The 144,179-nt window shown below is 38.1% G+C and overlaps 2 protein-coding genes across 2 annotated transcripts; one reads left to right on the top strand and one right to left on the bottom strand.

Annotated features, from left to right (window-relative positions):
- Nucleotides 1–28,940: 28,940 nt before the first annotated feature.
- ABHD17B (abhydrolase domain containing 17B, depalmitoylase) lies at nt 28,941–65,804 on the bottom strand. Its single transcript, XM_060153432.1, has 4 exons — nt 65,206–65,804; nt 37,622–38,091; nt 33,495–33,674; nt 28,941–30,475 (listed from the first exon to the last, which is right to left on the bottom strand). The coding sequence occupies exons 2-4, from the start codon at nt 38,086–38,088 to the stop codon at nt 30,256–30,258; spliced, it is 867 nt and encodes a 288-aa protein (XP_060009415.1). The 5' UTR covers nt 38,089–38,091; nt 65,206–65,804; the 3' UTR covers nt 28,941–30,255.
- Nucleotides 65,805–66,057: 253 nt separating this feature from the next.
- C7H9orf85 (chromosome 7 C9orf85 homolog) lies at nt 66,058–131,798 on the top strand. The gene is made up of 4 exons (XM_060154980.1): nt 66,058–66,399; nt 94,598–94,704; nt 126,341–126,451; nt 126,941–131,798. Exons 1-4 carry the CDS (start codon nt 66,298–66,300, stop codon nt 127,086–127,088), a joined length of 468 nt encoding a protein of 155 aa, XP_060010963.1. The 5' UTR covers nt 66,058–66,297; the 3' UTR covers nt 127,089–131,798.
- The last annotated feature ends 12,381 nt before the right edge of the window (nt 131,799–144,179 follow it).

Genomic DNA, 144,179 nt, shown 5'->3' with positions numbered 1-144,179 from the left:
TGTCTTCTTGCAGAGCACAGGCTCTAGGTGCATGGGCTTCAGTAGTTGTGGCACACGGGCTCAGTAGTTGTGGCACACGGGCTCAGTTGCTCCACGGCATGTGAGATCTTCCCGGACCAGGGCTCGAACCCGTGTCCCCTGCATTGGCAGGCAGATTCTTAACAACTGTGCTACCAGGGAAGCCCCTATTGTTATTTATTTAACTTACTATTTAGTACAGACATACCTTGTTTTATTGTGCTTCAGCATGTTACATTTTTCACAAATTGAAGGTTTGTGGCAACCTTCAGGATATTTGCAAAAGACTTTCAGCAAGGGTTCAGTTGGTTTCTCATCTTGTTCTCAAAACAGGTTAATCTGGGAGATTTTAGTCCCTTCCAAGACAGTGTGATCTGAATCTGCTAAGGTCAGTGGCAAACAGTTTGATTTGAATTTGATTTTGGTTTTTGGCATCTTCTTCAGAATCTCTTCATTCTCTGAAGTTTTGTTTAAAAATGATAAGGCTTGGCCATGACTAATTGTGTTTGAATTAAAAATATGACGTAATCCAATGTCATATTGGACATGATAGTGACAAGGGAATGTCCTTGCATGCCCTCTTACTTTATTCACCAACTGAGCTGAAGCATGGCAATAGGAGAAAATGTAGTCTCTCGGTACTGTTCCTACCACATGCTTTTTAAAACATACTCTTTGAGGGGCCCAAATTTTAATCAGTTAATTAATTAATTTATTTTTAACATTGATTTATTTGGTTGTACCGGGTCTTAGTTGCAGGAGGCGGGCTCCTTAGTTGCGGCAGGCATCCTCCTCAGTTGCGGCAGGCAGCCTCCTTAGTTGTGGCATGCATGTGGGATCTAGTTCCCTGACCAGGGATCAAACCCCGGCCTCCTGCATTGGGAGCACAGGGTCTTATCCACTGCACCACCAGGGAAGTCCCTTAATCAGTTAATTTAAATAAACAAAGCTGGCTAGCCCTGCCCTACTAACACAGCTGTGTCAGAACAGGTTGGACTCTGTTTAACCTCACGATGAATCAACAAATCAGTCAGTTATTTCCTGATACAAGAGATTTCACTTTTCACCATGAGATAATAAACATGGATTATTTGGTGGTTAGTGTTTATTTTTATTTTCCAAGTTAGAATGATATAACAACTTGGTAAAATTATCTGTTGTTGACTTAGAAGATTTTAAATGAGATTCAAATGAAAGAGAAAGAGAGGAAAGTGAAGGAATAAAGGGAGAGATAAGAGGTAAAATTAAAAATAAGACATATTTTTTCATGTGTTTCAAGGGGAATGTTGGAAAGAAAACAGCTATAGAGAATAATATAGTACCTAAGTCAAAACTTTTTTGATACAAATTTAGTGTTTCTAGCAGCAAAAATATGTTTCTCTTTTTTTCTGATTAAAAAGCATCAATGAATCTTTTTTAACATGCATTTGAAATAGCTGAATAATCCAAATACAAAACAAATCAACACACTTGCTTGTAACATAGAGGTGAAAACATTAAAAAGGCTATCTGCAAAATAATTTGTAAAAGCCCCATTCCTTCCTGCTTCCTCTCCAATCACGATGTAAACTAGGTTCTGTAAACACCTATCTCTGTCTCTAAAACAGAGGGAGTGATTTGGGGCAAAAGCTTATTTTTCAGATTTGCATCTGCGTTTTCCTGCATGATTTATGGTAGAAATTTTGACTATTTTCTTGTAAACTTTGAGAATGAACTCTTTAGGAGAAATTCAATCTTCTCCGAATTACCCACTTTGGGGTAATTACTCAAGATTACCCTTGTCTGGATTATTCCCACTTTTTCTATGGATGTCCTGTAGCGGATGATAAATCAGATCATTGTTTTCCTGCCTTCATGTGCTATTAGATGCTATGTCCTCATGGTGCACTATCAGCCTCAAGTGAAGTGGCATTAGGAAGGTAAATCATTTGCCCAATTTATATCTTTATAGTTTTAATTTTCTTCTCGTTTTATTTGTTTTCCTTTAAATTCTTGAACATATTTACAGTAACTTTTATATCCCTTGTTAGCTATTTCCATCATTTCTGTTATTTTTGGCTTATGATTTTTCTCCTGGTAACGGGCCAGATTTTTTTTTACATGTCTAGTAATGTTTGATTGGATGCTGGACATTATAAATGTTATATTGTTGCTGTTGAGATTGTGTTGTTCTTTTTAACAAACGTATAAATTTGTTCTGGCTGGTAGTTAATTTACTAGCAGCTCACCTTGATTCTACTGAGACTTGGTTTAAAGCTTTGTTACAGTGGGTCTAGCACTGCCTTTATTCTGGGGCCACTGTAGCCTTACTACTAAGGTGTGACCCTTCTCAGCTTTACTTTGATGGCCCCAGATGTTCAAAAAGGTCTCTCTGGACAACCCTCAGAATGGGAGAAAATATTTTCAAATGAAGCAACTGACAAGGATTAATCTCCAAAATATTCAAAGAGCTCATGCAACTCACTATCAAAAAAACAAACAACTCAATCAAAAAATGGGCAGAAGACCTAAATAGACATTTCTCCAAAGAAGACGTACAGATGTCCAACAAACACATGAAAAAATGCTCAACATCACTAATTATTAGAGAAATGCAAATAAAAACTACAATGAGGTATCACTTCACACCGGTGAGAATGGCCATCATCACAAAACCTACAAACAATAAATGCTGGAGAGGGTGTGGAGAAAAGGGAACCCTCTTGCACTGTTGGTGGGAATGTAAATAATACAGCCACTATGGAGAACAGTATGTAGGTTCCTTAAAAAACTAAAAATTGAATTACCATATGACCCAGCAATCCCACTACTGGGCATATACCCAGAGAAAACCATAATTCAAAAAGACACATGCACCCTAATGTTCATTGCAGCACTATTTACAGTAGCTAGTTCATGGAAGCAGCCTAAATGCCCATTCACAGACGAATGGATAAAGAAGATGTGGTACATATATACAATGGAATATTACTCAGCCATAAAAAGGAACGAAATTGGGTCATTTGTAGAGATGTGGATGGATCTAGAGACTGTCATACAGAGTGAAGTAAGTCAGAAAGAGAAAACAAATATCGTATATTAACACATATATGTGGAACCTAGAAAAATGGTACAGATGAACTGGTTTGCAGGGTAGAAATAGAGACACAGATGTAGAGAACAAATGCGTGGACACCAACGGGGGAAAGTGGCGGAGGGGTGGTGGTGGTGTGATGAATTGGGATATTGGGATTGCCATGTATACACTGCTGTGTATAAAATGGATAACTATTAAGAACCTACCGTATAAAAAAATAAAGAAAATAAAATTCAAAAATTAAAAAAAAAAAAGAAGATACATGTGCCGCAATGTTCACCGCAGCACTATTTACAATAGCCAGGACATGGAAGCAACCTAAATGTCGATCAACAGAGGAATGGATAAAGAAGATGTGGTACATACATACAGTGGAATATTACTCAGCCATAATAAGGAACAAAACTGGGTCATTTGTAGAGACGTGGATGGACCTAGAGACTGTCATACAGAGTGAAGTAAGTCAGAAAGAGAAAAATGAATATCATATATTTTTATGTATTTATTTTTAATTTTTAAAATTTTATTTATTTTTGGCTGCGTTGGCTCTTCATTGCTGTGTGCAGGCTTTCTCTAGTTGTGGTGAGTGGGGGCTACTCTTCATTGCGGTGCGCAGGCTTTTCATTGCGGTGGCTTCTCTTGTTGTGGAGCATGGGCTCTAGGTGTGCAGGCTTCAGTAGTTGTGGCACGCGGGCTCAGTAGTTGTGGCCCATGGGCTTAGTTGCTCTGCAGCATGTGGGATCTTCCCGGACCAGGGCTTGAACCCTGGTAGGCGGATTTTTAACTACTGCGCCACCAGGGAAGCCCCGAATATCATATATTAATACATGCATGTAGAATCTGGAAAAACTTGTATAGATGATCTTATTTACAAAGCAGAAATAGAGACACAGACGTAGAGAACAAAGGTATGGATATCAAGGGGGAAGAGGGGGTGGGCTGAACTGGGAGATTGGGATTAACATATACACTATTGATACTATGTATAAAATAGATAACTACTGTGAAGGAGAACCTACTGTGCTACTGTATAGCACAGGGAACTCTACTCAATGCTCTGTGGTAACCTAAATGGGAAGGAAATCCAAAAAAAGGGTATATATGTATACCTATACCTGATTCACTTTGCTGTACAGTAGAAACTAACACAACATTGTAAAGCAACTATACTCCAACAAAAGTTAAAAAAATAAAAAAGTCTCTCTGACCTGGATGGTTGGAATTCCAATGTTCCCAAGTCCTGTGTTAACTCCTCAGTCTGTTCTTCGCCTGGCCTTGTAGAATTTCGCTCTATGCGTACGAAGAGTAGTATTCAGCCAAGGAACCCAGGGAACCCTTGTGAAAATGTCTGGGGCACTTTCCTTGTGCAGTTTGCTCCCCTACACTATTCTGTCCTGCAAATTCCAGCCACCTCAGCCTCACCAAACTAGATTTCTGTCTCCTCATTCTAGTGAAATTAGCATGCTCCACTTGAGTTTTCTCCCTCTTTATTGTGGTTTAAAAATTGCCTCCAGGGGACTTCCCTGGTGGTCCAGTGGTTAAGACTCCTTGCTTCCACCACACGGGGCGTGGGTCAGATCCATGGTCCAGAAAATAAGATCCTATGTGTGGCGCCAAAATGTAAAAAAAAAAAAAAAATTGCCTCCAGGTAGGGTTGCTGGATTTAACAAATAAAATCCAATATTACATTTTTATACATATTTATACTAAGAAATTATTCTTTATGTATCTGAAATTCAAATTTAACTAGACATTCCATATTTTATCTGGCAACCTTACATCCAGGCAGAAAGCCAGGAGAATTGAGGGCTCACTTCAATTGTTTCTCTTCTCTTGGAACCACAATCTTGAGTACACTGTGGTCCCAATGTCTGAAAACAGTTGTTTCATATATGTTGTCCAGTTTTCTAGCTGTTTACAGTGGGAGGACCATTCTGTACCAGTTACTCCTTCTTGGCGAGAAATGGACACCCATAGTGCATCTTTAAGCAAGCAGGCAAACAAACAAATAGGACGGCTGCCCTATCTGGAATTGTTCAAGGGAATCATTAAGAAACAGTAATGGAATCTAAACAACAACAACAACAACAAAATAACAAAAAAAATGGTCATGAAGAACCTAGGGGCAAGACGGGAATAAAGATGCAGACCTACTAGAGAATGGACTTGAGGATATGGGGAGGGGGAAGGATAAGCTGGGACAAAGTGAGAGAGTGGCATGGACATATATACACTACCAAATGTAAAATAGCTAGCTAGTGGGAAGCAGCCGCATAGCACAGGGAGATCAGCTCGGTGCTTTGCGACCACCTAGAGGGGTGGGATAGGGAGGGTGGGAGGGAGGGAGACGCAAGAGGAAAGAGGTATGGGGACATGTATGTGTATAACTGATTTACTTTGTTATAAAGCAGAAACTAACACACCATTGTAAAGCAGTTATACTCCAATAAAGATGTTAAAAAAAAAAAAGAAAGAAACAGTAAATAACCGTGTCACTTTTACCCATCCTGGAGTATGTTACGGAGAGTTGCTTATGTGAGAAAGAACTCAATTATAATTCAGAGCATCTGCCTTTCATTCAAGATTCTTATTTGAAATTCCCGTTTCTCTTCTGCTTTATGGTCTCCACAGGCTTTTTTTTTTTTAATATTTATTTTTTTGGTTGCACCAGGTAGCACATGGGCTCCTTACTTGTGACATGTGAACGCTTAGTTGCGGCATGTGAACTCTTAGTTGCGGCATGCATGTGGGATCTAGTTCCCTGACCAGGGATCGAACTCAGGCCCCCTGCATTGGGACCAGGGAGTCTCATCCACTGCGCCACCAGGGAAGTCCCTCCACAGGCTTTAAATTTACCTCAGTCTTAGCTGCTCCAGACCATGTCAACCTATCCCTTTGGGACATCACAAGGGTCCTGTAAGGTGAATTCTGGGCACTTCACACACTCTGTATTCTTAGAAAGACCATTTCAAATATAGCCTCAAAAGCAGTGAGATGCTATGCAGCCATCGTCATATGAGAGAGTTCATTTTATTTACACAGATTACAACGACTGTCATTTCTTGGGAAGTTCAAAGAGATAATGTTCATGAAACTGTAGTTACACAGATAGTAGAAGGAACTTGTGCCTTGTGAGGATGAGAGGGCAACTAATAATTATTGAGTGTCTATTATATGCCAAGTGTTCTGTATTCAGTGGTTTGCTGGAGCCAGCCTGTGACAGCTCATATGCGCTTGTGAGAGGCAATTGTTAAATATTCAGGAATCTTGCCAGCCACTTTTTAAACTGTTGAAATCTTGAGATTGACAACAGGAGGAATATTTATACCATGGAAATCATCAAATGCTACAAATTCTGGCTCCTCCATCAACTCCAAGAGTTAACTGTTACGCATTTACCAGCACATCACTGTAATCTCATTTTTCATTTCATCTTATCTTCGGAACAACTCTGTAAGGTATTTATTAGAATGTGAAGTTTAAAGATGGAAAGAAGACTGAGGTTACATAAATAATAATGTCCCAATTTTCCCAGAAAACAAGTACAAAACCAATTCTGCATAACTTTACGTCCTCTGCTTACAGCTCCACAGCTCTGAGCCAGGAGACTTAAACAGAGTTGTTGCCTTAACACTAATTGACTTTATGATCTTGGACCAGTACCTGACCTCTCTGGATTACCACTTGTTCATCTGTGAGGTTGGGAGCATTGACCTAATTAATACCCAAGGTCTCTTTTGGATGTAATTGTGTCTGTTGTCTACTAATTCTACCCCTGCCCAATTGTGTCAGAAACACTAAAAACTCCTACCAAATGGCTGCCAGAAAAAGAAAAAAAAACGCTTGTATCACTAGGGGCTTCCTGAGACTTAAAGCTATGATACTACCACATTTTCTTTGCTCAAATGTCTACCATCAAGGAGATGTAATAAAGAAAATGTGTTTAGCAAGTTCATTTATTAAAAATTTGGTAGGGCAAAGTAACCTACTGTAAAAGTACCTGTCTTGTTTTTCTTAGCCTTTGATTATTACCCACCAGTGTCACTGGCAAAGCCCATTAACAATTCCTGGGAAATACTGAATCTGGGTGATAAAGTCCTACCTTTTTTTTTCCTTTGTGCTTAGTCTAGTTTCACTTGCTCATGGGATATTGTGTGCAGAAGCCTTGCACCTGGCACTTCAGACCAGAGTTCCTAGTGCAAAATGGCTGCACTCATCCCCCTTCCCTGCTGACAAGAACCCTAAAAAGCAGCCCCACCAATGGCCTGTAGGACAGAGTGTGTACTCTAGAGCGCAAGCTTGCACCTCTCCATTCATTGCTCAAAGAATAAAGATTTCCTTTGCTTGTGAACTGAACTTGGTCTTGTTCTATTGGCTCAAAAGACACCAGGCAGAAGGACCCTTGTTGAGGACCGACTCAGGAGGGTCGGTAGCAAAATTTGGTGACTACAAAAGGGTGGACCTTCTGCCTGCACCCACCCACAGGGCTCCAGGTTCACTCTGGCTCCAGGGGGAGGACACCAGAAGGTTAGGGAGGTTTGAAGGTTAGGTGAGAATGATTGACTCTCACCTTTGAGTACACTCTGATGGGGTAGGACGGCAGCAGCTTTGATCCAAATCCAAAGCAATTCTGCCCAGCAACCTGAAGACCCTGTGTGGTGCACACACAGCATAGCCCCCAGAGTAATCTGGACTGCACCCCATTGAAGGAATTACTGTGACATCATTGGGGATCGAGGGCTGTAACTAACACATCTCTACCCACTGCCTCCTGCTGGCCTTCTTGCAGTACTGGATACCCGAGGATGGTGGCGTACTGTGGACAAGACAGAGCCAGTACCATCCTCTTGACCCCTGTACAAGGCAGTAACAGCTGCACCAGGGCTTTTTGCCTTCCTCCCCGACCAACAGTAGCATTCTCCATAGTCACTTTCGGTTTAGTAAAGGAAAGTGGCCAGCCCCGTGGGCCAAGAGGCGAGACCAGGAAAAAACCCAGGTAATAAGGACCTCCTTGACAAAACGGAATGAGGATACTCAATCCAAGTTCAGGAAAAGGCACTGGGGAAGCCCAAGTGCAGAAGGATCCCAAGGTAGGTATGCAACTGGTGACCTGACCTCTTCCAGTCAGCGCTAGTTGCTCTGAAGTGTTACGGGGGGCCGTGTGAGCCACTCACAAGACCAGGAACCTGAGTGGCAGGAAGATGTGTGAGCTGTTGGCAAGAACACGCAACACCCACTGCCTGATCCTTCCTCCTTCCTCTGCTTGTGCGGTGAAGCCTGGGTGAGTCTTCATCGACTGAGATTCCACGGGCTCTCCACAGCAAACTGGTGAGTATCCCATGGGAATCCCTCATGCTTTTAGCTCTCACCCACCAAGAAATCCAAAAACTTCTCCTTTTTGACCAAAAGGAGGAAAGAGAAGATTCCCACCTCACACAGCTGTGCCTCTCCCTAATGGACCAAGTTGGTCAGGAACTAACGTGGCTAAGCTGCTCTGGCCCAGAGGTGGTCCTGTCCAACCTCCTGTGGGATGGTCTGACTGAGGAGAGACTGTCTCAAGCATGGCTGTTACAAATTCAAGGGGACCCCCTCCCCAGTTATATCAGAGCCCACGCCATTTGGACACCTCCTATTTTGGTCTTTTGAGGAATCCATTAACACTTTAGTGCTGGTTCCAAATTTCCTGAACGGGAAACCTTATTTGGGTAAAATCTTGTGCATTTGTGTGCCAATGAATCACTCCAATCACCCCCCTCAGTAGTTTGAAACAAGTCCAAAACAGAACATCTAAGGTATGGGAAATCAAACATTCACCATACCGAAGGAGCCCATTAGGGTACATTCTGCAGAACCGGAAGTTTTTCAGGTATCACCTCCAACCCTAAAACATTTAATCTTTCTATGTAATACAGCCTAGCTCCAATACCAGCTGGGACATTGGGAAAGTTGGCCAGTTAATGGGTCTCTAAATTAAAACACCATTTTACAATTGGGCCTACTATGCTGGAGACAAAAGAAATGGGATGAAATTCCCTCTGTTCAGTTTTTTGTGGCAACACATTAGAACAAAGGCCTTCAAAATGGTTGTGGTAATCCAAGGACCCTCCAGGAAAAGTACTCCCTTTGAGGCAGGTCCCTGGATAAAGGAGGGCTCATCCAGGTACATGTCCCATTTGCACTTCTGATCTATATAACTGGAAAAATCATGGTAAGGGGTTGAGGGAAGATCCAAAGGGGTTCCTGAATTAGGGGAACATTTCAGACCCATGACCCCATCTGGGCTGACATCCAGAGCCTCCTCGATGTACACTTAACAGGGGAGGAAAAGTCAAAAGCCTGGGAGGAAGCAGACAAAGAGAACAGAAACAATGCAGGTCATGCTATTTTCGGAACAAGGAATCAAGTGGTCCCAGATTACAAACCCAACTGGGATCACCAGGACCATGGGTAAGGGGTGGGAAGACAGAGGCTGACCAATTATAAAAATATCATCCTAAAGGGAATCCAGGCAGCAGGAAAGAAACCTGCCAATTGGCATAAGATAAAGGAAATCTATCAGAAGCCAACAGAAAACTGTTCAGCATTCCTACAGCCTCAGGGAATGCCTCCAAATCTGTATTAGCCCTGACCCTGAGTCACTGGAAGGAAATGCAGTCCTGAGTTCATTTTCAATTCCTAAAGTGCTCCCGACATTAGGCATAAACTCAGAAACTGGAAATAAAACCTGATACCCCTACCTATCTCTTGCCTGGTCAAGGTTGTCTACTGGTGTTTAATAACCGAGATATAGAGGAAAAGTCAGAGGATAAAACGGCCCAGAGGCAAACCTACCTACTAGCTGTTGCCCTCCAATGTCAACCAGTTGGCAAAGGGATCTGTACTAACTGCCCACAGAGACTCGCTTCATTCTCACAGAAAGTCAGAGAAACCTACCCCAGGAAAGGGAAGAAGCCATTTGCAGCCTCACCCCTCCTAAAACCGCAAGACAGTTTAGGGGGTTTCCCGGGGATGGCTGGGTTTTGCCACTTCTGGATGCCTACCTATGGTCTAATAGGTAGGCCCCTATATGAAAAGTTGAAAGGAAAGGATGATGATCCTTTTGAATGGAATTCAGAATGCAAAAGGGCCTTTCAAGAATTGAAAAAGCAATCACTTCAGGTCCCTGCCCTGGCCCCCCCAGATCTAGCTAAACCCTTTGATCTTTACATTCAGGAGAGAAGGGGAATTGCCCTTGGGATATTAGCTCAAAAGCTGAGACCACTTACTCAGGTGATTGCTTATTTCTCTAAACAATTAGATCAAACTGCTAAGGAGTTGGCTTCTTGCCTGCAGGCAGTAGCAGCTACTGCAGCCCTGCTAATAGAGGCCAAACAGACAACATTTGGTCAGCCAATCACTATATGGACTCCACACCGGGTTCAGCCTTTAGTAAGTTCTAATAGATATCAGAATAACTATCCCCTGGAAGGTCGATTCAAGTTTAGGCTATGCTTTTAGACAACCCAGTGGCTGCCATAAAAACCTGCCATATGCTAAATCCTACCACCCTGCTCCCCACAGAAATGGCGTCCCTGGAGCATGACTGTATAGAAACCATAAACATGATCTATTCCAGTCGCCCTGACCTAGGAAGTGAGCCTCTCCCAAATGCTGAAGAGGAATGGTTCACAGATGGGAGAGGGGAAAAGGCTAGTGGGATACATAGTGAGGTCTCAGACTCAAGTCACTGAAGCAAGAAGCCTACCCCCAGGGACTTCTTCCCCAAAGATGAAACTGACAGCCCTCACCCCAGCCTTGAAGGTCAGGGAAGATCTTAAATGTTTGCACATATTCCTTATGCATATGCCCTCCTACACGCAGAGAGAGGTATGCTGACTGCAGAGAATAAACAGGTGAAACATGGCTTAAACATGTTGAGGCTCTTAGGAACAGTACAGCTTCCAAAAAGACTGGCAGTGATTCATTGTAAGGGTCACCAAAAGGGGGATGCAGAGGAAATAAAGGGAAACAACAAGGTGGACACAACTGCCAAAAGGACACGGCCTTAGAACAAGTAACTTGGATACTACTCCTCATAGCCTGAAGGCAGATCCATCTAATAATTCTCCAATATACACAAAGGAAGAATTAGACAAAGCCCCAAAATGGGGCTTCAGTAGAGATCTAGGAGGCCATGGGTGGCTAGTTGATGAACATTTTCCCCAAACTGCAGCTTGTTAAGCCCATCAGGGAGGCTCATTAAGGAACTCACTACAGGAGAGAAGCCCTATATAATTGATTAGTTGAGGTCATGGTAACTCCTGGCATGAAAAGTGTAATCAGTCAGGTAGTTGAGACATGCCCCAACTGCACAATGAACAACCCCCAAACCAGACCCTTCAGAGGTCCCCAGAGAAGGCCCATGTAGACCAGAGAGATATATCCTGGAGAAGACTGTTAGACTGATTTCACTGTCCTACCGAAAGTACTGGGCAATTTCAGATATCTCTTGGTACTAGTAGACACATTTTCTGGGTGGATAGAAGCATTCCCAGCTAGAACTGAAATAGCAGCTGAAGTAGCTAAGGCATTACTAAAAGAAATAAGCCCCAGGTTTGAACTCCCAGGATCCTACAAAGCGTTAATGGTCCAGCATTTGTGTCTCAAGTGATAAAGGGGATAACAAGTACCCTGGGCATAAAACGGACCTTGCTCTCAGCCTGGAGACCTCAACCATCCATCGGGGAAAGTGGAGAGATCCAATCAGACCTTGAAATGGGCCTTAGCCAAGCTATGTCAGGAAACTCAAGAACATTGGATTAAGTTGCTTCTGATTGCCCTTTTCTGCAAGCGGTTAGCCCTAAGGGATAAGTTAAAGTTAAGTGCATTTGAACTCGTGTATGGTAGACCCATTCCCCAAGCCTGAGAAAAGGGACACCTCAACCCACTTGAAATGGAACAACTCAAGTATGCCCTCCAGGCAGGAGAAACGTTGAAAGCTCTCACGGAACATGGTGGCCAGGTGCTGCCTGCACCCACGACCTGGCCCTATACCCCTTCTGGCCAGGAGACTGAGTGAACCTAAAAACATGGAAAACTGGCAGCCCGAAAGACCAGCGCATCCCTAAGTGGAATGGAACAGAAGTAGTAACAGAAGACGGACCTGAGCCCCTCAGTGCCCTTCAAGAATGAGGAGCAACACAGAGGAGGGATTTGTCTCTGGCAAAGCCCATTAACAATTCCAGGGGAATAAAAATAGAATATGGGTAATAAAGTCTAACCTTTTTTTCTTTTCCTTTGTGCTTAGTCTAGTTTCAGTTGCTCACAGGGTGCTGCATACAGAGGCTTCACACTTGGCACTTCAGACCAGAGCTCCTGGTACAAAACAGCCGCGCCCAACACCTCAGCTCAGCCGACTGTGCGCAGAAGTGCTGGGCACGACACTGCAATTCAAGATGGCGGCGGCAGGCCAGGAGTCACGCCGATGCAGCCTCTGGCATCGCGATAGCCTGAGCCGCACAAATGTGCCTGCCCAGGGAGAACTCGGCCCCCTCCCCTCCCCACTGAGGAGATCCCTGTAAAGGAGCCCCGCCCACAGCCTGTCCGGGGAGTGTGTGCTCTAGAGTGAGAACTCCTACCTCTCCATTCTTTGATCAGAGAATAACGCTTTCCTTTGCTTCTGAACTGAATTCGGTCTCGAAGGACACCAGGCAGGAGGCCGCTTGTTGGGGACTGACTCAGGAGGGTCCGTAACACCAGCACCCTCTGATTCCAGGACAGCCAAGCCTTTGTGCCATTGATGGGCTTATCCCTGAGGACAGCTACATGGATCTTTGTTTTTAAAGAATTCATTAAGGAGACTAAAAGTGGGAGAAAATGAAGGAAGTGTACTTCAAAGGTAGAAGAGGAAAATAATCTTATTTTAGAAGATGGATATAGTCCTAAAAACTGGGAGAAGAATTGCAGGTTTGTAAGGTTCAGAAGACTAAGTTTATGGGTTGTTTATGGGAAGGACTGCTGGGTTGTCCATAGGAGCTAGGCACTAAGAACCTTGGCCTAAGGGTTCCAGCAAAGTTTCTAATAATTGGGCACCAGCAGAGTGAGCCTCTACAACCACCACTAGCTCTTTTTTTTTTTTAATTATTTATCTGTTTACTTTTGGCCGTGCCGCGTGGCATGTGGGATCTTAGTTCCCTGATCAGGGATCGAACCTTTGCCCCCTGCAGTGGAAGTGTGGAGTCTTAACCACTGGACCACCAGGGAAGTCCCAAGAACCACCACTAGCTTTGCATGGCCCGAAAAACGACTTCTAAAGCAAGTATAGACAGAAGCTGCTAATTTAGCTTCGGAGAGAGGAGTAAGGTCTGAAGATTGGCTGTTACTTGACTTTGGTGATTGGGCATTAAACTGGGTTTAATCTGGTTGTCATGGACAAATGAAATCTGTTATATACAAATACATATAATTCATAATATCCAAATATCATCAGCTGTTGGAGGATGTCATCAAGAAAGTGTGACTGCCAGTTTGACCTGATTGGTCGACTTTACCCCCTTCCATGTCCTTGGAACGTGTACTCTGATTGCCTTCCCCGTCCTAGAAGCTGCCCAAGGACACAGCCTTACAAAAATGATGTGGTATTGAAACCATCAGGACTGGGTCCATGACTGAATACAGTTAAAGTTTCTACAGAAACTTTCAAGATTTGGAGGGCGGGTGCAGAGATCTCATCTTTCAGTGGCCCAAGACAGGCCTGGTAAATAAGTTCCCTTGCTTATTGAACCTGCCGCCTTCCAATCAAGAGTGGTCGGCCTCTTTCTTCAGTCTCTTCCTGCCCTCTGCATATGGGGGGTGGTTTCAGATTTTACCCAGGAAGCTCTGGAGGGGGTTCATGAACCAACATCAGCAAAGAGATTCCAGGATTATACCTATGTAGCAGAATGGAGAAAAATGATGATCTTAAATGCTGGTACCATACATAGTTCTTTTTAAGGAGTATCTTAGTTCAGGTCTTCCAAGAAGCAGATGAAATTACATGTGCAATAGATTTACTGGGGAGAAAGACATGAAGTATAAGGGGGAGATGGTCAGAGTAGGCAAGGAGAGCCTTCAGATTGTGATGATCTGATAACTGTGAGAGGAGACCAGAAGGAATAATTTGTAGGATGAGCCTCCTACTGCAGCACAGTTCCGAGAAAGTCTTGGCCAGGTCAACGGGGGCATTCCTTAGCAAATTTCTTGGGAATTGAGAAGTCCCATGTCAGGCAAGAATCGCTCGCTCTAATAGCCTCACTGTGCACTCACTGGCTGGGGGCATCTTAGGGGAAGCATAGCCTCAGTGTGTGTAGGGTGTCTGTGTGTGTGTGTGTGTGTGTGTGTAAATCAAGGAAAAAAGCTGACTTCCATCTCTGGATCAACAAGATGTGAAACAGAGGTGCTGTGCATGGCAAAGAAAGACAATCTATAACTGAGTCAATTTTGAAGAAAGAGGAGTTCAGAGCCAGGGTGGTCACTAGAGAGCATAATCTCCCAGAATTCACAGAAACCTTGAGGCAAGCATTGGAAATTCCACAGATTGTGCAGTGAGAGCACTGGATGAATATTGTCTAGCTCTACCAGGGTCAAGGAACATTGGCTGCAAAGGTAAGGTCCTCATGCTTAGCCACTGCCAGAACAAGTATGAGATGTGAAAGACTGGTAAGATTAAAGAAGAGAAGCCAGGACTTCCCTGGTGGCCCAGTGGTTAAGAATCCACGTGCCAATGCAGGGGACATGGGTTTGAGCCCTGGTCCGGGAAGATCCCACATGCAGTGGAGCAACTAAGCCTGTGCGCCACAACTACTGAGCCTGTGCTCTAGAGCCCGTGAGCCACAACTACTGAGCCCACGTGCCACAACTACTGAAGCCTGTACACCTAGAGCCCGTGCTCCGCACGCACCTAGAGCCTGTGCTCTGCACGCAACAAGAGAAGCCACCGCAATGAGAAGCCTGTGCACTGCAACAAAGAGTAGCCCCCACTCGCCGCAACTAGAGCAAGCCCGTGCGCAGCAATGAAGATCCAGTGCAGCCAAAAATGAATAAATAAAATAAATTTATTAAAAAAAATAAAGTACTGTACATTATTTTTCCCAGTCTGCCAACAAGTTCTTTGTTGTAAATCTAGCTGGTCTGTTAGCACTATCCCACAAGGAACCACCTGCCACAGACCTGGATTGCCTTCTTTTCTCACTTATTCCAATTTCAACTGGTGTTTTGAAGTTTTCCTGAATTAAAAATTACAACAATAATAATCTTTGTATGAATATCTATCTATCTATCCATCTCTCCATCTATCTATCCTTTCATGTGTATTATCTTATTAGATTCTTGAGAAGACCCAGTAAAGAAAGCTGGTCAGCAGTTATGTTGCAACCACTTACAGATAAGGACATTGAGGTTTAGAGAGGATTGCACAAAGTCACACAGCTAGTAAAATCATTTTAATGTGGATATTTCTTGGTCCAAAGTCCTCCTCCTTTCCATCGTACAACTTTTCTATAGTTCCTTCCATGTAGGTGATTTCCAAGATTCAGTGACTCTAGGAGCTACAAGTATATTTTGAGCAATGGCAGTATCTTTTTAGGAATACCTAAAAGTAGAAGTAGACTCTGAGACAAAAATTGAGTGCAAGTAGTTTATTTTGGGGGATGAAGGAGACCCTGGAGGGGAATAAGGAAGTGAGACAGGGGGGAAAATATAGCCAATAAAGTCTATGAAATCATGCCAGCTAGGACTGTGGTGACTGGAGTTTAATCCCTTAATCCCTCTGTGGAAATTCTGGGAGCCTGTGTAGGACACACAGCTCAGAGTTATCCTACCTGGAGGGCAAGGCAACTGGAGTGTGCCCAAGCTCTGGTTAGTCTTTGGTTGAGGGCTGCTTCTAGCCAATTGGATAGCAACCTTGGCTCAGGTAGCAAGAGAAAGCCCTCAAGGAAATAAATACAAGTGCTGGTAGTTGGCAATTGAGCCTGTGTGCACTGAAGTGGTAGGGTGAGATCATATGGGTGAGGCATCAACAGCATCTTATTGGAAGCATCAATGGAGTATTTTATACACAGTCATCATACTCACTTTTCTCTAATCATCATCATCAGAATGGATATAGCACAATAAACTTAAAAGCTCTTTCACATATTATCAAATACTTCTTTGATATAAGCAGCATTGTGCAGATGGAAAATCTAGGTATAAAAAGTAACTTTGTCAATTGTATTGAACACCTTAGGATGAATACATTTTATCTCCTTCTTGAGAATTTCTCATAATTTAAAAAATGTTTCTTTTCTTATACCGAGTTGATTATTCCAAGTTCCAGTTTTCCTTATTTTGTGAATTTGCACAGCTTTTTTTGGTGGGACAAGCATGGAAGCAGGAAAATTCAGGAGGTGTGGGGGATGGAGAATATTTTTGGACCCCCCAGTCTAAAAACGTCTGAGAAATAAGCTAAAACAGCATATTAGAACCTCATTTAAAACAAACAAATAAACAAAAAAAAGATATCAATTGTAATTGGAAAAGATAAGCCATGTATAGATAGAGTTTAAATCAAATAAAATTTGTTCATTTATGCTATGTCACATTATGTAATAGAAGAAATATTTGCTTCATTAAATAGTTTAAATCAAAGTGTTCCTCCTTCCCCCTTCTACAAGTTCTGGTGAGATGAGCTTATTTCAAAGAAGTCACCACTGAGAAGCATTGGGAGAACTCTAGGACAGCCAAAAGAAGATTTTGTATTTATTAGCTTGTGTTTCAGGGTAGCTAAGTGAACAGTAACTCTGCCTGGACAACCCTTTTAATGAGATTGTCACTTCTGGGTTGAACTGCTCTTTCAAAAAATTCTTGCATCCAAATCCACTTGTTCTTGGATAATGCAAAGGTGTGACCCTGCTGCCAACACATTATAATGAGAAAGCAAAGGACACAGATTATAAGAACTTGCAGGGACTTCCCTGGTGGCGCAGTGGTTAAGAACCCGCCTGCCAATGCAGGGAACACGGGTTTGAGCCCTGGGTCCGGGGAGATCCCACATGCCACGGAGTAACTAAGCCCGTGCACCACAACTACTGAGCCTGCGCTCTAGAGCCCACGAGCCACAACTACTGAGCCTCTGTTCTGCAACTACTGAAGCCCGTGCACCTAGAGCCCGTGCTCCACAGCAAGAGAAGCCACCGCAATGAGAAGCCCGCGCACTGCAATGAAGAGTAGCCCCCGCTTGCAGCAACTAGAGAAAGCCCGCGTGCACCAACAAAGACCCAACGCAGACAAAAATAAATAAGTAAATAAATTAAAAAAAAAAAAGAATTTGCAGAGTTTCTTGTCATATTTTTGTTTCCTTATAAAGGGAAATATAATATTATGTTTAGAAATTAGAGGGTTTATATTTCAATCCTCCATAAAAGAGATTAAATCTTATTGTTTATTAACATGCTAGTAATTTATTAAATCTTTAAAGTTAAACATCAAACCACTAACAAATTAAATTTGAATAATTTTTATATCAGTGGAGAAGCACTGTGATTAAAAAGATGTATCAGGATTTTTTTTTTTTTAAAGTGAGCACTAAGAATTTACCATTATGGAGTAAATCTTTTCTAAAATCATGAGATTTCTATTTCAGCTGACCCAGTGTTATTTGTCTTGCCTCTAGCCTTTCTAGTTTAACTTTCAAAACTAAGAACACAAAGGCAGCATGTTTGGGGACAATAGGACACTTTGGAGCCAAAGTGTCACAAGAGCAGGGAAGGATTGGAGGAGACAAAAGGTGCATTTGCTCCCGTTTGCTATGGTTCATCCAGCTGTTGCTGCCTTCCTGGTAGGACCATTATTTTAAGGCGCAACAGACAGTAATTTTGGTTGCTTTAGATTCTGTCATATAAATATGACCAAAGTAAGACATGAGCCAGCTTTTATCACAGAGTTGCACAGACTCAGATTGCTCGCTGCAAATTCATTTGTAAATTGGCATGTTATCAAGAATAAAAACTCCCTAAAAATTATCTAAAAGTAGTTCATGGCCTGACCCTCTTCATTTCTAGATAGAGATCCACTTTTAGAACATAACCTTTTATACTTTTATATTCCTCTAGGGCACTAAAAATATTCCCACTTAGGATTATCATTTAATCTTCACAGTAAACCTCCAAGGTCAACAGAGTGAATACTATTAATATCCCCTTTAACTGATGATGAAACTGTGGCTCCAAGAGATTCATTAGTATGTCTGAGTTTTCAAAACCTACCTACCCTCTCTTCTCCCCTTGTACTGTTAATTTTGCTATTTTCTCCTCTAATATAATAATTTAAAGAAACGGAAAATATGAAGTCACAGCTCTGAATTATGAGGCTATTCTATAAAACTTTCAAATGAAGAAAAGGAAAAGTCTTACCTCCTTGGAACATTTTCTTCCCTTATATTAATTTAGGTGTCAGGGAGCTTTTAGTTACCAAGAAAGGTAAAGATATATAAAGAGGGGAAGATACATTCTCTGCCTTTCAGAGATTTTCAATCTAACAGATAAGAAGGTAGCAGATAGCTTCTTGGAAGGCAGATCTGTCTCTCTGGGAATCTTTTTTTTTTTTTTTTTTTTTATCCAGTACGCGGGCCTCTCACTGTTGTGGCCTCTCCCGTTGCGGAGCACAGGCTCCGGACGCGCAGGCCCAGCGGCCATGGCTCACGGGCCCAGCCGCTCCGCGGCATGTGGGATCCTCCCGGACTGGGGCACGAACCCGTGTCCCCTACATCGGCAGGCGGACTCTCAACCACTGCGTCACCAGGGAAGCCCAATCTTCTTTTTTTTTAAACAATGCTCTGCATAACACCCCGTTTAGAGAACCACCTAGAACTGGTAGGATCAAAAGGGATAGTACAGTGTCCAATAGCTCTTCTGTCTTACTCTAAGCGTTCTTGGAGAGGGGCTTCGAGTAGATGACTTCTGGGAAACATTGGAAAGGATCTGAAACAATGGTGCAGCCACAACAGCTACTGTTAGCTTTCCTTACGAGTCCTTTTACATTCTTTTTTTTTTTTTCTTCTTTTACATTCTTTTAATCATTATTTTTGCTTATCTCTCTTAGGCTCTGAAGCACAAAAATACAGAGACAAAATGTGACCAAAATAAGGGCTTAATGAGTGCTAAAGAGGCAAAACGAATTCCGAATCACACTCCCCCCCATTTTAGCCTGTTTCCAGCATCTTGAAACCAGTTCTACACTATTTACTCATATTCAAATTAACTTTTTTTTTTTTAAATTCAAGACCCATTTATTCTCTAGTTCTGCCCACATGGAGACACCCTCCTTGAAAAGGCGTTGAATCCTTCCGTTCACTTTAACACCTTGTGCTGAAAACATGTGTTCCGAGGTTTCAACTATGAGATCCACATTCTTAAAGCACTAATTCTTTTTTTTTTTTTTTTTTTTTTCCCTATACGCAGGCCTCTCACTATTGTGGCCTCTCCCGTTGCGGAGCACAGGCTCCGGACGCCGAGGCTCAGCGGCCATGGCCCACGGGCCCAGCTGCTCCGTGGCATGTGGGATCCTCCCGGACCGGTGCACGAACCCGTGTCCCCTGCATCGGCAGGCAGACTCTCAACCACTGTGCCACCAGGGAAGCCCAAAGCACTAATTCTTAAACCTCATCTAGATTTCTCCCCTTGGATGGGGGGAGATGACCCAAACACAGAGAAGAACAGCTCAGGACTGTGGGCTCTGCTCACCCAGAAGACTTTGCAGCTCCCCTGACCACCCGGCTGGAGCCAGGATTAGGGCCCTGAGACAAGGGGCACCTGGTGGGCTGCCACCTGCTGGGCTGCTGCCACTGCCACCAGCCCCCTAACTCCTGTCCTCTTCACTAGGCTGGCTGTCACCTCTAGTTTCCCTGGAGTTTGGGGATTCCAGACGGTCTCTGCTCACACTTCTGTATCACGCCTGCTGCCTCAGAACTGCCGATCCACACCAAGGGGTAAAAGCACACAGAACTGCTTTTCAGCACACCAACGTTCCACACAAAAGTTCTTCTATAAGCCTGCAGGTTCTTTTTCATCAGAGGACATTCCCAAGGCCATGACTTCCCCCGGCTCCCCACTGCCCTTACCAGCAGACTGGACTTGCGTGGCCGCCGTGCTGAGTCGGGCACACACACCCCGCACCCCCCCACCCCCCACCGCCACCCCGGCTCCACTCCAGCACACTCTCCTGGAGAACTGAGGACGGTGCCCTGGCCTCATCAGCAGGATCTGTCCCGAAGCCAGTCCTAGAGTGACAAGAGCCACACCTGCAGGTCTATTCCACTGACCAGCCGCACAGGACCGAGCTGGGCCTACGGACCTTGGTCTGGGTTGTGTTGGCTGGTCGTTCTTGCCTAGGTTCACAGGCCAACAGCCGCCGTCCTTCCTTCCCTGCTGATCACCGCACCAGCGGCTCACTCCTACCTGCTGCCGTCACACGCCTGGCAACCTCGTGTTCGGGGCCAGCCAAGAACTGAGACCCCAGCAGGCCCCTAGTTCCCAGCAGGCAAACTCCCCATTAAACTACTGCTGCCTAGCCGTGTTCTGGAGGCTTCAGAGCCGGGAAAGTGCGGAGAGCATAGCAGGCCGCGGCGCCCCTGCCCCGGACCCGTGATGCTCCGCGGAGGCGCCGGATCCTCGCCGCACCACCACCCGCAACACAAGCGACCTCTGCGCCCGCCTGTCCCGTGGCCCCGGGCGCACCTCTGGCCACCGCGACCCTGGACGGGGACGCGGGCGCAGGGCTCGGACGGCGGCGGGCGCTGGGTTGGGCGGGGACCCGGGCAACGGCCCCGAGGCCGCGCGGACCCGCCAGGCCCTCCTCCGTCCCCGCCGCCCGGAAAAGCTCAAATTAACTATTAACCGAGTCTTTTTCTTTCTTTTTTTCAACGTTGTTCTTTAAGTATCTCATGATTGCAAAATATTCCTTAATTGGCAAGGTGTTTGGACTCATACTTACCCTGCCTTGCTCTGATTATGTAGCTTTGTTTGGAAGGATACCGGACTCTTAATCGCCCTACCCACCATGTTGCGCTGGTTACGAAATTCCTGAGCCCACTTGGGCGACGCCCACCTGTGCCATGGGACCTGTCCCAAACTAGGAAAGGCATCTGGCCAGTCCCACTCCCACCCTATAGAAGGAAGGTATATGTGCCTCGACTAATCAGTAAACGAAATTTTCACCTCGGACCATTCCTTTGTTTTCTGGCTATAAAAACTGATCAATAGCACATGTTTGGGCTCACTCTCCCAGACTACTAGGAAATCTGCCCACAGTTCTGGCAGCGACCTTTCCCTCTAATAAATTCTATCTTCTTTACATTCTGCCTTGTGTCTGGAAATTCTTTTCCAACTCGCGTTAGGACCACGACAGTTCTATTCCATGTTCGTTGATGTTTGCAATAGCTCAACCTTTCGTCTTCATGATTCTAAAGAGAGCATTTTCAAATCCATCATTCCAGTCAATGATGGCTATTAATTAGTGCTAAGCTCAAGGCTGGTTGATGCATGCTACCACTTCATATGTTCTCTTCGGTTTCTCAGATTGGTAGTAAGTCATTTAGAAGCTACTGTTTCAACATTGGCAAAAGTTGGAAATGGTATGTTGCTCTGTTTCTTGAAAATTCATGACTTTAAAAAAAAAAGAAACATAGAAGATAACAGCAGTAACATTCACCAGAGAGCAAGCTCCTAGCAGCCAGCCCTAGAAATCCAGATCTTCTGGATAGAATCCGATCTGCTGCGCAGCCAGAAACTAATTCTTATCTCAGGGTGGGGGTAGCTTTGGTCTTGGCTGTCTGGCTGTAGGTCATAGCAGAGTCAGGGCCTTAAGCGGAGCCACGTTGCTCTTAATTTAGACATAATTTAATAAGTTCAGTTTTCTGATATCCTAGATCATCTGAATAGAAACACAGAAACAGCAAGTTAGAGCAGAAAAAACAAGCTCACAGTAGCATGTAGTGACAGTTAAGACAGTGAAAGGACAACAGAGGAAATTGGAAAGCAAACATAAAAATCTAAAAAGTAAAGCAGGCTGGGGCTCGTTAACATAAGAGCAGATGACTAATTCTGTAATCTTTGCAGCCCTGGAACTGAGAGTACCAGGAGAGGACAGAAAGAAAAAAAACTTTTGAAAAATGGCAAAAACTTCTCAAATTTATTGAAGAACAATAACCTACACATCCAGGAAACTCAACAAGCTCCAAGTATAAATGCAAAGAGATCACAAATAGGCACATCATAATACAAAACACTAAAAGGCAAAGACAAGGAGAAAATCTTGAAAAAACCTAGAGAAAAACATTGCATCACTTAAAAGGAAACAGCTCACTTCTGGCTTATTAAGAAAATCATAAGGAAGAGAAAATACATGTACAGTACTGTACTGTCTTTATTGATACCACAGGTTTATATTGTCAGTTTACAAGATGAATCATCTCTCTGCCAATACTTATATCAGTATTGTCTTATATGACACAAAACACTGTAGATGTTATATGTATTACTAACACTAAATATCAAAACTGAAAAGATAATGTGAGAAAGAAATTCGTATTTATTTACAGGTATAACGATTCATGTATTGATAACAAAGAAGCAGCAATATGTTTGCTTTATGGTAGCCTAGTGTAATCGCTACAGTTGCTTCAAGGTAGACTAGCCTATACACAAATGAGTGAACTGTTATCAAAATTGTTATGGTATACAGTATTATGGTCCTATTCATAATACAGTATTGGAAACAGTTATATTAAAAAAAACCCACTTACCTGTGATGATAAGCTGATATGTATTTTCTCCAAATATGAGAGAGAGAAGTATACTGTACAGTAGTGTAATTCTTTGAAAGCAAAGTCATAAAACAGTAAGAAAACTAACACATTATTAATTTTATATTAAATATTACTCACCTTATGCCTATGTAAGGATAGGCTATACACTTCAATACAAGTCTTGCACACGATGTTCTATATGATGGATACTCAGGCAATGATAATGATGACACAAAAACGTCTCATACAGTTCTTGTCGTACAGTTATTAGACTTTCACATGAAGACACTCATACACAACAGATAAGTTTTTTAACTATATGGCGTAATGATTATTTACGATTCACTAAGAGGAAGTGAATCATCATAAAGGTCTTCATCTGCATCTTCTTCATTTTGGGTAGGCTGAGGAGGAAGAGGAGAGGTTGGTCTTGATTTTTCAGGAGTGACAGAGGCAAAAGAGGTGGAGGAGGTGTGAGGGGAGGCAGGAAAGGGAGGCGCACTTGGTGTAACTTTCTGCAAATACACTGTAATTTCTTTCTGATTTTTGCTTTTTCATTTCTTTAAAAATGTTTCCATATGGTACCAATCCTTCCTCCACCATTTGCTTTAGTTTCAGTGCCCATATCATAGAAGGTCCATGTCATAAAAGAAGTCAAAAGCAGTCATGAATAATCAGAACCCTTCTGCCAGTTGTCTAGTGTCAGTTTGTTTTCTGGCACTGCTTCCTCTACATCTTCTTCCTCATTGTCTGGTACTGGTTCGGAAGCACTCTGCCTGCCCCATCAAATTGTCTTCTGTTAATTCCCCGGGTGTAGTGTCTATTAGCTCTTGAATTTTTCTAATATCCATATCTTGAAATTCTTCACCCCCACTTTTTTGCCATATTCACAGTGTCTTTCATGATTTCCTTGACTGGTTCTGTCGTAAATTCTGTGAAGTCATGCACAACATCTGAACAGTTTTCTCCAGCAGGAACTTATTGTTTTGGGCTTGATGACTTTCACAGCTTTTTCCATAATGATGGCATCTTTAATGGTGTAATCTTTCCAGACTTTCATGATGCGCTATCAGGGTTCTCTTCCATAGTGTTGACAATCCTTTTCCGTAGAGTACCATGTGTAATGAGCATTAAAAGTCCTTACGACTCTCTGATCTAAGGGCTGAATAAGACGTTGTGTTTGGGGGCAAGTAGACCACTTTGACACCTTCAAGCGTTGAAATCATTGGGTTCTGGATGGCCAGGGGCATTGTCCAATATCAAAAGAATTTTAAAAGGCAGTTCCTTACTGGCAAGGTACTTCCTGAATTCAGGGACGAAGCATCAATAAAACCAGTCCAGAAAAACAGTTCTCATTGTTCAGGCTTTCTTGTAGTGCAATCAAAGGACTGGCAGCTGGTATCTATATTTTCCCTTCAAGGCTTGGGGGTTAGCAGCTTTATAGACAAGGGCAGTCTGGAACATAAACCCAACTGCATTTGCACAAAACAGTAACCTATCCCTTCTTGTCTTAAATCCTGGTGCTCATTTTTCTTCCTTACTAATAAATGTCCTTTGTGGCATTTTTTCTTTCTCCTCAATGATATTGGTATTCTTTCTCCTCAATGATTTTCTTAATGGCATCTGGGAACTTGTTTGCTGCCTCTTGGTTGGGAGGAGCTACTTCTCCTGTTATCTTGGCATTTTTAAAGCCAAACTTCTTTCTAAAAATTATCAAACTATCCCTGGTGGCGCAGTGGTTCAGAGTCCACCTGCCGATGCAGGGGACACGGGTTCGTGCCCCGGTCCAGGAAGATCCCACATGCCGCGGAACGGCTGGGCCCGTGAGCCCCGCGTACCGCAAACAAACAAACAAACAAACAAAAACATAGCAACATAAAAAGTTACCTTTCTAAGGAAAGGAAAAAACTCACCCACAATCCTATTACCTCAACACAATAATTTTTCTGTGTATTTATTCTCTTCTGGTTTTATTCCAGAGGAATTTACATTTTATTTTATGGAGGTATAACCATTTATATTTTTATTTTTTCAGTTGATATTACACTGGATACTTCAGCAAGTTTAATTATCATTTTTGATAGCATCACATATATTCAGAGATATATAAGCTATTTTCTCATGTCTCGCTCCCATCTGCCCATTCTATTTTCTATTGGTGGACTTAGAAGGCTCAAGATTTTCAGATTCAAACCAGCTAGGAAAATATAGCAAAATGTAAAACTTCGGTGAAGTAATATAGCCTCTTACTTTACCAAAGCTTTAAAACTGAACTTACACAATTTGAAATTAAGTGTTTAAATATAAATACAAGTTTCATCTGAATAAGATGTTTTTTTCCATCTAATATTTATAATGTAAAATGCTATTAGAAGTTGAAAGTTTTGATTTATAGACTATGAATCCACCATACTCTGCAGGTAATCTGAAAAAGAGCATTACATTTAAAATGTTTGATTCAGATAGCCCTATATTCATAAAGCTACCTGCTACCTTTATTACCTCAACTAATATACTGCATTAAGCAGTAATTTTGGAAAAAGAAAGTTCAACTCTGAATTAATCAAGTAGTACAATAGTTGAAATTTGCATTTTTATCAGCACGTACAAAATATCACAAATTATTTTAAAACAGCTTTTCTCCCAATTTTTCTAATATAAGTATGTCATTTCTTAAAGCATACTATTAAATTGTTTTTCTAGGAGTGTTATAGTTGTATCATGCAAGTTCAGTACGTGGCCTACAGGAGGAAATAGAGGGAGAAAAATAATTTAAGGTCCATCTGGCTTCTAATGTGATAACCAGTTTAACAGACTTTAGCTCACTGATATTTATAAAGACTCTATGCTTTACTTCCTGTTCTCCCCCCATCCTACCCCGGCCAAACTCTGTCAAGTGGGTCACTTCCAGGATAGAGGTATTTGCTTCCTTCCTTAGCATTACTCAACCAATTCAGCCAGAGGCTTAACCATTTATAGATGCAGTAGAGACCTCTCCGTTCTGCAAATTATAACTCAGTTCCAGCTATCATATGCATAATTCCTTTTTTGGTTACTGGACATTTGGGATATACATTATTGTTAGAACGCAACATGCTGTCATGTATTTAAACATACTGCCTGTTTTAAACCAAAACAACACACTTAAAGCCCATCCATCACCAACTAGTAACAACCGCTTTGATGCTTTTTTTCAACATAACTGCTTATTCTTGGCATGCTATAATTTGTAGTAAATGTGCTGCTGAAGTAAACATTTGATTGTTTATTCATGTGACTATAGTTACCATCTTCACTAGGTTTTAACACACCAAATAGCTGTTACTGAGCCTTGTAAAATGGATTATTGTTAAATACTTTAAATATAGAAATAATTTGAGAAATGTTAAAGATACAACCTATCAATTTGCTATTCAATGAATAACTAGCTGATATGGAGAACTCTAGGAGCCATTTAAAAAATACTTATGATTAATGTTGGAGAGCAAATAAGTTTATGCTGTATTATAGCTCAAAATGATCATTGATATATTAGTCCAGATAAATTTGGTTAAGAGAAGATAATGAGAGATAGTACAACTCTTGACAATTAGATTGTAGACCTTGGCAAAGTAACTTCTCGTTTGGGCTTCCTCACTTGTAAAATGAAGGGATTAGGCTTTATTGTCTAAAGTTTTTAAGATTTAAGAGTTTATCTGACTTCCCATAATAGCTGTTTTTGAAGTTAAGTTTTTGCCATATAGAATGTCTGCTTGCACCAAGAACATCCTATTTACATGACAATTGATCTGTTTACAATTAAAAATTCATTTTCATTTATTAAGCTTTCTTAAAGTGAGCAAAACGTATATATTTATAGAAATCACCAAGAAAAAAACTACTGTGGAATATATTCTTAGCTGGAATATAGAACTGGTGATATTTAAGTTAGAAGTCTGGGGAAAGTGTGAAGATGATAAATCAATTTATTTAAGTTCTTATTCTGCTCATTGTAAGATATTGTAGGAGTTATGTACACTGCTGACCCTTATCCCAGGATTAACATTGCTATTCAAATTGCACAATGATGGTATGCACAAAAGCCACATATTGAAATATATTATTGGGGCTACTCTAGTCAAGGAAGGTTAAAAACTAATATGAGTCATTACATATGAGTGGGGCTGAGATTTTCACATTACATTAAAAATGTAAGGGATTAATCAGTTCCATCTTTTCATTTCTAGTAGGAAGTTGTGGTCCAAAGAAGTGAATTGCCAAGGTCACAGATCTAATTACTGTCAGTTGAGAAGAGTGCCCAGATCCGATTGCCAATTCTACATCATACTGTCCTTCTCCTAGATGCCAGAGCAGGCAATCCTTTGATTAGGTGTAACTCCAAATGGAATATAAAATCTTAAAGGCACTTTAAAGACAGTCCATGTAGCTCAACTTCTCATTTAAATCTGAAATTTCTTCTGTAGCACCGTGTCAGATGTCATTCAGCTTCTACTCCAGCGGTTAACATACTCATTTATCCTTCAGAGGTGATCCCTTTCCTTGATGGACAAAAAGCCATAAATTCTTTGAGCTCTAATCTGCCATTTTGCAACTTTCACCTAGTTCCACCGAGCCAAAAAGGGTAAATTGTACATACCTGTCAAATATGTGAAAACAGCTATCATTCCTTAGTGATAATAATCCTTCAGTTATTCTTTGGGTTTCAGTTTATGGGATTCTTCCCAACTTGGTAAAACACCCCAGGATTTGCTCTAATTTGTGAATATCCTGTCACTGCATCCTGAAATTATTGCAGATGTGGTTTGACCAGCACTTTGTATATAAGATTTATTTCCCCATGATCAATTTTTCATCACCATCATCTTACTTCAGGTTGTAAACAATTGGCTCAAATATTATTTCCAGCAAGTTAAAATCTCTAGATATTTTTCTTCTTTTTTTCTTAAATTATGTTTTTCCTCCATAGTTTTTTTTAAAAAAATTGATTAATTTATTTTTGGCTGTGTTGGGTCTTCATTGCTGCGTGCAGGTTTTCTCTAGTTGTAGCAAGCGGGGTCTACTCTTCCTTGTGCTGGGCGGGATTCTCATTGGGGTGGCTTCTGTTGTTGCAGAGAACGGGCTCTAGGCACACACACTTCAGTAGTTGTGGCTCATGGGCTTAGTTGCTCCATGGCATGTGGGACCTTCCTGGACCAGGTATCGAACCTGTGTCCCCTGCACTGCAGGTGGATTCTTAACCCCTGCACCACCAGGGAAGCCCCCAGATATTTTTCATCTATAAGCTCTTGACAAGTGTAGTTTCATATTTTTTTCAACGGTTTTCTACTATTTCTAGAATGATGATACCATATGTGATCGTGCCGCTAACTAGCTTGTCAGCCACCACCCTCATCCCTCTGCCATCATTTCCCCTTGACCTCTGACCAGTGTTCTTAATTTCAAACGCACCATTCTTCCTCTAGGCTTCCACATACTGTTCCCCTCAGACAACCCAGGCCCAGTGTTTTCCTAGTCATCCTTCAAAGCTCAGTTCAAATACCACTTCTTTGTGGGACTCCTCCTTGCCCTTCTTCCCATGTTCCCTCAAGAGCACCTTTTACCTATTATAATACCCTACAAAGCTCCTTCAGCCTTATACAAACAGTAATAATACTTGTGCAATAAGGTGTCTGTCTCAGTTACACTGTGAAGGCTGTGAGGACAAGGTTGATGTCTATCTTTATCTGGCATAGGGTTTTGAATGATTTAAACATTCAATAAGTATCTGTTGAATGAATGAGTGAATACTGAATTAGTGTGATCAATATTTTGATTTTCCCAGGTGATCAAAGAAAACAGTTAAACTCTAGGGTGTATGTTGTACAAAGAAGGAAACGTATAGGCTTTAAGACAATCTTGAGAAGGAAAAACGTCTCTAAAAGAAAGAAGGAATAATAAAATTTAGGAAACTATAGATCTATGTACTATAAAGATGAATGGTATATATTTTTTTTAGTCCTTGTACTAAGTAGGGAGTGAGGAGCATGGAAGAAGAAAAACAAGCACAGCTGAGTGGCATATTTTTGTTTTACTGTTAATTTGACACATCTGAACCAAAGCATTCACAATACTTGATATACTTTGAAGAGAGTCATACACTATAGTCTTAGACATAACCACAGAACAAGCAGAACAATTAAAACTACATAAGGCCTTAAAATATATCCACAGTGTGTATTATTTCAATATTCATTCATTTACAAATTAGACTACATACCATTAATTTTATTTTTATTTTTCTTTCATTGTTTTATTCAAGCAGGATTCATTCAAGGAAAGGCAACTTAGTTTTTGTGTGAGCTTTATTTTTTTCACTACATTCGTTAATATAAAAGTTATGATGTTTTCTTATCTCCTGCATCCAGGAGTAAATCCATGAAATTCTCAGATAGTAATCCAAAACAACAGGTCCTATTCTTAAAAATAGTCAAAGTGAAAAGGGATCAAATAGCCAGTCTGTTTGTGGTCTTAAAGAACATCTAATGGACTTTCAGGTTTTCTAACAGTGACAGTATTGCATTTCTACGAGATTAGTCAAAATTTAAAACAACATTGCGTACAAAATTATTCTTGAAGCTCTAAATGCCTTTTAAATTACTAAAATGAAAATTTTAAGTAGTTGCCTCACAGTACCAAACTTATAAATCAAAACTCGTTAAAATTCAGTGCTATTGTGACTTTATCATTTACAAGGTAACTAGTGGGTAAATTAACAAATGGCATAAAAATTAAGACTTACATCTTTTTTTTTAAAGGAGAAAATGTATGATAACCAGGGAATACAGAAAATTCAATGTATTTTACAATAAAATAACCTTTAAATCTCTATCCCTGTACAACAGGGTTTAGGTCATCTTTAGTGAACTTGCATGTTTTCATACGGTTTATTCTGAGTACTTTAATTGTTTAAGATATACAGCTTTTTATTGAAAGAATATTACATTTGTATACCAGGATAAGATTTAGTACATTGAGATGTTTTAAAAATATTTATAAATTTGTTTCTGATATGCAAAAGCATTTGGCAATACTTTCATAGCGTTTGATCTTACAGAATTAAAATTTCATACAGTACTCATCTTGATGTTTAAAAAAAAATTCACAGAAAAAATATAAATTACATAGCCTGACTGCATGATATTGTTATTTCCAGTTTCTAGTTTGGTAATTAAAACCTTCATTAAGTCTGTTAACAAATCATTACCTGTACATTTATGAAGGCAACTGACATGATTTGCAAACAAAACCTTCAGGTTTTATGTTATTTACCAAAGAGTGCAGTTCAGCAAGAAAGAAAACCCAGTATGCAAATTTTCAGAATATTTTACAAATTTACCAGTTCCTGTGACACAAACTGTTTCAATCTTTCAAGATACTGTCCATAAAGTTCCACATCATTGTGACCTGCCCCTTCAACCCACAGAGGCTCCACAGGTCTTTGGCAACGCTCAAACAATGCGAGGCCGTGTGAGAAGTCAATGACTTCATCTTCAGTCCCATGAATTATTAATACTGGAGAGGTAATCTTAGAGATTTTGTCAATGCTGTAGGGAAAGAGGAGGAAAGAAGTCAACAAATTAAGTATGAAAAGGAAACAAAAAAAATTTTCTTGTGCTATATTAGATAATTTAAATATCAGAACCATCTTTGAATCAATTCAGAAGGGATAGATAACTCTTGGATTTCAAATATGATTCAAAAGTCATCTTTACATTACTCCCTACCTTAAGATTATCTGAGAACGTTAACTTCATGCACTTCTGTTTTGAGGGAATCACTCAATCATTATAGTCATCCTACTTCGCCTTTCTACAATGTTGATATTTTAGCACAGAAACTTAGGTTGCAAGGAGAGGAAGAAACCAAGGACCATTTCAGCTATGTGCTAACTTCATACCTCTCTGCATTCATATTTTTTTCTCCCTCCCAATATCCTACTAAAATGATAAGCAAAATATTTTTTTTGTTTTGGGTATTTACTACAAAAATAGGAAGAATAAAATAAAACATAACATTTTGGAGCTGGAAAGCAGATGAATATGTGAGATAACAGATTAAAAGTATAGGAGAAAACATAATTTTTAAGAGGACAGAAGGGTAAAGTGAAGAACCAATCCAATTTATATCATGGAATACCCCCAGAAGGCTAGGAACTGACATGCAGATAAAGGCGGGTGATTCAAATCTACAGAATTTGTTCAAAGTCTGTTTAAGAAATAGTGTCCTGCACCCCCGCCCCACCCCCCCCCAGTTCTTTTCTTTCCTCCCTTTTGCAGCTGGGTAAATGCCCTCTACCTAAAACTGGAGGGTTTGTGGACTAGGGGATTGCCGGACACAGTTTAAGGCAGAGGTACCAAATAGCAAGTAAACATATACATGTTGTCTGCTATGAACCCATTTTCCCTACTGGGCTCCCAGAATGCTGGCAGCCAAGCCTCCACCTTTTAAGAGATAGTTGTAGTCAGAGTCTTCTTTGGAGACTATATATCTGCCTTAAGAGGAAAGATAAATACTGACATCAGGGTGGGATCCCCAACTAACTGGCTTGCCCAGATCACTGGATAGTGAAACTCACAGTCAACAAGTCTTAATTCCCCACACTTCAGCTCAGCTCTTTAGTTCCTTACTCTTCCATATGAGCACACAAATAAGAATTATCAGACATCAGAGGAGATGTCACTTTACATATAAGACAAGGATCAAAATAAACAGTAAAAAAGGGCAACTTGGAAGAGACAAACAATACAAAGAAAAAACCTTACGAAGAACCAGTTTTAAAAATTTTCTGGTAGAAAGAGGCGCAAGGCATAACAACAAAATGAGGACAGAATCTTGAAAAAGAAGAAAATCATCAATGAAATAATTCAAGGCAGCATTTGGTAAGGAAAAAATGCTTGGGTATATTATTTGCTGTCAACTCTTCAATAGTAGAGGAATTAAATAAAAAAGGAAACGTATGATCTTTTTCAAACAGTTTACTGTTAGTGCTGCATACTCTGTTGGTGCAGCTGAAATGAAAGAGGGAGCTAAACAGAGATGTAACTTGGCAATAGTTTACCCCAATTGTCTCCCTATCATTCCTACCATTCAGCTACAAAGTATAATGCACATACCTTCCAATCTACCATTTTCTAAAACAAAAACAAACCCCCAATAAATTTAAAAACCAAAAACCTCCCACAGCCTGCTCTGGTGATAATAGCATATGCTCCCATACGCTTCCCTAAGAAAGTAACCCCTTACTGGCTAAAGAAGAAAAAATTTGTTTTTGAAATGACCCTTGCTGTTCTTATAAAGAATCACGTGGTGACTTGGCCTTTGGCCTATCTATCATTCACAAAGAATCTTTGTATTGCTACCAATTTGGGAAAGGAAATAACGACTGAAATTTGCTACCCTGTCACTTCTTCCCTTCCTTTCTTTGAGAAAAATAGGCCGTCAATTTTTTTGTAACAATGAAGAAGAGCTAGTGGGAACTACCATCCTGTGTTGAGAAGCATGAGGAAAAGTAGCCCTTCTTTTAAATTTGTCTAACACTTATGTTTGCAGACTTTGTGGGGGCAGTAATTATTCTGGCTCATTTAAGACTCAACATTTTCACAATTCACTTCTTTTGTAAATCAGATATCACTAATTAGACATCATTCATTCATTTCTGGCTCATTTAAGACTCAACATTTTCACAATTCACTTCTTTTGTAAATCAGATATCACTAATTAGACATCATTCATTCATTTTTACAGAAGATTTAAAAAAATTTTATTTATTTTATTTTTGGCTGTGTTGGGTCTTCGTTGTTGAGTGTGGGCTTTTCTCTGGTTGCCGCGAGTGGGGACTACTCTTTGTTGCTGTGTACAGGCTTCTCACTGCGGTGGCTTTTCTTGTTGTGGAGCACTGGCTCTAGGCGCACGGGCTTCAGTAGCTGTGGCACGCAGGCTCAGCACTTGTGGCTTGCAGGCTCTAGAGCACAGGGTCAGTAGTTGTGGCACACAGGCTTAGTTGCTGCACGGCATGTGGAATCTTCCCAGACTAGGGCTCAAACCCGTGTCCCCTGCATTGGCAGGCGGATTCTTAACCACTGCGCCACCAGGGAAGCCCCGTTCATTCATATTTTATGCACATGTGTCTCATTTTCCCTCTACTTGTTCCTCTCCTCCAGTATTATGCACCTCACTGGATGGTACTATCGTCCATTAGCAGCTCAAGTCAGAAACCTGGGAATTATATTCAAATTCTTTTGTTTAGCATCCTATATACAGTCTGACATTCAGTTCTATCAATTTTTTCTCAAATTCACTCTCTTATCTCCAATACTAGTGCCACCATCTGGGGTATAAGGCTCTCAGCACTTTTCACTTGGCTTACTATTGCTCAAACACTTCAGCCTTCTGACAGATGTCCTGCCACCACCTTCCTCACAAAGTAATTTTCCCACAATTTCTAAAATATATGTAAAATAGGAGCTCATGGCTGAGTGAACTGTATCATGAATACCTTAAGTGATGGAAAAAAATTCCCTCAAAAGTTTCTTCGAATTAAACTATTTGAATATTAATACTTACTTTGGGAATGCATCAAAACAGTAGGTCTTCTTGGTATCAGGAAAAGCGACTCGCATTCCTGAGGTCAAAGGAGAATGAAGAATAACAGCAGCACTCTCATACCGAGCAGCAAGATCCACAGATGGTACTGTCCCTATACTTTGGCCATATATAATCACATTTTCAGGGCGAATGCCATATCTACAGAGTCCAGAAGTTTAAAAAAAAAAAAGAGTTGGAGAGTCAGACTGGTATGAAGTGTTCAATCACTACTAAGGACTTACTCTTAAAAAAGAATGAAAGAATGAGACAATGTCAATAAATTTATATTTAAAACTTAAGTTTCTTAGTCATCACTAACATATTTAATGCCACAATAAAATCTATACTATTTCATCTGTTTCAAGTCTATCTTTTGGAAAAATAATGGCTGAGGTCTCTTAAAATTTTAATCTTAAGGAATGAATTTATTAAATCATTTATGCAATTCAATGTAGCATATTATTGACTATATTTGGAACATACTATGTCACTAATATTTTAATGGACTGATGTTTAATGGAGATTTAGTGTTTATTTTCCATTCAATGTAAAAAAGGTTCTTTATTTCTCTAGGCATTAAAAGTGGTTCATTTTATTTTCTGAAGTTGGTCATAGTGATGAAAATGCAACATATAGTTACAGTATGGAATGATGAATAAAATATATGTATTGTTTTAGCCAAGAGCAAATTACTTATTTTTCTTGAGATTTGCATTTATTTACCCATAGAAATGGACTAATGATTGGAAAGATCAATAGATGAATGAGAATTCCAAAAGCCACATGGGCCAGTGATTTATGAATACTTCCTTTAAAAATGATTCAGATTTAAATATATGAACTCACTAACTCAATTATATTGGGTATATACTATGTTCCAGGCATTGTTACTTGTGTACAGTATAACTGTCTTAACTATAAACTACTGCAAGTGTAAGTGAGGTACTATAGGAGCTAATTACCTCTCCATAGTTTCTTCAAATCAGTCTTACAGAAGAATTTGGACCATGTCCCAAAGATTGGGTTCCATCTACTACAGACTGACTCTAAATGTAACTAAACTCAGAAAAGCTTTTTTTGCACTTCCCTTGTGATGCACTGTTTAAGAATACGCCTGCCAACACAGGGGACATAGGTTTGATCCCTGGTCTGGGAAGATCCCACATGCCGCAGAGCAACTAAGCCCATGTGCCCCAACTACTGAGCCTGCACTCTAGAGCCTGTGAGCCACAACTACTGAAGCCCGTGCGCCTAGAACCCATGCTCTGCAACGAGAAGCCACCACAATGAGAAGCCCACGCACCACAACTAAGAGTAGCCCCTGCTCGCCGCAACTAGAGAAGGCCCGCGCGCAGCAATGAAGACCCAACGCAGCCAAAATAAATAAATAAATAAATAAATTCCCTACACAGAATCTTAATTAAAAAAAGAAAAGGTTTTTTCTTTGCAACAGACCTAGCTTCATAGGAATGAAGAAATTAGGAAAATGAACATTTGCAGCATCGCATCAGCATAACGCTTGGGGCTGCATGGATGCTGTTTAGCTGAACAGCAGAACTGTGGGTGGCAACGATGGGTTTTAGGCTAAAGCTAGCAATGGCAAGGCTCCAGAGTAGCTGAAGCATCTGCCAATTTACTATCAGAGGACTCAAAGCAGTAACAGAATTTCAGAATAGTACACATTAGAAAGGACTTCAGAGACCATCTAATCTAGGTTGGCTGCTTACTGAGTAGATGTTCAAAGTCAGAGTAAGTTAATGACAGACCTGTAATTAGAACCCAGGTATCCTGACTCCAGGTCCAGTGCCTTTTCTATTATAGCACACAGATAATGAGCTCAAATACTGTGGGGGAAAGGCTGCATAGTGAATATTCATACTTTATTTTCTGTTGATCCATCAGAAGTTCAGAAACATGGTTACTATAGATATTCAATTATCCTTAAAGGGAAGTTATTCAAATAATAATTATTTAAGTTCATTATTTTTTCCCTTCCTGGTTACTTAAGCTCTTTTTTACTTTAATCAAGTAAACTAAATGAAAGGCATGAATTCTAATTACACACATTTTATTAGATGACAGAATTCAAGAACTGGAAAGAATCTTGGAGATCATTTAACTCAAGCGCTTCATTAAATAGACTAAGAAACAGAGGCTCAGAAAAATTAAATAAAATTTCCCAAGACTTCCTAACCTTACTAACTCTTCCAACCATATTTAGAGTTCAACATAAGAGAAATTTTAAGTCTGAAATTCTATGCTAAACTAGTATGTGGGACTAGGTAGTAATCTATCTGTTCTACTCCTAGTCTTCATTCATACTGGTCGAGTGTATAAAAAGCTTAATTAACCCAGACTAGAAATCACTGAAGAAAGTTTCCTGTAAATTGATATCTGATAAGATTTAAAAAAAATAATAAAGCTGACCACTTACAAGAGGGGATTCTTTTACATAAACATATAAAGAACACTTAACTGGATACTAACATGTTTTGCTTGAATAATTTATACTTTTGTGCTACTTGGAAGCACTAATAATGAAGGCTATCTGCTTTTGGCACCTTTAGATGCTATACTAATTCACTGAAGTTGATTTATAGTATGTGAATTATATTGCAATAAATCTGTTATTAAAAAATTATCATATTTTCCTGACAGGTATTATATATACTATATTCAACTGGTTGAATCTGAAAGGGGGAACTCAGTTTTGTTTGCGGGCCTGAGGGGACTGACAGGAGTATAACCGAAGCATATTTTGACTGTGGTCATTTAAGGTAGCTTTTAAGTTTATAAATTTTTACCGCTCTGTGCGTGCCTCCCTCCCACTCCTAAACTCCATAATTACTACTTACCATCTATTTTTTTTCTTACTTGTCAGAAATTTGTTTTCATATCATTTCAATTGACTTAAGAATCCCTTTTATACAGAATTCTGCTATGGAACTATAGTTTTACTACACATCTTGGAGGGGTAAATGTTTCTAAAGATTTTTCTAAAAAAGATTATATCTACTAATGAAATTGAGAAAGTTCTTCCCAACTAACTGAAACCATTAATATTTAAATTAAATTAGGAATGGTAGATTTTCTTTATGTACTCTAGCTTCAGTCTAAAATCCTCTGGAGGGATTTCCCTGGTGGTGCAGTGGTTAAGAATCCACCTGCCAATGCAGGGGACACGGGTTTGCGCCTTGGTCTGGGAAGATCCCACATGCTGCGGAGCAACTAAGCCCGTGCGCCACAACTACCGAGCCTGCTCTCTAGAGCTGGAGAGCCACAACTACTGAGCCCGCGTGCCACAACTACTGAAGCTTGCGTGCCTAGAGCCCGTGCTCCGCAACAAGAGAAGCCACCGCAGTGAGAAGCCCGCGCACTGCAATGAAGAGTAGCCCCTGCTCACCGCAACTAGAGAAAGCCCGCACACAGCAACGAAGACCCAACGCAGGCAAAAAACAAACAAACAAACAAACAAACAAACACCTCTGGAAGTCAGGCAGCTTATTAATGTACAATGAAGAATAATTTGTATTGAGGTATCTTTCTGTTTAGTGTACATTAACTGATGAGAAAATACACTGAAGTATACAAAATTGCAATCTTTTTCAAGAAAAATTTATAAGTATTTTTGTGACTAGCAAAGATTAATGTTATTTCTATTTATTAATTTTTAATTATTAATTATATAAAATGATGCAAACCCTGCCTTAGGATTTTAACAATCTAGCCTCTTACTCTGTTAATGACAGATCAAGAGAATGATTAGCTAAATCACTGTTTTCTCTCATTCCCTTGAAATGTTGCAACTTTGAATAAACATTTTTATACCACAATCCAGTAAGTTTCTAAAACCAAACATTTTTCACTGGCTTACATTTTTAGGAAAATCACACACACACACACAAGCTGTCAAACTCTTTTATGCTATTATACAAAATTTAAAATTACAATCTAAAAGTGTAACTCTTCATAGGTTTATACTGGTAAATATAATCTTTATTTAGTACTTCAAGATGTGTTACAAAAACAGATTTTATTCTATTCTTATACAAGACAATTTTATCAGCCATCACAAATGTGGAAAACAATTCCCAATCACCATTTACCTTGTCCTAAGAGCAAGCCAAGCAGCTTCTATGTCTGCATAGAGGTTCTTCTCTGTCGGTTTCCCAGAACTTGCACCATATCCAGAATAATCATATGAAAATATATTACAATTAATCCGTGATCCCAGTCCTATGTAAAAACTGCTCATCTGACCAAGATCAACAGCATTTCCGTGTGAAAAGAGTAAAGTGTATTTGGCATTGGGTGAGCAACGCACAAACATGCAGGCAATTCTGTTGCCTTTACTGGTTCTAGTCATGAAACACTCAATAGCATCTTTTTCTCTAGAAGAATATTGCCAGTCTGCTCGTTCTGATAGGTGTAACGTCCAGCGGCTTCCACTTTCATCACACATCAGCGTGTAAGTTGGATCAGGTGGCAAAAATGCTAATTTTGAAGCAATTTTCCCTGGACAAGGTGGACAGCAGAAGAGGCAACATAGCTCACTAAATGACAGATTATTCATCTTCTGAAAAAGAAAAGAATAGTCATGTTTTAATCACTGAATGTCCATTCTGCATTTGCATACAATAAAAGTTAAAACACAGACACCAGTAAATTCTACTACTGGACAGTGTCTACTACTATTATATGAAGTATGCTTTCCCAAATAGATTTTTGGCATCTTTCTAGAAACACTTGAAATCATGAGGTGAGACAAATATTCCTGACCAGGAAACGGACTCAAATACTATGTGACATGTTGCAAATAGTAGTTGAATTTTTTTTTTTTTTTGCAGTACGTGGGCCTCTCACTGTTGTGGCCTCTCCCGTTGCGGAGCACAGGCTCCGGACGCGCAGGCTCAGCGGCCATGGCTCACGGGCCCAGCCGCTCCACGGCATGTGGGATCCTCCCGGACCGGGGCACAAACCCGTTTCCCCTGCATCGGCAGGCGGACTCTCAACCACTGCGCCACCAGGGAAGCCCAGTAGTTGATATTTTATAATACTTAACCAAAATATGAAAAATGATACTCTTACCAGAGAGTAGAGGTATAAATTTGTTATTTCTCTACAAATAACAACATAGTAGGTATGAAATATCTTTAGTTAGCTTTTAATTTCTGTGTAACTCAGTGAAAATTCTCAGAATCTCGTGAGAAGCTAGAGATTTAACATAATATAGTAAATATATAATAATAGCACTTACTATTTGTCAGGCATTGTGCTAAGGGTTCTATGCATATCAGCATGTTTAATCCTCTAAGCAACTCTGTATGGTAGTCTGAGAAAAGAAACCTGCACAAGTTGAGGAAATGAGGGAGCCAGGATTTGACACCAGGCTCAGTCATCGTCCTACATCACTGGGCTACATACATTGCTTCAAGGGCTCAAAACACTATTTGTCTCAGAAGCTTATTATTTTAGCCATATTTGTCTCAGAAGCCTATTATGTTAGCCATAGTGCCAATGGCCTAAATAACCTGTAAAACATTAAAATGTATATATGAATATATGTATGTATGAAATTATTGCCCAAATTAAGAAGGCATTATTATTATGGAAAAAAGATTTGCTCAAGGAAAATTTCGTAAATGGTTAGATGGAAATGAGCATAAGGTTTGAAGTCAGAGAGAGTTGTGGTAGCACTTACTAGCCGTGTGCCCTTGGGCAAATTATTTACCTTTTTGACCCTCACTGTTTTCATACGTAAATGAGGCCAGTGCCTACAATGAACACAGTGGTTGTGAAGAACAAATATAATGATATGGTTAAGGCACTTAACATAGTAATGGCCTTAGAGCTGACACACTCAGAAATGGTCCACTTTCTCCTATGCCCTTTTCATCAATATTTTAAAAGTATCCACAGCTCATATTAACTCAGAAACAAAATAAAGTACTACTTGTTTGCCCTACCAGCATTTCCTTCTAATTATCCTTTCTCAAATTCCTATCTCTCTTTAGCAGTAGACCATTGCTTAGGTTCCAGGAAGAAGGCATTCAAAACAAACACCTTCCAGAGGTTTGGTGGCACCTAATTTTCTCCAAAAAAATCTAAATAAAAGGATAGGGAAAAAAAGAACTTCATCCTACCAAAAAATGAGAAACTATCACCTCAGAAGAGTGACTAAAGTGTTGAGTACATATGGAAAGAAATGAATGCCTTTTTCATTAATTACTGATTCAAAATCTAGTTTATTTTGCTTAATACAAATGTGTTAATTTCCCAGTGTAAACTAATTAGGTAGAAAGAAGAAGCAGAAACAGCAGAGAGAGAAGAGTAGGAGTGACATGAAAGGCTTTAAAAGATGAGTAAGGGAAGGGCAGAAAAATGTCTCTGGGCTAATGGGAAGCACCTTTACTTGTTATTCTATTTTTATTCCCTTTCGGCCTTCAAAATGAATATAGCCTGAATAAGTTAATGTCTTACTCTGGTTGGAACAAGAGTCAGATAGAACAAAAATGACAACTAGCTGTCATCCTTAGTGCTAACTCTAATTGGCTCCATGACATGTTGTACTGAGGAGGATTCTGAGAGCATGCCCCGGGCTTAGCAGGCAAAGAATGTGTGATAAATTAGCAAAGTCTACTACAGAATTTGGCTACAAATCTATTATCCTGGTCAGGAGGACAAAGGATCTGGTGAAGATGGCAGAGAAGGGAGTTCAAAGGGTCAGTTCCAAAGAAGGAGATGATCCCCAAAACAAAAACAAACAAACAAAAAAACCTAAAAACAAAGAAGGAGATAACCTGGAAAAAGAAGATGAGGTAGAAGGTACAATATATCAGTGCTATCCATTTAATAATCTACCTATGGTCATTTCTTACCCCCAATTACCTTACACGCCATCAACTGCTGACCCTGAAGAGCATATTAAAAGCTTGATTAAGTAAACTGTATATAGCTATACTATGTTCCTGTAAATTACCACTTGAACGTGAAGACTTTTATGTACTATATAATAAAGTAATTTTGAAATAAACTGGCTGACCGAACATATATAATGCTGCAGAGACGATTCTGAAGATGAACACCAAAGGAAAAAATTAGACGAGAAAAAGCTGCAATGCCAGGGTCAAGTCAAATGAAAGACAATCTGACCTTCTTAATGGTGGCAGAAGAAATTATTCCCACCTCCACTGCCTCAAACCCAGACAACTGGTATCCACTTAATAACATAAACTTGGAAATTATCACTTTCCTAATGATAGGTCTGATATAGGGCAGCAACATAGACTTGCTTAAAAAAGTTATTCTCTCCTTTTCTATAAATGTGAAATTTTTCACAATAGAAAATATAAATAAAACAAATAAACCTATGTTTTAGTATGATCAGAGCAGAGCTGGGCAAATTACTGAGAGAGAATATCTTATTCTTGATAAATCACTGAAATCTTGTTAAATTTAGATAATTTAAATCCAATTTGTTTCATATAACTCACCTGAATATAAACATTTTATTTACTAGTTATTTCTTGACAACAAAATCTTGAGGCGACAAGGCAGTGAGTAATCACAGATGGAAAACAGAGTTATGAGAGTACACAAAGGTCATACAACAAATTGAATAATTTGTAGCTGAATTTTTGGACAAGACAAAACAAGGATTTAAACTAAGTTATAATAAACCTATTTAAAAAGAGAGAGAGAGGGGCTTCCCAGGTGGCACAGTGGCTGAGAGTCCGCCTGCCGATGCGGGGACACGGGTTTGTGCCCCGTTCCGGGGAGATCCCACATGCCGCGGAGCGGCTGGGCCCGTGAGCCATGGCCGCTGAGCCTGCGCGTCCGAGCCTGTGCTCCGCAACGGGAGAGGCCATGATAGTGAGAGGCCCGCGCACCAAAGAAAAAAAAAAAAAAGAGAGAGAGAGAGAGAGAGAGAGAGAGAGAGAGAAAGAGAGAAGGAGGGAGTGAGAGAGAGAGAAAACTTAAAGATGAAGCAGAAAAAAGTGTCAGAAAGAAAAGTTCAACTGGAATCCCTGGTATAAAAAAATCAGTATCTGAAATAAAGAATTAAACTGATGGGTTGGGTACAAATATTGATAACAGTTGAAGAACACATTAGTGAGCTGGAAAATCAGGCTGAAGAATTCCCAGGTATGGAATTTTTCAGGGGGATGAAGAGATGGAAAATATAGAAGAAAATTTAAGGAGGATTTCAGTAGAAATACCAATATCACTATAGGAGTCCCCTCCAAAAAAAGAGAGGAGAAAATAAAGACAATCTAATAATTTTTCAGAATTAAAGAGAGAAAATTCAGATTGAAATAGCTCAGAATGCCAAATAGGTATTTAAGAAAACTTTCACAGCTAGACAAATTACAGTAAATATTAAAACTGCCAGAAACAAAAATCTGAACGTTTCCAAAAGGGAAGAATAGATTACTTACAAAGGAACAAGAATCAGATGAACATCTAACTTTTGAATAGCAACACTAGAAACCAGAAGACACTGAAGGGGTAAGTTTAAAGTAAGGAAAAAGCTTTGAAGCTAGAATTTCACACAGATAAAATACCAATTTAGGGCTTCCCTGGTGGCGCAGTGGTTGAGCCTCCGCCTGCCGATGCAGGGGACACGGGTTCGTGCCCCGGTCCAGGAAGATCCCACATACCGCGGAGCGGCTGGACCAGTGAGCCATGGCCGCTGAGCCTGCGCGTCCGGAGCCTGTGCTCCACAGCGGGAGAGGCCACAGCAGTGAGAGGCCAGCGTACCGCAAAAAACAAAAAATAAAAAAAATACCCATTTAATATAAGGATAAAATAAGGATATCTGCAGGCACACAAAAACTGAGAAGGTTTACTAAGTCAAGACCCTCTTTGAAAAACTCCAGCAAGGAGGAAAAGAAATGCAAGAAAAGTCTGAGATATCTGAGATATGACAAATAAATAATAGTTAATATAATGTCTTTTTTGGTAAGTAAGCAATGGAGGAAAAGAAAAAGCAGCAAAGTACATCCCTAATAATCCAGAATCAAAACTTTGGAGAATACCAATGTGGAGGGGACTGGAATAAGAGTTAGGAAATATTTAAGAAGTAAAAATGTGCCAGGGCACCGGTCACTTGAATTGTTGGGAATATTAATACTGATAAGATTAAGACACAGAATAAAGGCATGAATATGACTCTTATTTATTTTGGCTGCACCAAGCAGCACAGGAGATCTTAGTTCCCTGACCAGGGAATGCACCCATGCGCCCTGCAGTGGAAGCATGGAGTCCTAATCACTGGGTCACCAGGGAATTCCCATTATGACTCTTAATAAGTCAGACATAACCAGCATAAAAATGATACTATGATACACCTGAAGAGTAGTTATAGTTTTCATTACAAATGTCTAGCCTTGAGTATTTATCAGCATGTTAAAACTCAAGAAGGAGTGTAAACACAAAGAAATAAGAAATTAATGGTAGATATCAACAAAATAGAGAACAAAATGCAACAGAAAAAGAGGTCATTCTGGACCTCTAGTGCCATGCAGAGTATCTAACACATAATGAGGTTTCTAATTATTTTTTAGATGAATGAGTTAGTAAATTATTAAGATTAATTCAACCCTCTGCACCTCAGAAGCCCCCACAAAAGAAGGAAAAAAGTTTACAAATCACATGTTAAGAAAGAAATCCAACATATTTTGTGACAATTACTTAGGTTTCTTTTATGGGTCAGAATAGAAGCAATCAAATAAAAATGTATGAACCTGAATGAGGGAGGGTTCAGGCAGGAAAAGCATTGCTAGTTACTGAAATCATTCAGTGTGTTATAAAGCACAGAACAGAACAGTCGTCCAGGGAGAAGGAAATCTTGCCCCTTTGGAAATCAATTCACAAAATGAAAGGTCAGCTCAATGTTAAACAGATGGCCCATTGTGAAAATTAAGGTTTTCCTTTTGGCAGGGGACTCAGAGTTACTTCACTTATATAGCAGGAGGAAGTTCCTAAAATTGCATGAAATAATAATTTAAGAACTTGCTTCTCCTGGTAATTTTTTCCTGCTCAATGACAAAGGAAAAGAGATGAACACCTGAGTCCTTTCTCAGCAAAACAGGAAGACTACTGTTAAATAATGTCCTTAAATAAAATGACATACTATAATCTCCTTCCCTTTTTTTTTTTTTTGCGGTACGCTGGCCTCTCACTGTTGTGGCCTCTCCCGTTGCAGAGCACAGGCTCCAGACGCGCAGGCTCAGCGGCCATGGCTCACGGGCCCAGCCGCTCCGCGGCATGTGGGAACCTCCCGGACCGGGGCACGAGCCTGTGTCCCCTGCATTGGCAGGCGGACTCTCAACCACTGGGCCACCAGGGAAGCCCCTCCTCTCTCTCTTTTTTTTAAAAAATTTATTTATTTTTGGCTGAGTTGGGTCTTCGTTGCTGCGCGTGGGCTTTCTCTAGTTGCGGTGAGCGGTGGTGGTGGGGGGCTACTCTTTGTTTTGGTGCACATGCTTCTCATTGCGATGGCTTCTCTTGTTGCGGAGCACAGGCCCTAGGCGCATGGGCTTCAGTAGTTGCGGCATGCAGGCTCAGTAGCTGTGGCTCACGGGCTCTAGAGCGCAGGCTCAGTAGTTGCGGCACACGGGTTTAGTTGCTCTGCAGCATGCGGGATCTTCCCGGACCAGGGATCGTACCCGTGTCCCCTGTATTGGCAGGTGGATTCTCAACCACTGCACCACCAGGGAAGCCCCTCATTCCTCTCTTCTGACAGAAGAAATAACTGAAACGACTTCTGTTAATTCCTGATGTAATAACATTTACTGAAAAAAAATCTCCCTTTCAACTCTTTTGTAATAATTTCTTGGTAATGCAGATTGACTCATATTACTACCATCTACGAAGGACAATTGATTGATTCTTTTAGGGTTCAAGATTTTGTCATGATGAACAGTAGTAGTACTCAATAGTCTTTTAAAAAAGGTTTTAGAGAAAACATTTTAAAAGTATCAATACTTATAACTTTTCTTCATTTTGTGTGGTATTTTGACAATTTCACTCTAAATAGTATCTGAGCTGATTTAAAGTCTTACCCAATTTAGAGTGTAGTCAGTAAACTGCTTAAATTTTGATATACTAGATTTCATGTTAAGAACTACATTCTAAAATCCAAGATGAATTTCTTTGAATTTGGCTTCATGCATGGAAATCTGGGGAAGTAATATTACATATTCTGTTTTGTAGAATGTCAGAATTTGTTACCTAGAGAATCTGCGATTACTACTTTCAGTTAGTTATACGTCTATCTATTTAGCAATCAGGTTTCAAGAAGTCCCAGTGATTCAGAATAACAGCAACGCTTCCCAGAGATTAATTTTTTAAGATAAATAAATATCTGAGCATTCAAAGACAAAAAATAACTAAAAAAGGGAAGACTGCACAAAATGTAAAGACTGGTCTGTTTGCTACTGTAAAAACAACCCATTTTTGATGCTTATCTTTGGTTATAAAAATTAAAGCTTGATGTTTTTTAAACTGACAGAAGAAACCAGAAAAAATAAAAATAAAAATAGATTTATAGCAAAGCCTGCCTAACATCAGAAATGGATAAACGAGGTAGATGTTTGATTATTAAGAGCAAGAGGTAGCAAAGATCAGAATGAAGTTCGAAGCGATGGCACAGAAGATACTCAACTATGAAAAAGCAGGGAAAAAAAATCAGATTTTAGGTTAGTTCTGTACAAGGGGGCCATGAGCCCAACACATCCCAGCTGACTAATCCAAAGGAAATCACCATAATACTACTATACAAAGGGGGTCAATCACATACAGCTCAGTAGCCTAGGGGTGTATCTAAATCAAATTAAGCTCAGTTCAGTATCCTTGGAGGGCACCAAGGGAGTTAGGTACTGCCACCCTAATATCCAGCATGTAATCTGTAGTAGCATTTACCAAAGTACAGCAACAAGTGAAACCACATGTGTTACTGTTTTCAGAGAGCTATATGTATTACAGAGTTCAACGTATACAGAGAAGCTGAATAATCACCATTAAAGAAGTTTGGCACCAGCCTTATTTTTCACTCAAGACAGAGTATTCCAAATACTCATAATGATCAAAATTTCTGCTAAATGTTACTTAGAAACTAGGTGTTTAGTACATGTCACTTTAACACATTTTCTTATTTGTATATGTCTTATGTAGAAATACAGCTTATGTAGCCCTTATCTCTTTGGGGTAGGTTGTATTTATTTCTTTTAGATCATTATAAGAATCAGCAGCAGAAGTACTCCACTGTCTGTGAGATCAAAGGACTTGATTGGCTGATTTTGCTAGGAAAACTTGGAAGACAGAACGCATGGGTTGTGTTACATAGGAATGGAAACTTAATAACTCAGGAAAAGTTTTTTTAAAGGCACTATATTTTTTGTATTTCAAATTGGAAATTTGAAATACAAATTTGAAATACACCGTAAAAAAAAAAAAAAAAGGAATGCAAATCAATCAGACTATCCATACATTTTAATGCATGGTTTTAAGGTGTCAAAGGAGTTCAATATTCTTTTTTGCGGTACGCGGGCCTCTCACTGTTGTGGCCTCTCCCGTTGCGGAGCACAGGCTCGGACGCGCAGGCTCAGCGGCCATGGCTCATGGGCCCAGCCGCTCCGCGGCATGTGGGATCCTCCCGGACCGGAGCACGAACCCGCATCCTCTGCGTTGGCAGGCGGACTCTCAACCACTGCGCCACCAGGCAAGCCCTCCATTTCTTGTTCCATCAACTTTAGGAAGTTTCCACTGGCTTCCTATGTAATCAAATACCATTATAATTGGCTATACAATTACCTTCACATTAAGTTTTATATCATTTGCAGTTTGCTTTATAATTATAAAATTTTTGTTTTATCTATAGGTTGATTTTTTTAAACTGGGTAACAAAAAGTATTTACAATGTTATCCACTGCCATCCAAGTAGTGGGATATTTTATGTCACTAAATTCCAAGTGTGAAGGTGTTTATAACTCTGATAACTGCTCAAAAATAAGGCACATTTCAGTTTGTTTCATATTTGACTTTCTGAAGAGCCTTTAATTTTCCTAGAGCTGCTGCTTTTTTAATTTTCAGAAAGTTCATAAGCTTTTATCACATATAATATATTCCAACTTCTTATTCTTCGAATTTGTGCAACAGAATCTGTGTTTCTGAAGATGTTCTTAGTCCCCAGTGAGTTATTTTAAACTGAAACAATTAAGTTCTGGGACAGTTCAAAGCCCAGGCGTCTGTCTAGCTAGGATTTCTTTTCATCATCCTTCTGTTGTTTCATAATTTCATGTTTTAATTCTTCTGGGGGATTATTTTTTGTTTGGTTTTGCTAGAATACATCTCCAAGCATTTGCCCTCCCTCCCTCACAAGGGCCTAGGGGAAATAAAGCATATTTTAATGTACAATTTTAAAAAGTTCTTACTTTGGGACTTCCCTAGTGGCGCAGTGGTTAAGATCCCACATGCCTCAGTGCAACTACTGAGCCTACACTCTGGAGCCCGTGAGCCACAACTACTGAGGCCCGTGCGCCTAGAGCCCGTGCTCCACAACAAGAGAAGCCACCACAATGAGAAGCCCGCGCACCTCCACGAAGAGTAGCCCCCGCTCACCTCAACTAGAGAAAGCCCGCGCACAGCAACCAAGACCCAACGCAGCCAAAAATATTTATTTAAAAACAAAGTTCTTACTTAGATTTCACAAATGGCAAACTAGGCATGCTTTAGAATTACAAGTTTTTAAAGAAATTTCCACCCCAGTTTAAATCATTGGCCCACATCTTCTAGCATCCAATGTTGACTCCTAATACCAATCTGATTTTTGTTTTTTAAAGTAATTCCCATCTCTCTTCCACAAAAAAAAAAACCTGAGATTTTTCTTTATCCTGAGCTCTGAAATTTTATGAGACTATATCTAAATGTGTTTTCATTCTTTCTGTTGTGTATTTAACAAGTCATTTTGATCTAAAGCCTCAAGACTTTTCTTTAGCTCAAAGAATTTTTCTTCTGTTTTTTAATTCCCTCTCCACCTCTTTCTCTTTCTATCAGGAATTACTATTTAGGAATCCTAGGACTATTATACTTACAAATTTTCTTTCCTTTTCCCTTCTCTTTCTGCTCTATTTCCTAGGTAATTTCTTCTAGTTTATCTCACAGATCGCTACTTTGGTATTCTAGAGTATAAAATCAATTTTAACATTAAAACTTTTTGGTTGGGCTTCCCTGGTCGCGCAGTGGTTAGAATCTGCCTGTCAATGCAGGGGACACAGGTTCAAGCTCTGGTCCAGGAAAATCCCACATGCCGCGGAGCAACTAAGCCCGTGCGCCACAACTACTGAGCCTGTGCTCTAGAGCCCAAGAGCCACAACTACTGAGCCCATGAGACACATCTACTGAAGCCCACCCGCCTAGAGCCTGTGCTCTGCAACAAGAGAAGCCACTGCAATGAGAAGCCCGCGCACCACAGCGAAGAGTAGTTGCTGCTCGCTGCAACTAGAGAAAGCCTGCGCACAGCAACGAAGACCCAACACAGCCAAAAAAACCCCCCAAAAAACCCCAAAACAAACCCCAACTTTTTGGTTTATGGGTGCAATATCCTCTGAAATCTCTCTTAGAGTAGCAAGTGAGCCACATTTTTGTTGTTCTGTCCATCTGTGTTTTTCAGATGTTTGTTCCTTCTGTTTGTTCATCTTTGATTTTCATGCTGTTAGACTGCTTCTTCACTGACTGTTCATATTTATGAGCAAAGAATTAAATTGAGTATCCTTTATATTTGTGTAAGCATGCTGTTCAGCAGACTTCTAGTCTGAATAGGACTAACTGGCTGCAGTCTTAGAACTCCTGTAACTATGAAAATAAAGAGGATTTCTGGGGATAGGGTACTTTACTTGAGTCAGTCTCAAGTCTATCAGTCTCTCCCATATCCATCCATCCACCTCTGCCTATGGAAAAAAAAAGTGTGTTCTATTTACCGTTTTCAATGGGAACAGAAGATACCTTACAAATATTCAAGAACATGGTACAGCTTTAACTATTTGGTCCAGTAATGCAATTAGGGATTCTACCCAGTAAATTATTCAAACGAGTACAGTATAGTCCAGAAACTATAAGGTTGGTGACTTTAGGGAAGTCAATCCCTTTAAATCTAATTCTCCTTTTAAATAAAATGAGAAGTTTGAACTAGATATTAAGATTTCTTCTAGTTCTAAAACTTTACAATTAAGCTTCATTTACGGTCAAAAGCTTCAATTCACTCAATCTTCCTTAGCATGTAAAAGAGTGAAGAAATACATAATTTGAAAAACTTCAGAGATTTTCAAAGTTTCCCCCACCACTAAAAAAGTACCTAAACAAGCATGTTAATTTATATTTTGCAAATTATAGTTAATGAGTTGTAATTTGGGGGAGGGGGATAGGCTAGTGACAATGTGGGGAGGGGGAGTGCAGGTATTCCTGAGGGGGGTGAAAGATTCCTATTTTACACAGTTGCTTTTCAAAATGAGTGATCTCTGTGTCTCCTGGCCACTCTGGGGGAAACAATGTGCTTTTTAAAATTGTGGTAAAATATACATAACATAAAATTGATCATTTAAAGCATTTTTAAGTGTACAATTCTGTAGCATTAGGTACATTTATACTGTTAGGCAATCACCACTACCAGTCTTCTTCAGAACATTTTCATCTTCCCCAACTGGAAGTTTGTACTACTAAGCAATGATTCCCTTATTCCCTCCTTCCCCCAGCCCCTCCCAATCATCATCCTACTTTTTGTCTCTATGAATTTGACTACTCTAGTGGAATCATATAGTATTTGTCCTTTTGTGACTGGCTTATTTCACTTAGCACATCTTCAAGGTTCATCATGTTGCAGTATGTGTCAGACTTTCCTTCCTTTTAAAGGCTGAATAATAGTCCATTTTATGTACATATCACATTTAGTTTATCCATTAATCAATCTGCTGGACACTTTTGGCTACTGTGAATAATGCTTCTATGAACATGGGTGAACAAACATCTGTTCAAGTCCTTGCTTTCATTTCTTTTGGGGGAGAAACAATGTTTCAAAAAGTATAAAAATATTTTTAGCTTCATTCTAATGTAGATTTATTTTGTTTGAATTATTTCTCACTTCCCATCTATCAGAAACAAAATAAAGAAATGCTGTATCTAGCAAGCTGTATATTTAAATAAAATAAAACAAAACTAGGTTAACAATTCAGTTAATTTTTAAAATATGGGTTAAATATACTTTAAATTTTAATATGTTGAATATGAAAATTATACAGTCAAATATTTAAAATATTTTATATTCCAAAAATAAAACTTTCTTATTTCAATTTTTCAAGAAATTTAAATTTTAGTATATACTCTGCAAACTCCTAAACTTCAAAATTTTTAGACATTTTATATCTGCACTACTCAGTGAATTATCACTAAAAAATTAAATTCCAGTCTGTATAGATTATTAAAAGGTATCTTCTAAAAGCATGGAAATGTATATGAGGGGCCCATGAAGTCCCGTTCCAAAAGGAGCCAGACATTTTGGGCTTAAAAATGTTTTTTCTTTATTGTACAATTAATCAGCTGAACCACTTTGTAAATTACCAACTATTTACTAACCACAAGGACATTTCTGTCCTTATTGTTTTGAATCATATCTCACATATACCCTTCATTGCATATACTCAACATTCAAGTATACCTACTTCTAGCAATGGCTGCCACACAGAAGTCGCTCAAAAGCCAATGATAGCTGAGCTAGTTTGTAAAACAAAATAAATCAAACATTAGTATCACTTTTTTTTTTTTTTTTTTTTGCGGTACGCGGGCCTCTCACTATTGTGGCCTCTCCCGCTGCGGAGCACAGGCTCTGGACACGCAAGCTCAGCGGCCATGGCTCACGGGCCCAGCCGCTCCGCGGCATGTGGGATCTTCCCGGACCGGGGCATGAACCCGCATCTCCTGCATCGGCAGGCGGACTCTCAACCACTGCGCCACCAGGGAAGCCCTAATATCACTTTTGACATTCAGAAATCTAAACCTGCAGGTATGATATTTTGCTAGGTTACAAAAGCCAAGTTAGTGTTTATTTATCAAAATACTTATATAGCTAGATCTTGTAAAAAAAAAATTCATAAATAATCCCTATAACAACCCTATGAAAGAGATGCCATTATCCTCCCCACCAGCCCAATTTATAGATGAGAAAACCGAGAAGTTTAGTTTCCCCCGGATCACTGTAGTGAAGCCAGGACTGATACTTAGCAGTTTGACCCAGAGTCCATGCTTTTAATCATTGAGTTAAGATTAGTATTGGGAATGAAATGTTTCGCTATGGTGTGGATATGGAGAGTATATAACGAGTCCAGTGGAGAAAGAAGAACAAGGATGAAAGACCTTCCCATTTCATACACAAGAACAAACTAAAGCCAGACCAAATAAAATTTAAAAATCTAAGGCTACATGAAAAAAAAAAAAGTTTGTTTGGGTGTTCAGAATATGAGACTATGTACCTGGGGCAAGAGGAAGGAAGTGGTCTTGGCCACCAGGTGGCAAAAAAGTAAGTAAAACCTAGACTGGCATTTATAAATTCACAGCTTTGATGTTCTTTTCTGAGGATTATGAAGTCACTGTTTAAAACAGGCAAATTGTACTTGTTACATGGAAGAAAGTGATATATTTCAGTGGCCTTCAAGTATGCAAGGATTCTGGAAGTCTTTGGATATATGCTTTAATATTGTCAAATTTCTATTTCTTAAAATGTATCCAAAATGGACTGCCAAACTGCTCTCAAAGGTGGCATCAGTTTCCAGTAACAACTATACAACCACCTGATGGGGATTTGTCATTTGGATTAACTTTGATACTTGATATTCTCTGGGATGTTGATGAGTGGCACTGAATCTAGAAATCAATTTGGGAAGAACTGAAATCTGAGTGTTTGTATTCCTGTATTCTCTATCTAACCTTTTTAAAAATACCATGTTCTAATTCTTTGTTAATGTATAGAAATGTAATATGTTTTTGTGCACTGACAGTATACAACAACAAGCTAGGAATATTCCTTAATGCCCAGGTTGAAGGCATATTCCAAGGTCAGGAAGTCGCCACCAAAATTGTAATCTGGATTGTGTGCACTGCCAAAAGGGAAAAAGGAAATTGAAGTCAGGAGAATATAGAGCTGGGAATATTAACCATACAGAAGTGAAGTTTGGGACAAAATGAGCATTTACAGAATCAAAGTATAGGTAGGTTAGTTAATAAGACTTAAGAAGCATAAAATGACTATGTAACAGAAATTCTAACTCAAGAACCACCAGATATTTTAGAAGAGAGTTTTCAGGTCACTCTGTTATTAAATGTTTTGGATCCTTTTTTCTAAAAATTTTGCATATAGTTTCAGGGTTCATAGAACCACACATATCCTTAATAGTGCTGTTGGTATCTAATGTAATTTTCAGATTTGACACCCAAGCTGATAGCACAGTAACTGCTTTTGCATGGAATTGATTAAATAGTACCTAGCTCTGAACCATCCTGCTAAGTCTTTGTCCAATGTCAATTCTTGAGAGAAATACATTATTACGTTATCCTGATACACTGCCATTTTGGGGTAGAAGATGTTAATAAGAAACAATTCTAAGCATTAGAACACTGACAAGATGGCATTACAGAAGCCGAGATCTTGGCACATTCTTCCCATTGAAAATGGAAGTAGTCCAAACTTGCATATATATATTAAACATCAATTCTCAAAATAACAGGCTCTTCCACTAGACCAGCTCTGAGATTTAACCTCTTAAAAAAATGTTTATTTGGTGAAGGAGTGAAATTTAGGTTATTTAAATTAAGTCAGTTTTATCCTACCATTATTTAATAAAGCAGTACATAGAAGTGAAACATATAAATCTGTTTAAGCAGGCAACAAAAAAACACAAAACCACACGGCTTCAGGGTGTATCAGGGTACAATTTCAAGTGTTCTATAGATATGATTTTGAAAGAGGTATTTTCATTAAGCATTGGGACAAAAGAACCACAGAACTGCATAAGCAGCATACAAGTATATTCCTCATAACAATCCCTTCTCCATATTTTTAGTAGGGATATGGGGGGAATGCTGGCACTTATGAGGCCTTAATATAAGTACAACATTCCTTAACAAGTATCATTGCCTCTCTTATATAGATTGTGTAACAAGCCAATCAATTCTTACTAATATGGCCTTCAGTTTGTCTATCAACACAACATAAACTGCCATCTCCACCACTTCCTTTTTCTCCTGGTTGCCAGCTGCTTTTCCTTAGCTATACTCACCTGTTAAGTAAAGGTCTGAAGAAATACTACCACTCCTAGAAAGTGTGTTATAAATCCTCATGACTGTAACTTGTGCTTAATACCTTTCCTGGCCTCAACAAATCAACATTTTGCCATCATTTCTTCAAACATGGAAGTTTTGTGCAAATTTTCTCCAGGAGTGCCTGATAAGAACTAGAATAACTATTTCAAAGAAGAAAGGTTTAAATGCCCAATTAAAGAAAATAAGAACAACATATTTAACAGACTAAAAGTCAGTTTTAATTCTTTAAGACCTCGGGCAAGTAATTTAACTCTTATATTTCTTCATTTGAAAAAATAAGGTAATTGGCGTAACATTCATTCAAGTCTCTCTTAATTCTTAAATTCATGTGTTCTTTTGTAAATTGGCTGTCAGTATTTTAAATGTATTATAATGAATGAATATGTATTATTAATAAATTAATGCTCTACAGGCTCTTTTCATCTTATAAAAAATTAAATGCTATGTAATACAGGGTAGACTTTAAGTTTCAGAAATCAGACAAAGTAGATAACACTTAGGAAAGACCTTATGAAGGAGTTAGAACTAAAAAGTCAGTAAATACGACTTCCAAAAGCAGAGGGAAAACCCTCCAGGCTAGGAGAATAATACATGTAAAAGTATGACAGTTGAGAAAGAACTAAGGCAAAGGTACATGGTAGAAAGGAAGAAAAAAAAAACAGGGAAAGGGGAGGATTAGATAAATGAGAAATTTAAAAATAAATCTGTTTAACAATGTATAGAAAACCATTGTAGTTCTTTTACATATGGAATAAAGAATGATGCAGTCATTTAGGCAACTGCATATAAGCCTGCACTGACTTGGAATTACATTAGAATCTGATAGTACTGATGATTTTAGAGCACAGTAACTTGGTAACTTGTGTACTACTGAAGAACTTTATTTATTTAAATCTTAAGCTTTCAAAAACAAACCTCAAACAGGCATACTCTTCAACCTGCTACATGGAGGTACATCAAACACACATTATTTAGAAAGCAGAAGATTTAACAAATGGCTATATGGTGCACAATGTATAAACCACATCCTTTAATTAAATATCAACACATGACTACATTTAAAGGTAATTGTTTCTCCAAATTAGTAACACATAAAACTTTCTCCCACACAAAATAAACTAAAGGTAATCTTGATTTACTGGATATTTTAGTTAATAAAAATTGTCTTAAATTTTCCTTTTAATGAGGCAAGTAGCAAACAAAGTAAATACTGCAGCCATTTTTTTGTTTGTTTGTTTTCTTTTAGAGACAATTTCTAGAATAGGTCTGAAAAGTATTTTAGTAAAAGCTGATACAGAACAATGATGTTTCTGATGCTGTATGCCCAGTGATGCAACTGGAGAAAAGTGGGATGGTGGGAAGGGGAACAAAAGATTGCAAAAACAGTTGAGGCAAATCCTTGATACTTGATTTGAGAAGAATCTGAGAGCTAGTTTTACATACATGTCTTGTGTATCTCTGGTGTAAATACTTGTTTGGGAGGAGGAAGAAAACAAGCATTAAAGATGGGTAGTCCACTCATCCTTTCAAATGTCATCAACTGGGTTACTAAATATCATCTTAGGCATGAAATATTAAATTCATCTAATGATTTTTGGTATTGCATACAATTTTTACCTTTTGAAGAAGTCTTGTTTCACATTATATGTACCCCATTTTTATAAAGTAAAGGAATGGTAGAAACAGCACCAGCTGAGGAGTTAGGGAACTCAGGTTCTAGTTACAACTCTATTTAAATGAGCTCTTATGCCCCCAACTACCTCAATTTTAATGTGAGAAGATTCAATTATAACATCTAGAGCTTTTCCAGCAAGAATATTTTATTATGCTAAATCCTAATTCTCTTCTGTAATCTGCCTGGATTTGGGGGGCATTGTATCCTATGTTCACAATGTTGCTCTTTATACAACTGGATATAATTCCCTTCCTCTCCTTGACCCTATAGAAATTTGATTGTTTATTCTATTAAAAATACCAAGAATATAAAAATAGCCTCTGAAGTATAACATTTTAAAGAGAACAAAAATTGTGAAACCTGTGGGAACATTATTGAAATTAAGTTAAAACAGTATCAAACAGGTAGTTTTCAATGACCTCGACCTCAATATTGTAAAGTCTAAATAAATACTAAACGGAGAGTTCAATTTGGAAAAACAATTTCTTTCATCCTTTATTACAGGTGAGAACACATGCAATTCCTTTGATTTACTGAGGTTACCTTTTCCACTCTTTTATAGTAATTCCTGGCTTTTACAAATAAAGGAGTGACCAGGGTTATGTAGAATAACACAGCAGAAGGAACAACGTAGAATGTGTGAGTAAACGAACAAATGGAAAATATTTGAGAGTAAATGTGAATTTCTTCCATTCATATGTTCTCCTAACTTACAATTTCTTTTCTACATAGCCTACAAAGTAATCTGCTCAAGAACTCCTTGATAGCTTCCCGCTGTACCTGTAATAAAATCTAACTTCTCCACAGGTCCTTAAAGGCCTTGTGTGACCTGGCCTTTGCTTACGCCTCCAAACTTATCTTGACACTTTCACCTCTATGATTGCAGACTCCCTCACTCACCCTCTTTCAGTTTCTTGAAAGCTGTTTCCAAGTCAGGATTTGCACACTTGCCTCATTTGCTCCCTCTGACCTCTCAATATTCCAGTCTCAAACGCCACTTTTCACAGACGTCTTAAAAGCCTCAAATCTAAATTGTTATTCTTCCTCATAGCACCCAGTTCTTTTCGTTTACAGTTGAATATTGTGATCCCTGCCATGTGTGCTTAATTGATTAATGCCTACTGTCTTTACTATGACGTTAGTGACCATGTGTTTTCTTCAGCAGTATACAGGCAGCACCTGATCAATAATAATTTACTAATGAAATGAAAGAGAGTAAAGAAAATAAGAACTTTCAGTTATACCTAAAGACCTGACAGAACATAAACTGAGATAGATAATGCTAAATATAATTAAAATAGGTTTTGTTTTGTTATTCTGAACCAGGATTCACAACACTAATGTGTGTAATTTATGGCTTGACTCTTTCTGGAAACCATAATAATTAACAAATTATGCTTCTATTTACATTGCACTCTATGCATTAAAAAAAACACCTTCTGATATACTTAAAATCCTTAAGAAAGGTAGTTAAATAAGCAGACCAGTAAGTTAAGGATAATTACCACATGTACATTTTACTAATGTGCTAATTGGGGATGTTTTATCTGGCTAATACCCATTAACTGCAATAGCAAATCCATTTTCCTGATTATAAAGCTATAATACTATATTTTTCTTTATTAAGTTATATCACGAGTATCTTCTGACAAGGCTAGAAAATCCTTTTTTAAAAGTTATTTGAATGGTGGCAAAAAGAAAAAAAGTTGAAATTCTTCCAAGTTGATTAATTTGGGAGCCATTTTAGCGAGCCTTGTACTCATGAGTTACTTTGAAGAGTTAATTCAAATTTTGTATTGGCAAAAACTGAACATTCTCTGCTACTGACAGTTTCTTTTGGGATGAAATGTGTGCTAGTGGGAAGAATTTATATTCTTAAAGCATTCACTTTTAAATGATTTGGGCACTTAAAATAACTAACTGAGTGATTCACTCCTGCAGCCCTCAGGTGGAGCATATTGTCCCTAAGTGATAAGTTATCAGTCAGTGCCCCACTGTAAGCCCCTGAACAGTGATTTTTTCCCCCCTGTATTACTAGTACTACTTTCCAGTGCCATTACAGGCAGAAGCAGAACTTCAAACTTAAAGAAGATGGAACTAAGTCAGTTCTTCACTTTGATAGGAACTCTAAAAAAATAAGATACACATGTGTTGATTAAAGATGTACTGTTATAGTTGGTTTGGCAATATTTACACTTCTATAAGCAAATAAGTTTATGTATCCAGGATAATATTCCCAAAGTGGGACAAGGTAGGGTAGTAAGCAATGGTACAAAATATCTGTTAGAGCAATTTGATTTTCTATTTCTGAAAGTATTTAGATTTACAGCGGCTTTCAGCAATTTAAAAAATAACCCATAATACACAAAACCCAGAAGTATCTAAGAAATTTACAAAAGGAAACAGTTTGTGAATCAATGCTTTGAATTTCTAGGAGTTGCTTTTGTTTATCATTTTATTAATTTCTTACAAGTTTGGTAATGAGAACCCTTAGAAATCAATTTGCAGCAAAACAAAATATGAAAGAAGTTTCTAACATGGGGGAAATACAATATTTAGTTTTTTTGAACACAATAAAATATTCAGCTATAACAACTGAAGTTTGTTATACAATGGTAACAATGTACTATATTTTTGTATAAGTTTCATTTCATGAATCTTTGTTGGCATGGGTGGTTTGAGGGCTGGTACTGGCCTATAATCAAGTTTTTACCATTCTTCAGCAAAATGAGAAAAGTTATGGACAAAAGTAGTGAGTTAATAAATTTAAAGGTTTGCCCTCTATTTGGAGATTATATCCTTTCAACAGTTTTCTAACATTAAAATATATCTTTTTTTGTGAAAAATGAAACTCTTGTAAGAAACTAAGAAATGGTAATAGGTACTAAGTTTTTATTTTTGAAGTGATTGTACTGAGCAAAACTTCAATTGGTAGCCTCTCATTATCCTTCCCCCTTTTTGGAAATTTCACTGTTCCCCTCAAAAATAAAAAAATTTAGAACTACTGGGCTTTGAAACTAGATATAAATGCAATCAAATCACAGCTCAGTTACCTTCTAAGTTGTGTCGGCTTTAGACAAATCACAGTACTTCTCTGAGCCTCAATCTTATTTGTAAACTGTGCAGAGTTACTGGGAACATGAAATGAGACATCTAAATTCCTGCCATACTAGATGCAGAAAAGATGTTCTTTTTACTTGGAAAATACAGGCATGTATTTTATAATCCCTTTCTGGACCCTCGAAATCAATCAAATCCTGACTGTGCGAAGTGTCACTCCCTCAGGACCGACTCCTCCACACATATTCTGGAGGGTTCCAATGCCTCTAGCATCTTCAGAGACCCTGCCTAACCAGTTATCCTCTCTGATGTTTCCTGTATCTTCAGCCTCTCCTGCTCTTCTGATCCATCTCTGCTGTTTATAAACATATTCAAGAGTCTCCTCTTTAAAAAAAAAAAAAAAAAGTGTATATATCTAGATTCTACTACCTTCTCTGACTATCTTTCAAAATCAAACTTCTTTACTTCTCATTTTCCACTGTTCCCCATGAGGGCCAAAATGAATTGTGATCTAACATCTATCATGAAGTTGTTGATCCATTTAGGATTACCGGTAACCTCATAATTTCAAGTGCATTGGGTATTTCTTAGTCTTCCTTTTACACAATCACTTGTGGAATTAAACACCTTTCCTTCTTGAAACTAACTTCCAATCTAGGTTTTTCTGGTGATCTTTTCAAAGGTTATACTATTATTATTATTATTTACAAATTGCCCTTTATTGTCCTCTTATCTTTTAACTCGCCCAAACCTATGCTTTAGCTACAACTTTGGTCTTTTGCCTTCCTGTCTTTTGTTCTCAGCCATACCCCTGGCTTTAACTACCATTTATACACTGATGGTGTCTAAATCTAAAAAACTAAACCTAAATCTCTAGCACAGACCTCTCCCTTAAGCTATAGACCCTGAATATCTAAATCTGTATTTCCTTCCCTCCTCCTCCCTCCCTCTCTCTTCAGTTTTCTCATTCAATCAAGGCCTAACTCCTAGGTACCTCTCCATCCCCTCAGCCACATCTTAGCTCAACCACTTTTCAACTTATTAAAAAGTCACTCAGTAGTATCTATCTCATACCCCTCTAATGCACATTCTACACTGTTGCCAAGTGATTTCATTTTTTTGTTTAAAATCTTTCAATAGGTCTTATATCCCTCTTGGATTAATCTAAACTCTTTAACATGTCATACATGATTCCCCCACCCTCTTCCCTTCTTGGCATCTATCCTTATTTCTGAGTACTTCCTTTTCCATTCATTCTACTGAGCATTTAGATAATCTTAGGTGCAACATTATTTTGTGTGTGCATATGCATGTATTAGGTCATGAAAGCAAAACTTCTTATGGATTTTAACAAATGAAAAATTGAAAGCAACTACCCTAGGGAATTCTATCAGAATGTCTTCCAAGCATAATTTTTAAAGGTCTTCCTCACTCCCATTAACTTAACCGCCCTAAATCTTCATTAATAAAAGTGACAGTGAGGTCTGTTAAAAAGCTGTGAATGAAATGTAAGCTTGCCAAACCAAGTTACCGAATGGCATTATTTTCTCGTTAATAGCTGATATGTGGAGAATAATTTTTACTTTTTAGGGGTGGAGATGGCAAAGCTAAAGAGTGAAAAATTATAAGTACACCAAGCAGGATACTAATCAGAAACAAAAAATCTAGGCTACAGTTTGCTGATGGAATTTGGGGGGGGGGTAGTTTATTACAGGAATTATTTCAACTGCTTTTAATTTTCAAAACACATTTAAGAATAATGTAAATTCAGAAGCCAAACAAATTTGTTGCACTAGATAAACTGATAATGTCTTCTACTTTTGTTCCTGGAGGCGTTTTCTTTTATTTCACGTTTGTTGGGATTGGAATGGAGACTTGCCTACGCCAAGTTAATGAGGTTATTTCAACGTCTCTTTCTTCTTCATCCTGACCTACATCAAGCATATACTTATTCTCTTAATCCTATTCTTTCACTGTGGCTACATTCTAAAAATAAATCTTAGTTAAATATGCTAAGACAGACATAATGAAAAGAATTTCTTTAGCAGTATGTATTTTTAAGGGTAAAGACCCCTATCTCTATTGCCATAAAAATAAAGTACAGAGTGCTACATGAAACTACATGGCAGGGGGCTGGGGCAGGGAGGGAAGGAGGTAGGGGCTTTTACTTGTTATCTCCTTTAATCTTAATAATACTTTTCTCAGGTTATCATCCCTTTACATATGAAGAAATCAAGGCTTCAGGTTAAGTCAATCAACTTGTCCAAGTTCACACAACTTATTAAATGGGAGAGCCAGGAACATAGGTTTAACTTGACTATATTCTGTCCACTCTTCCAAGATTATCCACATGGTTAATGCCCTCACTGCACATTGTGCTCATTCTCCCCTTCTCAAAAGGGAGACCTATTTAATAGGTCAAAACTTCCTCGTTTGATTTCCTCCTTACCATTCTCTACCTTTTCTTTAGAAGTTATTTATCGCTTTCTAACATATTAGATATTTATTGTGCATATTGTGTATGGTCCTCTGCTAGGTGGTAAGCTCTAGAAGGTTAGGGATCTTTGTTTATTTTGTTTACAGATGCACCCCTCAAACCTAGAAGAGTGACTGATAGTAGACACCGGCCCATTCTTCCTTTCCCACTTTTCATCTTTAACTGTACAAGGACTTGTTTAACCATTTTCACCTTTAATTCCTGGGAAAACAAAACAGGACCTACATCTGAGCCAAATTAACATTAAAATACTTGAATTTAGTCTGAAATTCTGTTAAAAAATTAGGATAATAAGTATCATTTTTAAAATTCTAGGCAGAATAAAAAGTGATGACAAGACACATAAAACAAACTGTAAAATGTGGAGATGCAAATGATGAAAGATTAGTACCTTAGAGTACCTGCTCACTTTCTGTGATGTTTTAGAGGCCGAATGTGAGACACAGATGAAAAAAGGAATCAGAGTACTCTAAAAGCAGTGGTTCCCAAACCTTTTATTAAAAAAGTCAAATTGGGGACTTCCCTGGCGGGCCAGTGATTAAGACTTTGCCTTTCAATGCAGAGCGTGTGTGTTCGATCCAAATTAAAAAAAAAAAATTGGAATGACAAAAGAGTTAACAAGTTTTAATTTTGCCACAAAGGGGTGTTACAAACTAAATATAATATACTATCACTATAATTTCATAAGCACACATTAACATAAAAATAATTTCAGTATAAAGGGTAGTCATTTTTACTGAGTAAATTTAGATTCACAAACACCTCATTTATAAAAATAGCTCCATGTGTATTTAAGATTTACATGTGAAAAAGTAAAACTTTTAAAACAAACTATAACAGAATCTTTATAATCTCAAGATAGAGAAGATTTCCTTTAAAGAGAAAAAGCATAATCATAGAAGAATTTGACATTAAAATTAAGAACATCTAGTTACCAAAAGATACCATACTTAAAGTGAAAAGGCATGCAAATGACTAGAAAATATCTGTAAAGCCTACCAAGCATTGCTATCCAGAATACATAAAAAGCATTTACAAATCAATAAAATAAACCCGTAGAAAAACAGAATAGGCAATTCATAGAAGGAACATGAATAGCCAAAAAATAAATGAAAGTGTTCTCAACAGTGTGATGAAACCTACAATGAAGTAACATTTCATACTCCTCATAATGTCAAAACTTAACAAGTCTAAAGTATCTGGAAGGTGAGAAAACAGACCCTTTAATCCATTACTGATACAAACACTCTGGAGAGAAAACTGGTAGTTATCAAATCAAGTTGAAGAAGCAGCTCCTACCCTGTGTTCTAGCAATCTACTACTAGATTTGTATCCCAGTGCAATCTTTCTCAATAATGGCTTTTTAGTTGTTGTAACGAATGGGGTACTACTGTATAGATATCAGGGACACGAGGCACACTTGGTGTGTAAAGATAATGCTGTGACACGTCCCATGACTTTTGAACATTCTGCTGGACAATCATTTAAGGGAACAGAAGGAAAAAATAAGGTCAAATATTAATAAATAGGATTTAACACAAAGTATATTTGTATTGTTTTAATATAGGTGAAGATTTTAAAGAATGCAACCCTTGTGTAAAGAGAGAAGACTGCACTTTTATTTTTGTTCCAACTTTACTGAAATTAGTTATTTCAGAAACTCCCTTATCAGCATCAGTGCCTCTGTTGGTATTTGAATGGCCAATTCAACACACCTGTTTAATCTGCTTTAGCAGCTGTCCTATTCATGGTGATCCTATCCGTGCAAAGTATCTACTACTACTATTTCTTCTAGCAGTGCTTCTTAGACTTTAAGGTGCACTCAACTCACCTGGGAATCTTGTTAATATTCAGCACCTGAATCACTAGGGTAGGGCCTGAGGTTCTGATTTCTAACAAGCTCCCAGAATTCTAATGTTACTGGTCTACTATCACACTTGGTAGCAAGATTACAGTGTGGTTGAGCCTGAGCATTGACACAGTGCAATATATTACTTTGTTATAAATTACTTCTTTATTTTAGTCAGGGCATTACTTTATTTAAAATATGAATGTAAGTTTATTATTATGAATTTCATTTTAACAGTAATGAGGAAGTTGTAAAATATTACTTTAAAAATGGGATATAGGTTCAAGAACCACTACCCTAGAGGAAGCCTTGCACATGCACCTAAGTAAACATATACCGGAATATTCCCTACGCACTGTTTAATAAGCAAACAATTGGAAACAACTAAAATGACCAACAGAAACCTGATACAGTCACATAATGAAACACACACCATATGACAGTAAAAATAAACTAGAGCTACCTGAATAAACATAGATAAATCTTGGCATGATCAGTGAAGAAAGCAAGCTACAGATACAAAATTCATATTTAAATAGTCTTAAAACCAATCAAAGAAAAACCATATAGGGTTCATGGATATAAAGGAATGTAGTAAAGTATAAACGGAAGGATGCATGTTAGCAGTTGGGAGTGGGGAAAAGAGGGAATAGGATTTAAGAGGGGTACCAAGTACAGAGGAAGCTTTGTTTTGTAGTTTTAACTTTCCAACTGGGTAATGAGTGCATGAATATTCATTATATTGTATATTATCAATACTTACATTGCTATATTATTTCTCATTTCACCTCGGCGAAAACTGTTGGGCCTAGACAGATGTTTGGAAAACACTGCTCCAAAGCAAAGATTCAGGACTAGAAGTCAGAAGACCCAGATTCAAGTCTCAGTTCTGGTTCTTACAAATTGTGTAGCTTTAGGCAATTCAAATAACGAACTTCTCTAGGCTTTATTTCATCTGTAATAAAGTCATAAAGCATCATTTTTCCTCTCCAACTCACAAGGCTGGGTTTGAGAGCCATATTGCTATGTGAGAAATCTTTAACAGGATAGGAAAGGTAGGAGTAGGTAGGAATAATTTTTGAGAATTAAGAGCAAAACCTTGGATATATTAGAAATAAAATCTATCAGTAAACAAACCAAGCAAGTCAATCTGTCACTCTATTTTCTTGTCATCACTGATTCTAAAGATATGACACCAAATTATATTTTCTTAACAATGGAGAAATTTTGAGTTTATCACTTCCTAAGTGATGGCATATGGATAGACAGTCTCCCTATTATAACTATGTTTCTTTATCGTAATTCTTCACCAAGGAACTGAAATTCATGATACCAAAACAAAATTGCATTAAAAAGTACTCTTATTAACTAAAACAATCAATGTCACATAACCAGAGGAACTGTTGGTTCTCACTGCCCTTTCTACATAGTGAGCAAATGCACATTTTATTAGTCCTATATTACAGATGGAGAAACTGACTCAGATGTGGGATAGCTTGCCTGGAGCTGTAGACCAATTCAGCGACAAAACTTGGAACAGACACTAACTGCCTAGTTCTTCTGTGTTCATTAAACTACCAAAAACATTACTTTGCCATAATGCTTTATGGCAATTCTGTATGTCACAGGAAATAGAAAATTCTTTGTCAGATGTCATGCACGTTTCAAAATGGGCAAAGATACTCAAGGAAACAAGCCACTTATCAACTACAGTACTGCACAGCAAGTGACAAGATTAAAACTGCCTAGGCATGCTAAAACTCTAATCCTATCCTTGACAATTAACCTTATTAATTCTACAGCAGGAGAAAAGAGAGGTCAAAATATAGGTGAGGGTTTCCTCCTGGATCTCAAGTAATATAGCAATTATTGCACAACAGGGACCTTATTTCTTTTATAAGGTGAAACATGTCTATCTCCACTGCTCTTCTTTAAGTAAGCCTCCACCCCTACTCCCAACCAAAGAGTTGGGCACCCAAATTAGAACACTGGCAATTATGATAATTATCAAAATACTGGCTCTGATTAGATATTAGATAAATCACCCAAATGAGTTTATGCTATAAACGTATGAGACAAACTCTTCATAGAGAAAAGTTCATTTTATTTTAAGTCTTTTTGTTAATGTAAACAGATGAATGCTCTTACAACATGTACCTGACTTTTTACTCAGACTCATTACCTAATGACTAGTAGTTTTAAATGACGCGAGATTTCCAAACTTTTTATTTATTGAAGCCTTAAAAAGAATTCAATGAATTATCTTACGGATCAAGTACTGCATATTACAGAAAAGTTTTAAACATGAATACCTTTTTGTAAGCTAACAGCCAAAATTTAAAGGTCACCCTCCCTGTATTCCGTTACTCATCCTTCTGCTTAACAAATCCACTTCACGCTGACTTAAATCTATGAGTCATTTAAAAAAGTTATATCCTGGCGTTGGCAGAAATCTCCACGGATCAAAGCTCTGAACATTTCTTTCTTTTTTTTTTTTTTTTTGAATAAGAAGCCAGGGTTAAACTCTCTTCTTTACAAAAGCCCTTCACAACAGTACAATCTAACTTGACAGTACAATCTAACTTTTCGTTTCAGGGTTAAAAAAAATTCCAAAGAAAACCTCTAATTTTTCAATTCAAAAACAATTCCTGATGAGCCTACCCTAGAGTTCGAAAACAAGTAGAGTTCAACCATCGAGAGAAAACCACCCTACGGCGGCGGACCAGAATACACAAATCACCAAGCGCGGTGCACAAACGAGCTAAAGTCTAGGCTGGCACACACGAGGACATCCAGGAGACAGCCTTCAGGCGTCGCGACTCTCACAATGAGCCAGGGAGCGAAAAGTGAACCTGGACCCATCTTTCCGTCCACAGGGAGAATAGCAAAGGAATGAAATGAGGCCCTTCTTTGCAAGAAGGACCCAAGACCTTTGCCAGTCCGTCTGTCCGTCCCTCTCCCGCCCCCAGACTCCCGCAGCCTCACCGACTACGAAGACTTTCCTACCTCTCCCCTTCACCGAACCAACAGAGAATCTTCTCAAAAACCCAGACGCGATCGGGAGTGGCTTCTCCGCCTTTGCCGGCGCCGAGAGGCATCCCAGTCGCCAACAACAAAGACGCCTCCCGCTCCCCTCCCCCCGCCCGGCCCGGGCTCGTCCCTCCCGCGCTGCTGCTCCGGGCCTAGCGCCCCCTCCCCGAGCCCAGCCGCAGCGCCCCGGCCCCCCCGTGGCCCCACGCACCTGCACCTGAGGGCCGCAGGCAAGGCGTCAGGCAGAAAGGGCCAGGAGAGAACCTCTGCCGCCGCGCTGTCCTCTACGAGGCGCGATCCGCGCTGCTGCCGCCGCCCGACTCTCCCGGCCTGCGGGCGGGCCCGGCCAAAGAGGGGGGACGAGGGCGGCAGCCCCCGGCGCCGGGACGAGCAAGAACGGCGGCGCCCGAGGGGGCCGGCTCGCGCTCCCGAGTCTCGCCTCGCGACGGCCCTGCTCCTCCACACGGGTTCGCGTTCTGCTGACTAACGGCCTCGGCGCGAGGCGCTGGAGCGGCCGCCTCCGCCGCCGCCGTCGGCTGCTGTTGGGCCTCACGTCCCGCGCGGCCGTGGTCGCTGCTGCCGCAGCCGCCGCCACCTCCCTTTCTGGCACTGCAGACACCACCCAGACCCAGTCAGGTCTTTCTTCTTTTTAATCCTCCTTTCTTTGCTCCCCTTCGGCCTGCCGGCAGCGGGGTTCGCTCTCGTGGCGGGAAGCAGGCTGGAAGGGAACCCAGGGGCTAGCAGAGAGCTCACTAAGCTAGGACTTGGTCACTGACTGAACGAAAGCGCCAAGGCTGACCCGGACTCCAGCCTGCGAGCGGGCCGGGGGTTGGACGGAGTCCAGTTTAGCCCGACTTCCACCAATCACAAGCCGCCCAGAGGAGTAGGGCGCCCGGAGAGGCCGAGCTGAGTCGGCAGGAGGCGGGGATTGCGGAAAAGAAGAGCCAATAGGAGCAAAGTTTTCCCTCCCCTTCACTTGGGCGGACTGCCACATTCGGACCAATGGGGGAATTCTCGCTTCGAAGAAAGTGGGATTTTTCGCCGGGTTTGAGAAAGAGGCTTCGCGGATGGGGAGGGGTAGAGACTGGGCTGAGTAAAAGACCCTTGCTGGAGCTGAAGGGCCGAAAGGTGTCCTTTGACCTCCGCGAGGAGTCACGTGGGATGCCGGAGGCGGAGGCAGAAATGCTGGTTAAGTTCCTTCCGGGTCGGAGACAGAAGCGTGAACTCCGTGGAGATAGTTCCTGGTACCCTAGGCTTGGGTGTATCTTCCTTGTCCCAGCTCGCGGTGGTTGTGGTTTCGGCGATGAGCTCCCAGAAGGGGAACGTGGCTCGTTCCAGGCCTCAGAGGCACCAGAATACGTTTAGCTTCAAAAATGACAAGTTTGATAAGAGTGTTCAGACCAAGGTAGGAGCCTGCCTATTACACTAAATCTGACTCCAGGGAGGAATGGTTCAGTGGAAGTGAGAGGAGTTGGCTCTCAGGAAGTGAGAGGAGTTGGCCAGGGCAAATGTGGACCGCAGCCCAGAGTTAGTTTTGGCTGCAGTGTAGCCTTTTCTTTGACCTGGATGTGTTGTCTCCTTGTAAATATATTTGGCGGTGAACATTTGACTAATTGTACTGAATGAACGGGACCCTCATCAAACCTAAAATGCAAAGGGAAAATTGAGTCGTTGAACGCTCCCATTTGGATTACATATTTGCAGTAGGAAAACGAGCATTATGACGCTAGTGTCTTTTTCAAATGTTGCACCAGGTTTATGCAGTCACTGTTTCTTTTTGGAAAATCCCAGGCCCATAGGTTTGTAGGGAGAATGTGAAAGCTCTTAAGCCCTCTTAGCCCCAGTGTCCACACCAACATAATGGGAATTTCTCTCTCGTTTGTAAGATTGTTTTGAGAATCAAATTATTTGATGAATGCAAAACTGCTTGTGTTGCTGTTTATATTTATTTAGCAGATTTATTTAAGCTGGAAGGAAATTCAGACTGTATAGATAGCCAGAGGTCTTGGGTTGTATACAGCTACTAATTTGCTGTTAAGTATTTCTCTCTCCTCACTTAGCTGTATGGAGGGGAGATAATTGAAGACAAGAGCAGCTTGGGGGCAGCCGCCATCATATCAGATAAACCTGACGTTAACGTAAACTGGAGCTCAAATTTTCTAGGTGTGTGGCTTAAGCAAGTTATTAAATATTTAATTTCTCTGAGTCTTACTTTGGTCTCAAATGAGAAACCCGCCTGTATTGTTGAGAGGTTAAATGATATATATAAATGATCTGGATCATTAGTGTCCAACAAGTGATAAATTTCCCAACATTGGCTACGCAAGAAAAGTAACTTTTTTTTGGCTGCGTTGGGTCTTTGTTGCTGAGTGCGGGCTTTCTCTAGTTGCAGCGAGCCGGGCTACGCTTCGTTGCGGTGCGTGGGCTTCTCATTGCGGAGCACGGGCTGTAGGCGCGTGGGCTCAGTAGTTGTGGCTTGCGGGCTCTAGAGCGCAGGCTCAGTAGTTGTGGCGCATGGGCTTAGTTGCTCCGCGGCATGTGGGATCTTCCAGGTCTGACGATCGAACCCGTGTCCTCTGCATTGGCAGGCGGATTCTTAACCACTGCATCACCAGGGAAGTCCCAAAGTGACAGTTCATGGTAACCAGTGACTTCCTTTTTCTTTCCTTTCTGTCTTCACTATACAGATATATAATGAACATCTTTCATGTACAGGGTCCCATGTGCATGTGTATACAGTGTTCAAAAGAGTTGACTCTGCCTTCAAGGAACTTATGGTTTTCTGGGTCATGGGACAATAAGCACAGAGATATATAATTATAAATTATGATGAAGGGAATCACAGTTGAGTAAAGAAGAATAAGGAGGGATATTTTCAATTGGGCGCTCAGAAGACCTCTCCTTTCCCTTAATTAGGTTCAGATTCAGAAGGAAAACCTGGAGCAACGTTTGGGAAGACTTTCCCAAGTTTGTGCCTGTCATCAATAGGTAAACCAGAGTAAAAAAGCTGTGCTATTCCAAATAGATGTCTATCTTGCCCTGTATTCTTACTCTAAGTCTTTTCACAAGCATTTACTGCTGATTGTTTTTCATCAGGTGATAAAAAGCAGTTTTAATAAGTATTTAGCTACAGTGTCGCTTACTGTGCTTGTTGTCCTTTTAAGTACAGGACTTCTTGAACTTGTACTTCTTGTTCTAGTACTTCGTCCTAGACTTCCTGTACTTTTCATCGTGTATTTTCTGGTGTTATCTAACAACCATGTCATTATGGTCTGAAATGTTTTCATGAGTCTCAAGTTCAGTTCCTGAGTTTCATTTTGTTTATCACTTTTATCATTAATTCCTTTGTCTCTTTTAAATAGTGAGGAAGTCTCATTCGTCCATTGGTAGAACCACCAGGTGCTTTGTTATTGGCGGTTCTAACAAAAACAGCAAGAAATATTTTACTGAGGAAGATCATTAGGTTGATAGTTCATCTGTCTGATGGAGGACTAATAATTGGCTGCATTCATGGCAAATTCTTGAACCAGCTATGTGTAGCTGTCTAAAGCCAAGATTTTGTCAGAAGCATCTGACCCTGTCTTCATTCCTGTGCTTTATACCAGAAAGATGTTTTATTCAGCAACATCTAATAAAGGAGTGGTAAGATGTGCATGATTCTCTGTAACTCTCCTTGAAGGATTGTAGTAACAATTGACTACTTGTACCTCATTATTTTGACATAGTCTTGCATGATGGTTCTCCGTCTCCTCGTCTGCCAAGCAGTTTGTCAGGACTGAAATTAGAAGTTGGATAATGACAGCTGTTTTATTGGAAAGTTTATCTAAGTAAAGCACCCACTCCCAAAAAGACACAGGTGATAACTGTCTTCATATACTTGAATATATTCCAGAAGAGGAGAGAAGCTTCGCATTCCAAATGGCCAAACTTGAACCAACGGGTCAAAGTAAAAGAGATAGGTTTCAGCTCAATATAAGGGAATTGTCTTAATAGTGAGGAGCATGCACTAGAATTTTGTAACCTCCCCGTCACTGGGGTTATTAAAAGAAGCCTCTATGGCCATTGGCCTGCAGTGCCCTCTCATGACTTGCAGAGGTGAGGTGGAGAGGGGAGTAGGTTTAAATCTCTTCTAGTCATTTGGTACTAAAATATTGATTGTATCGATATCAAGCTTGTGTCCCTTATTGGAAAGGCAATAATGTGTAGTGGAAGGAACACTGGACCAAGAAAAAGCCACATTTTAGCCCCAGTTCTGTTGTTTTTTTTTTGCTTTGTGGAAGCATAAAGCATATGATAATTTATGTGGCCTTGCAGTTGCTCAAAGCTTAAAAAACTAATTAGAAAAGAAATACATGTTTGTTGAAGAATATTGAAACAACAGAGAAATGTATAAAGTGTAAAAGTGAAAGTACCTTTTTCCAGGCCTGTTCCTCTTCAGATGTAGTCACCGTTAAGAGTTAGATGTGTATGTTTTTAGACATCTAAGCACAATATAGTACATATGAAATAAAATGCATTTTCCCTTTCTCATTTAGAAAATTGAGTATGTCAGAACATAGAGATTAAGCTCATTCTTTTTAATGGGTGTATAATATTCTATAATATATATGTAGAGTAGCTTATTTAATTACTTTCCTATTAATAAACATTTGAGTTGTTTTCAATTTTTCACTATGACAAATAAAGTTGCAGTGGATTCTTGTATTCACATATTTGTTCCATATCAGTTATTTGGTACCAGACATTGTGGTAGATACTAGGGGTATAAGGTTGAGCATAATATACAGCCATGCCTTTAATTGAAGCTTATAGTTTGGTGGGCAAGGTGACGGGCATTAATCAAATAATCCTTTTGAGTATGTTAATACAAATGGCAGTAAGAGCTAGGAAGGAAAACTCTAAGGGAACCTTGAGAGTATCTAGCAGGAAGTCTTGAGTAAGTTTGGAGGGTTTAAGAAGGCTTCCCTGAGGTCTGAAGGATGGATAGCATTTAACTAAATGAAATGGGAAGAGCATATATTATCTTCTTAAGGATGCTGTTTGTTTCATATGTGTAGTCAGCATTGTTTTTACTAGCATGTCTGAAAATGTTAGAGCCACAGGATCACATGATTTTGTTAAGGCAGAAGTCAATTTCGTGGTCAGTACTAGATCTCACTTTTAGGGGGTCATAGTGTACATTAGCATAAAACACTTAGATGTTTTGCAGTTTAAAAAAAAATTATTTAGCCAAAACTTCCCTGGCTGTAGACTTTGGTTTACATAATACCAGTTAAATGTGAATTAATTTTGGGGGGAACACACTCATTTTGGGAAACTCTTGTTACTACCTTGAAATGGAAAAGGAAAAGGAAAATCTGAGGTTATACTCTCTAAATAGTTTTGGAAATAAAATTTTGTTAATAATAGCTAATGCTATGTACTTAAGTATGTTAGCATCTGTGAATACTTGATATGTATTATCTAATTTGATCTTCAAAAATAACCCTAAGACAGGTGCTACAGTTATCCCATTTTGCATCTTGGGAAATTAGGACTCAGAGGTGAATGATGTGCCCAAAGTTATATTAATAGCATGTGGCTGGCTATGCATTGATTAGGTGTAGCCTGTGCTGGGGGACCTTAAAGAACGGGTAAATTAAAAGTCCCTTTTTGTGTCTGTGTGTTGGTTGTTGTTTTTGAATACTGTGTTTTTGTCTATAATAGAAGCAATGTGATACCAAATTAGGGTTGGAACAGAGATGAGCTTTATTGACACTACCCCTAAACACTACCTGTTTGAAATGTTCGGGGGAAAGAGTCTCTTCTCATAAAGTGTGGCCCCCTGGAGTGTCACATATCACAGATATGGGCTGGTTGGAGCAGGTCCCATCTAATCAGCCAGGGCTCTGGAGCAGGGGTGGGGCTCCTCACTCATTTTGTGTGAAAGCCGATGCTAATTCCTTCAAGACCCTCAGCTCCTAGTTTAGGCAGAAAGCTGTCTTAAGTTTAAGGTGATATGATTACATTTATACAGCAGAACAGGATTCTGTGTTTACAAGCACCTTTATTCACAATAGCCAAAAAAACAAAACAAAACAAAAAACAAACAAAACCCCCACAAATATCCTTCAACAGAGAATAGATAAACAGATTGTGTCAATCATATAATGAAATACTCTATTTAAAAAAAAAGCTACTGATACATGCAAGCATGTAGGTAAATCTCAAAAATATTGTGTGGAAGGAAAGAAGTCAGGTGTTTCTCACATCTATAGAAATCTGAACAGTAGTTGCCTTGGGGGAATTGACTGGAAGGGGTTCAGGACAACTTTCTGGAGTGACAGAAACATGAAGGTCACAAGCATTTATTGAAACTCATTGAATTGAGCATTTAAGGTCTGTGCATGACACTGATATAAATTTTACCTCAATTATAAACAGATATGACCGCAGAATGACTGATTAACTACTCAGATGTCATGAAGTTCTGTTTTTGTTGTTTGCTTTTTGTTTGAGGAAGTTGTAGAAATACTACCTATTGTCAGTATGTTTTAAAAAGAAAACTATTTTTTTAACTTCTCCAGAAAGAAAACAAATGACAGGTTGACATTCTGTCATATTGAATATGTTAGCTAACCATAAGTCAAATTAATTCTAATAGTTGTCTTCTAATATTTTCCCATTTTTTAAGCTTTTATCTACAAACTCCAGTCATGATCCTTAAGTTAAATATTGTCTCTCTGTAAGAGAAATACAGATGGTCGTTACAAAGTGGATCTTGGGAACTCCTTGGTGGTCCAGCGGTTAGGACTCTGTGCTTTCACCGCTGAGGGCGTGGGTTCGATCCCTGGTTAGGGAACTAAGATACCACAAGCCATGTGGTGTGGCAAAAAATAAAAAACAAACAAAAAACAAAGTGGATCTTGTTCATAAGATTATTGAGCCTGGGGCTTCCCTGGTGGCGCAGTGGTTGAGAGTCTACCTGCCGATGCAGGGGACACGGGTTCGTGCCCCGGTCCGGGAAGATCCCACGTGCCGCGGAGCGGCTGGGCCCGTGAGCCATGGCCGCTGAGCCTGCGCGTCCGGAGCCTGTGCTCCGCAACGGGAGAGGCCACAACAGTGAGAGGCCCACGTACAACAATAACAACAACAAAAAAAAAGATTACTGAGCTTGGATCTTACTTTTCCTAGATTGACTCCAGGATAGAGTCATAATAATTTAGTTGGCCATGATGCCTGACACTGTAAGATGAATGAATAAAACCTTGCTATGGAAAAGATACTATTGGTAAGGCTCATTTTGTTCAGGTAGCTTGGAATCAAGTCATATGGGATCTTTGTCCTATCTCCTCTAGCCCAAAGATGTTGTAATTTAGGAAATGGTCTCAGATTGGTTTATGTTATCTCTGATGTGAGTAATTTTGGTATGAGTTATGAAGTGCCAGTCATGGGAATAAGTGTTATTTCTTAATCAATGGATTTCAACAATTAAGGTTTAAATGAGTGAGTAGCCATTAAACAAATCTGCAGCTGGGCAGAAATAGATTCCACTGTAGTTTCAAGGTAACCATCTTTGGCATTCTGGAGATCACCTGGGACCCCCTTCGAACTTTTTTCCAGATTGGGAAGTGCTCTTTGATATATTTCACCAAGGCTGTCTATTACATGGATTGAAATTAAATGTATCCTCCCCCCAACTGACTTCTTATTAAATTCAACATACTTTTTCAATTGACAAGGTGATTTAATCTATGGTGTGCGGGGCATTATGATACCTAAGAGTATTGTACTAAATAAAAGTCATAGTGCTAGTGAATATTCACTATTTTGAATGTTTTGAAGTATAGTATTCCCTGTCTTTTACACAAAATAATCTCATCCATGTTTTGGGATATTTCATTATACCTACATTCCCAAGGTGCTTCCACTTGAAGCCAATAAATTGATTTTGCATGTTTCTTATTTTTGATGCCTGCTACAGTTGGTTTTTTCTACATCAACCGTATGTTGTAGACATTTCATTTTATGTACAATGAATGACAACTGAAATTAATTTGTCTTGATTTGGTCTATGTGTTAAGGAATACTACCATACTCACTGTGGGATTATAAAATTTTATAATTACATTGTCAACACTTGTTTCTACATAAAGTTAAATACTACCCTGTTAGAAATAAAGTATTCTCAGAATTCTTCATCTAGGTAAATTAGTTCACCTGAGAGAGAGAAAGTCGTAATGTATATTAACTCTTCCCCAAATGGGTTATTTTCCGTTTGGAGAAACACTGTGTAGTACGGAGTGGCGCAGTTGGACAAGGAGCCTCAGGGATGACAGTTACAGACTGCTGCGGCATTTGTTATTTTAAGCTATAGGACTCTCCACACCTGCACAAGTGTTACTGTGAGGTCACAGGCAGGTGTACAGAGAATTGTGTTTGTCCTCAGAGCAATCCTGCTGCCCGCTCACTCCAGCCTAATTGTTATTGATCTTTTTCTCACCATTGACTTTTGTGAAAGGAAGAAATGAAATGAGAAAGGGGATAAACGGATAGCTAACATGCCTAAGATTCCTTTCTGAGATTTTCCTTATCACTCCAGGCCAAATAGCACTTAAATATACTGAATGAATTGAATAAACATTCCTCTTCTGAACTTGTCTATGTATGCAACGCCCTCTACATGCAGGTGATTATCATTAGGATTCTTTAGTTGCTAACTTAAGCAAAAAGGGAATTTATTGGAAAGATACTGAACTGCTCTCATGAAGCTTAGAAAAGGTGTTTGTTAATTTGTTTCAGTTGCATTTTTAGTGTCGAGGATTCCCAAGTTGGCCATTTTTGCTGGGAAATTTTATACTCATTTGCTTTATGTAGATCCTAACTTGATACAATCCTTGAACTTTTCAATGTCCCCTCCCCTAACCCTTCCAATTTGCCTCCTGGAACTGATAGTTTACTATCATCAAACAGACATAGTGTTGAAAATAAAATTTCGTTCACTTTCTTGCCCTGACTATTCCTGGGAACTCTGTTTCCCTATAGTCTTTAAGTAATGTTTTTTCACCCCACATCTTCAACCCCTCATTTAGAACCCTTTCTCCCATTTGTTGCTTTAGTCCATTTTTTCCTTGCTCAGAACCCCAGCTCTTCTGAAATGCATGCCATCAGACTATTTTCCCCTCCAGATCCATCCTTACCTCCTCGTTAGTACCCGGCTCACTGCTTTTCCACAGTTTTCCTGTCATTAGACTTAGTGATTGCTACAGCCACATGGATAATCAAACATCTGATCTCACAACTTTTAGATCCCCCACCTCAGAAATCTATTCCCATGGTCAAATGTTAAACCTCATTGCTGGTAACTGCTCCTCTTATAAACTTAAAACAAGCAAACAAACAAAAAGAACAACAAAAAAACCCACTGTCTACTTACCTGGTTTCTTTATTCCTCAAATAATTTTTTTTTAACTCCACTGGGTGCTCATGTGCATTAAGTTTTCCACTTTCCACTGCACCTCATTCATGTCCTTTTTTCCCTCATCTAGCTTGGAGACCATGTTCTATCAGTACAACTGCTCTTTTGCATGTACTTCAAATCCCTTATCCTTCTTTCCTTCTGTGGTACTTACCTGACAGAATCCTAACCTTGCTTAGATCCAGCTTTCTATCCACCATCATATCTACCAAACTACCTGCATCTGTACCCATTGTAAGGTCGGATCTTAACAAACGGCACCGCGAAACAGGAAAGCTTCAAGTGAGCTTTATTAGGGAGCGCTCCCGGGCGAGGTTCACTGGTCCGAGAGAAAGGGGCCAGAGAAGTCGCACCCGGGCGAGGGTTGGGCAAGATTTTATAGGGGAAGAAGGGAAAGGGGTGTGGTGAATCTGGGAGGGCGCAGGGTATTCCTTATTTGGTGGTCGTTTCGGGTATCCTAGGGGACCGTTAGTCCCGCCCCTCGAAAGGCGGGAAGGCTGGGCCGGGTGCAAAGTCCCCAGGTCAGTTCCTGGAACTGGGTGGTCCGGAATGTCTCCAGGGCAGTTTCTGGAACTGGGTGGTCCGGAGAATTTCGGTCTGATGAAACCTGTGAATCTGATTGTGTTCCCCTGCCTCGGGCCAGTTGGCCTTACACCCATACACTCTCCTTCCTGTTACAGTGGATGAAGTGCCTGTCTCTGCCTAAGACTGGTCCCTTTCCTTGCACCCTAGAGCTCATTTCTTCTTGCCTACCTTAGGACTTAAAGGCTTAAGACTTCTCATTTGTCCATGTTCTGTTGCATCATCAATCTTTCCATCTGTAATGGGTTATTTCAATTAAAAAAAAAATCCTCCTTAGATAAAACCCATGTTCTTTTCTGGCCCCACCCTACTTCTTTCTTCTTTATAAGAAAAGCTCCTGGATCTCCCATTTCTTTACCTCCCATTTTGTTCTATCCCTATTTAAATAATTTTTGTACATACCATTCCACTAAAAGCACCCTTGTCAAGGTCATCGATCTCTGTGTTGCCAAATCTTTGTTAATGCTCAGTACTCATCTCACTCAGTTGATCAGCAGCATTTGCCTCTCCAGCACTGTCTTGAAATAATTTTTTTCATTCAGCTCAGTCCATGACTTTACCATCTTTATGCTGATACCTTCCAAATCTGGAACTCCAGGCCAACCTCTCTCCTAAGCTGCAAAGTTGTATATTTAACTACCTACTTGACCTCTATTCTTAAATATCAAAAAGGTTTCTTAAGCTTAACATGGCAAAGAAAGAACTCTTAATTTTTCTCTTTCAAACCTTTTCCTCCTCCTGTGCTTCCCAACTCTGTAAACAACTCCACTATTTACCCAGTTCCTCAAACCAAAATGTAAGAATTACCCTTGATTCTTGGCCTTTTCTCACATTCTGTGTTTCAGTTTGTCAGCAAGACTGTCAACTGTTAAATTATCTTAATTTTCATAACCTCATTATTTTGATAGTCGGCTTTTTGTTAGAAGACTATGGTTGACTGAGACCTTTTTACCAAAAAGGATAGTCGAATAGGTTGATCTCAAGCTGTGAATTAGAATTCCAAAACTGTCAATTTAGGCCATGATTCCTATACATAGATGTGGTCTGTTTTGTTTTGGTTTTGATACAGTTACTTTGAAGAATAAAAATATTTTGAAGTGCATCCATTGGGTAGGAAAAATTTTTTTTGTCAGTTTTTGTCAGATTTCAGATTTGGATTTTTGGCCACAGATATCAAGCTCTTATTCAAGACAGTGGCAGCATGGTGTGGTAGAAAGACATTGATCTTGGAGTGAAAAGATTTAGGTCAAATTCTCTAGTATGTACTGGCTCTGTGATCTTAGATAAATTTCTTAACTAGTCAAGATCTTAGTGAGTTTAGCTATATTGTGAAAGTTAAGTAAGGTTTATGAAAATGCTCACATGGTACCTGGCATGCAGTGTTAAGTATTCTGTAAATGCTGGTCCATTCCTTCATCTTACTAAGACGTTCATCATGCTTGTACTACGCCCTCAGTAATGCCCTTCCTGGTTAATCCCACTGGAATGTCTCACTCCTGCCCTGTGGCATTTATTGCTCTCACCACACATATAGTGCATGTCTTATTAGTTATTAGTATATATGTCTTGGCTTCTTTCTCTCTCTTACGTGTACATACACAAATGCCATCCACCTCTGGCGGGAGGGGCTCAAGCATTTTTTTTTTTAACTACTCATGGTGTACTACGTAATATGTAGCAGCAGTTCAGTGCTCTGGAATGAAGGAATGCAAATCAAGTAGTTCTTATTGACATTGTATAATTGATTGTTGGTCTTTGTTAATTCATCTGTCTTTATTGACATGACATCTGTCTTATTGTTATGTAGCAAGCATTTGCAAAAGATGAGTATGGTATGTATCCTTCATTCAGGAATCTCAGACTAGTAACTACTCTAAAAAGTGAAAAAAGGTAAATATGGAGCATTTTCATTTATTAAACTTTTGTTGAAGTATAACATACAACATATAGAAAGTGCAAAAATCATAATAGAGTTCAATGAAGTTTCACAAACTGAACCCAGTCAACTCAGATCAAGAGAATGTCACTGACCTCTCCTATTCACCACAACTCTCTCCTCTAATAACCATTATCTTGATGAATATGAAGTATTTTTAAATAACCTTAAAGTCACGGCTTTTGGAGTCAAAGGAGAGAGAGTTATAGGTGCCTGGATGACCAGCCTTTCTTTACAGAAATAGTATTAGTGGATGTAGGCAAGCATCCTGATGGATCATCTTAACTGCTTAAATGTACAACACGACTTGATATAATCCTTCTTTGGGATGAAAGAAATTGGTGTGATTTGATTTTCCAAGTGATTGATTTGGTCTCTTTAGGATTTTTGACTTCTAAAACTATCAAGAGTAAATTTGAACTTTCCTTTAGCTTTGGAGTTGATTATTTCAACCTCAGTCCTAAATGTCTTCCAATTTATCTACTTATGAGGTTGAATTACATTTTTAGAACTTTATGGTGCATATTTTCTTAGATATTTTATCAAGTTCATTTCTAATTGGAATAGTTAAATTTATATTCTAAAGTTAATGTAATTATTCAAATTGTCCTTACGGAACGGAGTTGTATGACACATTTTCTTTTTTGTTTTGGCAGAGTTATATGTTATTAACAAAGAAGTATTTCTTCTTGTAGGTGATAGAAGTATACATGTATAATAATTTTCAGTGATGGCCCATCAGCATTAGAATTCTGTTGTAGCTTTATATTAATTGCACCTGGTTTTGAAGGCCGTTTACAACACGCATATGAAATACCAAGCTAAACTAGGGATTATTTTAAATGCTTTGTTGTTCTGTAAAGATTTATATATTATTAAATGCTCAGCCCTGTCTTACCAGGTGGCTGACTTGTTTGTTTTGAAATTACTCACGTTCCTGAAGTCATCAAATTGAATAATATACTTGACATCATAGTATATACTTGTATTTGTGAATGTTTTATATACCATCATTAGCCCTTATCACAAGACATTATAGTAATATGATATCATGTTTCCTGTAAACGTGAATGCTTGTAGGACATAATGCTAGATCTAATTTTTAATAAAGTTAGAATAGTCATATGGGATAAGTTGTCATTTATCATCCATATGAAAGAATATTATGGTTACTTTTACATATGTGATGCTGTTGCTCTAATTTAAACTCCTTATTATTGAACCATGGATGGTTCTTTGACCCTCACATGATGATTTCGTTGGCTGTTCCCTGGTATATTTAAATAAAAATCCTGGTTTATCTTGGTAGTTAACACTCATCTTAGGGATTCTCTAGAGACACCTTTATTAATGCCTATTTTTTGCTACCCAGTAAGAAAAAATCAGTCAAATTTTACTAAGGCTTCTTCTTTTTTAAAAAAATCATTTCCTACAATTATTATTATTATTTAATATAAATTTATTTATTTATGGCTGTGTTGGGTCTTCATTGCTGCGCGCAAGCTTTCTCTGGTTGCAGCAAGCAGGGGCTAATCTTTGTTGCAGTGCGTGGGCATCTCATTGCGTTGGCTTCTATTGTTGCGGAGCACAGGCTCTAGGCGCGCGGGCTTAAGTAGTTGCGGCACGCCGGCTGAGTAGCTGTGGCTGGCGGGCCCTAGAGCGCAGGCTCAACAGTTGTGGCGCACGGGCTTAGTTGCTCCCCGGCATGCGGGATCTTCGCGGAGAAGAACTCGAACTCGTGTCTCCTGCATTGGCAGGTGGATTCTTAACCACTGCGCCACCAGGAAGTCCCCATCATTAAAGTTTTAAAGTCTAAGTGCCCATTATTTAGTGTCTGTGCTAAGCAATAAGGAGATGAAAATAAGACCTTGTTCTGGCCTTCATGGTGTTGTAGTATAGCTGGGGAGTTAAGACCAGTGTACAAGAAGTAAGAGCAAACTAGAAATTTTATTGACACCTTCAGGAAAGGCCAAAAAATATGGGCTGTGTGACCATCTGTACATAGTCTCTCCTGCTTCTACTTGTGGATAAATCCCACTTCTGGTTTTAACACTTGACTGGTAGAAGTACAAAGAAGGTATGAAAGAAGATGAATTGCTGCTGTTTTAAATTAAACCCGTGTGTCACGTTAGGCTTTGATCTGCAACCTTTTGAGGACTTATTTTACAAGATTAACAATGGTCTTTGAAAACATAAGATGTCTTCCCCATTCTGTGATACCTTTGCAAATTTGTCATTGAGTAGTAGAGATAGATAACTCCCTCTCTTTGTCCCATTGGGTTGGGACTGAATGAAACAATAGAGTTTTTAAATCTGCAAGGCTACCAGTCAGCCTTGAATCTCCAGTGACTCCCCTACCCCTCAATCCAAATCCTTCCAAAAGCCCAGTTTGAAGAAGCTAACAGTTAATCTATTGTTTTAAACACTATTTTAACTCTTAACAATACTATTGCTTACTATTCAGATTTCCTTCATGCCCATTACTTTTGTCTCAACTAGATGTGAAGCACTGTGAGGAAAGAACTGTGTATTGTAAATCTTCTGAATCCTTGCGATGCCTAGCATAGTACTGAGTACACACTAGCTTGTACTTTTTTCGAATTGTTCCTGTAGACAGCAGAGAGATGGTCACGGTACATGGTGTACTTACTTCTAACCTGTGATACATTTTATAATTTGACTGTTGGAAGGAGTCCTAAACTTGGAGTCAGGGCAAAGCAGGAGTAGACTCTTCAGATTCCTTCCTGTATGGCTACTGAGTCACTCTGTAACCATAGGTAAGTTATATCAATTCTCTACAAATTAGAATAACAATAAATAACAATACTACTTTCTTCCTTCCACACAGGGCTGATGTGAGAATAAAATAAGAACTATAGGACAACTTCAGATTTTAAAAAAACTATGGAAATAAAATGTAGTAGCGTTTTGTTACAGGTGATTTGCATCCTTCACTTCAGAACACACCTTAATTTTATCCCTTAGTTTTTTTATATTCTTGTCATCAAAAATATCTTTCTTTTTTAAGAATGAGAAAATGCTCTCAACTGAAGTTAGGTAAGTCACATGTGAATACTGCGCTCTAGACTAAACGAATCATGGCACAAACCTAATTTTTTGTGACTTGACTCCTCAATCAATTGTCAGCATATACAGGCTATTCTTATGATATATTAGTGTGACCAGAACAAGGCAACTATCTTTGAAGAAATTAACTAGCTTCAGTATGGCAGTTGTCCTTATATACCTGTACCCAAGTAAATGACATGCAATGCTGATTTATTTTAAAAGATAAAATCATTTGGTTTGTGGACATTGCCAGTTATTATGCTTGGAAGAGTTAAATCCATAAATTCCTAAAATATGCTATTAGAAGGAAATGAATATCATTGTTCTTTTTTGTTTAATACATGCTAAACAATGGTTGGTCAATAGTTTGTCTCTTAAGATCACTAACTTGGGGCATACCATACTGGTTGGACAGGATCTCAAATTGTGACTAACTTTTAATGAGTGCTTTTAAAAACACGTGTTGCCTCATGACACTACACAATTGCTGCTTGAGTAGGGCTTTTTGCATTCCAATTGGATTATACATAGTTGGCCTATGTAGCTCACTACTTTAGTTTACACTTTATTTTTTAGGTGTCAGTGTGTTGAAAATCTGTGAAGAACATTGTAGAAAAGTAAATCCTCCTCTTTTAGAACATTGCTTAGCAAAGGTAATATTTTCTTTCTTAAATGAATTTTTCTAACTTTCGAATTTTGTTTTGTGCCTTTTAAGCAAATAACATATAATACTGCTAGGTTACCTTAGGAACAAGCCAGCAGGTTTGGCCCTATTTGCAAAACAATGAACATACCAGTGTTAGTATTTGAGTCAAAACATAGGACAAAAACATAGACAGAATTTTACTCTGCAAAATGTTGTGCTTTTCTTTTTTTCTTTTTTCCTTTACTATTTAGAAAACCTTGAAAGCTATAGGGGAACACTTTCTACTTGTAACTTTAATAGAATGCCCTAAACTAAAAGGCATCTTTTTATGGGTTCTGCCTCTGCTGTCCTGATTAATTGTGTGACCTCAGCAAATCTCTTAATTCTCTGAGCCTCAGGTTTCTCATCTGCAAAATGAAGATAATTATGCCTGCCCCTAGCCACAGGAATGTGGCTAAGAATAGCAGCAGGGAGAATTTTTATGAAGGATTAGGCATGTGGTTTATAGATTTATGATAGCAGTCTTTTACATAAAAATTATTTAGTTTGCTATTATTTTTATAGTGAAAACCAAAAAGACCTGTTTTATAATAAACCATGTAAATAAATAACCTTTCCCTAAGCATGCTTTTGTCTAGACACCTGATCAAAGTACAGACATGTCCCATAGATATGAAATCACTCAAGGACTTGCATAAGCAAAAGAACATTGACCAGAACTGTAAACAACCGAGCAGGGAGTTAAACGATAAGTACAGTAGAAGATTTCTCGAGAAGCTAGAAATACATGTATTTAGCCCTATCTCCTCTAGTTTTGAGAGACATCCTCTGTTGGAAAAGAATGTATCAGGAACTCTCTTCCCTGTGCTTCCCCCAAATACTCATTAACTCTCCTGTTAATTAAGTTGTACTATTTTCTGTATTTGATGATGAGAGTAACATGGGGTTGTGAACAGTAGAGGGAGAAACAAAGGTTGAGTATCACTGATCTGGAAATTACCCAGATTTCCTAGCATGTTCCTAATCTTAGATTCCATAGCTAATTGAGATTTGGTCTGACGTTTGACCTTTTAACTAAGGCAGGGTTAAAACATAGGGAAGAGTGAAGAAGTAATTCCCCAGCTTTCAGAGTGTTTAGATTTGGCCTAAATTCCAGGAATAGGAATAAAGGCCATAAACTATTTCTATAAATTCTATTTTTCCTGACCATGAGAAAGTCAGAGTAGAAAACAGATGGTTTCTATACAGTGCAATACCACTGTGAACCATGTCTGAATTAAGGGACTTTAGACATACAGACTGAGAATCTAGGATTAATTACATTTAGGGGTGATATCTTTTGATATTAAACTTTGGAAAAGCTTCTTAAGTAATAGCTCTTCTGGACTCTTGACCTATGTCTCTAACATAGGTTTTCCTGTCAGTTCTGAGGTTATTCTGGACAACACTGTACGTTTCAACAAACACTGTATGTTTCAAAGATTTCTCTAAGTTACTCGATTGGAAATCAAAGTGCATCTTCCCAAGTAATGATGCTTTCAACGGGGAAACTAGAAATCAGACTGAGATTTAGTTTCTTTTTCTTTTAAATTTATTTATTTATTATTTTTGGCTGTGTTGGGTCTTCATTGCTGCACGCAGGCTTTCTCTAGTTGTGGCGAGCAGGGGCTACTCTTTGTTGCGGTGCGTGGGCCTCTCATTATGGTGGCTTCTCTTGTTGTGGAGCACGGGCTCTAGAGTGCGGGGGCTTCAGTAGATGCGGCACGTGGGCGCAGTAGTTGTGGCTCGTGGGCTCTAGAGACAGGCTCAGTAGTTGTGGCACACGGGCTTAGTTGCTCTGCGGCGTGTGGGATCTTCCCAGACCAGGGTTTGAACCCGTGTCCCCTGCATTGGTAGGCGGATTCTTAACCACTGTGCCACCAGGGAAGCCCTGAGATTTAGTTTCTAAAAGAGAGACAGTATGGAATGGTGGGGCAAAATATGGAATTTGGAGTCAGCATGCTCTTGAGCCCTGGTTGTATGACTTTGTAGTTGTGTGATTGTAGGCAGATTGTTAAACCTGTCTGGATTTCTTCCTTCATCTGTAAAATAGGAATAATACTATTTATCCCTAAGATAGTCATGAGGAAATGATATGATTAACTGTGAATATTGATTTTTAAGATGATACTATATAAATGTCATTATTATTATTACCATTATTGTTATTATTTCTTCTCACACTAACCAGTGGTGTTTCAACTATAGTAATCAAATTTCTTTCTAAGGAAAAGTGTATCACCTCCTTGGTAGACATCTAGGTTGAAGGAGAGAAAAAGACAGAGAGAGAGTGGGCAGGTGAGTGAGTGAGTTGATGACTAAATATTGAGGAATGTATAATTTTAAGGGGTAATCAGAGGAAGAAGTATTAGCAAAGGATCTTAAGAAGGAGCAAATGGAGTTTGGGGTACAATCCTACATTGTAAGGCGGGTCTTTTTTCAGGAACGACACAGATTATCCCTAGATAAAATCATTGACATTTTTGACCATTTACAGCAAAATTTTGAGGGAGAAAAAACTTACTTCCTGTAAAACTGCTCTGACAATAATGCTATTTCCTCTTAGAGAAGTTATTCTTGGGTTGTTTATTTACTAAAAACGTCCCATAGTTAATGATAAAGATGGCTTAAATATAATTGAAAGCACATTATCTTAAAATACTAAATTCCCAATGTTTTAATTGTTGTAAGGCAAAATTTCTCTTGTCCTCAGGAGATTATTCTATGTTCTGCTTATAATTTGTTCTTAGCATTGCATTTTGGGTCCTTCTATGGAAATATTTTTTAACATTCATAACATGTCCTCCTGAACTGTTCCTTTTAGAACAAGATGGAGAGAATTAAAAATCTTCATACCAGAGTGCTCTTTGTTCCAACTGACCACACCTTTTAAAGATGTGATTGGTTTATCAGTGCAGTGATTTGGTTGTTAGAATCCTTCAGAAATATTTGCTTGTTAAAATTTACAGCGCCAATTTATTTTAATTTTTCCTTAAAAGTAAATGAGTGAAATATACTTTGGAAAAAAAATTGCTTTCTTAATAGGTTTTGCTACTGCCAGAAAATATTGCAACAGCATGTTTCTGCATGTAGGCAGGTGTGGCTTCTTTTAAGTGTCTGTCTGCATTCAGCTTGTTAGTGAAAATCTGAGTAGTGTGCATGGCTGCTGAAATAAATCAGTAGGTAGTTTGTACATAGACCCTCTCTGTATAATTGCAACTGACAATAGCTCTACCCACTTTTTGAGAGAATAGTCCTCTGTTTAGGATGATCAGAACTCATTTTATATTCAGTCTTTGGATGAAAATGCAATTGTTTATTTTTGCAGATGTCGTTTGTTAAACATTTCAGTAGTAAAAAAAAAAAAGTGGGAGAGGGAATCCAATATTATTTCGTGACTAGAAAAGCTAGTATTGTAAATATGTTGAACAAGAGGAGAATTTTGAGTATTTCTAGTATATATTTTCACTTTCCTCTGCTTGGTATTGGTGTTTTAAGGACTTAAGATGAATACAGAGTGAATGAGAGGAAGATGGACTAGACTTCAGGGAGTAAAATTAATTATTTTAACTTACGGTAGAAAGATACCTCATTTTATGCCGTAGGTATCTTTTAATTAGAATTTTATATAGTGAAAAATCAAATATTGGTAACTGAAATGGTTATGTATTTGATGTATATATATATGTATGTCAAGTATTTTAGAACACTAAGGTAATATTTTGCTTACGAATGTTGAGAGCTAATCTCTAATTAGCTACATTAAACCAATGTAGTTTCCTAAAAAGAAGTAAGCATATAGTAACTTTGGTCTTCTATTTATCCTTAAATGACAATAAAACCAATTTTATTAGGAGAACTCACTTCAAAAGTATTTCTGGTCTATTTATATAACTAGCTCATTTTGTGAAATAATAAAATACATAAAAATAGTAAGACTCAGTAACTTATCCAAATAAGGTATTTCTGAGAGTAACAGACATTCAGACTATTACTTCTTATTACATTAAAAAAGAGTTTGTACGTTTGAAAGTTTTAAGAGACTAGAACTCAGTATTAATATTCTGGATCATGTAATAGTGGTGTCCTATCTATAGTAATTGTGGTATTGTTGATTATAGCAAGAATGCTTTTTTTTGCGGGGGGGGGGGGCTGTCCTGAGAGGCTTGCGGGATCTTAGTTCCTTGACCAGGGATTGAACCTGGGCCCTTGGCAGTGAAAGAGCCGAGTCCTAACCACTGGACCGCCAGGGAATTCCCAGCAAGAATGATTTTTAATTCCCTTTTTGAAAAGGAAAGTGGCAATGTCTTCTATTCTTTTTAACTTTTTAACTGCCAGGATAAAAAAACAAAGCAAATTTTTATAGACAATATTAGGAAACATTTGCTTTAATGTCCAAATAATTATGTACTTGATTTAAGAAAGGGACAGTTATTCTTTACTATGAGTTTTTACCTCTGATAAAATTCCTGTTATTTTTACTCTTTTGTTGAAATGAGATAAGAACTTGTTTTGTGTAAATGAGAATTTGCATGTTCATTAAAAGTTTTCTGATATTTATAGCATAGTACATTTAAAAATATACGTATTCAGTCAGAAGTTGGAAACAAACTCTCAAGAGAATAGGTTAAGTAAATGAAAGTATTACTCTGAGAGAATAAAATACAGCCAATGAAAACATGTTTTAAAAGTATATATACTCTTATGAAAAAAATTGATAAGTTATAAAGCAATGCATACATTAAAAAGTGCAAATTTCTATAAATATATATGCTTGAAATGCTGGAAAGTATAGAATCTCTGAGTGATAAGACTTGTCTTTTTCTCTTTATCTGTATTTTTATAAAAATTTCTACAATGTGAATATTTATATATAAGTGCTCATATTGTTTTAAATCTATAAAATTGATCAGTAAAGTTATTTTTCATTTACAAAAGTAATAAATTCTTGTCATAAGAAAATTATACAATATAGTATACCATTGTTAATACACAGTGGGGAAAAAATGCATTAAAAGGAAAGAACTAGTTGTAAAACCAAATGAGGTGGTAGGAGATGAACAAAATTTACAGACTACTGGACAGAATACAAAAGAGATTTCTACGTGAAGCTTGAACTCTGTTTTTTCCGCTTCCCTGTACATATTTATTGAGTGATAAATTTGATTTCCTAAAGTGTTATATAATATGATAAACCAAAGGCTAGCTATAAGAAATTGAACTCCATCTAGTTAGGATAAACTTTTTCTTGGTTTGTAACCAAAAAAACACTTTTAACATATAAATGTACTTTTAAACGTTTAAAAATAAGGACTTGAGCTTATTCTACAAGACTTTTAATATTCTACTGTTCTTCTAAGATATATAAAATCTTTACTTCTATTTTAGGTCCTTTTAACCCTTTTATATGAATCCTCTAGCAGCTGAACTAAACACCAAAACCAGAGACGTTATTAAAACAAATGGACAGGGCTTCCCTGGTGGCGCAGTGGTTGAGAGTTCGCCTGCCGATGCAGAGGACGCGGGTTCGTGCCCCGGTCCGGGAAGATCCCACGTGCAGCGGAGCGGCTGGGCCCTTGAGCCGTGGCCGCTGAGCCTACGCGTCCGGAGCCTGTGCTCAGCAATGGGGGAGGCCACAGCAGTGAGAGGCCCGCGTAACGCAAAAAACAACAACAACAAAAAAATGAACAAACAACTATGGACCAATATCCCTCATTGAACATAAACACAAAAATCTTCAGTGAAATATTAGCATATTGTATTCACCAATAAGAAGGATAATATACCTCAGACAAATGAGGTTTATCCCAGGAATGCAATGGTGATGGATTGGAATAGTCAGTATTGTTAAGATGTCAATTCTCCCTCAAATTTATTTATAGTTTCAATATAATCCTAATTGCAATCATAGCAGGCTATTTAAAAAAATTTTTTAACATCTTTATTATAGTATAATTGCTTTACAATGGTATGTCAGTTTCTGCTTTATAACAAAGTGAATCAGTTATACATATACATATGTCCCCATATCTCTTCCCTCTTGCATCTCCTTCCCTCCCACCCTCCCTATGCCACCCTTCTAGGTGGTCACAAAGCACTGAGCTGATCTCCCTGTGCTATGAGGCTGCTTCCCACTAGCTATCTATTTTATGTTTCGTAATGTATATATGTCCATGCCACTCTCTCACTTTGTCCCAGCCTTCCCTTCTCCCTCCCCGTATCCTCAAGTCCATTCTCTAGTAGGTCCATAGCAGGCTTTTTTTGTTACAATTAAGAAATTGATCCTAAAATGTATACAGAAAAGTAGAGGAACTAGAATAGCCAAAACAATTTTGAAAAAGAACAAATTTGGAGGAGACACAGTACTGACTTCAAGACCTTAAAGCTCCAGTAATCAAGACAGGGTGGTACTGAAGAAAGAGTAGACACAGATTAATGTGATGGAATATTGAGTCCAAAATAGACTCACACATACTTAACTTTTGACAAAGATACAAACATAATTCAGTGATGCTAGAACTTGGATGCCCATAGATAATTTATAAATTTATTTATTTATTTACTTATTTTTGGCTGCATTGGGTCTTCGTTGCTGCACACGGGCTTTCTCTAGTTGCGGTGAGCGGGGGCTACTCTTTGCGGTGCGCGGGCTTCTCATTGCGGTGGCTTCTCTTGTTGCAGAGCACGGGCTCTAGGTGCACGGGCTTCAGTAGTTGTGGCACGCGGGCTCTAGAGCACAGGCTTAGTAGTTGTGGCACACGGGTTTAGTTGCTCTGCGGCATGTGGGATTTTCCTGGACCAGGGATCGAGCCTATGGTCCCTGCATTGGCAGGCGTATTCTTAACCACTGCACCACCAGGAAGTCCTGCCCATAGATAATTTAAAAAGAACCTCCTACCAGTATTTTGCACCATGTACAAAAATGAGCTCAAAATAGATCATAGACTAAATGTAAGGCCTAAAATTACTGAACTTCCAGAAGAAAACGTAGGTAAAAATCATGATTCTTCAAAGACTTCTTAGATTTGACACTAAAAGCATAGTCCGTAAAAGAAAAAATCGAAACATTGTTCTTTGAAATTTAAAAGATTTTATCTTAGAAAAACGCTGTTAAGATAATGAAAATAAAAGCACAGATTGGGGGCTTCCCTGGTGGCGCAGTGATGGAGAGTCCACCTGCCGATGCAGGGGACACGGGTTAGTGCCCTGGTCCGGGAAGATCCCACATGCCATGGAGCGGCTGGGCCCGTGAGCCATGGCTGCTGAGCCTGCGCGGTATATATTTGCAAAGTATGTATCAGTAAAGGCCAGGTATCTAGAATATATACAGAACCTCACATCAAAATAATGAGAAAACAAACAAAACAATACAATTAAAAGAAAAAAAAAAACGGCAAAAGATTTGAACAGATACTTCACTAAAGAAAATACATGATAGCGTGTAAGTGCATGAGAAGATATTCAACATTATCAGTTATTAAGGAGATGCAAATTAAAAGCATAAATAGATAACTCTATCCACCTATTCAAATGGCTAAAATAAAAAAAATATTTACAATTTCAAGCACTGGAAAGGATGTGGAAAAACTGGATCTTCATGCATGGCTAGTGGAAATGCAAAATGGTATAGCCACTTTGAAAAATTGTTAGTTTCTTAGAAAGTTAAGCATAAAATTATCATACAACCCAACAGTACCATTCTTAGATAGTAAATCAAGAGAAATAAAAACATTTCCACACAGAAATTTGTATGTAAATATTCATTAGCACCCCAAACTAGAAGAAAAATGTCCTTCAAGGGCTTCCTTGGTGGCGCAGTGGTTGAGAGTCCGCCTGCCGATACAGGGGACACGGGTTCGTGCCCCGGACCGGGAAGATCCCACATGTCACGGAGCGGCTGGGCCCGTGAGCCATGGCCGCTGAGCCTGCGTGTCAGGAGCCTGTGCTCCACAGTGGGAGAGGCCACAACAGTGAGAGGCCCGCGTACCGCAAAAAAAAAAAAAAAAAAAAAAAAAAGTCCTTCAAATGGTGAATGAATAAACATTATAGCACATCTATGCAATGGAATACCATTCACCAATGAAAAGGAATGAGCTCCTCATATAGTTATATACTTGATCATTTCATTTATATGACATTCTGGAAAAGGCAACACTATAGGAGCAGACTGAAAATTAGTGTTGTCTGGGGGTTGTCAACAAAGGGGCATGAGGGAACTTTTTAGAAGGATGGAAATGTTCTATATTTTGATTGTCAGATTCACAGAACTATACACCTAAATTGGGTGAATTTTACTCTATATGTATTATACCTCAAAACTGACTTAAGCTGTCAACCTTTTTTTAAAAAAATTAATTAATGTAGAAAGAATGATAGAGTTAGCATTTAAAATGATTGATTCAGACAAAGAACCTTGAATGGATGCTAAAACCATGAAGCGAAATGTTATTGTGGAACAGCATATTGACATGACCCCTATACATTATTGCTAATCTTTGTAATTTGAAGAGATCTGGACAGTCACTACCTTAACCAAGTGATCAGTCAAATTTCTCATCACTGACTAGGTGAGAACTGGACATCTTGTGCCTCCTGACTTGGAGTAATATGGAGTACATAGCAGCAGCACAAATGAACTATTCTTGTCAAAAAAATCTTAAACCTGGGTCTAATCAAGCCTTTAAACCTAACCTCCACCTTGCAGAACTATAGGACATAAAGCAATGAGTTAAATTACACCAAGAGAAAACAATCTTACAAATACAGAATGTGGAATATTCTCAAAGACAACTTGCCTGGTATTTTCAAAAACATCAGTGTACATGTATAACTGATTCATTTTGCTGTATACCTGAAATTAACACAACATTGTAAATCAACAATACTCCAATAAAAATTTTTTTAAAAATAATTGAAAAAAAATCAGTGTAATAGAGGGTAAAAGAGGAAAACCCTTCTAGATCAAAAGAGAGATAACAAACTGAGCTTGAATACTGATTTGGGGGGGCAGGGGAGCAGTTGAGGACATTTCAGTGTAGACGGGCTACATTCAATGATATTAGAGAATTATTTTTCATTTTTCTGAGGTGTGGTAATGGTATTGTGGTTAAGTAGGAGAAAGTCTATTTCCAGGATATGTATGATTGACAGGTGAATTGTCTCGATGTTTGCAACTTATTTTAAGTGTACACACACATAAAATGTTAACAGTTGTCTCTAGATAATGTATATGGCTATGCGTTAGTATTATTGTTTTAACTTTTTTCTGCATGTTTGAATTTTTCGTAATAGAGGTGAATGTTTTTAGAACTCATTTGGGAGAAAGTATTTATTGAAGATGGCCTTATGATTTGCAGTGCATTTCTATGGATCTTATGAATATCAGGCCTCTGTATCTACTTTGCACACCCGAAAATAACTTTTTTACTACATTGTGTTTGGCATGCTATAACACCGGCCTACTTTGAGAACTAGGGTAGAAAACAGCTCTGTGAAATACTTTGAATTATAAGGATTTTTTTTTTTTTTTTTTTTTTTTTGCGGTACACGGGCCTCTCACTGCTGTGGCCTCTCCCGTTGCGGAGCACAGGCTCCGGACGCGCAGGCTCAGCGGCCATGGCTCACGGGCCCAGCAGCTCTGCGGCATGTGGGATCTTCCCGGACTGGGGCACGAACCCACGTCCCCTGCATTGGCAGGCAGACTCTCAACCACTGCGCCACCAGGGAAGCCCTGTAAGGATGTTTTTGAGAGCATTGTTTACTGTATTATATGGTGTCCTTTTTGGGAAAATGAAACTTTGGATTTCAATGACAAGAATAGTTGTGCTGCTTCTGAGAAACTGGATTTTTGGCATGTTACAAACATTGAATCAGGTAGGTGAGCAGAGCTCATGTTTTTTTGACTGCTAGAAAACTCACATCTCACTTGTGGCTGATTTCTAGCAAGTGCACTTCCCAGCTGTACTCCTGACTGCTTTGTAATTTTCGCTACCAACTCTCATTATTCCCTCAATCTGACTCCCTCATCTATTTTTGGTTGTATTTATTTTATAAGATACTTTATGCCCAACAATGTTCTAGCCATATTAAAAGGATTTAAAATAATACAGTTTATGATTTGAAAGTCACAACCTAAAATACAGATTTTCACATTATTATTATTAGTCATATAATATCTTACTCCTAAATTCAGAGATCCTTTATCCTCTAACCAAATTTAGAATAAAGGAGTGTTACTAGAAAATTTAAAAATATATACTTTTAAATGTAGTTAAAATATAAAATTCCTATTTTCTGAAATAACACTGTTGTAGCTATATTGGCAGCAAATACCTTATTTTGGTGTAAGGCAGGGGAGAGAACACGGCCATTCCATTCCATTCCATGGAAATTAAGCTGCCATTAGAATTGGCATTTTTCTTGAGAATTTGATTTTTTTTCCATTAATGAAGGAAAGTAAAATATGCCATTGTTTTACCTTTAGCATTTCTGAAAGAATTTTGATGTACAGAAAATCCTAATGAAAGATTATATTAGTTGCTCTTGAATGTTATTCAGATTCTTGCCCCCCAACATAGTAGTGCCTTCCTTCTGTTAAATGATACTTTATATTTTATAAAATATTTTTCAGCATCAGCATATTGATACAGATGTTATATTTACAATTTGCTCTTGCTGCCTTATTGGGGTTGTAGTCCTCACCCAGTTTTCTTTTGGGGATTGCTGTGTATTTTACCACTGATGCATTGTGGGATAACAACATTTAACAGGGATAACAGCACTTACTATAAAATGTGTTGTATGAATTAATAATGGCTTAGACAGTTTTTAAGACTATGTGTATGTGAAGTAGGAGTGTCTTCTGATACATCTTAAGTCTATTCTAATTTTTAAAAGAAGTATTCATTGATAAAGAAGGTTTTCTTTTTTTAGCTAAGATTCTTAAGTCCAGTGGAATCTTCCACTGATGATTTTTTTCCTTTAGATATCTGGATAGTAGCTTGTTAAACTAAATGATCTTTAAAGGCTTTTGTACTTATAAAACTAAGTTTTGATTTTATATTTGAACATGCTTAAATCTTAACCTTAAATAACCTATTATCTTCTACCATGAGGGACATGCTAAAATTAACTGCCAAAACAGGGTTAGTTGTAAACATAGGTGTAAGGTAAGATTGCCATCTCCTTTGCTCCAGGCAGAGTGATTCCTAGAACTAGGATTTGGCTTTCTTTGCTCAGTTGTCTGGAATTCACTTTTTCTAGTTTGCCAAAAGACAGTAAAGCAAGGTACACTGTTTTCTTTCTGCAATTATTTTTAAGTGAAAGTACTGTTCATTCTCATTCATTCATTTCTTTTCTCATTCATTTCTTAACACATGAAAATCAAGTTTAATTTTGTAGTAGTGCCTACTGGTCATGTGGATGCTGTACAACGTCTCCATTTATACTGCTTCACACATCACACACAGGACAAGTTCCCACAAAGACCTGTTTTGTTCTACTCTCGATCCACCCTAAAGAAACCAGTTTCCAAACTATGCACAGCTTTGTAAATCAAGATGAAATGGTCGGAAATTGGAACAGAAACAAGCAAGAAACCAAATAATCCTTCCTAGTTAACAAGTAGCGTGTGTTGTATATAATAAAATTGCAGGTAACAAAATGGTGTGCATTCTAAGAACATTCTAATTTGAAAGTTTATATCACATTCATATTATAATCATAGATCAAGTCATTAGTTTGTTTCTATTATTGTTAGAGTTAGGAAGATATAAGCAATGCTTTCGGTAAGATATTCTAGGCAACAGAGGGCAGTGAGAATCAAAGATGAAATGTGAACCTTAGTTCTGGATATTTCTTAGCAAGCCCTGTATGCAATAACTAAGTGCCAAGGTTGATAAGAAGAGGAGTTTGGTGTTAGGCACAGACTTCCTTCTTTCTGGCAACAGTCAGTGGACCATAGAAAAGAGGGAATATAGTGGCATGCAGAATTTATCTTCCCAGGGACTCTCCTTCTTGGTCAGGAAGATAAGAATCCCCACACACAATTCATAAGTAATAGAATATGTTTTTCACCACAGCGTGAAATTCACACATAATGTATTCACAGCTTAATTTATGGTTTTTGAAAATACCCTTGAAATATCTCTTTGAATAAACGTTTTGTCATTATCTTACCTTCTTGTTTAGAACTTTAAAGAATATCAAATGCTGTTTAGAAGTTTTGTTTTCTTTCAGATGATTTCTAAATATTGTGATTTTAACTCAGTATCAAATAACCTTCCAAAGAATCTGCATCTTTTGGGATGCTTTTTTTTTCTCCTTTTGAGAAATTAAAAAAGGAAACAAAGGAAGCAAACTTAAAATGTCCTTTCTTCATTATTCCAACAATAGGCAAAGACCAGGCTTCCACAACCAAAGTAAGTTAGAGAATTCCCAGAGTACTTAGTGAAAATATATAGTCTAGGTCCTGAGTCAAATAAATGTGTTATAAAATATAAAGCTGTTGTGAGAACACATGACACATTTAAAAATTTTCCTTCCTCATTTCGCAACACATTTTGAGACTAATATTATAATAAAAATGTTTATTTTCTTCATAAAGCCCCTTTTCTACCACAGTCACATGCACATATTTATTTTCTGTTTTGAAGAAACCAGGTTAGCAAGGTAACTTTTCTAAGACATCTTTACATGAGAATACAAAAGGTTTAAATTGAATAATTAAATACCTTCTTGCTTCCAGTTGCTTCTCCCTGGCTCTCCTTTCTCAAGTTTCTTAGTCTCTGCTGTCCCCTGCAGACTGACAATTCAGGACTGTCTAATTTCTCAGTTTAATTTCTCATTTCTCAGTGGTAAGATTTGACTTGTCAAAACAGTAGTCTTAAAATATGAATTAGACTTTCTTTTTTTTTTTTTTTTTTTTTTTTTGCGGTACGCAGGCCTCTCACTGTTGTGGCCTCTCCCGCTGCGGAGCACAGACTCCAGACGCGCAGCCTCAGCGGCCATGGCTCACGGGCCCAGCCGCTCCGCGACATGTGGGATCTTCCCAGACCGGGGCACGAACCCATGTCCCCTGCATCGGCAGGCGGACTCTCAACTACTGCGCCACCAGGGAAGCCCTAGACTTTCTTTTTTATTACTACCTTTTTTTGAGATATAACGTACATACAGTAAAATGCATATATCTTAACTATACAGTTTGAGTTGTAAAATAAATATGCATCAGAATCAATGGGGATGTGCTTAAAATACTCCTTCCAGGAAATTAAAAAGCTCCCTAGATGATTCTGAGCTACAGGCAGTTAAGGATCTTTGCCTTTGTAAAGAGCCAAATTGATAATGTACATAGAAATACATAGTATACCATAAAATGTTAACCCAGGTTGAAGTTAGGTTGCTATTTAAAAAAAACACTTAGGCCTTCTCTAGTGGCGCAGTGGTTAAGAATCTGCCTGCCAATGCAGGGTACATGGGTTTGAGCCTTGGTCTGGGAAGATCCCACATGCCATGAAGCAGCTAAGCCCGTGCGCCACAACTACTGAGGCTGTGCTCTAGAGCCCGCGAGCTGCAACTACTGAGCCCACGTGCCACAGCTGCTGAAGCCCACACGCCTAAAGCCCGTGCTCTGCAACAAGAGTAGCCACCGCAATGAGAAGCCCGTGCACCACAACAAGGAGTAGCCCCCACTTACTGCAACTAGAGAAAGGTCGCGTAGCAACAAAGATCCAACGCGGCCAAAAGTAAATAAATTTATAAAAATAAATAAATAAAATTAAAATTAAAAAAACCTTAAATTTCTCATGTACCTTTTGGGGTTTGTAATGCTGGCTCACAAGTGAAATTCTCAATTTGTTTTTCTGTTTCTTTTTAAGAAAATTAATGCAAAACTTCATGATGGAGTATGTCAGCGTTGTAAAGAAGTTCTTGAGTGGCGTGTAAAATACAGCAAGTACAAACCCTTATCAAAGCCTAAAAAATGGTAAGTTAAGTTTCTTAATTACCTCACCAGTACTATCAGTATCATAGTATATGACTTCATTCCCTGATTTTCAAAATCGTGTCCAGATAAATATTAAGGTGAATAGAGAAAAAATTTCCATTCCCTGCAGAATAGAATTTCATCTTACATGCTGAATCCTAGCTTGTGAAGGCAAATAGATTGAAAGGGTGGATTCACCATTCCCCTCTCCCCATTCTCCCCTAAATAAATAATGCACCATTTTTATAGCATCTTGTTCATAAAATGAGACTAGGCTTAAGGCAGAGAAGGGAAAGTTTGTTTTGCAAAATTCTCTCTCCCACTGATGAGATAATAATGTTTACTATTTAATTTACTAAATTAATATTTTTTACCAAAGGGGGTCTTAAAGGGGGTCTTAAAAAGGGTCTGACCTTTTAATTTGACCCATGAAGATTGCTGAAATGCCTTAGATTATCATAAATAAATCACTAGATTGATAATTTATAATTTCATTCCTTTGAAGTTTTGGGTCTACATGAAGAGACACTGGACTTTGTTTCTCACCTCTCTGTCCTTTACCCTTCCTCTGTAATTTTGGCATTCTGTTTTATCAGCTTTATGTACATCCTGGTGCAGCTCCCTTACATCCTTTGGCTCAGCTGAGTAAGGGCCATATTGGAGGGTAATTGCTGCCTAAAAGAGAAAACTGATTATTTTACATATAAAAATTAGCATTAATATGTACAATATTATTTTTACAATTATGAGTTTTAATTTGGTAGTCTATATAGTAGCTATTTAGAATACATTTGTTCATTGTTGCTTTATTTTACTTTTAGCTATTCAGTAATAGCAACTTCCTTAAATGTATTCCCTCTCCCTTTTTGGGAGGAAATTTTAATTAAAGTTTGGAAGTCAGTCTAAATAATAAATATGGGGCTTCCCTGGTGGCGCAGTGGTTGAGAGTCCGCCTGCCGATGCAGGGGACGCGGGTTCGTGCCCCGGTCCGGGAAGATCCCACATGCCGTGGAGCTGCTGGGCCCGTGAGCCATGGCCGCTGAGCCTGCGCGTCTGGAGCCTGTGTTCCACAACGGGAGAGGCCACGGCAGTGACAGGCCCGCGTACCACAAAAAAAAAAATAAAATAAAAAAAAAAATAATAATAAATAAATATGATATAACCTTTGCTGTTTATTTCTATTGAAAAATTATGTCAGCTTTTTTGTGGATCTTTAACTCAAGCTATGGGGTAATTTGTTTATTTGAGAATTTTAATAGCTTTGAATGTTTGGGCATTTTAGTTTGCTTAAGATGCTGCTTTTTTTTTTTTTTTTTTTTTGCGGTACGCGGGCCTCTCACTGCTGTGGCCTCTCCCGTTGCGGAGCACAGGCTCCGGGCACGCAGGCCTAGCAGCCATGGCTCATGGGCCCAGCCACTCCGTGGCATGTGGGATCTTCCCGGACTAGGGCACGAACCTGTGTCCCCTGCATCGGCAGGCGGACTCTCAACCACTGCGCCACCAGGGAAGCCCAAGATGCTTCTTTTTAATGCTGAAAGGTTAAAAACCTCAAGTAAAGATAGACTAACTTCAGCTTTTTATTTCTGTATTGCTTTTTCAGAGCAAATTTTTAGTATTTATTAGAGGTACAGCTGACCCCCTTTTAAATAGCTATACAAGTTTCTGTCTCCTGTCTTCCAGTCTTTTCTTTGTATTCTCTAGCATTTCCTCCCCAAAGAAAACACTTAGAAAGAAAATTTTAAAGTTTTATGCTCATTGGCCCAAATTAGCAGTAGGGAAATTTGGCAACTGTTTGTACTGTTCAGTGCTGGATTTCCACGAATGGATTAACTCTGTTTCCTACCACAGAAATTAGATGCTGATTCACTATAAACTGTGTAGTTTTAGTTAATAGGCCTAATACAAGATTTGTAGTTTTTTTGAATATTTTCAACAGGTCTTTCTTTTTATAAAGGTATTTTGAGATTTCATCACCAGTCTCCATTTTTCTCTTGGTAGTGCTAGTTCCTAAAAGAATTTTTATAGGTAGTAAGTATTTATGTAGCTGTAGAGTTTTAGTAGATTCATGATATAACAAAGGAAATAATTTAAAAACATTTGTGCCTTATCCATTATCTGCAATTTAATCTCTTATCTTTAATTTGTGCTGCATCCTTTGTTTATCTTCATTGAATGTGCCAGTATATAAAAGCTCATATCAATTATTATACATTTTCCAGATGCTGTGATTTGCTAGAGAATTTCTTTTTTTAAAAAAGTTTTTGTTGAATTTGTTACAATATTGCTTCTGCTTTATGTTTTGGTTTTTTGGCCCCAAAGCATGTGGGATCTTAGCTCCCCAACCAGGGATCAAACCCACACCCCCCACATTGGAAGGCAAAGTCTTAACCACTGGACCGCCAGGGAAGTCCCATGCCATAGAATTTCTGAACTTAGTTATTTTAGACAGCTCTTGAATTTTTATTCTTTTTGTGTATTACTTATGGCCTTAATATTTTTATGGCTCCAGAAGAACTTGTATACTATAATTCCTAGAAGAACAGATATTTTATTCAGATAGAAAGACTCCGTTAAAAACAAAAGGAAACAGTAACAAATCTTATGTTTAGTTCCAGAAAACTTACAACACAACAACCTAAGAATGGTTGAATGTGGACACATGGACCCAAAGGTCAGCAACTCTGTCCTGTCTTGGAGTCAGTGAAGTCCTTGGAGTCAGGGAAGCTCATGGTGATGTTGCCAATAGCCGGTAGTATGTGACTCAGAGGTCTTCGAAATGAGAGCTAGAAGAGGACCTCAGGAGCTGCTGTTCTATATCACCCTGAAGCAGATGAGGTTAGCCATAGAATAGCTCCCACTGAATGCAAAATGAAGGAAATATATTATACAAATACCGAAGTACAGGTAACAAGACATTAAAGCCTAAAGGAAGATCTCTAGTAATAAAGAAGCCCAAGCTAATACAAAAATGATAGCTTATGAGAGACTAAGAAACTGCTAGTTAAAACAAGTCTGAACACGTTATTTAGGAGGTCAACTTGCCTGGCCTAGAATATCATGAATTTCAGGCTACGTTAGAATTTTAGATTACATTAGGCATTTTAGAAAGCCTAGCTTTCAAACTCCAAACCAAGATTGAGTGTTATAGAAAGCATAAATCACCTATGTACACTTTGCTGTCTCTGCATATCAAAACTTGACCAATGCTATAAGGTTTTTAAATCCATTGATGAACAGTGCTTAAAGTAGCGTAGCTTGTTTTGAAATTTTAAATGTTTTGTTCAAGCTAATCACTTATAAATTAAATTTGTCCCTTGTTAGGATTTGTATAAGAAGTTTACTTTGACACTAGATGTGTCTTTTGTGTAAAGATTCATTTTCCAGCACCCTGAATATTACTTTTGGTTAAAACGCTGAGCATTGTTTCATTTGTCTGTCTCATGCCACAAATTATGTAACCAAATGATGTACATAAAGAAAAGTTCAGCAGAACATAAAATGGAGGAGGAAGTACTGGTTATAAGTGACATTTCTTTTGGAATGGGATAATATTCTGAATATTGGGAAAATTAATGCCTTTTCTCCCATTTGTTTGGCGTGTGAATCACCAAAAACCACGCACATCTAGCAAATTTCCATTGTCCATGGGATCTGATACCAAACAGATCCAAGAAACAGAGGTTGACATCTAAACTCTTCAAACTTCTTCATTCAACCATGGGAAGCAAAAATTGTACGGTGTTTGTAAGTGGCAGAAAATATTTTCAGGTTTCTCTTTTTCCTTCAGTAAGGTGATGTGCTACAGGATTTTTATAAGCATGTTCTTTATGACAATTTCTTCCAATAACTGAAAACAACCGTGGACCATTCCCAGAGACTTTTAAGAAAAGAATAGATGTCCTAACTTTAGCTGAAAGAGGCAAGAGTTGAAAACTGTTTTTGCTAGAGAGAGATGGGATGATGGCTGTGAGGGGAAGGGGATAAAATGCATGTCACGTATTAGTGATGTGTGAACAATGAGATACTGATATGATACTACCCTTTGATATGATCAGATAATTTAAATGTCATTGAGTATGCAAAGCTGTAGGTCTTTATAGAAATAAAATGAAAGGCTCATAAACATAATGCTTAGTTTTTTACAGCTTCTCATCTCTGTAAAAGTGCTAAGATGAGCTGCCATCCTTATTTTCCACTGTCACTTAATCAGAGGTCAGCGTAGTTGTACCAGGATTTCCCCATCATTTTGGCTCGTGTTTTTTTATTTGAAGGCGAGAAATCGCTACTCCCTGGTGGAGGGCTGTTGTGGTGCTATGACAGACATCTCCCTTGACCCCTGAATGGTATAATCATTATTAAGATTACTGCTAGATGTAGAATTGTGGTTCAGGACGAGTCTAGATCTTTTTGTATAAAACCTCATTTTTCAAGGGGAATTACCTGGTGGTCCAGTGGTTAGGACTCTGCACTTTCAGCGCTTTCACTGTGAAGGGTGGGGTTCGGTCCCTGGTTGGGGAACTAAGATCCCTGCAAGTCACGCAGCGAGGCCAAAAAAAACCCCCAAAACCCCTCATTTTTCAAGTGCCTTGTTTTTTTTTTTAACATCTTTATTGGAGTATAATTGCTTTACAATGGTGTGTTAATTTCTGTCAAGTGTCTTGTTTTTGACTTTTGAGGGAAAAAAAAAAAACCCAAAGATAAATTAAAACTATTCATTACCATTCCTGGTCAATCACAAGCCATTCATGAACACTGTAAATAATTTTAGGTGTGGAGCTGAAAATTATTGGAAAAGCAAGAAATCTTAAAAATATAAAGTGATTTGTATAACTCTTAAAAGAAGAAAGGAATCTTGATATTTTTCACTTAAAACTCATTTATAGACATTTATATTATTTTCTGGATACTAGAAATACAGATGGTTAAAAGACTGTCCCCTTCCTCAAGCAATGTAAGGAAATGAAATGGGCTCTTTTCTTTCTTTCTTTCTTTTTATTCTGGGCTCAGAGGGATTAAATGTCTTACCAAGATAAGAGTGTAAAGCAAATGGAGTTAAGATTCAGATGCAAATTGTCTTATTGCAAAGCTCTGTTTTTCCACTTTCCCACAGTGATTTCTGTGTTTTATTATTCATTCAAAAAGTTCTTTTTCCCTCTTCACCTGAGCCTAATACTATATTAATTTTTATAAGTCACCTATCTTGTTTATGGAAGTTTCCTACTGCTGAGTAGTATATATAGTCCTGCTTTTTTTTTTTTTTTTTTTTTGAAATGCCTGTATCTAGACAAATTTTACTTTTAGGTCCTGAAATGCCTAAGGCATAGAAACTTCATATGCCTTGTGTTTCAGGTAACCAAGCAACCTTTTTCTCCTGTCAATTTTGAAATGTGGTAGGCAAATACCCACATATCTGTTAGAGTCTCTAGCCTGTTTGTTTTCTCTTCCTACCCATTAAAAAGAAATCACCAATAATATAGTGTTAGCTCATGTTTGACATAACCATTAGAAGAGAAAGGAGAAGCTAGTATAAAATAGCAACAGACCACAAACAGATTAGAGTCTGGGAGGGGAGGATTTTGCCTCCCAGGGGATATTTGGCAGTGTCTGGAGACTTTTTGATTGTCATGACTAGAGAATTTGGGAGGGATGCTACTGGCATCTAGGAGATAGAGGCCCAGGTGTAGGCTAAACAACCCACAGCGCCCAGGACAGCCCTTACAACGAAGCTATCACCGCCTGACCTGGCCGTAGTGTCGTGGTTGAGGAACCGTGTTGCATACAAAATAGGTGGATACCCACAGGGTCAAGCCACTGAAATGTCATACGTATTTGGTTCAGTGGTTTTCAAACTTTGCAGCTGTAGAGTTTTTGAATAAAACAAAAGGTTACCCAGGAGTCCACTGAATGCTACAGACCAAAATGGAGCTGCCCTGAATGGAGAGAAGACCTTAAATGCCAAAGGAAGAATGTTGATTGAAAGTAGATTTCATCCGAAACATATTTCAAGTGAAGAGGAGAAGAACTGGTGTACCATACCTTGGAACCACATTGCTCTGGGGATGTCTGGCCAGTTTCATGACTTGTGGGTGCTTTATGCCTAAAACAATGTTTGCTTTTCATTAAACAAAGTCACTCCCCCTGGTCCTCACATCCAGGTATTCACTTCTTTTTTAATTTATTTATTTATTTTTGGCTGTGTTGGGTCTTCATTGCTGCGCACGGGCTTTATCTAGTTGCGGCAAGCGGAGGCTACTCTCAGTTGCGGTGTGCGGGCTTCTCATTGCAGTGACTTTTCTTGTCGCAGAGCATGGACTCTAGGCACGCGGGCTTCAGTAGTTGTGATCCGTGTGCTCAGTAGTTTTGGCCTACGGGCTCTAGAGCGCAGGCTCAGTAGTTGTGGAGCATGGGCTTAGTTGCTCTGCAGCACATGGGATCTTCCTGGACCAGGGATCGAACCCATGTCTCCTGCATTGGCAGGCAGATTGTTAACCACTGCGCCACCAGGGAAGTCCCCAGGTATTGCACTTCTTACTTGACAATTTAAAAATGTATTGCCTCTTAATTTTTATCTCCACTGACTGCCCTGGTACAACCCTTATCTCTTCACATGTCATTGCATTAAATAAATAAATTCTCCCCTATCTCATCTCTACTCCCTTGGCTCAGATGAATAAAATAGTGTTTTTAAAAAGGCTTATTTCACATGAATGTTTCAAGTGCACTTGTGGGGAAGAGTTGGGTCTCCAGCAGCAGGCAGCTAAGTGGAACTTTGTCCCCCCAGAAGTTTTGCTTTTGTATGTTTACTGTAGTGTGCTGGGGGAATGGATGGGGGTGGTCTTCTAAACTGTGGGAGAAAACAAAACGTAGTACTATGGGGGAGAAAGTGAGGTGTTGCTCAACAGGTCATGCTACCCTATTGCTTACCTCTCTAACCAGATGTTTGCTCCATCTTTACTAAAAGCTTTTTTTTTTTTAATTAGCCAAAGTAAATGCTTAAAGATAATCTCTTATAGACTAACTGTGTTCTTTTTTTAAGTTGTCTATCTATCTATCTATCTATCTATCTATCTTTTTTTGTTGTGGTGGTGAAAAACACATAACATAAAATTTGCCATCTCAGCCATTTAAAAGTGTACGGTTCGGTAGTGTTATGTATAATCACATGTGCAGTAGATCTCCAGAGCTTTTTCATCTTGCAAGTTTGAAGCTGTATAACTCATTTAACAACAACTTCCCTCTTCTTCTTTCCTTAGTTCTTGGTAAACAGCATTCTACTTTCTGTTGTTTTGAATTTGACTACTTTAAATACCTTATATAAATGCAATCATACAGTGTATGTCTTTTTTTTAACTTTCATTTCACTTAGCATGATGTCTTCAAGGATCATTTGTGCTGCAGCATGTGACAGAATTTCCTTCCATTTTAAACCTGAATAATAATTGTGTGTGTGTGTGTGTGTGTGTGTGTGTGTGTGTGTGTGTGTGTATCACATTTTGTTTATCCACTCATCCATTGATGGACCTTTAGGTGGCTCCCACCTCTTGGCTATTTTGAATACTGCTATGAACATTGTTGGGCAGATATCTCTTCGAGACTCTGTTTTCAGTTCTTTGCATGTATACCCAGAAGAGGGATTGGTGGATCATATGGTAGTTCTGTTTTCATGAGGCTTCTCCATACTTTTTTCTATAGTGATCACACTATTTTATAATCCTATCAGTGGTGCACAAGGGTTCAAATTTCTCTACATACTTGCCAAAATATGTTAACTCCCTTTTTTTTAAAGGGAAGAAGTATTGTACTCTTAAAATTCTGCCTAATAAAGAGTACCACTGCCCTCACTTTTCAAAGAAAGCAAATTAATGCACAGAAAGCACCAGGTATATCCACCAGCTAATGGTTAAATCATGATAGTACCTTGCACTCATTCCTTGGTGCTGAATTATTTTATTTGTCCATGAGTTGGCATTCATTACTTGTATTTGTTCATTGCTCAAACACTGTAACGTGAATCTCCTTGAACGAGTTATAATCACATTTTAGATAGATAGATTCTATTCATAAGTATCCAAGGTGTACTTGCTTTCAGTGCTTAGGAACTGAGCATACTACTTACTTCACTGTGAGATACCTGAAAAATAATGTTTGCAATATGCCGTGACCAGTCCAAATTGAGCCCTTATTCCTCCATATAATCTGAGTTTATAGCGTCTGAGTGAAGACCCATTGTTTAGATGGCTAATTCTACAATCCACATGTTTTGAACATTTTGACTTGCCTCCCTTTTGATGTATTGTAAAACTGAGCACATTTATCAGCTCTTTGCATTCTAGAAGCACAGCTTCTGTTATTAAAATACACCTTTGAGGGGTCCCTGAGCCATTATGGGCCTAGAGCTATATTGCATGCATGGGAAAGATAAACAGATTCAAGTGAAAAGGAAAAATAAATGGATTTTTTAATAAATTATTAGAGAAAGAATTTTTCCTTTTTTAAATTTGAAGAAAATATTTATGTCAGGACATCTGAAAATTAAATGCTTTGTTTATTGTAGACTCTTCTAATAGAAAAATTGTCTCAGTGCTAATAAACATTGGTGCTTAACGAAATTAATTGGGATGGAAATGCAAAAGCTTTATATTTTATAAATATTATATTTCATAGCCAGAGAAGGCTGTTGACTTGGTGATATTTTATATAGTGAAATGGCTACAGATTAACGAACAAAGTTGAATTCCTTAAAAACTGGTAAAAATTGGGGACTTCCCTGGCCATCCAGTGGTTAAGACTTGGCCTTCCAATGCAGGGGGTGCAGGTTGGATCCCTGGTCTGCGAGCTAGGATCCCACATGCCTCTCGGCCAAAAAACCAAAACATAAAACGGAAGCAATATTGTAACAAATTCAATGAAGACTTTAAAAATGGTCCACATCAACCCATGATGCTCGCACCATCCGCTACTCTGATCCCCTCATCAAGGTGAATGACACCATTCAAATTGATTTGGAGACTGGCAAGATTACTGATTTCTTCAAATTTGACACTGGTAACCTGTGAATTGTGGCTGGAGGTGCTAACCTGGGAAGAATTGGTATGATCACTCACCAGGAGAGACATCCTGGTTCTTTTGATGTAGTTTATGTGAAAGATGCCAACGGCAATAGCTTTGCCACCCGGCTTTCCAACATTTTCGTTATTGGCAAAGGCAACAAACCATGGATCTCTGTTCCTTGTGGAAAGGGTATCCGCCTTACCATTGCTGAGGAGAGAGACAAGAGACTGGCAGCCAAACAGAGCAGTGGATAAAATGATCTCTAAGTGACGTGATTGGGAAAGTCTTTGTACTTATAGATAATACTACATACTTAATAGCCTCTTTAGTGTTAAAAAAAAAAAAATGGTCCACATCAAAAAAAATCTTAAAAAAAAAAAACTGGTAAAAATTGGATGCTTAATTTGTGGGTTTATTGCCTGACAACTGGCTTTTATTCCCTTCCTTCCTTCCTGTTTTTCTATTTTTCTTTCTTTCTATTTTTCTTTTTTTCTTTCTTTCGCTGGCACCATGTATTATATATATTGTATATACCTGTATATAGCATATATATATTATTGTGGTAAATAAAGACTGGCTTTCTATACATTCTTTTATTTTTACCATTTAAAATAAACATAGCAGTTGGATTGTTTATCTGGTTTATAGATTTTTAGGCTCTTTCTAATCTTACCTCCCAAACCCCATCATTTTTATTATTAACTTAGGGTATTAGACTGGGTGGAAATAGAAGGTGAAGTTTATACCAGTTGTGTTCATTACATTTTACAAATTTTATTGGCTTGGCAAAAAGGGTTGGAATTTATTTTTTATTTTTTATTTTGCGGTATGCGGGCCTCTCACTGTTGTGGCCTCTCTCGTTGCAGAGCGCAGGCTCAGCGGCCATGGCTCACGGGCCCAGCCGCTCTGCGGCATGTGGGGTCTTCCCAGACCGGGGCACGAACCCGTGTCCCCTGCATCGGCAGGCGGACTCTCAACCACTGCGCCACCAGGGAAGCACAAAGGGTTGGAATTTTTAAGTGGTGATTTAAATTTTACACCAGGTCTAGGCAACATCCCAATCAATTTCATTGAAATAAATACATTATTAAATATCACGTTTCCAGACCAGTGAAAAATTGATTACTTACTGTTGCAAAGAATGTAATAAATTAGGAAGAAAAATTGTTCTAAAATAAAATAGGAGAAAAGGATATTTAATGATTAAACCTTCATTGTCAGTCAGGTCCTCTCTCTAGATGTGTGTGTACCTATATGCAGTTTATTTGGAAATTCAAGTAAGTTTGTGATGGCAGAGGTGATTGGGATGAAAATAGTTTAACAGTGTATGCTATCTGTCAGAATCCAAGCAGAATTAAAAGATAGTAAAGACTCAACTGTAGTTTGACTCTTTCTTTTCCTTCCCCTTCCTGCCTTCATCCCCCATCAACCTGGGAAAGGTGTACTGTAAATAGCTGGGGAAACCCCTGCAGTTGAGTGCCTTTTTCCTTTCAGACAGCATGACTTCCATGAATAGGAACTGGGAGTGGCATTGCAGAGACTATGTCTTAGATCAGTAAAGTACTTTTAGTACTCTGGGATGCAGAAATAGCTTTGTTATTATAGAACCTTCTCCTTTATTGGTATTTTAGAAATCCAATTTTACTTTTTTGTTTGTTTTTTTGCGGTACGCGGGCCTCTCACTGTTGTGGCCTCTCCCGTTGCGGAGCATAGGCTCCGGACGCACAGGCTCAGCGGCCATGGCTCACGGGCCCAGCCGCTCCGCGGCATGTGGGATCTTCCCAGACCGGGGCACGAACCCGTGTCCCCTGCATCGGCAGGCAGACTCTCAACCACTGCGCCACCAGGGAAGCCCCCAATTTTACTTTTACTGTTTGGGCACTGAAATTATGTATTCTTTCTGATTTGGATCTTAATTGTAAAAGGTAGAAGCCAGAAAGCTAAGAAGTCCCTTAAAAGGAGAAATTATATTCTGTTGGTGAGGCTTGGGAGAATTTATTGCTGGAATTCTTCAGAGAATTATCAGGAACTTGATACTGTTTGAGGAATCATGATAAAAGGAAAGGAAAAGATCTCAAATACTTAGAGCTGGCCTAAGATCACGTAAAGCTAGATTTCACTTTAACCCTAGTACTATACGTTTTTCCATTTTTCTGATAGTGTCTTAAGCAAGTAGATAATTAAGATATTTGTACTGAACTTTGCATGTCTTCAAAGCTTTGTTATATATATTGGCTTCTAGTAAGAACCCTATGGAGGTAGGAGCAGCAGATGAAAAAGTGGCCTTAGAAAAATTAGGCGACTTACCGTAGGCACAGCTAGTAAACAGCAGATTCAAAATTAGAATGCAGAGTTTTTTTGTTTGTTTTTTCATAATCTCTCATTCCTGGCTTTCATTTTAATGTCAGATCCCTAAGGTTTGACTCAAAGTCATCCACTATGACTTGAACCATTTCTATACCTTAAATTAACGAACACAAAATTTTCACTTGTAGAATGAAAACATATCTGTTAAAAAACTTTATTTTGTATAACCAGATTTTCCTTACTTGACCTACAAGAACCAAGAAACCTGCCCTGTATTTGAAAGATAATTTAGTGTAATCTACATGTTTTGTTAGGAACAAAATTGTCTCTAGGAAGAGTCCAGGGTAGTGATGGAGGATATTATCCCAAACATAGCTATTTTCTGACAAAGAAATGGGATTGCTAGGGATAACAGATAAAAAATTTGGTTCAGTTTGCAATTATTTTTTTAAATAAATTTATTTATTTATTTGTTTTTATTATTGGCTGTGTTGGGGTCTTTGTTGCTGCACGTGGGCTTTCTCTAGTTGCAGGAGCAGGGGCTACTCTTCATTGGGGTGTGCGGGCTTCTCATTGCGGTGGCTTCTCTTGTGGAGCACGGGCTCCAGGCATGCGGGCTTCAGTAGTTGCGGCATGCGGGCTCATTAGTTGTGGTTCGTGGGCTCTCTAGAGTGCAGGTTCAGTAGTTGTGGCACATGGGCTTAGTTGCTCCACGACATGTGGGATCTTTCCGGACCAGGGCTTGAACCCATGTCCCCTGCCTTGGCAGGTGGATTCTTAACCACTGTGCCACCAGGGAAGCCCTGCAATTATTTTAAATAGCATCTTCAATGTACAAGACACTGTGCTATGTATTACAGAAGATACCAAAATGACTCTGTGACACCAAGGAATTTACAGTCTGTTAGGAGAGGTGGGCCCACAGGTAACTCTGTTGGCAGGTCGCAAGAAGTGCTAGTTGTAAGTAAAAGGAGACAGAGACCCAAAGGGCACAAGTTAAGACTGCAGAGGAATAATAAGATGAAGATAGGAAAGACAGATCTAGAAAAGGTAGTAGAGTGCTGTAAACAATGTTTACAGGAAACCCTATGAGGAAGGCACCAGGGAATGGAGGGAAAATGAGCAAGAATCCCCTTTGATGGACAATGCAGGTACTCTCAAACTGTCTCTATATGTATTGTCTTTGGGTTCTACATAAGTTGTCATTTGTTCATTCATTTGCTCTTATTTTTTCTTTCCTCTTGTTACATAATCTTGGTGATTCATAAACATTAATCAATGTTCCTTGTCAAAAAGATCTGCTTTGAGTATACATTTAACAAAGAGAAAACAAGATAGAATTTTGGTTTAGCGGTTAGATTTCTAGCCTTAAAAAAAGTGTATTGATCACTAATTTTTTCTGATCTTTTATCAAACAAAAGTAAACATTGTTATATACTACAGTATGATCAGTCCTTCCATGTATACCAGTGTGTGACAATAAACTATATATGAGAGAAAGACAGTGAGTGCCAGTTTGGCCTCTTTGGTTTAGCTCTTCAACTCCAGCATTTCTTAGAATAGTTTGAGGCTCTGATGGTTAATCAGTGATATGAGAGTCACGTCACCACATTCCAGGAGTATTAAAATGTCCTAGAGTGGAGTTTTAGTCACAGGCCACTCTGCATCATATTATAGTATACAGTGACTGTAAACCCTGACCTTATTCTTGCCCAGAACTTTGGTCTTTAATACTTAAAGGTAAAAGTGGAGAGTTTTCATTACTATCATCACTAGTGCATCTGTACATAAAGCCTACTTTTTGACATTAATATTGATTGATACAGCAAGCTTTGATTTTAAATTACCTGCTCCAAGTAATACTTTTGAGCAGCAGTTTCCATTTTCTCTTTTTTTTTTCTAAACTACTCTTGGTCAAAGGTGAATATTTTGTAATCTTTTAAGAATTATTCTAATCAAATCTACTGCAATAAGAAGAGGTAAAATCTCTCCACGTATTTTCAAATACATCATTTAGGGACACAGGGAAGTGAACTGAACTTCTACTCAAAGTTCTTGGAATTTGGGGACATTGTTTCCTTAAAAACATTTCCTAAGTAGCATATGATATAATTCCTTAGTATGGATTCTGGATCTTTCTGTGTTAGCACAGGTTACTTGGAGCCACTGTAGGAAATGTCACTTTATAGAACTCTGTTAATGTGAGTTTCTATTATTTGTACACCAAGAGTGGAGTATCACAGCTCACTGTTTACAAAAGCACCTAGCTGTCACCTGTCAGAATATTACAAGTGGAGCTGAACTATGATAAAGGTTAAAGTGTAATAATGTAACCAGGAAATGAAGGCAGTACCAGAAAAGTTGTGACAGAGTAAAATGAGTCTTTTACTTATAGAAGTTACTAAAAATATCAGATCAGTTCTTTTCCCATTGGTATTTATTGTCCAGATCAGTACTTCTCAGAGCTTTTGTTCTCAGGACCTCTTTATACTGTTAAAAATTACTGAGGGGCTTCACTGGTGGTACAGTGGTTGAGAGTCCGCCTGCCGATGCAGGGGACCATGGGTTTGTGCCCCGGTCCGGGAAGATCCCACATGCCGTGGAGCGGCTGGGCCCGTGAGCCATGGCCGCTGAGCCTGCGTGTCCGGAGCCTGTGATCCGCAGCAGGAGAGGCCACAACAGTGAGAGGCCCGCGTACCACACACACACAAAAAAATTTACTGAGGAGCTCAGATAGCTTGTTTTTTAAAAACTAATTATTTGTTTATTTTTGGCTGCTTTGGGTCTTCGTTGCTGCGCGCGGGCTTTCTCTAGTTGTGGTGAGCAGGCTTCTCATTGCGGTGGCTTCTCTTGTTGCAGAGCACGGGCTCTAGGCGGGCGGGCTTCAGTAGTTGTGGCTCGCGGGCTCTAGAGTGCAGGCTCAGTAGTTGTGGCGCGTGGGCTTAGTTGCTCCGCAACATGTGGGATCTTCCCAGACCAGGGATCGAACCCGTGTCCCCTGCATTGGCAGGCGGGATTCTTAACCACTGTGCCACAAGGGAAGCCCTGATAGCTTGGTTTATATTGGCTTTTATGGGTTATATCTATTGATATTTATTAGATATAATGATATTTATTGTATTAGATATGAAAACTGAGACATTTTAAAATAATTATTTAATAAATAATATGAATGTAAGCAACATGCCCATTAAGTGTTAATACTAATAACTTTTTATGAAAAAATAACTTTTGAAACAAAAATATTAGTGAGACAAGTGGCATTGTTTTATATTTCTATGAATTTCATTAGTGTCTGACTAGTAGAAGGAAAAGGAAACAGTACATTTCAAAAAGAGTATGAGTAAATTTTAATAACCTTTTCCAGATAATTGCAGAAATTCATCTTTGATACCATACCAGATCTCAGAAGGGTAATTTCCTAAAGGTTTGTTATGGTATAGAATCTGAAACCACATCAGAGAACACTTTGTTATACTAAAATCCATTGGTCTGTCTTGCAATTGAATGGATCTTTCACTCATGCATGCTTTTGTAACATCATGCATTTGCTCATTTGGAAAATATTAGTTCATTGAATTATACAGATCTTCCAAATGTTGCTGTGTTTTATTATACAATAGAAAATGTGTTAATACTACAAGAATGTCATTAGAAAGTCTGTGGGTTTTTCATTTTTGTTATTTAGCTATGAATTTGTGGAGGTGACAAATACAGTGATTACTAGTACAATTTGGTGCTGCTGTCTTTGTTCATGCTAAGTTGCCAGGACTTTTAGTACCCATTGTAAAGAATGAGACTCAAAGAAGTTAAAGTGACTTTCAATGATTATGTGGCAAGGATATCAGGATATCCCAAATCAGTGCTATTTTCAAAATACATAATATTTTCTAGTATTTACAGTGGTCCTCAAAATCAAATTTTGTCTCTGATTTTTATCCTTAAATAGGTAGTGAACATTGTTTAGCTTTTAATTACTTTTTCTTTCCTTTTGTGTTTTTCATTATAAAAAAAGTAAATATAATAACATTTTTAAAAAGTGTATTACTGTCTCCTTTGTTAGTAAACGTGGTTCATAGGAGTAACCTGTGCTTTTTTTTGAGCACAGTTTCCACTAAAATGATTAGTTGTGGTATATGCATGGTCAAGATTGATTATTTCTGGGAATTGTATTTCATGGAGCAATGAAAAGAAGGCAAAATCACCATTATTTTAACATCTCTGGAGTTCTCTTGGTAATGAACTCACAAAATATTCAAAATGTAGCTATTTTCAGGGGAAATTAGGTAAAATTTGTATTTAGGTGAATTTCAAGTTTTTCCTTACTACACATTTTGCAAGAAAAAAATACTCAGGAGTGATTAAATAATTTACAGCTATTTTTAAAGATGTTTCAAGATACTGCACAAGTTTTATTACAACTTGGAATATATATCTCTTATCATTAAAATAATGTCTAAACCATTTCATGCTTAAGATCAAGATTCTTTGGCTAGACGAATGTGATGTATTTAGGTGAGAAAAAGAGGCTGAAACTCAATTACTTTCAGGTCTTCTCTCACTGTATTCCCCATGAAGACATAAAGCCTAGGTTAAGAGATTTGAAATTGAAGGCGCACAAAGATCTCACTTCTGTGACAGAGAAACTGGAGGGTTGTAAACGTCTAAAAATGTATATAATTTACCTTTTCACAAACATTTCACGTTTATAAAAAGGAAACGTGTCATTTGAAAAATGTGTATGTGTGTGTATCTCCTTATAAGATAGGTATATTTATACTCAGAGCTACTAGCCTAATACAACCTGTTTTTCTGAGTGGATTTAAATTTGAAAAGAGCATAATTGCTTTCAGCAAAAAAATTCCTTCTCTTCTCAACCATATTGAAGGATATTGAAAGACCCCCCTATCTAGGCAGTAGTACTTTGATCTGGTCAAGAGTTCTCCAGTGGTAATGTGCTTAAGAATTTCTTTAAGAGTTTATTAACAGACAGATTCTTGGAACCCATCCCCAAGATTCTGATTATATAAATAATGGGTGGAGGCCAGAGATCTGCATTTTAATAAGCTACACAGGTGTTTGAGCCAGTGATAAAAGTCACTATTTTGAGGATTAGATGTGCTAGAAAATGTAGAATCTGGTATCTTTTAACTCTGCATTCCAAAACAGGATATCCCATTTTTGAGCCTATTTTACATGTAAATTTTAACATTAACAGTTCTACAAATACAGTTTTATCCCCGAATTAGCAATTTGAATACTTAAGGATTAGTTTACCCCAGGAGTCCCTGTTATAAAACAATGTATTAATAGAAATGAATTTCTTTGAAGCCTCAGAGATCTAACCAAAACAGACTTCCTTTAAAATTATTTAAAAAAAAGAAATTGAAGCCAAAAAACACTGAAATTTTTCCTAGTCCATTTGTATTATTAGAATTTTGTGTGTATTCTAATGGCATAATATTTTAATCTAATTTTTATTGCAAAGTAATTAAGTAAAGCTTTTTGGAAAGTCAAAACACAAAACATACCAAATTATTTAACAAAAAATTTTCATAATTATTTTCACTTCGATTGTGAAGTTTTTTTTAAAATTCTGATTCATTTTTCCTAATCAAGTCTCTTACATGCAGTAAAATGTACCCTTTATAGTGTACAGTGTTAGAAAAACAAAATTCAGCTGAGTGAATTTTTGAGATCTTATTGACTTTATCCGATTTAGCAGATGGAAAGGAGCTCTGAGGAACTGTAGAAAATGGAAGACTTTTGTAGGCAGAAGGGTGTGGGAACAAGAAAGTCACACTAGACAAAAAAGCAGATTGGTTACTGCAAGGTCACTTTCCTTTAGGGGGTGGCAAGGGCCTATCAGGCAGAGTACTTAGCTTGTGTTGATTAGATGAGTCCTGATTGGTTTAAAATTCCATTTCTGGGAAAACCAAAACGGAAATTGTCTCAATTTGGTGATTTGGGCCTTAGCTTAAGTGACTCTATTTTGGGGGCAGTTGTTTTGTTTTTAACAACAGTTTTATAAGTTTTGACAAATGAATACAGTTGTGAGACAAACACCACAATTAAGATATAGGACGGTTCTATTACCCACAAACATTCCTTTATGCCACTTTGTAGTTCCTCCTGCCTCACTCCCAGTCCCTGGCAAACACTGATCTGTTTTCTTTCCCCGTACTTTTACCTTATTGCAGAATGTCATATTTATGGAGTCACACAGTATATGGTCTTTTGAGGCTGACTTCTTTAACTTAACATAGTGGATTTGAGATTCATCTGCACTGTTGTGTGGATCAGTGGTTAGGTGGGTTTTATTGCTGAGTAGTATTCAATCAGGATGTATCACCGACTGTTCATCCATTCACTGGTTGATAGACATTTAGGTTTGCTAGTTTTTGGTGATTGTGAACTATGCTGCCATAAATATTTCATGTACAGAGTTTTGTGTGAATGTATGGTGAAGACCTGTTTAATTTATCAGGATTTATTGATGATGGTTTTGTTGTAGTTAAGAAATCTTTGCCTAGGGTTACAAATATTTTTTCCTTTGTTTTCCTCTACAAGTTATGTAATTCTTGGTTTTATATTGGGTTTATGATCCATTTCCTGTTAATTTTATGGATATCCAACTGTTCCATGGTTATTTGTTGAAAAGTCTGTACTTTCTCCATTGAATTCCCTTTGTGTACTGTGTTGAAAATCAGTTGAGTTATGTGTAAGAGTCTATTCTGTCCCATTGATGTATGTATCTATCTTTCACCAATACCATACTGCCTTCCTTGATTACTACAGCTTTAAGATAAGTCTTGAAATCCAGGCTTAAGAAAGTCTTCCAACCTTGTTTTTCTTTCAAAATAGTTTTGGCTAATATATTTACTTTGCTTTTTCTTATAACTTTTAGAATCAGCTTGTCAATTTTATTTTTTTAAATTTATTTATTTTTTTATACAGCAGGTTCTTATTAGTTATCCGTTTTATACATATTAATGTATATACCTCAATCCCAATCTCCCAATTCATCCCCCCCCCCACCACTTTTCCCCCTTGGTGTCCATACGTTTGTTGTCTCCATCTGTGTTTCAATTTCATCTGTAGCATGTTTCTAGGTTCCACATATATGCGTTAATATACGATATTTGTTTTTCTCTGTCTGACTTACTTCACTCTGTATGACAGTTTCTAGATCCATCCATGTCTCTACAAATGACCCAATTTCGTTCCTTCTTATGGCTGAGTAATATTCCATTGTATATATGTACCACACCTTCTTTATCCATTCGTCTGTCAGTGGGCATTTAGGTTGCTTCCATGTCCTGGCTATTGTAAATAGTGCTGCGATGAACATTGGGGTGCATGTGTCTTTTTAAATTACGGTTTTCTCTGGGTATATGCCCAGTAGTGGGATTGCTGGGTCGTATGGTAATTCTATTTTTAGTTTTTTAAGGAACCTCCTTACTGTTCTCCATAGTGGCTGTATTAAATTACATTCCCACCAACAGAGCAAGAGGGTTCCCTTTTCTCCACACCCTCTCCAGCATTTGTTGTTTCTAGATTTTGTGATGATGCCCATTCTGACTGGTGTGAGGTGATACCTCATTGTAGTGTTGATTTGCATTTCTCTAATAATTAGTGATGTTGAGCAGCTTTTCATGTGCTTCTTGGCCATTTGTATGTCTTCTTTGGAGAAATGTCTATTTAGGTCTTCTGCCCATTTTTGGATTGGGTTGTTTGTTTTTTTAATATTGAGCTGTATGAGCTGTTTATATATTTTGGAGATTAATCCTTTGTCCGTTGATTCGTTTGCAAATATTGTCTCCCATTCTGAGGGTTGTCTTTTCGTCTTGTTTGTAGTTTCCTTTGCTGTGCAAAAAGTTTCATTAGACCCCATTTGTTTATTTTTTATTTCCATTACTCTAGGAGGTGGATGAAAAAAGATCTTACTGTGATTTATGTCAAAGAGCGTTCTTTCTATGTTTTCCTGTAAGAGTTTTTTTTTTTTTTTTTTTTTTTTTTTTTTGCGGTACGCGGGCCTCTCACTGTCGTGGCCCCTCCCATTGCGGAGCACAGGTTCCGGACGCGCAGGCTCAGCGGCCATGGCTCACGGGCCCAGCCGCTCCGCGGCATGTGGGATCTTCCTGGACCGGGGCACGAACCCGTGTCTCCTGCATCGGCAGGCGTACTCTCAACCACTGCGCCACCAGGGAAGCCCTCCTGTAAGAGTTTTATAGTGTTCGGTCTTACATTTAGGTCTCTAATTCATTTTGAGTCTATTTTTGTGTATGGTGTTAGGGAGTGTACTAATTTCAATCTTTTACATATAGTTGTCCAGTTTTCCCAGCACCACTTATTGAAGAGACTGTCTTTTCTCCATTGTATATCCTTGCCTCCTTTGTCATAGATTACTTCACCATAGGTGCGTGGGTTTATCTCTGGGCTTTCTATCTTGTTCCATTGATCTATTTCTGTTTTTGTGCCAGTACCATATTGTCTTGATTACTGTAGCTTTGTAGTATAGTCTGAAGTCAGGGACTCTGATTCCCCCAGTTCCGTTTTTTTCCCTCAAGACCGCTTTGGCTATTTGGGGTCTTTTGTGTCTCCATTACAAATTTTAAGGTTTTTTGTTGTAGTTCCATAAAAAACGCCATTGGTAATTTGATAGGGATTGCACTGAATCTGTAGATTGCTTTGGGTAGTATAGTCATTTTTGCAATATTAATTCTTGCAATCCAACAACATGGTATATCTCTCCATCTATTTGTATCATCTTTAATTTCTTTCACCAGTGTCTTACAGTTTTCTGCATACTGGTCTTTTGTCTCCTTAGGAAGACTTATTCCTAGGTATTTTATTCTTTTTGTTGCAGTGGTAAATGGGAGTGTTTCCTTAATTTCGCTTTCAGATTTTTCATCAGTAGTGTATAGGAATGCAAGAGATTTCTGTGCATTAATTTTGTATCCTGCTACTTTACCAAATTCATTGATTAGCTCTAGTAGTTTTCTGGTAGCATCTTTAGAATTCTCTATGTATGGTATCATGTCACCTGCAAACAGTGACAGATTTACTTCTTCTTTTCTGATTTGGATTCCTTTTATTTCTTTTTCTTCTCTGATTGCTGTGGCTAAAAGTTCCAAAACTATGTTGAATAACAGTGGTGAGAGTGGACAACCTTGTCTTGTTCCTGATCTTAGAGGAAATGGTTTCAGTTTTTCACTGTTGAGAACGATGTTGGCTGTGGGTTTGTCATATATGGCCTTTATTATGTTGAGGTAAGTTCCCTCTATGCCTACCTCCTGGAGGGTTGTTATCATAAATTGGTGTTGAATTTTGTCGAAAGCTTTTTCTGCATCTATTCAGATGATCCTATGGTTTCTCTTCTGCAATTTGCTAATATGGTGTATCACATTGATTGATTTGCGTATATTGAAGAATCCTTGCATCCCTGGGATAAATCCCAGTTGATCATGGTGCATGATCCTTTTAATGTGTTATTGGATTCTCTTTGCTAGTATTTTGTTGAGGATTTTTGCATCTATATTCATCAGTGATATTGGTCTGTCATTTTCTTTTCTTGTAGTATCTTTGTCTGTTTTTGGTATCAGAGTGATGGTGGCCTCATAGAATGAATTTGGGTGTGTTCCTTCCTCTGCAATTTCTTGAGTTTGAGAAGAATGTGTGTTATCTATTCTTTAAATGTTTGATAGAATTCACCTGTGAAGCCATCTGGTCCTGGGCTTTGTTTGTTGGAAGATTTTTAATCACAGTTTCAATTTCATTACTTCTGATTGGTATGTTCATATTTTCTGTTTCTTCCTGGTTCAGTCTTGGAAGGTTATACCTTTCTAAGAATTTGTCCCTTTCTTCCAGGTTGTCCATTTTATTGGCATAGAGTTGCTTTTAGTAGTCTCTTAGGGTGCTTTGTATTTCTGCGGTGTCTGTTGTAACTTCTCCTTTTTCATTTCTAATTTTATTGATTTGAGTCCTCTCCCTCTTTTTCTTGATGAGTCTGGCAAATGGTTTATCAATTTTGTTTATCTTCTCAAAGAACCAGCTTTTAGTTTTATTGATCTTTGCTATTTTCTTTGTTTCTGTTTCATGTATTTCTGCTCTGATCTTTATGATTTTTTTCCTCTACTAACTTTGGGTTTTGTTTATTCTTCTTTCTCTAGTTCCTTTAGGTATAAGGTTAGATTGTTTATTTGAGATGTTTGTTGTTTCTTGAGGAAGGATTGTATTGTGATAAACTTCCCTCTTAGAACTGCTTTTGCTGCATCCCATAGGTTTTGGATTGTTGTGTTTTCATTGTCATTTGTCTCTAAGTATTTTTTGATGCCTTCTTTGATTTCTTCAGTGATCTCTCGGTTATTGAGTAAGGTATTGTTTAGCCTCCATGTGTTTGTGCTTTTTACGTTTTTTCCCCTGTAATTGATTTCTAATCTCATAGCATTGTGGTCAGAAAAGATGCTTGATATGATTTCAATTTTCTTAAATTTACAGAGGCTTGATTTGTGACCCAAGATGTGATCTATCCTGGAGAATGTTCCGTGCGCACTTGAGAAGAAAGAGTAATCTGCTGTTTTTGTATGGAATGTCCTATAAATATCAATTAACTCTATCTTGTCTACTTTGTCATTTAAAGCTTGTGTTTCCTTATTAATTTTCTGTTTGGATGATCTGTCCATTGGTGTGAGGTGTTAAAGTCCCCCACTATTATTGTGTCACTGTCAGTTTCCTCTTTTATAGCAGTTAGCAGTTGCCTTATGTATTGAGGAGCTCCTATGTTGGGTGCATGTATATTTATACTTGTTATGTTTCTTCTTGGATTGATCCCTTGATCATTATGTAGTGTCCTTCCTAGTCTCTTATAACATTCTTTATTTTAAAGTCTATTTTATCTGATATGAGTATTGCTACTCCAGCTTTCTTTTGATTTCCATTTGCATGAATATCTTTTTCCATCCCCTCACTTTCAGTCTGTATGTGTCCCTAGGTCTGAAGTGGGTCTTTTGTAGACAGCATATATATGGGTCTAGTTTTCGTATCCATTCAGCGAGCCTGTGTCTTTTGGTTGGAGCATTTAATCCATTCACATTTAAGGTAATTATTGATATGTATGTTCTTATTACCATTTTCTTAATTGATTTAGGTTTGTTTTTGTAGGTCCTTTTCTTCTCCTGTGTTTCCCACTTAGAGAAGCTCCTTTAGCATTTGTTGTAGAGCTGGTTTGGTGGTGCTGAATTCTTTTAGCTTTTGCTTGTCTGTAAAGCTTTTGATTTCTCCGTTGAGTCTGAATGAGATCCTTGCTGGGTAGAGTAATCTTGGTTTTAGTTTCTTCCCTTTCATCACTTTAAATATGTCATGCCACTCCCTTCTGGCTTGTAGAATTTCTGCTGAGAAATCAGCTATTAACCTTATGGTAGTTCCCTTGTATGTTATTTGTCGTTTTTCCGTTGCTGCTTTCAATAATTTTTCTTTGTCTTTAATTTTTGCCAATTTGATTACTATGTGTCTTGGCGTGTTTCTCCTTGGGTTTATCCTGCCTGGGACTCTCTGTGCTTCCTGGACTTGGGTGGCTATTTCCTCTCCCATGTTAGGGAAGTTTTCCTGTATAATCTCTTCAAATATTTTCTCGGGTCCTTTCTCTCTCTTCTTCTGGGACCGCTATAATGCGAATGTTGTTGCATTTAATGTTGTCCCAAAGGCTGTCTTCATTTATTTTCATTCTTTTTTCTTTATTCTGTTCCACAGCAGTGAATTCCACCATTCTGTCTTCCAGGTCACTTATCCGTTCTTCTGCCTCAGTTATTCTGCTATTGATTCCTTCTTGTGTATTTTTCATTTCAGTTATTGTATTGTTCATCTCCGTTTGTTCTTTAATCCTTCTAGGTGTTTGTTAAACATTTCTTACATCTTCTCAATCTTTGCCTCCATTCTTTTTCCTAGGTACTGGATCATCTTCACTATCATTATTCTGAATTCCTTTTCTGGAACATTGCCTGTCTCCACTTCATTTAGTTGTTTTTCTGGGGTTTTATCTTGTTCCTTCATCTGGTACATAGCCCTCTGCCTTTTCATCTTGTCTATCTTTCTGTGGATGTGGTTTTTGTTCCACCGGCTGCAGGATTGTAGTTCTTCTCACTTCCGATGCACAGTGCCTGCCACACGGCATCGATGTCATGTAGAGGTTCTTCTCAGAGGGCTTGCCCAAGCTGATGCCATGGCCCGAGTAGTCATAGGAGAAGATGTTGCAGTTGATGCGTGAGCCGAGGCCAATGTAGAAGCTGCACATCTGGCCCAGGTCCATGGTGCTGCCATGGAGAAGAGCAGCATGTAGTGGTTGGAGGGTGCACAGCGCACGAACATGCAGCCGAGCCCCAATTTTATTTCTAACACTTTTTTTTGTATATTCTGTGATATTTTCTACATAGACAATTTTTTTTTTTTTTTTTTTGGCAGTACGCGGGCCTCTCACTGTTGTGGCTTCTCTGTGTGAATTTTTTAAAAAATGAAGACATAGGAATTCCCTGGTGGTCCAGTGGTTAGGACTTGGCACTTTCACTGCCATGGTCACAGAACTAAGATCCCGCAAGCCATGCAGTGGGGGAAAAAAATAAAAAGATAAAAAATGAAGACAGTTTTATTTCTTGCTTTCCAGTCTGTATGACTTTTATTTCTATTTTGGCTTTATTTTACTGCCTAGGGCCTCCAGTATGTTTTTGAAAAGGAGTGATGAGGACAGATATTCTTACCCTGTTCCTGATCTTATGGGGAACATACCCAGTCTTTTATCCTTAAGTATATTAGCTGTAGATTCTCTTTAGATGCATTTTACTGGGTTGAGGAAGTTTCAGTTCATAGTTTGCTGAGAACTTATTTCATGAATAGATGTTAAATTTTGTCAAATAACTATTTCTGCACCTAGATGATCATATGGTTTTTCTTCGTTAGAACATTGATTTGATGAGTTATGTTTATTGATTTTAATATTGAATCAGACTTTCATGTCCCTAGATAAACCCCACTTGATCATGATGTGTAACCTTTTTACATATTGCTTGATTTGATTTGCTAACATTTTGTTACATTTTCTTGCATGTGTTCATTACCAATACTCGTTTGTAATTTTGTCTTTTTCTTATCTTGATGTTAGGGCCTCATCAAATGAGTTGGGAACTGTTTCTTTCTATTTTATTTTCTGGAAAGATTTGTGTAAATTTAGTATTATCTCTTAAATGTTTGGTAGAATTCACCAATTCTAAAGCCATTTTGGCCTGGAGTTTTATTTGTTGGGAGAGTTTTTAACCATAACTAAATTTTTCTTTAATGGGTAGAGGAGTTTTTAGATTATCTATTTCATCTTAAGCAAGTTTTTATACTGGTCTTTCCAGAAATTTGTCCATTTCAATGAAGTGGTTGGATTTATAGGCATAGAGTTTTTAGTATATTTTTCTTATTATTCTTTAATATCTGTTGCATCTCTAGTATTGTTCCCTCTTTCTTTCCTGAAATTGATTATTTGTGGTCTCTCTTTTTTTATCTTGATCAGCCTGGCTATATGTTTATGAATTATATTAATCTTTGCAAAGAGCCTGCTTTGGATTTTATTGGTTTTCTCTTTTTCTGTTTTTCAATTTCATCAATTTCTGTTCACATTGATATTGCTTCCTCCCTTTTGTTTACTTTGAGTTTAATTTACTCTTCTTTTTCTTCTTTCTTAAGATGGATGTTTAGATAGTTCTTTTTGCTTAATATAAGCATTTATTTATATAAATTTCCCAAGAGCATCTTTAGCTCCATTCCATAAATTTTGGTGCTGTGTTTTCATTATCATTCAATCGAAGTATTCTAATGGCCTTTGTGACTTCCTCTTTAACCTGTAGGTTATTTAGAATTGTTTTGCTTAATTTTTGAATATTTGGGCATTTTCCAGATGTTTTTCTGTTACTGATTTCTGGTTAATTTCATTGTGGTAAGAGAACATACTTTATATAAATTTTAGGCTTTTGTTTTTAATTTGTTAAGGTTGGTTTTATAGCTCAGAATATGGTTTATATTAGATTCTGTTCCATGTGTGCTTGAAGGGAATATATTGCTCTTGTTGGGTGGAGTGTTCTGTAAATGTCAGTTTGATTGATAGGCTTCTGTCAGTCAGGTGTTCTATATCTTTACTGATTTTTGTCTGCTTGTTTCTTCACTTACAGAGAGAGAAGTGTTGAAGTCCCCAGTTGTAATTGTGGATTTGTCTATTTCTCTTTTTAGTTCAATGCTTTTGCATCATTTATTTCAACACACTTTTTTGGTGCATAAATATTTAGGATTATTTCATGCTTTTGGAGAATTGATTCCTTCATTGTCATGTAATATCCTTTCTTTAAACCTGACAGTTTTCTTTGCTTTGAAGTCTATTTCAATAATAATGTAGCTTTCTTCTGATTAGTGTTTGCATTTTTTGTGTGTGTGTTTTTTTGCGGTACGCGGGCCTCTCACTGTTGTGGTCTCTTCCATTGCGGAGCACAGGCTCTGGACATGCAGGCTCAGCGGCCATGGCTCACGGGCCTAGTCGCTCCACGGCATGTGGGATCTTCCCAGACCGGGGCATGATCCCGTGTCCCCTGCATCGGCAGGCGGACTGTCAACCACTGCGCCAACAGGGAAGCCCTGCATTTGTTTTTTTTTCCTGCCCTTCTCCTTTTAACTCTCTACAGGCATATCTCAGAGATATTGTGGGTTTGATTCCAGGGCACCTCAGTAAAGCAAGCACTGCAGTAAAGTGAGTCACATGAATTTTTTGGTTTCCAGTGCATGTAGAACTTAGGCTTACACTATATTGTAGTCTATTAAGTATGCAATAGCATTATGTTTTAAAAAATCAATGTACATACCTTATTTAAAAAATATTGCTAGAAAATGCTAGCCATCATCTGAGCCTTCAGCAAGTTGTAATCTTTTTGCAATAGTAACATCAAAGATTACTCATCACAGATAACTGTAACAAATACAATAATTTAAAAATTTGAAATATTGCAAGAATATTCAAAATGTGACACAGAGGCACAAAGTGAGCAAATGTTGGAAAAAATGACAACGATAGACTTGCTCAACACGGGGTTGCCACAAGCCTTCAATTTGTTTAAAAAAGAAAAAAAAAGCAATATCTGTAAAGTGCAATAAAATGAGGTATGCCTGTTTATGTTTAAAGTAGATTTCTTGTGTCTTTCACTCCATGTCTTTCTTATTTCTAATATATTTCTATTTGGCTTTTTAAAAATATCTTTATTAAGATTCACATACTGTACTGTTCATCCATTTGAAGTGTACAGTTTAGCAGCTTTTAGTATTATATATCACAGAGTTTTGCAAACACATCAAATTTTGAACATTTTCATCATCTCAGAAAGAAACCTCATACCCATTAGGAGTCAATCTCCATTTCTCCCCCAAACATTCCCCCAACCCTTGCTTTCTCTTTCTATAGATTTACCTATTTTGGACATTTCATATAAACAGAATCATATAATATGTAGTCTTCTATGACTGCCTTCTTTCACTTAGCATATTTTTTTCAAGCATGTTGTAACATTTATCAGTGCTTAATTCTTTTTTATTAATAAGTAACACTCCATCATATGGATATATATTGTTATTTACCCATTCATCAATTGATGGACATTTGGATTATTCCTACTTTTTTGGCTCTTACAAATAATGCTGCTGTGAACATTGATGTACAAGTTTTTGTGTACATATGTGTTTTCAATTCTCTTGGGTATGTATCTAGAAGTAGAGTTTCTGGGTTAGGTGATACTTCTGTATTTATAACCTTTTGAGGAACTGCCAAATTGTTTTCAAAAGTGACCGTACCTTTTTACTTCCCACCAGCAATATGAGGATTCCAATTTCTCCACATCCTTACCAACACTTGTTATTGCCCTTCTTTTTGATACTAGTCATTCTAGTCATTATATGGTGGTTCCTTATCGTGGTTTTGATTTGCATTTCCCTGATGACTAAAGATGTTGATGATCTTTTCATGTGCTTATTGGCCATTTGTATATCTTTTTTGGGAAAATGTCTATTCAGATTCTTTGTTTATTTGTAATTGTGTTATTTGTCTTTTTATTATTGAGTTATAGGAGTTTTTAGTATATTCTAGATGCCAGTTCCTTATCAGATATAATTTCCAAGTATTTTCTCCCATTCAGCAGGGTTTTGTTTTCACTTTCTTGATAATGTCCTTTGATGCAGAAAAAATTTTAATTTTTTGAAAATTGAGATATAATTGACATATAACATTATGTTAGTTTCAAGTATACAACATAATGATTTGATATTTTTATACATTGCAAAATGATCACCACAATAAGTCTAGTTAACATGCGTCACCATACAGTCACAAAAATTTTTTTCTTGTGATGAGAACTTTTAAGATTTACTTTCTTAGCAACTTTCAAATATGCAATACAGAATTATTAACCATAGTTACCATGATGTACATTACATCCCGATGACTTATTTATTTTATAACTCAAAGTTTGTACCTTTTGACCCCCTTCACCCATTTTGCCCACCCCCTACCCCTTGCCTTTGACAACCACCAATCTGTTCTCTGTATCCATGAGCTAGGTATTTTATTTATTTATTCATTCATTCATTCATTCATTTAAGATTTTACATAGAAGTGAGATTATATGGAATTTGCCTTTTTCTGTTTGACTTATTTCCCTTAGCATAATGCCCTCAGGGTCCATCCATGTTGTCACAAATGATTTCCTTCTTTTTTAAAGACTGAATAATATTCCATTGTGTGTGTGTGTGTGTGTGTGTGTGTGTGTGTGTGTGTACATATATATTACATTTTCTTTATCCATCCATCAATGGACACTTGGGTTGTTTCCATTTCTTTTCCATTGCAAATAATGCTGCAGTGAACATGGGGATGAATATATCTTTTCAAGTTAGTGTTTTTGTTTTCTTTGGAATAATACCCAGAAGTAGAATTGCTGGATCAAATGGTAGTTCTGTTTTTAATTTTTTGATTAACCTCTACAATGTTTCCCATAGTGGCTGCACTGATTTACATTCCCACTAACAGTGCATAAACTTTCCTGTTTTCCCCACATTCTCGCCAACACTTGTTATTTCTTGTCTTTTTGATAATAGCCATCCTGACAGGTGTGGAGTGATATCTCATTTTGGTTTAGATTTGAATTTCCCTGATTATTAGTGATGTTGAGCATCTTTTTATGTACCTGTTGGCCATCTGTATGTCTTCTTTGGAAAAATGTCTATTCAGATCCTTTGCTCATTTATTTATTTATTTATTTATTTATTTTGCAGTATGTGGGCCTCTCACTGTTGTGGCCTCTCCCGTTGCGGAGCACAGGCTCCGGATGCGCAGGCCCAGCGGCCATGGCTCATGGGCCCAGCCGCCCCGCGGCACGTGGGATCTTCTTGGACCGGGGCATGAACCCGTGTCCCCTGCATCAGCAGGCGGACTCTCAACCACTGCGCCACCAGGGAAGCCCTGCCCATTTTTTAATCAGATTTTTTTTGCCTTTGGGGTATATGAGTTCTTTGTATATTTGAGTTATTAACCCCTTAACAGATACATGATTTGCAAATATTTTCTCTCATTCTGTAGGTTGCCTTTTCATTTTGTTGGCGTTTTCCTTTGCTGTGAAGAAGCTTTTTAGTATGTTATAGTCCCACTTGTTTATTTTTTTTTTTTTGACTTTATTTCCAAAATGATTTCCAAAAAATTGCCAAGACTGATGTCAAGAGCTTACTGCCAGTTTTCTTCTAGGAGTTTTATGGTTTTAGGTCTTACATTCAAGTCTGTAACCCACTTTGAGTTAATTTTTTTGTATAGTGTAAGATAGTGGTGTAGTTCTATTCTTTTGCATGTGGCTGTCCAGTTTTTCCAATACCATTTATAGAAGAGACTTTTCTTTCCTTATTGTATATTCTTGGCTCCTTTTTATAAATTAATTGACCATATATGAATGGGTTTATTTCTGGACTCTCTATTCTGTTCCATCAATCTATGTGTCTATTTTTATGCCAGTACCACTGTTTTGATTACTGTGGCTTTGTAATATAGTTTGAAATCAAGAAGTGTGCTGCCACTACCTTTTTTCTTCTTTCTCAAGACTGCTTTGCTATTTGGGGTCTTTTGTGGTTCCATACAAATTTAGGATTGTTTGTTTTATTTCTGTGAAAAATGCCACTGAAATTTTGATAAGGACTGAATTGAATCTGTAGATTGCTTTTGGTAGTATGGCCTTTTAAACAATATTATATGGGTACATATGGAATATTCCAACCAAAAGCAACAAAATACGTACACTTCTCAAGTGTCCACGGAGCATTCTCCAGGATATATTTTATGTTAACCCACAAAGCAGTTCTGAGAAGGAAGTTCCTAGCAGTAAATGCTTACGTCAAGAAACAAAAAAAATCTTAAACAACCTAACTTTATTTATTTATTTATTTATTTTTACATCTTTATTGGAGTATAATTGCTTTACAATGGTGTGTTAGTTTCTGCTTTGTAACAAAGTGAATCAGTTATACATATACATATGTTCCCATATCTGTTCCCTCTTGTGTCGTCTCCTTCCCTCCCACCCTCCCTATCCCACCCCTCCAGGCGGTCACAAAGCACCGAGCTGATCTCCCTGTGTTATGTGGCTGCTTCCCACTAGCTATCTACCTTACATTTGGTAGTGTATATATGTCCATGCCTCTCTCTCGCTTTGTCCCAGCTTACCCTTCCCCCTCCCCATATCCTCAAGTCCATTCTCTAGTAGGTCTGTGTCTTTATTCCTGTTTTACCCCTGGGTTCTTCATGACATGTTTTTTTTTCCTTAAATTCCATATATATGTTAAACAACCTAACTTTGTTCCTAAAGGAACTAGAAAAATAGATGAAGTCCAAAGTTAGAAGAAGGAAGGAAATAACAAAGTTCAGATTGGAAATAATCGAAATAGGAACTGAAATGACAACAGGAAAGATCAATGAATCTCAGAACTGGTTATTTGTAAAGATAAACAAAATTGTCAGACCTTTAGCTAGAATCACCAAGAAAAAAGAGAACTCAAATAAATCAAATCAGAAATGAAAAAGGAGACATTGCAACAGATACCACAGAAATACAAAGGATTTTAAGAGACTTCGATGGACAATTGTATGCCAACACGTTTGACAACCTATAAGAAATGGGTAAATTCCTAGAAACATACACCCTACAAAGACTGAATCATGAAGTAGTAAAAATCTGAAAGTTCACTTACTAGTAAGGAGATTGAATTAGCAATCAAAAATCTCCCAACAAACAAAAGTCCAGGACCAGACAGCTTCACTGGTAAATTTTACCAAACATTCAAAGAAGAACTAATACCAATCCTTCTCAAACTCTTCCAAAAAAAAAACAAAAAAAAACCGAATACCAATCCTTCTCAGACTCTTCAAGAGGAGGGAATGCTTCCAAACTCATTTTATGAGGCCAGCATTACTCTGCTACCAAACCAGACAGGGATACCACAAGAAAAGAAAATTACAGGCCATTATCCCTGATGAACATAGATGCAAAAGTTCTCAACAAAATATTAGTAAACTGAATTCAACAATACATCAAAAGGACCATTCACCATGATCAAGTGGGGTTTATTCCAGGCATGCAAGAATGGTTCGATTTCCTCAAATCAATCAATATGATACAGCACATTAATAAAATGAAGGATAAAAATCATATGACCATCTCAATAGATGCAAAAAAAGCATTTCACACAATGATATGATAACTCTCAACGAAGTGGGTATAGAGGGAAAGTTTCTCAACATAATAAAGGCCATATATGATAAATCCACAGCTAACATTATACTCAGTGGTGAAAACTGAAGGCTTTCCCTCTAAGATCAGGATCAATACAAGGATGCCCACTGTTGCCACTTTTATTCAACATAGTGTTGGAAGTCCTAGCCAGAGCAATCAGATAAGGAAAAGAAATAAAAGGAATCCAAATTGAAAAGGAAGAAGTAAAATTGTTAATATTTGCAGATGACATTTTTTAAAAGCTTTAAGAATCTACTATTATTCTGAGCTGTACACTGTTCTCTAGAAATGCTATGTAATTAATCTAAATAACATATGAGAGTAATATCTGAGATTGAGGCTTATCAGCTATACACTTAGCCACACACCCCCTTATTTCATTAAATAAACCTTAGATAATGAGTAAAAAATTAAGATTTTATTTTCTTTTCTACTTTTAGTGTTAAATGTTTACAAAAGACAGTGAAGGATTCTTATCACATAATGTGTAGACCATGTGCCTGTGATCTTGAAGTTTGTGCCAAATGTGGAAAGAGAGAAGATGTTATTCCGTGAGTATTTCTTTTTATGTTTGGGATTTACTCTTTTAATTAATATGTGAATTTTCTTTTAAGGAAACATTCAGTTGCTCTGAGAGTCTTAAGATGCAGAATGTCACACTAATGTAGACGTTGTTCTACCCAACAGGAAGACCATCTTAATTAATTGTTAAATATTTCTATCATTATAATAAAAGTGAAACATCATTTTTAGAAAGTTAAAATATTTATGAGGTTCACATTTATTACACGTTACAAAAGAATTACTCATTATATAACTTCTTTTCTTTAATGGACATCATGTGTTAATTTCTTTGATCATACTTTATTGACAACTGTATTATAATTGGTTGGCTCTTGAGTTAAGTTAATCTTCAAGGATCTTTTCCTCTTTATTTCATTAGGCTCCTATTAATCAAGAAATGTAGTGTAAAAGTCTTTTCAGTCTACACAGTTAAACAATGAAATCCTGAGAAATAAAGCTTTTTCTTCCATCTTTAGGTTTAATATAGAACCAGAAAAGACAGAAAATGTTGAAAATAATCAACGTTCCAGCCACAGAAGAAGCTGCAGAAGAAATGAAGAAAGTGATGATTTAGATTTTGATATTGATTTAGATGACACAGAAAAAGACAATCAGATGGATTGATATAACTATATTAAAAGACAGTTTGGAAGCATGAAATTCTGAACAACTTTAATTTTGAGGGTTTAAAAAAAATACTGTGGAATACTAGTAAGGACATTGGAAAAACATATAGAAAATACATGGACAATATGAATTGTGTATGATATTTGAATAGTGATAAAGCTTTCATCCAGAGTTTTCTTATAATACATTTTTAAGTAGCATATGCTAGTATATCTGCCAAAATGAGTACTGGAGTATTGTATTGCAGTTCATGGGAATTATTTAGAAGAATATACTATCTAGTATCAAATTAAGCAAGATTCAGAATTGATGCTTGTATAGAAACTATCTCATGGAAAAATCAGATGACATTATTATGTTGCTAGCCTCAAAAATTGGTCCTCAGGAGGTACCTTTTGATAGATTGATCTCAGGTTAATGTCCCACATAACAAAAGCCCTCTTGCTTACGCTTGCTTGTTGTAAAGCAAAAAGTTTGTTTTTTAATAATAATGTTTAACAAGTATATAGCAGTTTTTCTTTGAAAATGTTTTTATGTATCTTATCACATTATTTTTAACTTTTTTCGCTTATGAAATTTACATACAGAAAAAAATGCATAAAATCTATATGTATAGTTTAACACATAAAGAAAAATCATACATTTATCACCCACGTGAATCAAATACTCCTAAACAATATAAGTTAGCTTTGTCTGATTTTTGAACATTTTTTCTATCTTTTTGTTTTGAAAAATCTCAAACCTAAAGAAAAGTAGCAGTGTAGTACAATGAACCTTTGTATGCTCTTCACTTAGATTCACAATTGTTAACATTTTGCCACATTTTCTTTATATTTGAATAGATATATGGATATATTTTTTATTTGCTGAACCATTTGAAAATAAGTGGCAGGCATTGGTTTCAAACTTTATATGAAGAGACTTATACTATGCATGTTAATTTGTATCTCTTCTTATTTCATTATTATGAAACTTGTGAAATTGATCCATGTTGTTGCAAGAGCTCTAATTTGTTAAGATTACATTTTTATTCTACATTTTTTATTCTGTTTAGTTCTATTGTATTTACATACCACAATTTATTTTTCCTCTCTAATACTGAGGGACATTTGAGTTATTTCAGAATTTTCCTATAACAAACGATAGTGTTTCTTGGTATAAGTGTCTTATTTCTTGGTACATTTTCTGTTAGGTATGTAATAGAAGAAGATTGAAATGTTTCCTGGTGTACTTGTCTTGTTTCTTGCTACAGTTTCTATTAGGTGTGTCTAGCAGTGGTAGAGGGCATCAGGTATATATGCATCTTCACTATTACTATGTACTATGTAATGCTGTCTTTCCAGAAGGATTGTTATCTCCCTTCCCCATAGCAATGTATTAGAGCTCCTGTGCTCTGCATCCTTTCCAACACTTGGTATCATACTTTTAAATTTCTGTCAGATATGTGTGCAACATATGTCTTTGTCTTATTAATTTGTATTTCTCTAATTACTAATGAGCCTGAGCCCCCTTTAATGTTTATCGACCATTGGTTTTTGGGTAATAGATGATATTAAGGAATCATTTTGCTTAGGTGTAATAATGTTATTTGAGAGATACATATTGAAATATTAAAGGGTGTATAGTGAATTTACTTTAAAATATTTTAAGCATAAAAAAGTAGAGATACAGGGCTTCCCTGGTGGCGCAGTGGTTGAGAGTCCACCTGCCGATGCAGGGGACGTGGGTTCGTGCCCCGGTCCGGGACGATCCCACATGCCGCGGAGCGGCTAGGCCTGTGAGCCATGGCCCCTGAGCCTGTGCGTCCGGAGCCTGTGCTCCGCAACGGGAGAGGCCACAACAGTGAGAGGCCCGCATACCGCAATAAATAAATAAATAAATAAAAATAAATAAATGGAGAGAAATATCATGTTTATGATATAGAAACCTCTAAGTTTACAGTCTACAGAAAGTTTTTCTACCATAAATTCGTGTGGTTTACCTTTTTGTTTGTAAATTTGTTTTCTGAACTATGTAACTTTTGTGGTTAATGAGCCAGCTTAATTATTAGACCTAGCATAAATTATTAGACCTAGCATAAATTCTTCCCCATCTGAGTGAGTTATAATTCCTCAGATTACCTTACTAGGAGAGAAGTTTAATGAAGAGCATCACCTAGTGACATGTACTAATATCTGCATTTCATTCTTTAGTGCTAAGAGAGATTTTGTTTTGTTTTTTCAACAGACTGAAATTTAATTGTTACATTTAGCTCATTTACATACCTTTAGGTCTTATCCTTTCTAATCTAAAAATTATTTTTATTGGAACTCAGCATGGATCTAAGTCCTGGCTCTGCCAGTTACTAGCTGTGTGACTTGGTACAAATTAATATTTCTGTGCCAACTATGAGTGCACTAAATAACTGATAGTATTATTGCTACTGTGATTTTGTGTGTATATATGTATTAGTAATGAGTTAGTAATTATTAACTGGAAATGAAATAATTAATAATTATTAGTAATGAAGATGTCAATTTGGTTGTTTGCCTATGTTCTTCAGAAGAACATATATATGTGTTTATATATGGAATGCAGAATGTTAGAAGGTGAAAAGTTCTGTGGGAAAAAAAATAAGGCATGGTAGGGTGATTGGGAGTCTAAGGGTATGGATGGGGTGGGAATGAGTGTGCACAAGGGGATGGGAAGTGGTCTTTTTAAATAAGGTGCCTAGAGAGACATGTTGGGGAAGAATGTTCCAGGCAGAGGAAACAGCCACTACAAGGCCTCTAAAGCAAGATTGTGCCAGGTGTGTTCAAGGGACAGCAAGGAAGGGAGTGATTAAGTTGGAGAGTTGAAAGAGATAAGATCAGGAAGGTAATGGAAGGTCAGATGATGTGAAACCTGCTTTTAAGATGTTTTTTGTTTCTCTTTGGTTTTCAGCCATTTGACTGATTTCTAAGGTATGAATTTCTTATTTATGCTACTTAAGGTTTTCTGAGTTTCTCATATCTGTTGGTCAATGTCCTTGAACAGACTTGGAAAGTCGTTAGCCATTATTTCTTCAAATATGCTTTTTCCTATTCTTTCCTCTCCTAGCACTCCCATTCTATATGCATAGGAGTGTGTCCCACGTCTTTCTCATGCTCTGCTTTCTTTTTTCTATTTGTTTTTGTGTTTGTTTGTTTGTATGTTTTCTTTTGGCCTTTCTTTGCATTCATAATTCTGTCTTCTATATAAACAGGAGTAATGTGTTCAGTATGCTTTTATTTTTTAAATTTTATTGAAGTGTAGTTGATTTACACTGTTAATTTATGCTGTACAGCAAAGTGACTCAGTTATACATATATATATTATTTTTCATATTCTTCTCCATTATAGTTTACTACAGGATATTGAGTATAATTCCCTGTGAAAAGGGCGTGTATTTATTTATGTATTTATATTTATTTGTTTATTTTGGCCATGAGGCTCACGGGATCCCAGTTCCCCAACCAGTGATCAAACCCGTGCCCCCTGCTGTGGAAGCACGGAGTCTCAACCACTGGACCACCAGCCAGGCAATTCCTACTAGTATGCTTTTAAACCCGTCTAATACATTCTTAATTTCAGATACTGAATTTTGCAGTTCTAAAATGTTCATTTGATTCTTTTTTTTAAATAGATTTATCTCTGTTGAAATATTCTGTGCTACCTATCTTGTACATTTTTTCTCTATGTTTTTAATGTATTAATTACAGTTATTTTGAAGTTCTTGTTCACTTTTGTTTGCTTTTACTAATTATTTTATCTCTTGATTGTTGGTCACTACCCCCGGCTTTGCATATCTAATAACTTTTATTGTATGCTAGAAATTGTGGATGATACATTATAGAGACTTCCTCTGAAAAATAAATTACTGCAGATCACCTTGATCCTGTCAAAACTTGGGTTTAGGCTTGGGGTGGTCTATTTCAGTTTCACTCTTATTCCTCGCTCTTACTCCTTGAGTATTGTTTTTATTCCTAAGCATGTATTTTCTGAGGTCTTAATTCCACTGGTGTTCACCAAGGAATCTCCCCTCTGGGTAAGCCCAGACTGCAACACTGGGTGACCTCTGAAGTCTCTGCCTACCTCTCAGCCTCACAGCAGCTGTTCTCTGCTAGGACTCCTGGAGTTGTGCCCTACATGTGTGCAGTTTAGGAGACTAAGGAGTGACCAGAGAAGTAGGCGAACCAAGAAAGGGTGTCCTGAAAGGCAACAGGCACACATATTGAGTGCTTACTGTATTCTGACAGTGCTCTAAACTAAGCCCTTTACATGATAAACTCCTTGAATGTATATCATGGCCCTGCATAGTGATAACTATCATTATCCACATTTACAGATGAGAAACTGAGATTAAATAAATTGACATACATCCACAAAGTGTTTAGGTCCAGGTTTTGAACCTACATGATCATCTGACCCCAAACCCCATTCTGCCTATTAGGGTTAGTATGCTTAAGAAAAATATGTGAGTTGCTGACTGGATAACTCCACTGTTTTTCATACTACTATTCCAGGGCTCTGTTGACAGTCATTTCCACTGCCACACTTTCATATTCCTTTATTTGAGAAAATTTAGAGCTTTTCTCTCTTTTTCTCTGAAGAACTGTCCCAGGCATCACTGGAGAGAGCTTAAGCTTTTAGCCACTGCTGATATACCTGAATTCAAGTCACTTTTTTTGTACTCTCCTCCATGATTATTGATTTCCATATATGAATCATAATACCTGTGATCTTCCTAATTAGTGATGTCCTGTTATTGTGAGACCTACTTGCATAATGGAAGGAATATAGGTGTTTGCAAACAATTCTGGATATATCTAGTAGCTGTATTGGGAAGGTAAGTTGTAGTGATTATCTCCTAATATGGTAATAATTATTAGGAGAGTAAAAAGTTGTTATATGTACTTGGTGCTTATATATATTTTTTCATTGTAAAAGATAAACAGCAATATTCTTAGTGTTCTCCATTTTTCAGGTGGCTTACCTAAGGCTCGAGGTTAAGTAACTTGCCAAAGTCAAAAAGATAATAAGTAATAAACCTGAGGTTCAAACCAAGTCTATGTGGCTCCAAAGCCTATATTATTTCAACCACATTTGTGCAAAATTACAAATATTCCATGTTCCTAAACGCTTTTCTTCTTAAGTGAAGTGTGTAACAACATTAACCTGAACACACCTCTATCGTTTCCTTCTAGGTCTTTTCCCTCTCTCGTAACATTAGTCCTGTACTGAATGATTGCCCTGTTTAAAAGCTACATTTTTTTAAAAATAAAAAGATTATAGATATCCTCCATATAACTTGTGGCATAGAATTTTTGTCACTCATTATTTTCAAATTTGTCAGTAATGTTAAATGTTGCAAGATCGTTTTGCACAATTTTTACTGGCAAACTTATGGAGTCAGGGGAGTACGTTGGGATTACTTAGCTCTATGCTAATGAGCTGCACAATTTCATCAACAATTGTGGAAAAAATTATGCATCCCCAAATCTCTTAAATAAGACTAATTTTTAAGGAATTAAAATACCAGGCTTTCAAAAGATATCATTACATAAAACTACACATAAGGTTACATCAGTTACTTCTATATAATCTTAAAAGTAAAAAAAAATTTATAATCTTAAAAATGTTTCCTTTCAAATCAAATAGTTTGTATTATAAAATGTATAGTTGGTACTTGATGCTAATATGGAGGGTTTTAAAAAATATATTGGATATAAAATTACAAACAGTACCTTAGTGTTCAAAAGTTGACTGATACAATATTCCATCAAAATTTGGTTTAGAAGTTTCTGTAACCTCCAGAAATATTAATTTGTAGTATATAAATTAAATACAAATATTCAATATTTAAATTATATTATTTAAATAATATTTAAAAATAACTTTTTTCTATTTTCTAAGGCAAATCAAATGTCTTTGAATTGAACATAAACATTAATTTGTAATTAACATTTTAAAATTATACATTATCCGTGGATGGACCTCACAGATAATGATGAACAAAAGAATCCAAACACGAGATTATATATTTTATGATTCCATTTGTATGAAGTTCAGAAATAATCAAAACTGGGAATTCCCTGGTGGTCCGGCAGTTAGGACTCAGAGCTTTCACTGCCAGGGTGCGGGTTCAATCCCTGGTTGGCGAATTAAGATGACACAGGCCGTCCGGCGTGGCCAAAAATAAAAAAACCCCAAATAACAAACAAAACCAAACAGAACAAAAATAGTCAAAACTAATGATGATAGACATCAGAATAGTGGCTACCTTTGAGAGTGTGGTATTGACTAGGAAGGGACACAATGGAAACTTCTGGGGTGCTGGAATTGCCCTTATCCTGATCTAAGGATAGTTACAGAAGTATCTAAAAATATAAAGTTTAACAGTTAGGATTTGTTCACTTCATTGTATCTAAATTTTATCTGAATTCAAAAGTAATTATAGTACTTAATTTAAAAAAATTAATAGATACCATTAGCAGATCCATTCCTTGAAATAAAGCAATGTGGATTTTGGTGTCAGGAAGAGTAGCAGGCAGAGAGACTTGGAGGCAGAAAGATCTGTTTGAACCCTAACCCTGCTCCTTCACTAGCTTTGTGACCCTTGGCCAATTTCCTTGTGAAGTTACCTTCTGTGCACTTTACCTAGTTGTAAAATGAAGACTGATTTCTACAGTATGAGATTGCTATTAGTTTAAATACAGTATCTATAAAGCTTCTGGCCCATAGGTGCTCTATTCATAGAGCTTATAAATATTATTTTTTAAATTTTGGCTTAGACATTTTCTTTCAAATTATCCCAAGATGCTTTGTGTGGGTGAGACATAGGTAAACTGAAAATTCTTTGGCGGGGGAGAGAAAAGAAACCTTGATACAGAATTCCTGCATGCTGAAAGTAAGAGGCAAACCCTTCCATTTGTAATAAGACATGTCAGGCTTGCTATCGGCTATTTTTAGTATTTGTGAGGGATAGGCCCTCCAATAACAACATCCAGGGACTTCACTGGTGGCACAGTGGTTAAGACGCCACCTGCCAATGCAGGGGACACGGGTTCAAGCCCTGGTCCGGGAAGATCCCACATGCCTCGGAGCAACTAAGCCCGCGAGCCACAACTACTGAGCCCGCGTGCCTGGAGCCCGAGCTCCGCATCAAGAGAAGCCACTGCAATGAGAAGCCCGTGCACTGCAACGAAACGTAGCCCCTGCTCGCTGCAACTAGACAAAGCCCGCATGCAGCTACAAAGACCCAACGCAGCCGTAAATAAATAAATAAATAAATTTATTTTTAAAAAAATAACATCCATAAATTTGTGAGTACAATAGTGAGCTTTAGAAAAAATATTTCTGACAGTAACAACTTTATAAACTGCCCTTCATTTCTTTGTTAAAACTAAGTAATACCATATTGCCAGCCGTAATTAATATCACACAGACACAGGAACTGAGAAACTTTAGTAAATCAAATGATCAAAAAATTTATATTTTTAAAATTAGCTAATGAATTAAAAATACAAAATAAATTAGAAAAGCATATTCCGTTACACTGAACTTTTATTTAAATTATAAGCTTGCATATTTAAATTACAAACAACATTATTTGTGTAGTTGTTTGTAATTGTTATTGTTTATTCTAGTTTTTATTTTCACTTATTTAATCTAGTCACAATTTATTTGTGGGGTATATTTTCTTTAATCTGTAAAAGTTATTTTTTTCTCTTAGTGTTATGAACAAAAATCACAGTAACGTGGAGAACAATGACCTAAATGGCTGATCCAGGAAATGAATTGGCCCTGGGGAAATTGCCAGGACCAGCTGAGGTTAGGAAAGATGATCTTCTACGGACAAAACTGATGTCCCTTAGAAGAGGATATTACAGCATGTCCACGAAATTTGGAAACATAAACTGACTTAAATTATGTTATTTACACTTTCAAATAGTATACTCAGTACGTTTCCTGATGAAGTGCTCTGAATTTAAAGCAATAGGTCCAATTGTTATTCTAGAAAAATATATAATCGATACACTACAGAGTGTCCAGAACATCTGGAAACACAGGGAGAATAGTGTATTTATTATACTTCATCCAAGAGCATACTGAACATACTATTTGGAAGTACAACTGAATAGTTACACACTGTTTTAAAAAATAAGTTTCTCCGATGTTTCTCGCCTTTGCAACATTTCTGACTACCAGCTGAACAAGGCAGGTGCAGCAAGAGCGGCTGCTAGTGGACAGTGACAAAAACAAGACTTGCTGAAACAAACAAGTGTTTCTTATAAATAATTTGGAAACAATTTTGGAATTCATTTCTTGGCAATGAAAATAGTACATTTCAGATCCTATTAAATGATTGATTTATATGTGGGAAGCCCTAAACTGGTAGTTCTGGAAATATTTAATGACGTTATGCCACTGTCTGTAAAGTTGAGAGGATATCCTACAGAAAATGAAAATCCCAGAGGAAGGAAGACATGTGGGAGTATGCTGTCTCTGCATGGTCATGATCACCTAATACAAGGTTTGTGCTGGAGAACTGTAGTGACACGACTGGTTACAACTGAAATGGGCCCTGGGGATGGACTGGAGACAAAACAGGAATCCACAAAACAGTTCCATTGTATGTTTGAACAAGCATCCAACCAGCCAAACTTTCTGTATTTTTCCAGTCATACGACTTCTCTTCTTCCATGATCCACTTAAGTACATTTTGCCCCCATGTGGGACTACAGAGATGACTAAAACACCATGGAACTGAACTTAAAGTAGTAAATTTGCTTTTTTTTGGTTCAGTGCTGCATTAGGAGATGAAAAAATTTCGAAGAAGTTTCAAGTCAGGGGCTACTGACCCCACCAGTATTCAAGAAGCCTATGAATCCACATGTGCACTCAGCATTGACAGTAGACTGAATAAATAATACATCTTACATATGTATCTACTATTTTTATGTGTAGATGTGATTAGTTAAATGCAAATTCAATTAAAATTATTACTGAGTTCACAGTATTCTTGAAATTATGTTTCCTCAATTTATACCAGATGTTCAATTCATATATGTATAAATATGCAGGGCTGTCACTATTTTTGCTGTTAAAAAAGGATTCTAGTCCTGGAAATGGTTGAGAATCACTGCTAAAAGTATCAGTCTTCACTGTGCTATAAATTCTGTAAAATTCTATAAAAGCTTTTCATACAACATAGTGATAATTCCATCTCTATACTTTTTAAATGCTTTATTGAGGTATAATTTATATGCCATAAAATTTACTTAAGTGTTTAATTTTATGATTTGGTAAGTTTACAGTGTTGTACAATTATCACCACAATCTAGTTTTAGTCCATTCCCATCACCTCAGAAGGATCCATCATGCCCAGTGTTTAGTCACTCCCCATTCCTATTCCCAGCCCCAGGCAACTAATCTCCTTTCTGTATCTATAAAATTGCTTTTTATGAACCTTTCAGATAAGTGAAATCACAAAATATGTAGTCGGTAAGTCTGGGTTTTTTCATCGAACATAACATTTTCGAGATAGATTCATGTTGTAACATGTATCAGTAGTTCATCATTCTCTTTTTCCTTTTTGCTAAATAATATCCCATTGTATGGCCATACTAATTTTGTTTACCCATTCCAATCTTTATTGGTTCCACTTTATGGCTATTATGAGTAATGCTGTTGTGAACATCTGCACTGTGTTTGTGTGGACATATGTTTTCATTTTTCTTGAGTGTATGTATACCTAGGAGTGAGATTGATGGATCCTATGGTAAATTTACATTTAATTTTTAAGAAGTTACCAAGTTTTTTCTGTTTTTCAGGGTGGTTGCACCATTTATAATCCTGCCATCGGTGTTGAGGGGTTCTCATTGAGGAGGTTCCACATCCTCACCAATACTTGAAATTGTTGATCCATTTTGATGATCACCATTCTAGTGGGTGTGAAGTTTATTATGGTTTTAATTTGTATATTCCTAATGAATAATGATGTTGACTTAGCATCTCTTCATGTGCTTATCAGCCAATGGTATATCTTCTTAGGTAATATGTCTATTCAGATATTTTGCCTACTTTTGTTTATTTATTTATTTATTTTTGCGGTACGTGGGCCTCTCACTGCTGTGGCCTCTCCTGTTGCGGAGCACAGGCTCCGGACGCGCAGGCTCAGTGGCCATGGCTTATGGGCCCAGCCGCTCCACAGCATGTGGGATCTTTCCGGACCGGGGCATGAACCCGTGTCCCCTGCATCGGCAGCGGACTCTCAACCACTGCGCCACCAGGGAAGCCCCTGCCTATTTTTAAAATGGGGTTGTTTTCTTACAAATCCTTTATCTGATATAACTTGGAAATATTTTTCTGCCAGTCTGTGGCAGATATATAAATGTAACTCAATTTAAAAATAGTATCCCTCACATTAAGAAATTACCAGTGTAGAGACATAATAACCCCTCTGGTAGCTATGGACGTTTGCAGTCCTGAAGCCTGGCTAACTGTCCACTGCCCCTCCCAGCTACATGCTACATCATTTATGAAAATTTTAGAGTAACCATTGCGCATGCAGTCTTGTTTGTTTGGGTAGATTTCTAGAATTGGAAGACAGAGAGCATGTAGTCCAGCACATTGCCCCAGTAAGTTAGTATGAAATTTCCTGTTAGGAATTTTTGTTCTCTTCTGTGGTGGGTATACTGTGGGCATGTCCAGTATGACTAGGGAGTGGGGGCGGAGGGGAGCGGCATCTCTTGAGAATGTGAAGAAATGGCTTTCATTATCTTTAAGTCAAAGTAGTATTTCTGTATTTCAGTATGTGTATAAAGGTATGTGTGTGTGTATGTCTCTGTGTATAAATAAACAAACATGGCTGGAGGAGGTGGTTCAACCAGGTACTGCAGGAAGGGCACAAAAGAATAACTGGATCTACCTTCAATAATGAAAACTGTGTATACAACAAACCATAAAAGCCAAATGTAGATTCTCATATTAGCCTCTGGTTCTTCCTAAGAAAATGGTGTATAGCCATTGTAGTAGCAGGAATCATTTTGGTCCATCTAGAGCCTCTTTTTTATTTTGTAGTTTTATTTTCAAGGTTGCTCTTGTCCATCACTGGACCGGCAGCCTTTTGCTCCACATCAGAGAGTCATTAAGTCTTTGCTTATGTTCTCATTCAAAAATGAGTCTGGGGCTTCCCTGGTGCCGCAGTGGTTAAGAATCCACCTGCCAATGCAGGGGACACAGGTTTGAGCCCTGGTCTGGGAAGATGCCACATGCTGCGGAGCAACTAAGCCCATGGGCCACAGCTACTGAGCCTGCGCTCTAGAGCCCGTGTGCCACAACTACTGAAGCCCGTGTACCTAGAGACCGTGCTCTGCAACAAGAGAAGCCACCGCCATGAGAAGCCTGTGCACTGCAAGGAAGAGTAGCTCCCGCTCGCCGCAACTAGAGAAAGCCCGTGCGCAGCAACGAAGACCCAATGCGGCCAAAAAAATAAATTAAAAAATAAAATGAGTCTGCATCAGTTTTCTATAAGAAAACATTTTAAAATATCTTATATAAAAATGCCCTGTGGGACTTCCCTGGCAGTCCGGTGGTTAAGACTCCGAGCATCCACTGCATGTGGCTTGGGTTTGATCTCTGGTCAGGGAACTAGGATCCTGCATGCCGCGCAGCATGGCCAAATTTAAAAAAAAAAAAGCCCCTCACTTGCAGTCTCTGCCTGAGGCAGTTTCTTTTCTCTTCTCTCTTCCCATTTGGTGGAACGAATTTGTTCCTGTTAGAAACTGAAAATATTTTCTCCACTGCCCAAAAGTGTGGACACTAAGATCACTGTACAGTGCCATTAACCCCCTCAAAAAACCCCCAGCAACTGAGATATCATATTGGGCAGTGGTCCCCAGACCTGGGTGTACATCAAAATCACCTGTGATGTGCATTTAAACTACTGATCCTCCGGCCCCTTAGGCAAAGCTCTTCTGCAAAGTTGATACCAGCTAGTATGGGGAGCCAGTAGGGAAGGCTGAAATGGCTCAGCAGGCCAAGGTCCAAGCTGTCGGTGCATTGTGTCATTACAGTATATTTAGCACAGCTAGAAGGATGGACTCACCCTGCTGGACAGCCTGGTACTACAGACCCTCAGGCACAGGGCTGTTTAAACCTTAGGTGTGGGCCATAACTGATGGGGACAAGCTGGCCATATTTGGAAAAATTCTATTGTAAGGGGCAAATGTGGGTGAGATTTAGGAGCCATAGGGAAATATAGCAGGACAGATTAAATCTTGTGCTATGCGAGAGATGTGGGAGAAACTAACTATTGGCAGAGGAAATATAATCCCTGGTATAAGGCAGCATTGTGATTATTCAGATTATCACTGTGTGGGCATGAGATGAAGTACAGGAAGAGGTTAAGGCATTGGGAAATCAAGTAGCTGTGGCATTCAGTCATTATGCTGATAATAAATGATTCTATAGATCATGGAGCCACCTGGCTTCTTTTGACAGCCTTAGAGGGTGTATGAAAGATAAAGGAGAAATGAAACAGTGAGTTTCCAACTGTAAGTGGATAATCCGAAAGCCTTTTGAAGCTTCTGAAGGTTGTCAGATTTTGAAAGATGAGAGCATCTCCTGTAGTTATGGAGCGGATGTCATTGTGGTTACTATTATAGAAAGGGTAAAGTGAAAACGCTGGAGCTACACAGCTCTCCCCATCAAGATAGTAAGCCAAAAGTGATGCTCTGTTTCCAGAGAAATGGCAGAGGTTGGTGCCACCATCAAACACTTGAGAGATGCAGTGGTGTGGTTCTATCATATCCCCTTTCGAGTTGCTTGTTTGGCTAGTATAAAAGTCAGATGGTTTATGGAGATGTTACTGAGAACTTAAACAGATGGTAATGACAGTCATAACCATGGCCTGACTGGAGTACCATTACTAGAACAAATCAGCATAGTCCTACATATCTGTTTACCTGACAATTTACCTACATAGCTGTTGACCTGACAAATGCTTTTTTCCATTCTCATCATTAATAAAAATCAGAAGCATCTTGAAGTAGTTTGCCTTTTCAAGGCAGGGCAATGTATACCTTTCCTGATTTGTCTCTAGGCCGTGTGAACCCTCTTGCTCTGTTATAAAACAGTCCAAAGGGAATTTGATCATCTTGATAGTCTACATAGCATCAGGGTAATCCACTACAATAATGACACAATGCTAATAGGAACTGGGGGACAGGAAGTAGCATGTATCCTAGATGCCTTAGTAAGTCGCATTCATCCTAGAAGGTGGGACAAAAGTCTATGAAAGTTCAAGGGCCTTCCACATGTGTGATGTTTTGATGTGTGTAACAGGCTGAGGCATGTCTCTCTAAAGTGGGAGGCAAGTTGCTGCACCTTGCATTGACTACCACAAAGAAGCACAAAGTATGTTGGGTTTCTTTGGATTTTGGAGGCAGCATATGCCACATTTGAGCATAATGTTCCAACCCACTTACCTAGTAAGCTGTGAAGCTGACAGTTTTTTGTTTTTTTTTTTTGCGGTGCGCGGGCCTCTCACTGTTGTGGCCTCTCCCGTTGCGGAGCACAGCCTCTGGACGCGCAGGCTCAGCGGCCATGGCTCACGGGCCTAGCCACTCCGCGGCATGTGGGATCTTCCCAGACCGGGGCACGAACCCGTGTCCCCTGCAACGGCAGGCGGACTCTCAACCACTGCGCCACCAGGGAAGCCCAAGCTGACAGTTTTGAGTGAGCTCCAGCGCAAGAAAGCATTCTGAAACAGGTGCAGGCTGAGGTGCAAGCTGCCCTGCCACTTGAGCCTTACGACCCAGTAGACCCAATCATACCCCAAATATCTGTGACGGATAGAATGTCTTATGAAACCTCTGGCAATCCCCAGTAGGAGATTGTTCATGGCAACTTTAGAGCCCAAAGCTGGGAGAAAAAATCTAAATGTTCATCAACTGGTGAATGGATAAATAAATTGTGATATTTCAATAGAATACTACTCAGCCAAAAAAGGAACAAATTATTGATATGTGCAACGATAAAGATGAATCTCAAATAATTATGCTAAATGAAAGAAGTGATATAAAAAAGCATAGTTGCTGTATGATTTCATTTATATACAGTTTTAGAAGAGGCCAACTAATCTATAGTGACAGAAAGTAGATCAGTGATTGCCTAGGGCAGGAGGGGAATTGGGAGGGTTGACAGGAGGGACCACAAACTTTTGGTGATGACAAGTATGTCTATTATCTCAATTGAGGTGATGGCTTCATGGGTTTAGAGATGTATATTTAAACCCAAGAAATTGTACATTTTAAAAAATGCAAGTTATGGTATGTCTATTATACCTAGTAAAGCTGTTTCTTTATATTTCTTTATATTTATAACCCAATCCCGGAAGAAATTGCCTGGATTTAATTAAATATGTAGTATAGGAGTTTCAACAGAGAAATAGATCATGGAAATCCCACACAGTTAGGAAGATGAGAGGAAAAGGGAAAGGAAGAAAGGATGCTTGTGTGGTCAGTACCTTACTAGGGTTTTTGGGTTTTAGTTTGTACTTCATCTCATGTAATCTTCATGACAATCCTAAGAGAGGGTAATATATTAATTGTAGAAATAAGGAAACTCTAACTCAGAGAGGAAAAGAAACCTAAATCCATCTAAATCTACTTCATATTCTTCTGCCTATACCGTGCTGTCTTTCTTTCTCACACCAGAAATTGAAATGGGCCTCCTATAACAGATATAAGTGAAAGTAAAGATTTGGGGAAATAGATTCCAAAAGGTTAGAGGCAACTCTACCAATGGCAGCAGGAACAACTGTGTTTGAAAAACAGTGGGCAGGCTAGTTTGAGAGAGGAAAAGTATCCCTTGGGGAAAGCAAAGGCAGAAACACTTATAATGGTGAGCAATAGTCAGATTTTTGAAGGCTCTGAATTTCTGTATAGAAAGTTGGAACTTTGTCCCACAGCCTGTGGAACTTAGTGAACAACAGGATTCACTTACCCCTTAAGCAGTAGGCACAGTGCCTAGGACTCATGATATTTTCAGGAACCCACAACAGTGTTTGAATTTTAATTTATCTCAAAATGAGAAAAAAAAGAATATATAAAATGAATCCAGTCTGGATTGCATCCATCTTTATAACAATACAGTTATAAAATTTTATTATATATATACATATATATGTAGGAGGATGATTCAGGAACGTCTTTTTAAAAAAATTTATTGAAGTATAGTTGATTTACAATGTTGTGTTAATTTCTGCTGTACAGCAAAGTGATTCAGCTATACATTGTATATATATTCTTTTTCATATTCTTTTCCATTATGGTTTATCACAGGATATTGAATATATTTCCCTGTGCTATACAGTAGGACCTTGTTGTTTATCCATCCTATATATAATAGTTTGTATCTGCTAACCCCAAACTCCCAATACTCCCCTCCCCACTCCCTTGGCAACCACAAGTCTGTTCTCTATGTCTGTGAGTCTGTTTCTGGCTCATAGATATGTTCATTTGTGTAGTATTTTAGATTCTGCATATAAGTGATTTCATATCGTATTTGTCCTTTTGTTTCTGACTTACTTCACTTAGTATGATAATCTCTAGGTCCATCCATGTTGCTACAAATGGCATTGTTTCATTCTTTTTTTTTTTTAACATCTTTATTGGGTATAATTTGTTTCATTCTTTTTAATGGCTCTAATATTCCACTGTATGTGTACATATATATACCACATCTTCTTTATCCATTCATCTGTTGATGGACATTTAGGTTGTTTCCGTGTCTTGGCTATTGTAAATAGTGCTGCAATGGACATAGGGATGCATGTATCTTTTTGAATTATATTTTTTTCTGGGTATATGCCCAGGAGTGAGATTGCTGGATCATATGACAACTCTATTTTTATTTTTTTGAGGAACCTCCGTACTGTTTTCCATAGTGGCTGCACCAATTTACAAGGAATGACTTTAAAGTTTAGAAACTGAAAAGGTTAAACAGAAAGGCTAAATGTGTCATGGCCTGAGATGGCAAAATCAGGAAAAGCTGGTTTTTGGGAAATACTGATGCTCTGCTGAGTTGGAGGCTGATGCTCAAATTCTGGTATGAAGTGATAAGGATTTTGATCCGGTGGTGGCTTTGAGAAGAGGACAGTGTCTTTGAATTGGTGTCTAATTGGATTGGGAAGAGAGGGTTCAGTATGGGAAACCACCCCTGGAATTTCCCACCTCTCTATCTGCTAGATGACCCCAGGCTTTCCTCTTACTGACATAACAGGAAGACAGAGGTTGAGAGGTTCCTCTCACCAAAGGCTGTACTGGGTCACAGCCTCCCATGCCATTAACTCTAACCTCTTTCATGTCTCCTGCACCCCACATTGTTCTCTGTGGTCCTATATACTTATGTAGATTATTGTATCATTTACATTTCAAATTAACTATAATGTGAAGAGCACAACGTCATTGTAATATCAGCAATCACAATTTTTATTTGTAGAATACCTTACAGGTGCAAAAGTGTTTTCTAGGAAGTGCCTTATAGCATACGACACCCCCAAGAGAGAGAAAGGGCAGATTTCCTAGTCCTACAAATAAAAGCTTGTCTGGGGTCTCAGTCTTCGACAGAGCTGGGATTAAAAATCATATCCTTTGACTCTAATTCTCTTTCAACTTCACCATCAACAATCAGCCTAGATTTAGTTGAAAAAGTCAAAGTCTCACCACTTTGCAGGTTTCAATTCGATTTTAAAATACCAAAAACATCTTTATGGAAAACCTCAGTCTCCTTGTCCACTCGTCTTGGAGGTGCCTTCTAGTCCCCAATAAAAGCCCTTAGTCCTAGGGTGTACTTAGCCTTGATTTATTTCATCTTTCTCCTTGGAGCCATTATTCTCTTGCTATTCTCCCTTCTTTATTCTTTCTGTTCTAACCCTCCCTGTCTTTGCCCCTGTACTCTCTATTCCCTCTCTTCTCTCTCCCTCTCTTCCTCTATCCACTTTCCCTCACTCCCCCTCCTTTTTTCTCTTTATTTTTCCTTTTTATGTTCATATCTTGGTACTATCTCCCCAATATTTGTCTT

Source organism: Lagenorhynchus albirostris, chromosome 7 (genome assembly GCF_949774975.1).
Source record: "Lagenorhynchus albirostris chromosome 7, mLagAlb1.1, whole genome shotgun sequence".
Classification (NCBI taxonomy): domain Eukaryota; kingdom Metazoa; phylum Chordata; class Mammalia; order Artiodactyla; family Delphinidae; genus Lagenorhynchus; species Lagenorhynchus albirostris.
The sequence above is the reverse complement of the archived record's forward strand: the minus strand, read 5'-3'. Positions and strand labels throughout refer to the sequence as shown.

What these genes read in the sequence shown, in the direction of transcription:
- ABHD17B (XM_060153432.1), bottom strand. Translation starts at nt 38,088, where the DNA reads ATGAATAATCTGTCATTTAGTGAGCTATGTTGCCTCTTCTGCTGTCCA. An exon ending in TGGCTTGCTCTTAGGACAAG is followed by an intron (nt 33,675 to 37,621) that starts GTAAATGGTGAT and finishes TGGACTCTGTAG; the next exon opens with ATATGGCATTCGCCCTGAAA. An exon ending in TGTTTTGATGCATTCCCAAA is followed by an intron (nt 30,476 to 33,494) that starts GTAAGTATTAAT and finishes CTTTCCCTACAG; the next exon opens with CATTGACAAAATCTCTAAGA.
- C7H9orf85 (XM_060154980.1), top strand. Translation starts at nt 66,298, where the DNA reads ATGAGCTCCCAGAAGGGGAACGTGGCTCGTTCCAGGCCTCAGAGGCAC. An exon ending in ATAAGAGTGTTCAGACCAAG is followed by an intron (nt 66,400 to 94,597) that starts GTAGGAGCCTGC and finishes TTTCTTTTTAAG; the next exon opens with AAAATTAATGCAAAACTTCA. An exon ending in TTATCAAAGCCTAAAAAATG is followed by an intron (nt 94,705 to 126,340) that starts GTAAGTTAAGTT and finishes TTCTACTTTTAG; the next exon opens with TGTTAAATGTTTACAAAAGA.